Source organism: Diprion similis, chromosome 11 (assembly GCF_021155765.1).
Source record: "Diprion similis isolate iyDipSimi1 chromosome 11, iyDipSimi1.1, whole genome shotgun sequence".
NCBI classification, from domain to species: Eukaryota; Metazoa; Arthropoda; class Insecta; order Hymenoptera; family Diprionidae; genus Diprion; species Diprion similis.
In genome coordinates this window covers 6,571,489-6,696,846 of record NC_060115.1, presented here as the reverse complement: position 1 = coordinate 6,696,846, position 125,358 = coordinate 6,571,489, and the positions used below count along the sequence as shown (strand labels likewise).

At 39.3% G+C, this 125,358-nt stretch overlaps 12 protein-coding genes, 1 long non-coding RNA gene and 1 pseudogene across 19 annotated transcripts; 8 read left to right on the top strand and 6 right to left on the bottom strand.

The window, feature by feature from the left end:
* Nucleotides 1-13,486: 13,486 nt before the first annotated feature.
* Nucleotides 13,487-28,733, top strand: LOC124412425 (homeobox protein CHOX-CAD). The gene is made up of 3 exons (XM_046892284.1): nt 13,487-14,150; nt 27,441-27,586; nt 28,427-28,733. The coding sequence occupies exons 1-3, from the start codon at nt 13,541-13,543 to the stop codon at nt 28,682-28,684; spliced, it is 1,014 nt and encodes a 337-aa protein (XP_046748240.1). The 5' UTR covers nt 13,487-13,540; the 3' UTR covers nt 28,685-28,733.
* Nucleotides 28,734-40,646: 11,913 nt separating this feature from the next.
* Nucleotides 40,647-42,559, top strand: LOC124412343 (2-oxo-4-hydroxy-4-carboxy-5-ureidoimidazoline decarboxylase-like). 3 transcript variants are annotated; one of them, XM_046892130.1, is made up of 4 exons: nt 40,647-40,819; nt 41,576-41,781; nt 41,915-42,068; nt 42,144-42,559. In XM_046892130.1, exons 2-4 carry the CDS (start codon nt 41,589-41,591, stop codon nt 42,328-42,330), a joined length of 534 nt encoding a protein of 177 aa, XP_046748086.1. In that variant the 5' UTR covers nt 40,647-40,819; nt 41,576-41,588; the 3' UTR covers nt 42,331-42,559. The 3 variants fall into 3 exon arrangements, with proteins under 3 accessions (XP_046748086.1, XP_046748087.1, XP_046748088.1); XM_046892131.1 differs by lacking the exon at nt 40,647-40,819 and adding an exon at nt 41,117-41,165; XM_046892132.1 differs by lacking the exon at nt 40,647-40,819 and adding an exon at nt 41,380-41,472.
* A 4-nt stretch (nt 42,560-42,563) lies between these two features.
* LOC124412344 (proteasome maturation protein) lies at nt 42,564-43,897 on the bottom strand. The gene is made up of 5 exons (XM_046892133.1): nt 43,766-43,897; nt 43,310-43,407; nt 43,119-43,179; nt 42,862-43,037; nt 42,564-42,750 (listed from the first exon to the last, which is right to left on the bottom strand). The coding sequence occupies exons 1-5, from the start codon at nt 43,766-43,768 to the stop codon at nt 42,663-42,665; spliced, it is 426 nt and encodes a 141-aa protein (XP_046748089.1). The 5' UTR covers nt 43,769-43,897; the 3' UTR covers nt 42,564-42,662.
* Nucleotides 43,898-46,447: 2,550 nt separating this feature from the next.
* On the top strand, nt 46,448-49,087 carry LOC124412212. The gene is made up of 10 exons (XM_046891902.1): nt 46,448-46,537; nt 46,618-46,794; nt 46,868-47,123; nt 47,333-47,437; nt 47,540-47,724; nt 47,828-48,067; nt 48,169-48,303; nt 48,414-48,558; nt 48,659-48,836; nt 48,920-49,087. Exons 1-10 carry the CDS (start codon nt 46,448-46,450, stop codon nt 49,056-49,058), a joined length of 1,650 nt encoding a protein of 549 aa, XP_046747858.1. The 3' UTR covers nt 49,059-49,087.
* A 497-nt stretch (nt 49,088-49,584) lies between these two features.
* Nucleotides 49,585-57,836, bottom strand: LOC124412751 (mast/stem cell growth factor receptor Kit-like). The gene is made up of 19 exons (XM_046892871.1): nt 57,702-57,836; nt 56,245-56,378; nt 55,978-56,161; nt 55,746-55,879; nt 55,276-55,429; nt 54,710-54,867; nt 54,317-54,470; nt 53,989-54,109; nt 53,306-53,481; nt 53,063-53,229; nt 52,787-52,935; nt 52,437-52,557; nt 52,225-52,375; nt 51,881-52,108; nt 51,617-51,785; nt 51,034-51,310; nt 50,528-50,859; nt 50,336-50,441; nt 49,585-50,193 (listed from the first exon to the last, which is right to left on the bottom strand). The coding sequence occupies exons 1-19, from the start codon at nt 57,760-57,762 to the stop codon at nt 49,585-49,587; spliced, it is 3,585 nt and encodes a 1,194-aa protein (XP_046748827.1). The 5' UTR covers nt 57,763-57,836.
* Nucleotides 57,837-60,707: 2,871 nt separating this feature from the next.
* Nucleotides 60,708-71,467, bottom strand: LOC124412201 (vascular endothelial growth factor receptor 1-like). The gene is made up of 23 exons (XM_046891884.1): nt 71,321-71,467; nt 68,238-68,368; nt 67,963-68,140; nt 67,502-67,626; nt 67,162-67,315; nt 66,834-66,979; nt 66,407-66,575; nt 66,163-66,292; nt 65,686-65,885; nt 65,443-65,609; nt 65,170-65,314; nt 64,921-65,055; nt 64,640-64,798; nt 64,449-64,576; nt 64,106-64,265; nt 63,880-63,980; nt 63,662-63,812; nt 63,315-63,542; nt 63,031-63,199; nt 62,224-62,506; nt 61,796-62,127; nt 61,578-61,683; nt 60,708-61,469 (listed from the first exon to the last, which is right to left on the bottom strand). Exons 1-23 carry the CDS (start codon nt 71,400-71,402, stop codon nt 60,804-60,806), a joined length of 4,245 nt encoding a protein of 1,414 aa, XP_046747840.1. The 5' UTR covers nt 71,403-71,467; the 3' UTR covers nt 60,708-60,803.
* A 3,450-nt stretch (nt 71,468-74,917) lies between these two features.
* On the bottom strand, nt 74,918-80,455 carry LOC124412750 (vascular endothelial growth factor receptor 1-like). Its single transcript, XM_046892870.1, has 18 exons — nt 80,401-80,455; nt 80,193-80,294; nt 79,391-79,527; nt 79,091-79,280; nt 78,682-78,896; nt 78,271-78,427; nt 77,888-78,045; nt 77,546-77,693; nt 77,240-77,366; nt 76,862-77,037; nt 76,615-76,781; nt 76,322-76,466; nt 76,072-76,206; nt 75,775-75,930; nt 75,538-75,677; nt 75,290-75,449; nt 75,105-75,208; nt 74,918-75,043 (listed from the first exon to the last, which is right to left on the bottom strand). Exons 1-18 carry the CDS (start codon nt 80,453-80,455, stop codon nt 74,918-74,920), a joined length of 2,598 nt encoding a protein of 865 aa, XP_046748826.1.
* Nucleotides 80,456-82,018: 1,563 nt separating this feature from the next.
* Nucleotides 82,019-87,824, top strand: LOC124412231 (protein O-mannosyl-transferase Tmtc3-like). 2 transcript variants are annotated; one of them, XM_046891947.1, is made up of 13 exons: nt 82,019-82,679; nt 83,374-83,510; nt 83,628-83,709; nt 83,823-83,922; nt 84,040-84,155; nt 84,710-84,882; nt 84,972-85,227; nt 85,299-85,447; nt 85,537-85,849; nt 85,947-86,237; nt 86,342-86,524; nt 86,616-86,900; nt 86,973-87,824. In XM_046891947.1, the coding sequence occupies exons 1-13, from the start codon at nt 82,488-82,490 to the stop codon at nt 87,684-87,686; spliced, it is 2,991 nt and encodes a 996-aa protein (XP_046747903.1). In that variant the 5' UTR covers nt 82,019-82,487; the 3' UTR covers nt 87,687-87,824. The 2 variants fall into 2 exon arrangements, with proteins under 2 accessions (XP_046747903.1, XP_046747904.1); XM_046891948.1 differs by lacking the exon at nt 82,019-82,679 and adding an exon at nt 83,117-83,255.
* Nucleotides 87,825-91,495: 3,671 nt separating this feature from the next.
* On the top strand, nt 91,496-99,057 carry LOC124412278 (LIRP-like). 3 transcript variants are annotated; one of them, XM_046892023.1, is made up of 4 exons: nt 91,496-91,611; nt 96,696-96,912; nt 98,474-98,703; nt 98,738-99,057. In XM_046892023.1, exons 2-3 carry the CDS (start codon nt 96,696-96,698, stop codon nt 98,659-98,661), a joined length of 405 nt encoding a protein of 134 aa, XP_046747979.1. In that variant the 5' UTR covers nt 91,496-91,611; the 3' UTR covers nt 98,662-98,703; nt 98,738-99,057. The 3 variants fall into 3 exon arrangements, with proteins under 3 accessions (XP_046747979.1, XP_046747981.1, XP_046747978.1); XM_046892025.1 differs by lacking the exon at nt 91,496-91,611 and adding an exon at nt 93,429-94,031 and having other exon boundaries at nt 96,696-96,903; XM_046892022.1 differs by lacking the exon at nt 91,496-91,611 and adding an exon at nt 93,811-94,031.
* On the bottom strand, nt 91,689-98,596 carry LOC124412279. The gene is made up of 3 exons (XR_006929782.1): nt 98,448-98,596; nt 97,008-97,014; nt 91,689-91,700 (listed from the first exon to the last, which is right to left on the bottom strand). It is a non-coding gene; the product is annotated as an uncharacterized LOC124412279 (long non-coding RNA).
* A 1,575-nt stretch (nt 99,058-100,632) lies between the features above and the next one.
* LOC124412748 (leucine-rich repeat-containing protein 56) lies at nt 100,633-103,106 on the top strand. Its single transcript, XM_046892869.1, has 5 exons — nt 100,633-100,749; nt 101,458-101,654; nt 102,405-102,645; nt 102,731-102,810; nt 102,891-103,106. The coding sequence occupies exons 1-5, from the start codon at nt 100,633-100,635 to the stop codon at nt 103,000-103,002; spliced, it is 747 nt and encodes a 248-aa protein (XP_046748825.1). The 3' UTR covers nt 103,003-103,106.
* Nucleotides 102,764-113,441, top strand: LOC124412277 (glutamate receptor ionotropic, delta-1). Of its 2 annotated transcripts, XM_046892021.1 has the most exons (10): nt 102,764-102,786; nt 106,566-106,710; nt 107,605-107,732; nt 109,440-109,616; nt 110,787-111,013; nt 111,910-112,019; nt 112,134-112,327; nt 112,420-112,531; nt 112,596-112,785; nt 112,896-113,441. In XM_046892021.1, exons 2-10 carry the CDS (start codon nt 106,611-106,613, stop codon nt 113,341-113,343), a joined length of 1,686 nt encoding a protein of 561 aa, XP_046747977.1. In that variant the 5' UTR covers nt 102,764-102,786; nt 106,566-106,610; the 3' UTR covers nt 113,344-113,441. The 2 variants fall into 2 exon arrangements, with proteins under 2 accessions (XP_046747977.1, XP_046747976.1); XM_046892020.1 differs by lacking the exon at nt 102,764-102,786 and having other exon boundaries at nt 106,495-106,710.
* LOC124412747 lies at nt 103,004-104,149 on the top strand (annotated as a pseudogene).
* Nucleotides 113,442-115,752: 2,311 nt separating the features above from the next.
* Nucleotides 115,753-121,017, bottom strand: LOC124412086 (protein SPT2 homolog). Its single transcript, XM_046891693.1, has 7 exons — nt 120,861-121,017; nt 120,480-120,626; nt 120,001-120,130; nt 118,255-118,412; nt 117,175-118,150; nt 116,822-117,034; nt 115,753-116,525 (listed from the first exon to the last, which is right to left on the bottom strand). The coding sequence occupies exons 1-7, from the start codon at nt 120,912-120,914 to the stop codon at nt 116,440-116,442; spliced, it is 1,764 nt and encodes a 587-aa protein (XP_046747649.1). The 5' UTR covers nt 120,915-121,017; the 3' UTR covers nt 115,753-116,439.
* Between the last annotated feature and the right edge of the window lie 4,341 nt (nt 121,018-125,358).

Here is a 125,358-nt window from a genome sequence, read left to right as displayed (position 1 = left end):
TTCAGCAAAATCCTTTTCACGGTCCATCAAAATTGACTTGAATCAACCGAACATTTCGTTAGACCGATAAATTTTGAATTGAGACAGATAAATATTTATTTCGCCCCACGTGAGCACACATTCAATTGGTTCAATGACTTTTTTCTCTCAGTGTACAAACGCAAAGGTAGGTACGACGAGTACTTGTATAACGTGATATATAATTATATAAACAGCTCCGAGGACTGCGTTGAGAAATTGTGCGCAGTTAGTTAGCGATAGCGGTTAATTTCACGCCTCAGCTAATGATAATTTCTGGAAATTATATCAGCGGTCCATTACGCGGCCGCGTCTCTTCCCGCAGAGTTCGCCATTCCCGGATGGTTATAGTTGAACAGTTTCACGCGAACCTCGAGAGTTCCAGCGGCGAATGGCTTTTAGCCACTAATTTTATGTAAAGTTATGACGACTTGCAAGCTCCGCTGTGAGCTGTTGAGCAGTGCCCAACGGTGTTGTAACCTCGAGCCAAAAGCTGAAGCCCTTCTCTCGATCTCGCCACTCCGAGGTGCCGTATAACTATGCTTTCGCCTTTGGCCATGCACGCCATATGCACCAAAACTCTCTCTTAGGCTGCATTTTCGAAACGCGATCCAGAAAGAGCGTGTATAAAAACGAAGAGTGCAAGCAATTAAATCTGCACTTTGACTGCGAGGTGACAGAATAAGATTTAAGGGGAATAATTATACCGAGGATTGTTGATAAGCGGCTTCGTTGCTAATAAAATTAATTGCCTCTGCGTGTATATAAATCGAGAATATCATAAGATTGAATTTTAAAGTTGAAAGCACGATATTATATACTGCATTCGAGACTGAATTAATTATTACATCCGATGCAAATCTATAACACAAGTCGACGCTGGAGACTCGGGTTAATTAATTAGCGTCAAGCTGTTCGAGCGAACGTACAACAAGATGCGATTTTCTGGAACCCACAGTCACGAGGATATTAATTCCTGGTGAATTAAGGTTACAGGTGTTCTGTACACACCTACATACGCATGTGTGCAAATAGGTATATATTATATGTAGGTATATATAGATGTGCAGGATATATGCGCTTTTGAATGTCAGGCTGCATCGTGCGAGAGCGGGACACGAGATGGTCTCACAATCAGATAATACAATTTCGATGTGTGGCTTATGTGCAGCATCGAGAAGGATAAACCTCGGCCCGCCTCGCGGAGACTCTCGAGAGTTTATGGCCGTGTCGTAAAATGAAAAAGAAGGATAGAAAAGAGAGAGAGGAGAAAGGAGAAGGAGGAGGAGGAGGAGGAGGAGGAGGAGGAGGAGAAGAAAAACACAAACACAGAGGGAAGCGAGATACCACGGTGCAGAGGAATAAAAGGAAATAGAAATAGAAAACATCTTTACAGTCTGATCATTAAAGCAGCGCTTTAACGGCAACGAAGATGTCCGCCAATTAATGGCCGCGGAGTCGAAGCCACGCCAGCGTGGCCGAGTGTGGTTCAGAGATATGTTAAATACAGTCATGCATGCCTGAATGGATTATCACACATCCACGTGTCCGGCATTAAACCACATCTACGAGGCTCAATCTTTATTCGAAATTTTAAGACGCCGCGGCCTCTCTTGATTCCTGCATTAGTGAGAAAAATCGAGATAACGATTCAGCCGCAGGATTCCGCAAGGTCGATGAGAAAATCGCGCAGGTACATCCGGTCGCGAGCGCGGGAATTTTTATTCGAGTTCGTAAAAAAAAACGCAACGGAAAAAAGAGAAAAAGTTCCAAGGATTAATCGTTGATTAAAAATCGTATATCATAGCTAATCTTAAAATTCCTATCTCTAAATGTTACAAGACACGCTTTTTTACAGTTCCTATTTTCATTCATCGTCAAAAATCGCCTCTTTCGACAGAGACAAAATTGCGGTTCAATTAGCTTTCCCAAAACCTCAACAATTTTTATATATATATATGGTAAAAATCCGATCCACTCCGCTGAGGTGATAATTTTTTTTTCATTCGAACGCCACTCGCCGGATATTGTTCGAATTTACAATCGACCCATAAGACTGCAACATCGAGAAGAAGCCGCAACGACATTAGAAATTCCGAATCATAGTGACAGTCGGCCCTTCAAGAGAGGATAATTACGGTAGCGAGTGGCATTTATATACGTATATATGTATACCGGACATTCCGCGGCGGATTTTAACAAACTACGGGTCACACGCGCGGCGAACATTAATATTATCATTATTACTACTACTACTACTATTATTATTATTATTACTATTATTACTATGCGATCTGTGGGAAAGACAGGCCGCGAAAAGAAATTCAAATTATTACCATGACTTTCCGTGTGTGCTTACGGCACGCTCGCGTACCTAGATGTGTGTTAGGTAACACAGGCGTGTATGATGTAAGCATGCAGACCAGGTATGGGTATACTTAGATGATGGGAAGGAGATAAATCGGACGGGTATGAAACGCGCGCGAGTTTATTGTCCCCGTGGCGCGGGATGGACCGATGTTATTTTTTACAGCTGTCAATAAATTTTCAGTTTACTCACGACACAATTTATTCATCCTATAATATGTATGTATATATGTATATATATATTATACATATATATGTGTGTCTATATTTTTTTTTTCTACGATGTACCCACATTGATCCTGCACTTCCTCCGAGATCTGACAATGAGAGCAGAAGAAGCTCGACTACCGAAAACTCAAACTTATATCGAACGGGTGAAATAATAAAAATCGCACTAGAAGGCGCAGGTGATGAATAATTATAGTTTAGAGCGTGAAACCCGCGCGCGATACCTATGTTACATAAAAATTGCGTCAACTGACAGTCAGGTGGGTAGGTACATGTGTTAAAACGCTGAATATTAAGTGAGGATGAAACGTGGAGAGAAGTTAGAAATAAAATAGAAAAATATATGACTTGGTGCCAAAAGAGAGAGAGAGAGAGATGGAGGAAGGAAGGGAAAATAAGAAGGAAAAACAACAATTAACGAGCCGATAAACAGTTCGCACGATCTGGGTACAAGTAGTAATTTATACTAGAGGAAAAAAATAATGGTATATATATATTATATATTTTCTTTTTTTCGTAGGTATATACATACCTATACGAAATTTAAAAGAACGCCGCCGAAGTTTATAGCATGGAAAAAGAAGAGAAGAAATTCACTCCTGGCAAATTAACGATATGCGCATATTTCACATCGGCGAATGACTGCTGGACAAATTATAAAAATTATATACATATATGTATGAGGTACGCATATGTTAAAGTCGCAGCCGACAGTTATAGATCTCAGTCAAGACTGACATCACACACCGTCCGCTGTTTGGTAGAAAATTTTTAATCCGTGCGATAGAAAGTATACGATGCGAGTAAGTATACAATAATCACTGTTTAAAAACGATAAAAAGATTTAAACAAAAAACTGAATAAAAAAAAAAAAAAAAAAACACGAGGAGACGATCATTTTTTTATGAGCAAAAAACACATCGTAAACGATATTGTAGAGCAAATCGAATGGCACGGATTTTTTTTTTTAAATAATACCTAATTGCTTCAATATCGTTATTAATTATTGACCAGAATCGATATCGGTGCAATATTATGTACTGAAAGGTAAGCATTTAACGCTACCGGCTTGTCTATCTGTTGAAAATAAAAATGTCGCCGTGAAATCGCAGAGAATAGAAAGTTAGTAAATAAAACGAACCATTGCAGAGTGGAATCTAGTGAGTATCTGAGCTAAATTTTTGCTAATTTTAAAAAGAGTATAAATGAAAAATCAATACATCCAAACTCTTGTTTGTAATTTTATATAGTATTACTTCCTTCTTCTTGAATTTTACAAAGTAGGAAAATCTTTAATTATTAACTATTTGACGAAGAAGAGTCGATTCTCGACTCGCCGATTTTATTTGTTTTATTTTTTTTTTCTCTATTCAACGAAGACATCGGAAAGGATTGCGGCTGCAATTTGTTGAAAATCGACCCGACATGGTGGTAAATTTTTATTACTCCAAGGCGACTCGACGAGTGACAATACATACTCCGATACTAACATAGAGGGTACTGAACGCCATTCAACGATTCCTAGAAACCCAATTACACGGCAACTGTAACGAAATTACCCGGCATGGTCGTGCGGTAAATGCCCAAATTGTTGCCCCGCATGGATCCGTCATAGCCTGTTTCTTGAAATCAGCCTGAAATTATTTCTGCAAAGATCTCAGTGCAGCTGTGACGGCGACGACTTTCTTTACATATATATACAGTAAAATAAAGACTTTCGTTTGTGTCACGAATTTGTTAGAGGTAGTAAAAAAAAAAGTATCCAGAGATGACGAAATAGAATTCGGATTTTGAGAACAACGGATAAAATTTTCCAATGCAAGTTATATTTATAATATATTAACAATATACTTTTTCGCAATCTGCATTGATGTGAAATTCAAAACCGTGAGCAACGGTATCAATCGACAAAAGATAGGAAGAGACATGCGGGTAATTAGGATGGTTTTTATCTTCAACTTATTCGAATATTGACTCATCGAATCGAATTCTTCGAAGCACAGATCTCTGTCTCAATCCTGAACCCTCGAGCAATCGCTTTGGAATTTGCTGTTTAAACTACACACGTTTTTGCTAGACTTTCGGGATACCTTTCGCGTCGCAAGAGCAATTGTTTGCAAAAAAAGATCCGCTGCTGTGAGAAATCAGTGAGCATCGATTCTAACGTTTAATGAAAACATCAGCGTCGACTATGGATCATTCTGCGTCAGCTAAACCCAATTAGAATTAGAATTTTTTGTGAGTTTCGTATCAGCGGAGAATTGACGTGAAATCCTCCGTCGACGATGCTGGTATTTTTATCGAATAGCGCCGTCATTGCCGAATGATTTCTTACGCTTGCAGATTTTTTTCAAATGGTTGGTCCCACGATCAAATATTACGTGTTACGTACTTAAAGTTGAGTAAAAATGAGCGTGTTTTAAACAGCAAACTTGACAGACTTTGCGAGAGGGCTTAAGCTTGAGACAAAACTTTTCATGAAATTTCTATTTATTTGTTTAAAACAAATTTGGGGTGCGTCCCGGTCAAACTTCTAACCAGTCCAAAATAAGGATCACCCTAATTTATATATATGTATACATACATTACAGGTAATGTAGATCAGAAATGACCAGATAAGAGGATCCCAAGAAAAGAACGACGTGTAGGCATGCGCTCTCTATCTCTCTCTCTCTCTCTCTGGTCATCATTAGCTTTTCACCTCCAAGGCAAGAAATTGACAGATGCAAGTATCGAAGCTGTTGCAAGCATGCATGGACTCGGGATAATGGGAGTTGTTTTGGGGTCAAGGTGGGTAAAGTAACAACAACAAAGCAGAAGGAGAATTAGCGGACCCCCGGAGGTACGGTAAATTATTTCGGGCATGCAGCAGCTCGCGGCAATAATATACGTACATAGCACTCGAACACATCATATAAATGGTAGGCATCGGTACAGTTAGGGTCAGGTTTAAAGTCAGAATTGCCGAGGTGATCGGGATGTGGAGCATCGATAGTTCAGGTAGGGATTACGAGGAGGGAAGAAGGGGGCGCTCCGCGGGGGGCGGTCGAATTTTGTCTCTGAGAAATGTGAAAAGGGGAACAAAGGGAGTCCGACAACCGACCTGCCGCACAATCGCTATTGCAGGCTCGTGTTATGGGTATGGTACGTACTTACGCGCCATTTTGGCGAGCAGTATTCCGCCGTTTTTAATTAAAATTCAAAGGGCAATTGTCCGGTCGGCCGGTCGGTTTCTCCGTACGCGGAGTGTCCAAGAGAATAACCCTCGAGGTGGGTTATTGTTTTATAGTCCTGCAAGTTTACAATTTCCATGCCACGAACACTGCGGGGTTGACTAGGACTCATGGTTTGTAGGTAGGTAGGTAGGTAGGTAGGTACCTTCTACTATTTTAGGCCTCGATATGCATCGCCGGCGATTATCACGCCGGTATACAATTTGGCTTTATGATAAATGTTTACAATTTCGCGACGATTCAAGCTGGTGTTTTAAGCCGACCTAATATAACACCGTGGTTTATAGAAAAAAAAGGTTCTGCAATTATTTTCTAAGGTGCGGTGTAATTGTAAGACGATTAGGTTAATATTAAGCCGTATATACCTACAAGCAGCACAGAGCGAGTATAAATGAGGCTTTTCGTTTATACGTATGTATAATAAGGCTTTTTAGGTGTTGCGAGGTAGGTATATGGTTTAAATCATTACGGCATGCACTGCATGTGATTTATAAGGAGGTAAATTTACAGAAGCCATTTTTACGTTCATACTTTAACCGTTTCTTCCCGCATCTCCCGTTATACGCATAATTGTTATCCGTATGGTACCTATATACCTACTAGTGTAAGACAATTGGTGTAATTAGTTGGACCTAATTGCGAGTTAATTAAATTTGACTCCGCTTAACTCTATCTTGTTTATAAGCCGCCAATTAAATTAAGCAATTGAACGGTATAACGTGTACAAAGTACGCGTGCATAACATTCGAGATGTGATCGATATAAGTATTAAACCGAATTTCGATTAAGGTTTCTTAGCAGCTTCGGAAAATTAGAGGAGGGGGTTAGAAAAGAAGAAAAAAAACAGATTGATTCGACGATAATGGAATTACATTTTTCGTTTAAATTATAATAAATTTATGAAAATAGAAAAGACGAGTGAAATATGTAAAAACATACATTCATGACACGATAGGTATATATCTCTTCTACATCTCTCGAATCGTTATCGGACCGTCGGTTGTTTTATCTCTACTCTATATTACACTTTAATACCTCGTGTGTAATACCAAAGTAAATTTTTCAGCTAATTCAAAGCGTACGATCGATCCTCCTGCAGAAACAACTTCGACTTACAATTATCTCTCGCGAGTCGTTTCACTCATAGTTTTCCTTTTTTTTTTATCAGATCTTACAATTAATCTTTTTTTTTCCTTTCTCTGTTTAATCAACGGCAATTGTCACAGCTGCAAGCCAATGTCTATTTCGAATAATAAAAACCATTCTCGACTTCATCAATTTCCGGTTTTCGGAACCAGTCAGCTTTACACACCTTTAAAAAGAGAAGACTATGCGCCATTTATACCTAACCCGAAATTCTGGTTCACAGAACACGGCGCGAAGGCCAAAGAAAAGGCGAATTTGATACCCGCAGATCTTCGATTCAACGTTCATTTTTATAATAATATATTCCATTTCCTAATTTCTCAATTACTTTCATACCTAGAACTGTTTCAAATTTGATTAACATTTGTTTCCTCACCGTCACGAAGTCTGAAGATTAGTTTTTGGTCTAAAAAAATCAGTATTCAGTAAATCAGAGTCTCTTCTCTACACACACGCAGGTACGAAGCACCTCTTGGCTTGTGAACAATAAACAATCCAAACCTACGTCCTTATACCTTACACTCCGGGAGGATTTTGAGTCCGGCAAAAGGTACATTCAGACCTAACCTGGTGAATGAAGAAAGTGAAAAAAGATAGCAAAAACAAATTGAAAAATCTTTCCTAATCTCAAACAACATGCATGTACGCGCATGCACATCTATACTAAGGTACATATATGAAAAACACCGAGGAGGAGATTATCCGCTGGTAGAAAAGGCGACCAGCCTGGCGCGGCGGGACTCGAGCTCCGCCTCGAGTTGCCCTCGAGGCATTTCGTAGGCGGAGCGTAAATTCTATCCATCTGGTGTAGGTGGATTCACGATGAGGGTATGATAATAAGGACGGATTTTGCGTCGGTGGAGACGCGGCGACGGCTTTCGGCGTCGAAAATTTCCCGCACACTTTGGACGGCTGCGGCTCGTCAATCGGTCAGAGTCAATATTGTGACACAACGAAGGTTAATAGTCTGGGCTACGGACTTATTATCCGCGGATAATCTGCACAAACTTATTATAATATGCGGGGATCATGAAACGGGTCGAACAGCTCAGCCGGCAGCAGCCTAGACTTTGATATGATCAATGGAAGTTGCCTTAAGAAGATCCTTCGTCAATCATTACCGATGGAGTAAAATCTCACCATTTTTTTTTTTACGGTAATATAAAGTATCAAAAACTAAATATGACTTACGTAAAAATGGCGCAGTTGGAACAATTTTCAAGATAAATAATCAGAGATTTTTTTTGCTGATGCGTTTAGGCTTAAGCGAGGATTAATGCGGTCGGTAAAAACTGACTTTAGCATCTTCTTAATCATGAGACGCAAAATTTCACTGCCCGGAACGAATCGTCGTGTGAGTAACGTTAGCTGGGAAAAAAATCGTAACGACCAAAATTTGGATTCGTTTTTCGATTTTTTTTCGGATTCGAATTTTGGAAAAAATTCTCAATAGCTAAGAAAGTATTATTTCATTAAATTGATTAATTTAAATAAAGATTTCATATTTAAATAAGTATGTTTGAATTTTTTTGCAATTTTTCAACAATTGTTTCATTAATTTTCATATTTAAAACAAAATATTGTGTTTCCACGAGAAAATTTTCTACAAAAATACGTCAAGAAATTGGTTTTTGAAGAAAAACAAAAAGCCTTCTCTGAGTGTATCTGTATCTACATATATTGCGGATTGTCTCATTCCTGTATAGATTTAATGAGATCTCAATATAATTATTATAACCGGCCTTTACATAATTTGTAGAATATTTGTCATTGAGATACCAAATGTTGTACATTATACCACGTATGATACAGACACGCCTGCTGTGCAGAGTATAAAATGTGGAAGTTACAACGTCACTATTTACTATTATACGTGTACCTTTAGCTGCAGAGATAAACTAGGCCGACGTGCGTTCTTCTCATTCGAAATTGTTACGTCACGCGGTATATATATATATATATATATATATACGAGAAAAGCCTAGACGATCGTTGTTTCAGCGTATTTACTTGTATTTATCACAGTAATTCCGCATTCGAAACTTAAGTAAGTAGAATTTCTAGCTTTGATGTCAGACGAATATACTTAAAACGCTTATCCACTGTGGAGATACGTGGCTGAACGTGGTGCCGAGAAGACATCTGATGCATCTCCAGCCGCGATGCTGGAGAATTTAACTCTAATAATTTATGCTGCTTTGCGCTCTTGGCAACGTGTTTATAAAGTTACAAATTCGCTGCAGAAAGTCTGAGGAATAAAGAGGCCAAATATGGCTAATATTTAGTTTACAACATCGCAAATATTCGCGGGAGTATATGATTTTAAAACATGACGATATAGGTATATATACCTACACAAAGTCAAAAGAGAGAAGAAGTAAACATAAAATAAACGAAAACGTGTAATTGTCGTATACATATATAAGTATACGACTAAGTATACTAATAGCAATGCATATAAGATGTCGGTAAGTGATGCAGTCTGTTATAATATCTATGCAGAGTTGCAGCCCCCGTTTGATGTCGTAAATCTGATAAATAACAACAAATGACTCTATGATTAATTATTGCAATAATATAAGATAAGCCGAAAGATTTTCATTTTAAATTACAATTATATACTCACGCCTTGATTTATGAACTGCACCAGTCCAACGTTATATATACGCGTGTATTATTATTTACAATTTTATTAGGTACTCGTAATAAAATAATATATTACGTGAATCAACCTAACAGCGTATAAAGACAGAGAAAGAAAGAGTGAAGAAGGGAGGGGTTACGGACGCTATCCTACACCAGCTAAGATTATATTTTCCTCGCAAGACACACGCCAAGTTATTGTACCATCTCACCGAAATCTCTCAGAATAAAGAGAATATAGATAGATACAATTATTCGATCTACAATAAAGATCGGAGCGTATCAATTCGTATACAAGGCTGGATATCACAGAGTTGCTGGGTTCGCGTGATTATATTTCCACAGACCTTGCGCAGCTATATTTATATACCCAACGTAGAAAGAGACAAAAAGAAAAAGAAAAAGAAAAAAAAAGAAAGAAGTGTTGTCAACTCTAAGTCAAAATTGCCACATTTTCCTCGCACGTAAATCCCCAGGCATTACAAAGAGATACGAGTAAGAAGCATAAGAATGAATTCTCAAGTCCATATATACTCGTACCTAATACCTGCACAGCCATCTTTATTCTCCGTGTATTAGTAGTGATTTTTTCATACCTATACTTGACAGTCAACGAGAGTGCACGTTTATCGTCGTCGGTATATCTATTATATCTTGACTGCAGAATGAACTGTAATTAAATCGTTGACAAATTTAGTGACGTAAAAATACTTAATTTCATCACGCGGCTGCAAGGCATAAAATATAAACATAATGATATGTGATGGATGAAAAAATTGCGAATAATGAAATATTCGCGGGTGAATGAGTTTACAGGTATACATTTATACTATAATAGTAAAGTCGCCTAAGATCCGAGCAAAGAAAAACAAGAAGAAGAAGAAAATTAGAAAAAAAAAAAAAAAAAAAAAAAACAACCAACAACATCGTTCGTTCGAGACGTGTAAACACACAGCTACGAAGAATTTAATTACCAACGATTATCTCGATCGCCCGTTATAAATTATTATATTATACTCGTATAAGAGTATATCTGGGCGCCTCGATCATTCCATCACAGAGAGACAAGCTCGTCTCCATTGTATGTACATATATATGTGTACATCAACGTATTTTCCACCGCGGGTGTACAGAGCACGAAATTACAAAGCCTTTGCAAATACAGACCGCGAACGTACGGTGTAGGTATGTATATACCTACCTGTAACGTTGAGTGTAGCTAGAGAAAACAAAAGACGCGAAGACGATAGATAAAAGATCCAGCCCGAGATAACGGCTGGCATGGCTGGCACAATGGCACGTGACGTGCGTACCTGCCTGCCTGCCTGCCTGCCTGCCTGCCATGCATGATGATCCAGACCCACCAGCTCCGAAGAGGAATGGATCGTGATAATCAGCTTTCCTTTACGCCATGCCAGCATTACGAGTACAGCGAGTTCCGGTGTTGGGGTACTTTTTTAAAATAAGCTATTCCAAGAATTTCTTTCCTAGATTTATCCATTTTTATTCGCAATGAAGGTATGATTGTATGATCAGCGTATAGTACAAAGTGTTTCCGAGTAAAAGCCAGAGTACGCGTTGGATTGCCTATCGCTAAGGGGAACAAATATCGGTAAAACCGAGCTACCCACTTATCGTTGTGTATAATACAGCGCGTTGAAAGAATTGGAAGTGCTCGTGTGGCCAAGTCGTGTGGATTTGGCCAAGCAGTAATTGTTTCGTTGTTTGCAATCGATGCAGAAGCGTTCCAGTGATCGTATATGACTTAACTTGACTAAAGTACGATTATGACTGGATACGTCTGTATCACCGATATTCATTTCATGCTGTTAAGTTTACTTGAAAACACCCTGAGGATGATCCTGCTATACTTAACTGGGTATAAAAATATTTCCGAAGAAAAACGCGGTTAAATTGCATACCGGAAATGATTTTGTAACAAAATTGGGAAAAAGGTTTGAAAAAAGGAGCATCGAACTTGGGGTAACTTAGTAAATAACCTGCCTATACTCGACCGGTAGTCGGAGGCGCATTCAATGTGGAAACTGCAGAGAAGAAGAAGAAAAGAAGAAAAAATAGGTGAGTGAGTAAAGGAGGAGGGGGGAAGCGGAAGGGGATGAGGTTTGCTTAGGATTAAAGATACATAATAATTGAGGAGCAAGCGGTAATTAATGGGAGCTAGGTAAATAATTCATGATTCTCTGTGCCTATACACTCAACGAATTATTGCCTCCTCGAATATACTACTTGAGTGCATAAAGCAATATAGGCACGAGTATATGTATATAGGTAGTAAGCGGTGAATTATACCATAATGGTCCCGAGCTCGTTACGACGCGTCTGCAAAACACTGCAAAATTGTAATGATCGATGGGTAGCTATAGAATTCAAGACGCTAGCCGTGCAGAGTCAAATGTTGAATAAAATCAAACTGTAGCCGTTTTCAACTTCCTCGGTTAAAGTCGGTGTGAAAAATTCACATAGATATACCTCAAAGTACCTAAAAGTCATGCTCTAATTTCTATACTCTTATTCGGAATCGGCATTCTTTCTTGAATACGATTGTACGTGATATAAATTTATAGATTGTAACAAATTAGTAATTTAATCCGATACCTACAAGACTCGATAAAAAAATTTCAAAAATAGCCCTTAAATTCGATTTAGCGAATCGTATAAATAAATATAATATCACTAGTAAGATTTGCCAACTATACTTTGATACTATTTATACTTATAGGTACCTACTAGTGCAAACGATTAAATCCTTAAAGCGCAAACCGTTCATCTATATGAAATAAAAAAATAATCAAAAACCGAGAATTTATATCGCCAAAAAATGAGGGCCCCGGCATGCGTGTAGGTATGATTATAAATTTTTCTACGGATTTACAAGATTATACATATATAGGTAGGTACAAGCGTACAACCTACAGAGAGGGAGAGGCGTGTGCGGCAGCAAGTTTATCGCGATGTTCAGACTGAGAATTATCAGATCCGGGGCGTCCCCAAGCCGCCATCACAGAGGACGCCGTCGGCCGCCTCTCCCCGACGGATTCGTGGCCGTTGATTGGCCTCGTCTTTCCTCGTTGGAAGGGGTCACCTTCAATGGAGGGCGGTGCGATCCAAAACCGAGACTCAAAGCCGTCCGTGGAAAGCTCACAGGCGGGTGAGCAGTTGTCGGTGAAACGTCGCCGATTACACCGATAAGACCTACAAGTCGGAGCGAAGAATCGTTTGCTTACCGCGTTGATAGATAGATTCGATATTGAATGGATTTTGAAAAAGTGCTGTGAATTTCATGTGAAATACGGGGATACGTCGTCCGAAGTGTATAATAAAGTTTGAAACGAACGATTCGACAGAACGACGGTTGACGTGTAATATACAAACGCTGATCCGTAGTGCCGAGTGATATATATATATATATATATAATATTAAAGAGAGAGCAAGAAAAGAAGGAGATTTTACCCAGATTTTTAATGCGGTGCGTTAATCGTCGTGCAGTGACGATAAAATGACGAAGCACCTATGCGTGTGTATTTTTACATAAGTGTCTAGGAAGGATCGGTATGGAATTACCCTTACCCAAACTCTAACGATCCAAAAATACGGTTCAAGAACATTGTCGTTGATTGGTCCATCTCCCGACTCGTGATCAAAAGTGGCTTTTCAAATCCAGATTTGTATACCCTAGTGTTTTTTGTCCATCCATCCATTCGCGATACTTGACACCGAAATAGCAAGTAGTAATAGTAATAGTACGAGTAGTGTAGTAGTAGTAGTAATAGTAGTAGCAGTAGTAGTAGTGCAACATAATAGAAAGGAGGAAAATCCGCGAACCAACCGGACTAATTCCATATAAGTTTCGTAAACAAAGTGTGTAAATCTCAAGGCTCGGCCGATGGCGGACGTCAGCAGCCTGAGCATGGTGTCCTCGTACAACTCGTTGGCGATGTACAGACAACAACAGCAGTCTACGAGCCAACAGTCGCTCGCTCAGCAGCAGCCACACCAGCATCCCCAGGGCCAGCAACACCCTGGACCAACGGCCGACGGGCAGCAGTACTGGTACGGATACCCTTACCCTCATCCGCACGCTGCCCACCATCAACCCTCCGGGCCCCAACAGTACCTCGAGCCGGGCGACGTCCTGGGATGGCCCCATCCGCACCCCCATACCCACCACTATTCCCATCACCTCCAGTACCAGCATCACCAGGCGAGCTACCAGCAACAGCAGCAGCAACAACAGCACCAACAGCAGTCCCAACACCCAGCGATATCGGGGTTTGCGGACTGGAGCGGCGACGACACCAAAAACGGTGTTGGTGCCGGTGAACCCAGCCCCCCGATCACCGTAAGTGGCAGCGAAATCAGCAGCCCAGGAACACCCTCGACACCGCCTGCCAACAACAACAACAACATCGCGACGACGCCCGTTCGACCATCGCAGATCAGGAGTCCCTTCGAGTGGATGAAGAAACCCTCGTATCAGAGCCAGCCCAACCCCGGTTAGTGGATTCGATTTTTTTTTTCGCAATGCGACTGTCTCAGAAACCGATTTAACCTGATCTGTTCTTATGGAATTGGTCATGGTGGAAGGGTCGCTTTGCTGCGTCTAGTCGTAGAGATCGTAGATCAAAATCTGCGAAGTGTTAAAGTATGAATTGTAATTGAACGATTTTACGACTGCGGAAGATCATCATCTTTTACGGTCACTGAACCGTTATATCTTTACACTTTAATGATCTTAAAAAAATCATCGCGTTACAATTGTTCAGGCAATAATAATTGAATTTCACTCCGTAACAGTAACGAAAAGCTAGAAACTAAATCCGTTTCATCGAAACGAAAACTATATTGAAAAGCTTCCCCCCCGCAAGCCGTTTTCCGATAAAAAAAAAATGGTACAGATTTGTCGTCTGCGGAACGCGTTGCGGCGGAGTCGACAAAGATCCTCTTTCACGTCTGCCGGAAGTGCCGAGATTTACACAAGATCGCAGTTTACGTCAGCCGCGAGAACAAATATCTCACAGTTGAGGTTATATTTGATGGGGGTGGTCGATCTGTTCTATGCGGGATACCTACATAGGTATACATATACATAAGACGATGTCGTCTTGTTTTCACCATTTCCGGGAAAAATGAATCCGCCTAATATCCGGTAAAACTTAAAAAATCTGCGACCGGAACTCGTCCATTCCGTGTAGAGGTCGAAAGTGCGGGGCGAGTAAAAAGGTTGGATAAAAGGTATCGAAGAGTGCGATACCTCCTGGAAGGGAATCGGAAAGGGGGGAAAAAGGGAAAAGGGGAAGACGCAAGGTTGTAAAAGGTCCCATCGGGCTGCTGCAGGCCAGAAATCCCTGCACCGTACACGTCTTCCTACATCGCCGAGCGGTCCCTACCTAATCAGAAAAAGGGTCCCAACCGCCGGTCTAGATATGCGAGCAAACAATGTAAACATCTTAGCCGGGCGTGCAAACAACTAATTGCTCTCAAATATTTGGGAGATAATCTAGACTCTGGAGTGCAGCCCATGAGATGTTCATGGAACGCAGCTTTTGACTGCAACAGGCTTACGTTTGTATATATAAAGCGGAAGTTTGAGATCTGGTCGATCGGTTCCGTCCATTAAATCGGTTTAGCGAGAGACTATATAAAAGAATTTTGTGTAGTACCGTGAAAAACCATGTTTTGTTTAACTGTCACATTGAATTCTCAAAAAAGATTATAATATACAAGACATATATAGCTGCATCCGACATTGAGTTGCTAAATTTGTTTATCAGATTTTTTTTAAATGCATTTTTTCTTAAATTTATACAACGTGAACAGGCAAGGTTGCAAGGTAAACACTCTGAGAAGCATCAGTGCGAAAATGAATAACTGCCGTGTGCATGTAAAGTAGTCGAATGAAACGATTACAAGGTGCAGATTGTAAAAAAAAAATGAAAAAAAAGGTTAAGAAACGCAATCGAATAATTTACTTACACACGAAGTCATATCTCAATTTATTCTCACGGAGGAACAGTAAAAAGTGAAACAAAAATCAACCAAAACAACACATCCGAAAGAAAGATTAACAAATTATTCGAACCGGTTGCGGCATATCCGTCGGTTTTGTTTGTTTTTTTTGTTTTTTGTTTTTGTTTTTCCACACAATTTATATTGATCAACGCCGCAGATTCTTTATAGGATCAAGGCAAAGCTTCGACACGGTACGGTGTACAGGTGTAACGTTATATACCGTAGAGACGCGCAGGTACAACGTAAATACATAGATAGATTACACACATCGGAGAAGCTGATTTATCTTTATAGCGGAATGTTTTCAAATTTCAGGCTCGCCTTGCAGCAGCAGCAGCGGCGAGCCGCGGCCATTAAGAGGCAGCAAAGAATTTTTTTTCACACCTCGGTGTTAATTGCTATCACTTATGCATATCCGTGGATCTCGCGTCTGCAGCAGGCAATGCTTTGAGATATCATTCGTCGGAAGGAATTATTGTATACATATGGAATGGAGAGAAATAAAAGAATGAAAAAAAAAATTGATAAATAATCGCCCGATGTAGACGAATATAAAATTAATTACACTTGTACCATATATATGTATATATGTGTATGGGGAATTTCAGCTGAAACCAGTCTAGTTTGATCGCATCAGTTCCTATATTCTTCTGAATATTTTTTGGGAATTCTATCAGCTCTCAAGAAAAGTCGGAATTTTTTAAAATTTTATCGCAATATAGAAAAAAAATTAGTGGCAATGATTTGAAATCGATTCGTGTGAGTCAAATGGATTCGAGACTCGACAATGTTTCATGAAAGCATGATGTACTGGAGAAAAAAAAAACATTTTCTTACTCAGGAGGGAAAAATTCACCTTTTAAGGCTGTAAAGTTTTCGTCATTGTTTTTTTTTTTTTTTTTTTTGACTAAACTTCAAACGGGCTGAGTGCAATTTTTAGCGTGCGCTAACGTTCTCTCGATAAATGTCATTCTTTTTTTAGAAACGCGATTTGAAAGAGAAATCATAACTCGAAGCCGTTAAATTTGAAAAATCTGAAGGTAGTATAAAACTGAAAAAATTCGGCAATTGTTTTCGAATTATTAGAATTTGATTTCGAGGATGGGGGGGGGGGGGGGGGGGGGGCAAAAATTCGTCAAAACCCTAAATAAGGACCACCTTAGTAGGTACTACACCTGACGTCGCGTCGTCCTTAGCCCGTCAACATCTCGTTGCTGATACTTAAATTTCACTATTTTTCCAGCATGCAGCGTTGCTGCACCGACGACAACCCCTCTCTCTGCAGGGCCTCACGAGCTGTGCTCACTCGATGCTCTTGGTACGATTTAGAAACATAAAAATACTAGGTAGATTGAATGGCGAACGAGTGTGTACAACAATAACGTAATTTGACTGTTGCAACATCCTTGCGTAGGTTTGCCTGTACGCCTATAATAGGTCGCTGGATTTTGGAATCCTGCAGATACGTAGCGCATGATTTTCATTTCGTTTTATACCCTCGATGGCAGTGAAACCTCGTACGAATATTCCGTCATTCGTTTTTGCAGCTGTATCGTAACGATGACCATTTATAATTATCGTGTGTAGATACCATTAACCGCAGTTGCGGGTATGTATATCCTATCCTAGACGAGTAGGGTATACCTATATACAAAAAGCAATTTTAAGCTCGTCCCAACTTATGCCCGCATTTTGATTACTCCAGCTTTTATAACGCATGTTTGTATAATACGTGTATCTGCTTGATATCATCAGCGATTTATTGAATTTTCCACATCGCATGATATATGTATTTCTCCTTTATTTTTGACGATGATGAATAGTGCATCAGTAGTGCCATTAATAATTGTCTTGAAATTCTTAATCCTGTAACGTTAAATTTAACACCAATCACGAAATAACGTCGTAATTGATCAAATGAGAACGTTACGACCGACGGTCGACCGACTTCCCTTATTCTAAAGAGGGGCGAATCGCTGCTGCCATGAAAAACGCCTCCGTCTACTTCTATAAAAACAGCAAACACAAAAAAGAAAAAAAAAAAAAAAACATCTTAAAAGTATTTCTCGGTCTCCTTACAAAACGAGTAATAAACGTGTACAAGTATATATATTATACACAATTCGTTGAATCACCCCGCGCGTTTCGAGGACGCAGGTTTTTCGGGGTAAAACGAAGCTCCTCCTCTTCTCCGAGCCCCCATCCAACGAGCGTAAACCCCATTCGCTCCTCTCGGGGAGGGAAAAAAGCCGGGAAAAGCCCGCTACTCCAATAGTTGGATACCCTAGTTCATGCCCGTTTATCCCGGTCCAAATCGAGGGCTAAACACTTTGCAGTCTGCAGGGGCTGTTCCTGTACCTCTTAAAGGGTGAGAATAAAAGGCCGAGCGTGTGAGAAAGAAGTTGGCGGAAATAAACTGTTGGGGTATTCGATTTTCTAGTTTACGGAACGGCGATTTTCAAATTCAAAGAGAGAGAGAGAGAGAAAGAGTATAATATGAATATGTGAAAATTCATTCGTTTAATTTCTCAACCATGCAACGTTTAACCTATCGTCGGAATAATCCTCGTAAAGACTATATAGACGAGTGTAAAAGCATTCATTGAGAAAAGAGTTTATTTATACCGTTGACAAACGTAAATTTGAATACAACGAAATAAATGTTTCTTTATTACTCCGAAATATTAGTTGATCGAAATATCGTTCGATAGAAATTTGTCAATATAGTTAACAAATCGTAAATGTCGCAACTAAAATTTGATAATATTAACAAAAAATTTATTCCACCGTATCGAAATATACCTACGTTTATTAATTAACAGTAATTAGACTCTTTTCTCGCATCGATGATAAAAAATTAATTTTCGGAACGAACTCTAAACGAGAATGCAATCGATGTAACGGAAAGCTCCTCGCTTCGTGTATTCCGCAGAGTTTTTCCTCCCCTTTTTAATTTCCGAAGGGAGTCTACGACGTCGTATCAGCCCTTGCGAGAGAGCCGGTAATCGTGTATAGGTACATACAATCGAGCTATGTACAAGGAACCTACACAAAGTTGAAAGGATTATACACGCCGCGAGTATACGGATGATATAGAATCGACACGAAGTTGCGTGCAGCCGAATCCGTTGGTAGTTATTCCAACTCTGGTTCTCCGTTTGGTGGTCCCCGCACCCCTTGAACCCGGGGCTTGAAGGGAGAGAAAAAGAGAGAGAGAGAGAGAGAGGTAGTTTCTTGTTGAATTTCATTCCCCCGATACCCTTAGCCGGCGGCCATTATCTGCATTTTATGGCCGCATACAGCATAATACAGAGGCGCGGTTTGGCCGCGCGTCGTTGCACGAAAAGGCCGGTAAAGCATGGCGGAGAAAAGTGTTAGAGAGACGCGGGTCGAAGGAACGATCGCGTGATTCAGGCTGCAGGCAAACAGCGGTTGTATATTATAATTTCGGTGCTCCTCACCCTCCGCTCGGCAATTATTGGCCAGATAATTGTGCCGGCCGACATGCACGCGATTCCTTTCGCCAGATCCGTATTACCTGAAACATCGTCACCGCCATCTTGTTTCGCCGCAACGCGACGCCTTGGATAAAGCCGCCCCTAATAATAATACACACGCTTCGATGATCTTCGTCCCGTCCCTTTATAAACTCTCGTTCCATTTGCTCACGTTTTTTACCCTCCAATTTTTTGCCTGATCGTGAAATTACGTCGCGTACGTAATTACGTTCGCAAAAATCTCCAGCTCTTCCGACTAATTAAGATCCCCTGCGATATAGTAGGTACATCCGCTCGATGATCGAACATAAATTTTTCAAATTTTATCACCTTTCTACTTTATTACTTGCGCTAATTTAAGTTTCGTTGATTCTGATTCGTTATTCGTTGTCTGTTCGCTTCGACATCATGCGTCAATCTATAAAAACAATTATCGCTTGGTAAAAAAAAAAAAAAAAAAGAAAAAGAAAAAAATTGGACATCGAGGAATCACTCAACAGTTTACGTACACCTACGTGTCAAATGAACAATGTAAAATGGTGGTCGTAGCCAGAAATACAATGTATGATAATATCAGGCAATGCTTATTGCACGAGGCAAGCCCTAAATATCAATAAATGAAAAAAAAACATCGAAAACTGACATCCAGAAATTGGCTATTCAACAGCCACCCCCCCCCCCCCCCCCCCCTCCCGGGCAAATTGCAATTTTTGAGAATTCAACGCGTCGCGACATTCGCATACCTATAAGTATAAGTAGGTACACAGTATCCTGTGTACAAGTATAAACTACCTGAACATCGTCGATTGCGGTGCAGTTATGTAGGTACCGAAGGAGGGTAGGTAGGTAGGTAGGTAGGCATAGGTACCTTCAAGGTACCTACCTACAAACGGTTCCTTGTTTGTTTGTTTTGCCAACAATAAAATTTAATTGCAATACTGCAGTGCGAGGCGAACAAAGCGTTGCAAAGGTTTCGGGCGAGGGTGGGTGTGGGGGGTAGGTTTTCAGGTGAAGAACTCGTCGGTTTTCGCTCGGTTTCGCATGTCTCGACAATTTGATCGTCGTCGTATTGTTCTCATCCGTACCTACTTGTACCGGGGAATCACGCGTATTCGATGCATTCCGGGATTCTCCCATTGTGCGTCTCCACAGGCTGGACTATAAAATCGAGGAGGGTGAAACCCTACCGAGTCGCAGGACCGTCACTCCGAGTGAGGGTTAAGTTTGACCGGACCTGGAGGTGGCTATGTGCCCGGTGCTATTGTCTACGATGGACACCATGCACACCATGCACACCATGGACACCATGGGCACAGCAACGTGCAACCATGGATGGAAGCCAGGCCGCCATGCAGCCACTCGTCCGTTCAATCGGCCAAAAAGCGTGTAAGCTCTCCAATAAAACTCGCCGGCCGCTTGTAGGAATATCTATAGAATATACCATACCTACATACCTATATACGTACGACGTCGAAGCAAAGGAAGCGAAGGCAGCAGCAGGGCCGAAGGGTTTCTTCGACGAGTCTCTGATGTTGACATCCGCCGTAAAATCAATCCGGCTTAGCAACTTCTCACCGACCGGAGCGTGGCTTCTTTTCCTTGCAGACCTGCGGGGTGTAAATATACTTAGATATATTGTTTATTATTAACTGCAGATTTATCTACAAAGTTTCGAAACTTCCCCATGAATTTATAACCACGCGACACCGCCGAGTGGGGATTTTTTTTTTTTTTTTTTTTTTTGTTTCTTTTTCATTTTCTTTTCTTCTTTTTTTTTTTTTTTTATCCTTAATCGGTAGATATATAACATTATAAATTTTTACAATAGTATAATGCTGTAGGTAGGTGGAGAACGAAAACTACACGATATACAAGTTTTTATCACGAGATGATCGTACGTTGAGAATTTTTTAAATTATTGCATTCGTAAGGTATATACGAAGATTTCATTGAAAATCGGAGAAAAAATAAATAAATAATTGAAAATAATGGAATTATAAACGGAAGTTTAAATATATCGCGTTTTTATTTCTTGACCTATAATTCACATCGATGCATTGTTTCAAATCGCTTCAAAATCTGGTTGATTTGTACGATTTTATTCTACGATGGGTCATTTTATTATAAATTAAAGACTGTTTTTTACAAATTCACTGAAACACATGTGTGTGTGTGTAACCACGAATTTTTAGAGGTTGCATTCGTGACAAAATTCATCAAAAATTTTCAATTCTAGCTTGTCGTTATGCAAAATAATGAATTCTAACAATTTTCATCGAGAACCGATCTAACTAACGAATCGACGAAAAGGGGCCCTTCTTATGCCCCCCGAAAATACTGCCCTTCGCGCAAGGAATACCTCAACATATGCCGCAGCACCTGTCGAGAGATAAAACGAGTCTGTATATATAAAGCACGGAGATAGTACAATAGGGGTAATTGTGACGCCCCTGACAAACGGCGATCACCCCGACGGTCCTCGGATGGTGTCGCGTTTCTCACTGCCGGAATGGAAGACCAAACGGTGTAATGGGGTGCCAACGAGCCCCGGGGGTCCAGTTTAATCTCCCCCCCTCCCCCCTCTCGGTTGTCTTCGCTTTGGTATTCAGGGTGCGCGGGCTACGCGCTATTACGTGACGTTTTCTTCGCCGTTGCGGTGCATCTTCGGGGAAAGCGAAAGGCTGAAATTCGCGAGGGTAGGCGAGTTAGAAAACGTGCGAAAAAACGGACATCCCTTGAATCGAATTTCGAATTTTCGATTATGTCGCTCGTGAAAGAAAAAAACTCGGTCTGATGGATTGGAGTTGATTTAATATGATCTAATCAATTTCTAATGACAACTTTTGCGAGAAGAGAATAAATCGCAGCAGCGATTTGTAAATGTATGTGTACAGCCTCAGTGTTTCAACAACGAAACATTTCTTTTCAAAATTTCAACGAGATCGACTGTCTCTAGTTTTTTCCATTTCTTCAATCGAACTTTTCGCAAAAAATAAAGAGACATTTTTTTTTCACGCGGCATTTACAGAATCAGTCACGGTCTATGGCGGAAATATGAATATACATTTTTTTTTTTAACTCTCTTCTTTTGAAAATATGAATCGTTGGGTACGTGAAGCTAGCGAAACTACCGGAATATTTTGCTGACTTGAAATTGTCGTAAAAGAAATCTGAAAAACATGAGCACAGTTTGTTAATTCAACGTACATTTTCAGCGGCCGAATGTAAAAATAAATCTCGAGTTCATACTTAACATTGTTAACGAAAATAATAATTTAATTACGTGAAAATAGTCTTACTCATATGTAAAACTCAGATGAACCACACCAATTATGGGGAACAAAATTTATTTGCGATCCACCGCTTCGCAAGACCTATCGAGAATGAATACAATTCACGTAGGTCGAGCTGTTCCAGTCATGTTTCGAAGATGAACTAGACGGGGAGAAGGGATAAGCCTATGCGACTGAGGTGTCTCGTGCCTCCCCCCCCCTCCCCCCCTTCTTCCTCAGAGATCGATATGACGAGAATAATATAAAAATGAAAATACAAAAATTTTGCGTACGTATATAAGCGCGTAAATAAAAATTCGATCGAGGCGATAGATGGGGATCAAAATATTAATATATAGTTACACATAGAAAGTAGAATGTAAGAATCTTTGGTCGCGACTCGCTCGAACCGGGATGTTAGAAACGATGAGTTATCTCGCGATTATCTGGTCATCTACGTTATTTTATCTCGTACATCGGATCGAGTCGCGTGATAGCTGCAATCGTGACGACGGCGCAGGATCAAAGGGGACCGACAAATCCCCACAAATCCCCGACTTTCCAAAATCAGCTTATTTCAAATGTCGGTACTTTTCAATATAAGCTCGTAGTACGATAGTGATTAGGGACGAACGCGTCTCCACCTATATACGTGCCTATCATCCTAGACTACTTCACAACACAACGTGTCCAATGCATCCGTAAGAAAAAACAATGCACCGTAATTAATTTTCTACCTATTTTTTTATGCACAAAAAATTTTTGTAACCGATCGACGGATTTCAACGCGAAAATCGCGTAATAATCAACATTATTCACTCTTCGCAGATTTTACGGTTGAACTTATTAACGGGTCCATAACGAGGCCGCGATTTCGTTTCACTAAATCCCAAAAAAAAGCATTGCAGGGATATTCCATAAAAAAATTGAAACAAAGAATAGGAAAATCGGAACACTTCGTACCTAAAACGCTTTACACCAAATTTCTTGCAAACTTGGAGAAAGAGAGAGATAGAAAGAGAGGTCGGAAGATTAATTTTAAAAAAAATAGAGAAACTCACGCGTCGCGATGTTGGTTAATTAACACTTTTGTTTTTTACGTACGTCGGCGAATATTTATTTATTTATTTAATTTCTTTTTTTTGTTGATTTTTTTCCTTTTACCCAGCGGCTACACACCCGGTTACACTTTCCCTCCGAACCTTAGGCACATGGGTAAAGGTAAATATAAAATATGTATCGCGTCACAGTTCGTAGCTGACGTACTATCAGCTAGATGAAACGGAACGCCGCCAGCTCTTCTCTAATCCACGCGACTCGCACACGCGCGTTTCGTGCCCGCGATATGTGGAATTCACATAACACGGAGAAGAGCGCTTTTTTACCCATTTTTTGTCCCTCTCATTCGTTGTATAACGTCACTCTTCGTCACCAGCGCAAGCATCAAGTGTCCGTAAGTCGCTGATTTCGCGTCGTTAGCGTATCGAAGGATTGATTAAAATTTTGTGTTTTTTCTTGAAAAAAATTTATATATATATACATCCTATATATATTTTTGATTTTGATTTTTCTGTAACGCGATCAAAAGTGGATGTGCGTGTGTTTTTTTTTTTTTTTCTTTTAGATCCAAGCGTTTATAGATCGTTTCTCTTGGCCTGAAATTTTTCAAAACAGCGCAGCTGCGAGAACAAAGCCCGCAGCGTCCCTGGAAATCCGATTTTCAAATCGTTAAATTTGGAAAGAAGATCGTCAACCACAACTGCGACGAAACAGCGTGACGAAAGAATTCTTTCGAGACGTCCCGCAGCGTTTCAGAATTGCCTGTTACTTTTTTACTCTCCTGCAGCAGGTATAACATATCCATAAACGAAAAGATATGATATTGTACCAAATTGCGATAGATTTCTCGTATATATACCTATACATATATAAATACACGTGAAATAATTGGCGCAAAGAAAAAAGCAACTCGGCCAAGACAGAAATCTATACACATAATTCCTATATAGCAATATTGAATGTATAATCTGCAAACACCAGCTTTCGCAGCTTTAATCCTGCAGATCTAAAGCAGCTATCGCAATTATTATCGATATTTATTACTTCCCTGGGAGATATGGTTCGATACCATCTGTACCGCGAACGTATTAGGTAGATATACCTCTTGGTGTGCACGCTTAGGTTAATTATCCGGATAATTAATCAGCGAACGAGACGAAAAAAAAAAAAGGTGGAGAGGGGGAATAAAATTCTATTAGATTGGCATACACATGCGGTATTTGCCGCCACGCTTAGATATGTAAGTACAGATACAATATAACGCATGTAACTTTCGTACCTACATACCTCATAATGCCTCATACTTCTTTAATTATTTTATCTAGATATTCCCCGATATAATGGCGGCTAATAATTAACATATACATATATATATGTACGTATATGCATCAAGTAATACTTGTACGTCCGTAACAAGTTCACAAAATCTGGTTCTCGGATTAATTTCGTAATTATCAATCCGACATTGCAAAATTAATTAAGCTGCAAGATGTGTATAATAATGGGAAACGACAACGCAGGAGACGCGATAAAAGGAACAAAAGAGAAGAAAGGAAAAAATGGAAGTAAAAAAAAAAGATCTGAACGTCCAGAGTATGTGGGAAGAGATTCGACGACCATGGCAGTTAAATGTTCTCTCTTATAGGCACAGGCTGCATCTTACCTTATACCTTATACGCATACATATTTATTATACCTGCAGTGGAAACCGAGACAAAAGAAGTAGACTCAAAACGACCGCAGCAGCAGCAGCAGCAGACGCGCATTCCTCGAGTTTTTGTTGTTTTCTCTTCTTTTTTCATCAAATTTTTAACGCCTTTATTACATCGCCTTTACGCTTTATGTACAAATTGTTATTTTTCATCGTTTTTTGTACACGCGAATCATCGCGATCACTAATTATCGTAATCCGTATACACATATTATAACTAGAGTGAATTCCTAACGACTGCACGGCTAGATGCGAATGCGTTGAAATTCCAGAGCAAGCGCAGTTGTTTAGTCAGGGTGACCAACATTCATAAATTCAGATAACAGGTCGCCGCGACGTATGTAACCTGAAAGATGTTGGTCGTCCTGACAAAACAACCGTTCGTTCTCTGGAATTTTAGCGCATGCGCCTCGAACCGTTCAATCGTTATAAATTCACTCTGTACACAAGTGTATGAAACATGTCACAGCTTTGTACGTTATCTCTATACAAAATCATTCAGGAATTAGAAACAAATTATCAGCTGATATTTGATATTATCAAGCAAAAAATTTAACATGACTAATCCCACCGAGGCAATTGTAAGATGCTCTAATCGTAAGATAAATCTTACCCATACTGAATGAGTAAAATACTCAAATACTCAAGTACCTTATTTCACTATGTAACCAAATTGTCGTTAATGATTGCGAATCGTTCGGAGACTGTAACAAATCGCAGGGGGGGGGGGGGGGGGGGTGAGAATTCGATAACACAAAAATAAAGGGATAAAAAAAAAGAAAAAGAAAACGAGACAGAGAAGGGAAGGGAAGAAATAGAGGCGGCATACGAAGGCCTCTCTCGGTTATCGAGGAGTGGCGGATTAACGCCTCGCCTTTGATCGTCCGCCGCCTTATCTAATCGTCGTTGTCACCGCCTCGCGTCTCCTCGCACCCTGGCCTGCACATCTTCGCTGGTCCCGCGGTGGAGAAAAACGCATGCAGCGGGTCTCGAGGCGTGATAAAACGTAAAACGCAGCGTAATTCGAATATATATACATATAGGTATTACATATATTTCCATCACGATTTTAGCGAATTATTTTTACACCCCCTGATTATTTTTCTCGCGGGTTAAAATTTTTCGCGTTCTTATCTTTCGGATATATACGTATATATATATATATATATATATATATATATAATATATGGAAGGCGCAACAACGAGCGAGTGACGTTGACGTTACATGCATGCCTCCTGGCATGATCGGCTCGACGTGTGACGGTGATGCATGATCATTTGGCCGGCTAACCCGCGATAACGGATATATTCAGCGGCGATTATTATGATAGGCAGGTAGATATTCCCGGCGATCGTTCGGGTTCGTAGTCTGCATGGCTCTCGCTTTGTGTCTGCGTTACATCGACGATCGATTTAATTGATCGGTATGTTATATACCTCCGAATCTATCTAATTGTCACGTGACATCGCACGAGCCTCTTTTTCATCCCTCTCCCAAATTCTCATACTTTTATATATACCTAGGTGCGAGTACATACATATATATATATACATATGATACGTATAATGTATAAGATACTAAGGATTATATATATATATATATTATTATACAATCGTGTATTTACTTGTGCATTGAAACGTTTGTCTTGTCTCTCATCATCGGATGAATCACTCGACTTTTTTCTTCCGTCGTTATAAAAGATTTGCAAAGTGGTGTGCTAATAATGGTAGAGTCGGTTACGTTATAAGTTTTGATATCTAAAATTTTAGCAAATGATTTTACCAAACAGTACCTGATTTACCTTTTTTCTGTGTAGTGGAATTATATATTTTGTATTCTTTTTTTTTCAACAAATTAGCACGGTTTCAAAATTGATTGTTGTTTCGCATTACGCTGCACGTCTGATGTGAATTTTTTGTAATCCTGAGATCAAAGAGTCGATGACTGAATTATCGCGTGTTAAAAAAATCAAGCTTCTACCATTCCGTCGGAACGACAATAGATACAAAATGCTGCAATTTAATGTGTACGTCGTTACTTCAAAAAAACTAAGCACTAAAATTTCGTTTAGCGTGTAATTAAATTTCTCCACGAATTCGTTATGACGTTGCACAATAAGTTATGTCACATTATGTCATTAGACAGACGTAACGATGTCGCCTCTGTGATTTGATCGACGGTTGCAGATTGTTGAGCTTAACGTCAATACATATTCGTAATGAATGATGTTCCAGGAAAGACAAGAACCAAGGACAAGTACAGAGTAGTCTACACGGATCACCAGAGGCTGGAACTCGAGAAGGAGTTCCACTACAGTCGCTACATCACGATTAGACGCAAGGCGGAACTTGCCGCGAATCTCGCACTATCCGAACGACAGGTATGAACACTTCGTTACGATCGATTAAAAATTTTGTTCTATGATTTTCGCCGCCGCGAGTTTTTTCGTGAGTCGAAATTCGTTACCTTTTCGTCGAGATAATCGAACGTTGAAACTTTAATCAAAATTCATGTAATCGTTAGTTATAAGAACATCTTATTTTCATAAATTTATTGAAATAATTGTTTTTTGTTATTTGCCTTTTTATCTATAGTAAATCCGATATTGCTGTTATCCAATCAAAACCAACGAGTCCGTAGAATCTTGAAAAACTAAAGATCCTCATCAATCAATGATTAAGCTACGATGCAGGAACCTCCTTCAAAATCAATATTCACGTTTTCTTTTTCCAAAGTCAAATCCCTGCCTCGATATTTATAAATTAAAAAAGATACTCCAATTTAAACTTTAATTAATCCACCGACTTTAGACTACTGATACGCGCTTGTATAATTTAAAATATATACAAGACCTAGCAAAAAAAAAAATAAAAAATAACCCATTCCCCAATCATAAATAAAAAAGAATCATGAACACCAAATATTAACGATAATTATGATTTTCATCAATGTTTAATATCACGTTTGAAACTTAATTTACTATAACTTGATGGTCTATAACTTTTTTTTTTTTTTTTTTTTTTTGCCATGGTTTATTTTTCCTACAAGTTACTGTTTTCACAGATTATTATTGGTCACGCGTTATTTATGACAGGTTATAATTTACGGGTTATTTCTACACGTGACATTAGCTTCAGTCCTGAAAAAGTCCAAATCTCAAGACCCGGATTACACATCGATGATCATATGTTGTAACTCTTGTTCCATCTCGTCTCGACAGGTAAAAATCTGGTTTCAAAACCGGCGGGCGAAGGAGCGAAAGCAAACTAAAAAGAGGGAAGAGCTGGACCAAAAGGAGCCGAAAAGTGAGGGGGGTCTGGCGAACGGTGGAATGACGGGGTTGGCAGCCCTGGGGGGAATGGGGGGGATGCTCGGGGGCCTGACGTCCTTGTCTCTGGCGCCCCCGCCGCCGCTTCACCCCCATCCCCACCCCCACCCCCACGGGCATCCGCATCCCCACACGGTGTTGGGTTTGTGACCGGAACTGGGAGATTCGACGGAAGCGTGGCCGAGCCACGCGCTCACCTAAAATCAAGAAACTGGAGAGTTTCTGTGCCGGTGGTGAAAAGCGTTGTCTGCATTGTAGGAGGATTTTCGCAGGGAAGATTGAGGGTGAAAAACTTCATTTTTCTTCCACTAACAACAGTTGAGAAAAGTTTAATTTAAAGTATAAACGTGTAAACACATCCGGTAAACGTATCGGGCTGAACCTTGATCCAAACTGCTGCGATAATTATTGTAAAAATTGAATTTTTCACCACCTCCGATCCACGAGCCAATTATTCGAATAAAAATTGTACGCTAATTTGTGCAATAGTTACTTGATTATAAGATAAACAGTACGGAACGCTTGTTATCATCATCTTACTAGACTATAGCTTAAACAAAATTTTACTGCATAATTTCGCTGTTATAATCGGTAATACATACAAGCATGGATTATAATCGTCCTGCAATTTTCTCAAGAATTTTTATTTAGGTTCACTGTGTGAATGGTCCGATAAAAAAAAAGACCCTCAAATACTTGACGTTTCCTTTATTCGGCCCTTTAACTTTATTCGGCTGATTAAATATATTTCTGGTTCCTGGCTCTTTTTCTGATTGTACTTTCTGTATAATTAGTAATTCTTGGAAATATATTCAACCAGCTTCTTAGGAGGCCCCCCCTTAAAGGGTCCAAACGCCAAGTACTTGACAGTATTTTTCTCATCGAACCTTTGCCACCGTGAGCCTACGTATAAGTATATATATGTATATATATATATATATATATACGTTGATAAGGTCGATAAAGCATGCTAATAATTTCTCAAGCGTTACCTAATAGCGATTAAGATTTCAAACTGTCTAAATTTTTTTTGTCTAATGTATAACGTACGTTGTGTATAACATAATTAATTGACCGCGGAAAATGATATATATGTTCTATAATTATACATATGTTCTTTCCCGCTATATTGTAATTTTATATATGTATATACAGTATTTTAGTGCGGTTCAAAAAGACTCGAGCTTCGAGATTTTTTCGTTTACGCCTTCTGAAAGTTTCGAGCTATACAAAATGAATATCGCAGTCATAAGGAGAACGTATGTAATCAACTTTTCCAGGTCGGTCATCGCGTTTGAAGGTCTTTATTCATCAGTTTTTACTGCCTTTTAGTTTGAAAAAAATTCAGATCGAGGTAAAGCCGAGTTCCAAAAAGTCTTCGAAATCTCGGCAAACTTGAAAAAATTATAATTGCGCTAAGAAACCGTTGAGTAAAGAGCAGAATAAAAGTTCCCGATACTTTTCGGAAAATTCTCAAGACGATAAGAATAAAAATAAATATTCTATTGCTTGATGAATTTTTCCACAATTTCCATAGGCTTAACAAAGAACAAATCTGGACTAGGAAGAAAAAAATCCTTTGAAAACGAAAGTCACGAGAATATTTCGAAAAGATGGAAATAAGTACGAAAAAAGACGAAAACTAAGATAATTTTATATTCCACTCTTCACTCAACGGTTTCTTTGCGCGATTATAATTTTTATCAAGTTTTCCCGTATATGGAAAACATATAGGAACTTGGGTTTACATCGATTTGAACTTTATTTAGGAAAAATCATGTTTTTAACGAAAAAAACCAGCCGAAACCGCTGAAAAAAGATCTTCAAACGCGTTGAGAGGTCTCTAAAAGTTCATGACACACGTCCTCGTTCATTCAACAGTTCAAAGCCTTCAAAATGCATGCGCGAAAAAAATTCGAATGCAGTTTTTTTTTCAACCACCCTAACGTATATGCATGTATGTATGGAAATGACGTTGTCACGTATAGGTGAGGAATTAATTATAATTGAACACGCCCATCGGTAGAAATTAACTTGTGCTACACTCGGGTCAAGTTTAGATCAGGGTAAGTTCGCGTTGCTAATGTACATTATACATACATATATAACGTGTGAATATTTTTTTATATATGTATTGAACTACGGTACCTTCAGTGAAGGCAGCTGCTGCACGTCTGTAATGCTGACGAGAATCGAGAGCTCTTGCAGTTATATACATTGGGGTGGTTTTCTTATTTAGGGTGTTGTCAAATTTTATGTATATGTTTTATTGTGAAAATAATAATGTTAAAAGAAATTTTTAACTGTGAGGTTTTAGTCGGTATTAGTGCTACTGTCTGAACAAAAAATTCACGTAATTCGACGAATTGCACATCCTCGAAATCTGACCTTTTTATTTATAGGAAGTGCAATTCGTCTAGATTTGCCGGTATCGTGATGTAAAATTTTTTTTACAGATAGTAGCACTAATGCCCACTAAAACCTCGTAGTTACAGATTTTTAAAAAATATTATTACTCTTGCAAGAAAATATATACCGAGGAAACAAGTTTTTCCCACGTCATTTCCATAAGAAACTTTTATCACAAAGCGGACTATCCCAGAGTTGAAATAAGAATCTGAAAAAATTAAGCAATTGTTTTCGAATTGTTTGAAATTGATTTGGGGGTTGGGGTAGCAAAAATTCGTCAACACCCTAAATAAGGACCACCCTAATAAACATATATATATAATATAACACGATAGGCGTTTAATCATTTCTGCACTGCAATTATTATCCAGACAGTTTGACGAATCAAGTCAGCAGATCGAACGGTCAAGAAAATCGAATAAAAAAGTATTTAGAAAGAGAGGGGGTAGGGGAGTAGTAATAATTTTACGAAAGTGAGAAATGGACGAAACGATCATCAGATTCATTCAAATCACCGAATACTTTTATTTATACATACATAGATATAATATACACGGCAATCGCTGCTTTGTTTTAATTCGTTTCAACAGTTTTTAATTCACTTTACGATATAAGGACGTGTCCTATGGAAACAAACGTATTTCGCCATCCCACCATAGAAGGTAGGTATTTCGCCAAAGAGTTTACGAAATCCCTCGTTTCTAGATGACCCGCCGAAATACGTCAGTTTCCATAGGACCAGTCGATAAGCAAAGAAAATCAGCCTGACGGCGTTAAATGTTAGATATATTATGGTTGTGTTATTTTTTAAGAGAGATAATAAAAGCAAAATACGCGCGGTATAAAGTCGGTGGATCTGCGGGTCGGAATTGCGATGAATTTGATATTTCTGATTTTTGATTTTGAACGGTCCAAATAAAATAAAAAAACCGGAATCTTACCCCAGATCCGCAGACGCATGTTTAAGAGTATTATATTTACTTGAAATTAGTGTTATATATATATATATATATATATATATATAGAAGTATATAATAGTTGGACAAGTTTAGCGTTAAAATAGGCACTAAAAACCGGTATAATAATTCAACTCTGCAGCGACGTAACGTAAATAAATTCGACGTATAAAAATCCACTTTTTTTATCTTTCTTTCTCTCTCTCGCTCTCTCTCTCTCTCTCTAGAAAAATAGACCTTTAACAACGACGCGAAGTTTCAGATCAATCTGACCACATGTTTTTCCTGTACATCTAATAAATCTATATACGTAACACGTTGCCTATGTATATTTCCATATACATATACATATACATTAGACGTCTAACGAAAAAGCGTGCGCGATATGCGGATGCGAAAGGAGGAAAGTAGAGAGTGTAATTGAATTTAAACACAACGAAATAAAACAAGAAAAAAAAAATCTCACGTTATTATGATTCAAATTGTAAATATAGATGTAACAAATCGTAAGTTATTATTATTTTAATTATTATTATTGTCATTATTACTGTCATTATTATTATTATTATTATTATTATTATTATTTCCTTGTTAAGCCTAGTGTTACTAAAATTTGTGATCGCATTACAAATTTCGAAATATACAATCTTACGTTTAATAAAAAAAAAAAAAAAAATTTTAAAACATCCAAGAAAACTGAATTTGATCGTAAGCTTTTTTTCACACCACGTATGTATAAATACTCCTCATGATTCTGTTGATTCTCGTTGAAAACCCGCTCAGTGACAATCGTTTCGTTGTTGCAATTTTGCATTTCAAATGAAATATATCTTATATTATTGTTAGAGGTTTAGAAAAGATAAAATTCTACGCCGCCGATTAGTAAACCATCAAGCTACGTATCGGTGAAAAAGATTTTCTTATTTCCTGGTAGAAAAGCTTAGGATGCAGGGAAAAAAAGAATGACGTGTAAATGTAAATATTTTTTCTCGCTAAGGAGGAGGGGGGGGGGGGGGGGGGGGGGGGGGGGGTATTGGTATTTACTCAGGCGCGGCGGCGTTTGACTCTCTGGTATAACCGCCAATCTGCCGATCCTAGAATCGACAGTCTCCTATCTACCGTTGTAAATAAAATACAAATCCGAGCGGACGCTAATTGAAGAAAACAATTTAGAGGTATGCCTAGAACAAACAATATGGGGGAGGGGAGGAAAGGAGAAACATGAATCGCTTGCGAGGAGGGATTTAACCAACGGATTAATTAATATAACGATGACTCTGGTCTGTTTTACAGCAAAAATAAATACAAAAGATATTTCAATAGCCATTTTTATACCTGTGCGCGGGTGTTTTAGATTCGGAGGGCTCAAATTTTTGAGACTCTGTCTCAAACTGACACAACCACGTCGCCATTAGGGTACCGGATGTGAGCGAAAAATTGTGGGTGAAAATTTGAAAAGTCGGAAAAGTACGGACGACGTTCTTTCGGGAATTCGATAATAAAAATACCTTACTGGGAAATCTTTGAATCAACAGCTGAGGAAAATACGACAAGAATGTCTTCGTTCGCGCACCGATTGTATAGTTTTTTGAACCAGTCATCGCAGCGGCTTCAGACTACTCTGGGTTAACCTGCCAATTAACAATTAATTATAAACTAACAATGGCGCATTGCGTTGACGTCGTTAGATGCCGCATTTCATGCAGCGTTCGTTACGTTGAAACGTTAATTTTTTCAACCATAAAATAACTGTCGAAAAGTCACTTTACTATCTCTGCGAAACGATTCTACCGTCTAGATTTGCGATTTCAATGGAATCTTTCGAATTGTGTAGCTAAAGTTGTTCGTAAAAAAAAAAATAAAAAAAATAAATAAAAAGAATGGGGACATAAATATTTTTCATTTCTTGTGCAAAACGAGTCGACTAATTTTTTCGATTACGTCTCTAAGAAACGTTCGCCAATTTTTGCGTATACAATATAAATCGAAAAATTAACCGACGCGACGGTAATAAAATTTCTCCTCGGAAAGTAAAAAATTTTCAATGCCTACCGGAAATCCAATGAAATCATTGATTATCACCAATGATTTTTTTTATATACTTTCATGAGGTAAAAATAAAGCTTTCTTTTTTAAATATTACAACGATTCGTCTGACTCATCCCATTTTTCAAAGTTTTTCCAAAAAAATTCACCGACATTTTCTATTGCATTGTACGCCACGTTCTTGTGCATCTATCTAGTATATTACACCTACACGTGATATTATAGCACAAGAATGTATCACGTGTTTACATTTCCATAGAAAAATATCAAGGGCCATAATGAGAGCGAAATAAAAACTGCCAAACTCCGGAAAGGGAAGCAAACAAGCTCTAGTCGCATAGCCGGCGTCGTACTGTTTTTGGGACTTGAAAACGTCCGTAAAAACGGCACATCACACGTGTGTATGTGTGTGTGTGTGTTGCAGGGTGGTTATGTGGTTACGCAGGGAGCTAGCAGGGAGGTAACCGGGGGTAGTGAAACCTCTGGATTTTCGTCTCGCTGAAAGAGAGAGAGAGAGGGAGAGAGAGAAGGAAGGGGGGAAGTCGGGGGCAGAAGCAGCGAGCGACGGTGGTTGCGGCAACGAGTCCCTGGGGGGCCCTTAACTTAACTGCCAGATCGATGTCCGACCCCCCTGACCCCTGCGGTTTCCCTGAAGCACCCCTGCATCCCCGGTTGAACTCCTCCGCCCACTTTCGAACAACTTCTTTAATTTTTTCCCTCCTAACCCGCGAAGCGTTTTAACATCGCCGCAAGTCCGTAGTCGCCGAGCAGTCGGCGATTTTTCCGCGATTTTATTATCAAGTGTGATATATATATATATATATATGTGTGTATCACTTTTTCATATATTTTTCCGCTTCTTCTATAAATACCCGATGAAATTCTTCACGGACATGAATTTGAACGCGAATTATTCTCGGTGAAAGAAATTGCAGTAAAATTAATTTGAAGAACGACAAAGACGCCGCTTAATAATCCATTTCGTCTGCAAGTATCTGCGGCTCAAGATCGTCATCGGATTTATTCACCTACGTTACCGACGATCGAGGAGACTCTAGAATAGCTGATACCTATATTCATTCGCGGGATAAATCATGAAATATCACATCCTGCACGGATTGCCTCAGGGGTGGTTTCGAACGCACTCCAATTATTTACCAGCCACCGAGAGAGAGAGAGAGAGAGAGGAAGAGAGTGTGAGTGAGGAAATGGCGGGAGATCCATGTGTATAATCATAGAGAGAGAGAGAGAGAGAGAGAGAGAGAGAGAGAGAGAGAGAGAGGCAAGAGAAGCGCTCGGTTCTTCACCCTCATCCAATTTATGCCGTTTCCTCGTTGCGCGTTATGACCTAGCATCACATCATCCAATGCGTTGTGCCAAGCGTGCTAAAACCAGCCGCCGTGCCAATATTATCTTGTTGGTCTACAGAGAGGGTGCGGAATACATGACATGGATAGTATACTCATTCGATTCCTCCAACGCGGGGAATGAAGGGGAGAATTTTTTTCACCATGCCTATAAATTTGAAGGGGGTTTGATGAAGAGTCATTCACAATTCACGACTTACTCTGTTCATGAGATCATTGATACTGCGAAGTCAAGTGTCAAGTCAAGTTAAGGCACAGGCACAGGTGTATCGATCAGTGACTTTGTCAAACTAACAACAACAAAGTTGAAAGTGACTTGTTAGCCTCGCGGTCACTTCGCTCATAGACGTGCGTTTACCCGGCATTCAATACCTACTACGTGGTGTATGTATATACAATGGATACACAACAGCGAGCAATTCATTCGCTAAATCTCCATTCACTGCAGAAGCCTAAGAATAATAGATATACAAGGTTGACGAAGAGGAGAGAATGAAAATGTGAGACGTATATAGTCCTGAAAGTTTTCTGAGGCTTAGCGTGTGTGTGTGTGTGTGTGTGTGTGTGTGTGCGTGCGTGTGTGTGTGTGTACAGGTATATAGATATAGAAATGAACACACGCAACAACAGGCAGTGCACGGGTGGGTGGGTATATAGGATTTATGAAAAGACGACATTGATAAAATCTTATGGATTTTTACTGCGCGAGCCTTGCTCTAAATATGTTTTATTGCCGACCTCGTAGCAAAGCAGTGACGTCAGCACGGCGAGCTTATCGTATATCTCAAATCGTTTCGAGGTATTTCGATAAACGGGCAATCAAATTACGTGAGTCAATTTATTTGTTTCCTTTTCGGCAAAATCCTTTCATATTGTAACACCTACCGCACGCGAGTGTGCAACAACGAAATATTCCGAAGATCGAAAGATCCGATCTATAGCGATAAGAGCACAGGTGGTCTAGGAAGTTAATTTTGGAAAACGGATAAGAGATCGGTACGTTTTTGAGGTATGCTAACATCTGCATTTGACGAAATGAGAATTCATACGTTGATCGAATTGCATCGCATAAAAATAAAAATATTTTAAAAACCTACGGCCAATTCAATTGTAACCGTACAAAAAAGAAATTGCTGAGCCGTGAGATTTGCGTCGGATTAGGCAAATCCGTTCTCTCTTACATACGGTGTTCGTTATATTACGATTCTGATAGCCATAACTCGCCACCAAAGCCTCGATTAGCTAATCGCCACACACACAGTAATCGCATGAAACCCGTAAAGAAGAGAATAGGTCACGTGGATACAGAGTTTCCAGCTAATTCCAGGGTAAACTGAAAGATCTACTAAATTCCATAATCGTCGTGCGGGTTTTCTTCCTAAATTCGTATAAGACGCGACTTAATCCGCAGGGCGGGATCAGCTTGGAAGTATAATCGAGGTTTAGAGCGTACGAATTTATACCTACGAGCTTTGAATTGAGGTGGCGGGACCACGAATACCTACAACGATTAGAAAACAAAGCACAATTACAGGGCGCCGCTTTATTCGTTTTTTTTTTTTATTTTTGTTTTTGTTCTTTATTCGTTTATTTATTTATTTTTTCTTTAACAAATTGCACAGCCTACTCGCAGGTGCAATATACCTTGTAAGATTATACAATTTTCGGTTTCCCAACGCATGATTTGACCGAAATCGAGGGCAACATTTTCTGACACAGTAAACGGTTCCTAAAAAAAGAGAAAGATAGAGAAAGACAGAGCGAGAGAGAGATATGGCAAAGCATCGTGGTCGTTGCTTGTAAGGAAACTTCGGGAGACGTTTATAAAATGTTAACAAAGGTGCGTTCACCGCGATTGTCGTCGAATTATCTGACATCTGCAATTAAAATATAAACGTCGAAATAGGCTGCAGTGTCTTGTCGTCTATATTTTATTTACACAATTTATGAATGGTTATTTTTAACGCATGTGCAACTGCAGACGTGGAAATTGCAAGGCCTAATTTTTCCCCAACAGATTTACTCAAAGATTAGAAAAACTATAACGCGATGAAAAATGCGGCAAACGTTATCTGACTCCGTTTTCAAGCTTGTGCGATTTGAAATTATCGGCTTCTTTTGGCGAATTTCTGATTAGAAAATACATATAGTTAGTCGAAAAAAAGAGGAAAAAAAGAATAAGGAATTTGTTGAAAAGTAGCTTCGTATTTTCGGTACTAATAACTGCATGGCGATTTTTCATCAAATTTAAATTCGAGTTTGAAATTAGTCAGATTTAACCTAACGTAACGTCTGCGTAAAAAATCTCCATTTTGCAATTATTATATACATATATACGTCTGATCTATCTGTACTACGTTGATGCACACAGACTGCGTTGCGGAAGAGGAACCGGCACAGAGAAGAAAAGCTCGACCCACCGCGTCCGTCGTTGTAGATCCTCAAGATTCGGAGGATTTTTGGAATTTTTCAGATCCTCAAGGGTTGACGGAGAGCACAGAAACGGTTCCCCTCGCCTGAAACTTTGCCTCTACTTTTCATTCCTACCCTCGCGCTTTGCACCCGTCATACCCATATACAACGTAGCGAGCGGTGCGTGCAGCACAGGGTACGGCTGAAAACGCCAAATAGATACTTTTATGGTGGCAATAAAGACCCGGCTAGCTGCGGAATCGAGTATCGACGCTTCCAAAGGGACTAATCTGAGGATGAAAACTGTAATAAAACGTCCAGTCCTTTTCTCTTCTTTTCCATTCCATTCCTCCCGTTTCCTACTCGGCAGGATCGACGCGTCCTTTATACCTACATGCGCTTCGTACCGAAGGACCTACGAAAACCCGTTTTAGAAAAAACTTTCCAAGCTCAACACGCGTGCGTCCAGATGTATAAGTAACGCGTGCACCGAAGGAAATTTTCAATTTGGGATTTTTTTTTTTTTGGTTTTTTTTTTACCGTAACCAAAAAATATTGGTTTGGGTACAAAATGAAAATTAGTGTTTTATAGGTGTAACCGGAAAATCTAATGTGTGTAAGAGGGTTCTGAGTGCTCGGTAGGTAATTTTAGGTTAAATAGGGGAAAGCTTTGCGAAAATAAGGGGGTTTTTGGGGTTTCCATAATTTTTCGTAGTACCGATCAAATAAAGCAAAATTAGCTACGCACTGAAGTGTCCGTTATATTGAAGGTTTTGGAATTTTTTCGATCGTACCGTAAAAGTATGTTCATATTATATAAAAATATAATAATTGATTGAGACGATTGAAATGTTTTACATAAAATGAAATAATAATTGCTATTGACAAATATTGTTGTTGGATAATCGAAATATTCGATGTTTTTCAATTATTTGTTTTTCGTAAACTGAAGAAATTATTTTGATGCTTGAGAACAATGTTTATGGTTCCAACTAAATGTATGAACAAAATAAATTGAGATGAGTGCACGTATTCCGTAGGTAACGACACTCAAACCTTACAAAATTATGATCTTGAGGATTATGAGAGAGTTTGGAGATTCAATGCATTTCGATTTTTTTGTTCCCATGTTAATATGGAAGTATAAACACTGTTCTTAAGCATCAAATTCATTTCTCCAGTCCATGTTGGTTTATAAAAACAAATAACTGACTGGCAAATGTAGGGGGTTTTAGGCGGAAATTGACTGTTTTAAGGTACATTCGGGGAAACCTTCATTTTGGAGCGCTTATAGAGAGAGAGAGAGAAGAAAAAAGAATAGTATTTTGGGGAAATAGGGGACCCACTGTTTAACCTGGTGTTACTATTATTTTTAATTATAATTACTTGTACTATATTTTTTCACGCCTATTTGCGATAATTGGATGCAACAATAAATTCATGTTAAGGCCTTGTTCAAGAGAAAAAAAAGTAGTGAACTAAACAAAGGGATACAATGTTGCAACAAGCTGCAATACCTATTTACTTGTACCCCGTTTTCTGATTATTCCAATAATATCGAAACAATTATTGTAACAATACCAATTTTATTATAATCTTGTAGAAATTGTAACAAATAAAATTTTTTATCGACGTGGACGTACGCTTAACCCTTCTACTTTGATTGAGTAGGATAAAAAGAATCTGACACTAAATAATCAAACATTATGAAAGAAAAAATTGTATCTACATTCGCAGAGTGCAAAACATCACGGCAATTTGAATGATGATTGCTTGGTATGAAGATTTCAAAATGACTTCTTATTTCTATAGCTTCGTTTACTTTCTTCTATTCTCCAAATTGCGTCTACTTTATTAATGAATATTCGCGTGGAATTCGTTCAGACGAGAATCATTTCAATTCCTACGACCAGAGAATATACCTGAGTTTCAGGTCGAAAACAAAATGGTGGATTATCACTGTATACTCACGAGCATAATGTTACACCTGCATTCATTATTGGTGACCACGTCAATGGCAGGTCTACCCAATTGCCGTCTAGCAGCCTCTCGTTGGATGCATCTAGACAGAAACAGAGAAAGTGAGAAGGAGGAAGAATTATGGGGGGGGGGGGGCAGCTTCAAGAAGCCCATTCGTCGCTCTTTGATACACGTAATTTTGGAGTGACGCGTGCACGAAGATAAAAAAAAACATCTAAGAAGACCATCTCTATGAAAATAATTCCCTAGGTAAAACCCAAAAAAAAAAAAAGAAACAAAAACGTTACAACAGCACGATCACGCCCTTTACCAGTATTCACGATCAGGAATGAAACAATATCTAAAATCGACAGTCTGATCAATAATCGAAATCACGACGAATTCGATCGTGGTAAAAATACGGCGCGGAATGAATTGGTCATTTGGAATATTTGAATTTGAAATTTCGCGGGCTAGGTGTCAGGCGGCCATAGACTATGCAGTGTCTAGAGGGATAAAGTTCTGCACAAGTTGCTGTACTCCGTTCAAGGTGCATTTCTATCTGACTACGGAAACGACTGACTGCAATGAGTATGGCTGAGCTGATAGTTCGGTTTCATTGGTATAGATTGATGGATGTGCGGAAGTGTAATACCGGAAGTGTGACACATAGGAAAGGCGGTAAATGTCAAAATTAAAAATATATCGGAATAATGCTGTATGTTTTTCCTTAATTATACGGAAACGAGTTTCGTCGACAATGAGATAAAAACAAAAAAAAACGACGTCGACTGACATAAGATGACTACTGATAGAGAATTACATCAAAACTTCGCGATGAATTTAAAATTTACAATTTGATTGCGGTGTTTGAATAAAAAATTGTGAGTAACAATCGCCGTTCAGAAGTAGTCATGCGTATGAAAAACGGGAAATACGGGATTTCGTTCGATATGTCAGTCATAGATTTGTTTTAATTGCCGAACGTTATCTGGAAAAATGTTTTCACGAAATAAGCAGTATCGCGTAATTATACGACGACCTTTGCTCCAGTCTCCCGTGGCAGAGATTACGATTATAGTCCAGAAATTCTTTAGTGAAACATAATGGCGATTAGGAACGATTCGAAGCAGTAGGTGAGTAACGTAACGTCAGTTTTATATCGAATATAGCGATACGCCGCAGGTGAACGTGTCGTTACATGTATATACGTATACAATATCGCACGTTTGTCAAATGTTACGCAACATTCTCGATACGAAGATGCGATAACTGAGACAAATTACAGTAGACGGTGTAAACAAGTGTACGAGAGTGAATCTTTGTACTCGTTCGACGCAAAGAATCACGTGGCAGCGCATGATTCACTAGCATTTACAAACGATAATTTACGGTAAAAAGATAGAACAAATAAAAAAAAAAAAACGCGCCCGTTTTGACGAGCCCTTAATTTCAATGAAACAAATTTGCAGAATAACTCAGGTGAAATATTGTTTGTATCCAAATTTTGTAATGATACGAAAATGTTATATCAGATTATATTATTATACTCACACCTGCATAAACGTTTGCACAGGTATCTTTTTTCACAGTTATAATAACAAATTCGCTCAGTTCGGCGTATTGTAAAAGTTTCAGAATTCTAAAAAGTTAGGCGGATTGTTAGCTCACATCAGTTTACTTATTGCGAGTAGCTGATCTTCCAGAAGCACTCGGGTACAACTAAAAATGCGTGAAAAATTGCAAGTCAACAATTTAATCCTGATACTTGTTAGTATCTATTTCAATTGTAAGATCATCGCGTTATTTCATACAGTCGGTAAACTGCGGCGTGACGACAATATTGAGTGAATAAGTTTAACATAACTCGATAATAAATTGTTTTTAAATAGCTTGTTTAGAATAATGCCTCCCAACGGGATTTTGAGTATACTTGAAGTTAATGCTCTACCCACGGAACAGTTCGAATGGCTTTTTGGAAACGTGATCGAACACTGTCCGGAGGCGGCTGGATGGGTGGCATCAAAACGACCTTTTCTTTCAACGGAATCGTTAAGAAATGCCTTCGACGATTATTTGGACAACCTGAAGGTGCACGGTGAGAAGATTAGATTTTTATTGAGTAAAATTGACGAACCTGTAAGACCCGATAGAATAAAATGCAGGTTTTAAGTCTGAATGTGTTTATTTGGTAAAAATATTGGTCTACGTGTCTCTGACTTGGTTTCCAGAGAAAGAAAATGTGCTGATCAAGCATCCAGATTTGGCGGGTAAATTGGCCGAGGAGGGAAAATTGACCACCGAATCACAGAACGAGCAAAAGTGTGCAGGACTCGACGAGATGACGCGGGAAGAAAAACAAACGTTGGGGAATTTTAATGCCATGTGAGTAAAAACGCCGATTTTACGATATCTTGTATTGTTGGTACACGGGGGAAAATATGTGGTTTCAAATTTCAGGTACAAGGAAAAATTTCACTTTCCATTTGTCATATGTGCCCGGGAAAATAAAGTCGCAGCAATTCTGAGTGGCATAGAAAATCGTTTGAACAATTCTCCCGAGACGGAACTTGACATCGGAATTCAAGAAGTCAAGAAGATATGCAGGATTCGCCTTCTAGACGTCGTCTGGTCGGATGCTCGATAAGTTTGTTGAAGTAATTTGTTTACATGCCTCGTAAGCGTGGATAATTTTTACTTTTTTTACTCGGAGATAATATGCCGATTAAGAATCTTACCATACATGTAACATAATAAATTGGTATTTATTCTTAAGTATTTTCGTAAGCCATTGCTGACTGTTCGACAATTTGACGAAATTTTTTTAATCATGTGAACGAGGATTCATACGTAAATATCAAATAAAAAGAACTGCACAAGTATCGAAAAAGGTATTCATTAATAGCCACTGCCATTTAGCACAATAACAGAGTGCAAGTTATGATATTACAAGCTTAAAAATAAGGATTCGATCGGTGTCTAGAGAATTCCCAAGCTCTTTTCAACCATCGCGTGAGGCTGGCACATTTGTTCCCTAAACTCAGCGTTGTTGAAGATGTCTTCGAACCTGTGAATTGTAAAATTAAAGTCGTCACTTGTTTGACACGAGATAAGATTTCATTCAGACTCTAAGCTGCGTTGTTTTTGGTCCGTGATCCACCGTGATTACGCCTCTTACCCAATTTCTTCGTCTCTACCAAGAATAACATCCCTCATAAGACCGGAAGATGGAAGAAAAGGTAGTCTCCCAACTTTATCGGCAGCTTTGAGCTCCATGGCTAAGCGCATCGGCGCGTGAAGTCCTTGCGTGTTTCTCAGCATAACCATATCCATGCGCAATTTATTCTGCACGTACTGGAGAACAGTATAAAAAAAATATGAAAACTGTAAACGCCTTAATGTAGAGAAGCAATAGCCAGTCTGACGACGACTTACGTTTTGCTCGGAGGCTTGCAGTGGATGTGAAAATCCAAGATTTGCTCTAGTCGAAGATAGCCTGCGATATTAAATTTTATTCAACTATTCTGCTTCTGTTTGAAAAAGTAATTATATGGCGAAAAGTAGCTGCAGATGAAAGGCAACCAATGGAACAACGACAAATATCTTGATGCTCAATTGTGACTTACCCGGAAACAAGTGCATTCGGAACACCATGCGTGTCGTCCGGGATGCTAATTATATCGGCAGTCGAGGGCTTGGGCTTCACGGAAGGTAGACCAAAACTCTGAGTGGAAAAGTGTGAGCAAAAATTTGTTGATTTGCCGTTGAAGGATAATCTTGCCTAAGCTACTTCGTAACTGTGGGCTTTTTAAACCGCAGAAAATTGCAATTCATCAAATAAAACATGCGGCGACATTTCGGATTAACAATGTATTCAAATGAGATCACAGCGTATTAGAAAAAGCTTCAGTATTCATCGATGTAAAACAGATATACATGTCATTGATACAGGGGTAAACATAACCTTAATAAAATATTGCAAATGTCATGTTGAAGAATGTGAACGAACTTGTGGAATAATCGAGTAGAGAAAAGAATTGAAGTATCGCAAATTTGTAATAAAATGATGCTGTTAATCTTACCATATTGATTACTTTCTGAACGACTTCTGGAAGTGTGTATTAAATAATATTTCGTTCGCTGTCGACTCGACGAACGGCTTCGGTGGAATATAATATGTTATCCACAGGCATTGATGGCTGATCGCGATTCGCCAAGTGAGCGGTAATGGTGTGAAGTTAGCTGAGAGTAATGACGCCCTCTGACGACAAGTTTTTCAAACTAATTTACCGAGATTCTTGATGGTAAGTGAGAACATGTCGGTAACTGATCTGTACTTACCATCACGAAGTCAGTTGATAATTTGCTACATAATGAATTGTTACTATTTGATATTTATATTTTTGATCACCATAATGAACAGCAATATCAAATAGATCTATACGATAGGATTTTTAGTAAGATACTGCGTAGTATTTCTCAGAATCGCAACAGGCATGGTCTGACTTGAAACATCAAAATTCACTAGATAATCATTGGAAAACAAAAGGCCGTGGAACATGGCTTCTCATTTTCATTTCAGGTGTTGAAAAAGAAACGCGTATGTGACACGGAATCACTCACTTTCAGCACTTTGAACACAACTTACGATTTTGCGTTCACGAAATTGACGCGCAAAAGGCGCGAGCGATTCGCGTAATTAGTCGAAACGCAGAACAAATAATTCACGTTTATATGTATCAACACCTTAAATTACCAGAAAATAGTTTAGGGAAATTTTCTTACCGTCTCTAGATCGGTTTATCCATTAGAAGTAGCTTTCGTACCATCTTTCCAGGTCTAACGTTGAAGATCCACACGAGTTGCACTGGAAGAAGAATAGGACGGAATATTTATTCACCCATTTAATTTGCCATGTCTCTACAAGCTGAGTGAACAAAACACTTTTCGATAATTTGTCAGAGCGTTTTACAGAACGGATAAACGAACTATAGATACGCGGAAATATGTAGAATACGAATTACATAAGCATGACAAACAAGCGAATACACTTCAATATTAACAAAAACTAAACGCTGAAATAAATGGCGGTTGATGAAAATTTCATGGCGATGAAAAATCATTCCGACTACGTATCTGTTATTTTCTCCAATCTAATGATCGATTAATTTTTCCACATTATATTCGAAGATTCATATTGCTCGGATTACAGTTGCAAAAATTCTAAGTCTGTTCGAAACTTACTACAGATTTCATACACCTATGACGGCAAAACAACATTCAGAAATTTGTAAATAATTGCTTATAGATTTGAACTGAGTATCAATTTGCAACGAGAAGTTCGGAAGAATCCAACTTCAGATATTTGTTACGCGTTAGAAGAAACTCAAGCGTGCCTACCAGCAATAAAAAGTGGGCCAGAAAACGGCAGAGAGTTATTTAGTACAAGGCTACACCGAACCGAGCGCACTTGATGTGCGGTTCTCTAAAATAATGTTACTATTGAATTCAAATGACAGCCAGGAAGAAAAAGTCCACAAAAATAAATACTTACAATGCAATCCCAAACCAGCTTGGTTTTTTTTATTACAGCTTCTTCATTTTTCAGCCACGCGTCTAGATAGCCTGGTTTACAATCCAGTATAAAACAGACACTCCCGAGAATCTTTAAGACGATAAACTGTTATACAGTACAAAAAATTCATCGCATCTTACATTTCAACCATCCGTCAACCCTGCGGCAGTTCCAGAAAAACCCAGGGTCAATGGATTGAGATGCCCGCACGTCCTTGACGTTGTTTCACATTTTGCAACGCCATTTTGTTTGTTCAGAGCGGACCGAACATCAACAGCGCTCCGCGCGGTGGAGTCTTGTACTAAACAACTCTGTGCCCAATATCTGGCCAAACTTTGTTCTACGGAGTTTCGTCTCTGCAGGCGATGCGCACCGGTGCTTACCGAATTGCCATTGGTCTTGGCGTCAGGCGTATCACTTGGAGACAAGGCGAGAGACCAGCGTCCAAATTTTGAAAGTGGCCTCTATTTGTTGACTAAACTAGATCAAATACTTTCAATCGGAAATATAGGGACTGTCCACAGAAGCATTGAAGTAATGTAGAGATCATGCACACTTTGTTTGAAACATCGATCGAGAGAGTTAACTGATCTCGGAACGTAAATCATGTTATCATTTCCCATGCAGAGATTGTTTATTGTTTACTCTGCTATTATTTATATTACGACAATAATGTGTAGCCCTAAGCGTCGCATTATAAGGTCCAAAGCTGTTTGCAAATACTTGCATAGTTGCATGGTCACTGTAAATTAGACTTTTCGGCGGAATGGTTTTCAAACTTTTCTACTTTGTGAGTACCGAAGAATAATATTATAAATAAAGGAAGATAAGAACAAAAAAATGTATTCGGAAATTGCAGAGGCGATTTGCTGTGAGCATCAAGTAACTCTTTGCGCACTGAAATATGTGTAGTAACGGTACACTCCGAGAACATGCAGTATATACTATATTATTTCCTTAGAAAATTAAATAGCTGGTCAAAGTTGAAACATCGTTGAATTCGCATTTCGTCGTACAATTTATAAAAAGAATGCGTTGCTATGGAAAACTCGGGGATAGATTTATTGATCAAACCAAAATGGCGCAGCGAGTTTTCCTCCGAGGTGATTCGAACGTTGACGTGTTAAGTTTGTCCGGATATTCAATTAATTGCTTAGACGCGTAGACAGTGAAAAAATTTGATGTTAAAATGAGCAGATCCAGGTCAAGTTCTCTTAAAGACATGTTTGTGAAACCTGCGGCCACAAAGAAAAAGAAATCGGAGAAAAAAAAGCCAATAGTGCGTATGTATACCAACCGCCTAGAATTCAAAAGGAAATTTCCGGAAAAACTGTTTGTAAAACATCTCTATTTACACAGCCGAAGAAACTTCGAGGTCGCTATCGTTTCCGTGCTGTAACACGGTTGATTCTAGAATATATGGAATGGATACAGGAAGTGCCTGTACTCGAAGAGTTTGTAGGTGACGACGTAACAAAGAACGTGAAGATGGCACAGCGTAAGCGAGTACCTGAAAGAAAAAAGCTCACAATCAAAGTCAGTTCCATAATATTGGCCAGGATTTTTGACCATCTTATCGATGACCGTGATAGTCTTGTATCACTTGCAGGACCGTTCGATACTCCTTACGGACATACCTAGCAGATCAAAGGAAAATCGAGCCTACTTAGCAGTGCTGATGAGGAATCTACAACCCTATAAAAAGTATCCAGAGTCCATGTGGGATCAAATTGCTGCCGTGACCGGCTACCAGTATTTTGGTGCAGAACGAGTCCTCGTTCGGCAAGGACACATGCCACAAATGCTTTACTACATTGTCAGGGGGGAGGTCAAGGTGTCCAAAATTGCCGAAGATAGTGTTACTGGTTTGTATTTAGTTATCGTAATTTTTTTTAATTTTTTTTTCTTCAAATTTTGTCATTCGAATCTTAAGAACGACTCTCAGATGATTGAAACGTTCCTCTGATACTTATTTGTGATCGCTATAATTCCCGATATTGATATTTCTATCGAATAATCTTATTAATATTATGAATATTATTGTTGTTGTTATTGTTATTGTTGTTCAAAACAGGAGACAGAATCGAAAGGGTTATGGAAACACTCGGCCCGGGAGACATGTTCGGTGAAGTTGCAATACTCCATGCTATTCCTCGATCTGCTACTGTCGTAACAAAAAGTACTTGAGAAAATAGTAGAATTATGAAATCGTACGCCACGGTTTGTAGAACGAGTAATGACATGCAATGATCGACTAAATTCATTTTACGTTTCATCGCAGCTTCCGTCGATTTGCTGACCATAACTCGCGGAGACTTTAATGTCGTTTTGAGGCCATGGCTAACAGAGCAGTGGGAAATTTTTAAAGACGCCATAGTTAACTTCAATTACTTCAAAGGATGGGATGAAGAAACAATGAGAGAATGCTGTATTTTGAGTAAAATTAGGGACTATCGACCTGACGAGGTGAATAAGCTTATCAGTAGAACACTGAGCGCACAATTATAGTTGAATTGCAGAAATTGAACGCTTTTCACTACCAATCGATGTGAAATTAATGGTCTTTCAGGTATTACTCGGAGATGCGAAGGGTATGGTCAATTACGTGCATTTCATATTACACGGAAAGTGTAGAGTAATTGAGCACATGGTTATCCACGAGGAGCTTGTTGTCAATAAAGTCAAATACAAGCTTTACGACCCACAAGACTTTAAAAATTCAGAATCTTTACACGAAGCTGGAACAACATTCCAAGACCAAGTTAACGACGTCGAAACGACCGAACGAGTCTCCACCTCCACGTTACAGGTCCGCTGATATCATGATTCATGATTCTTAAAAAATTTTCAAACATTTTGAATCAAGTTTTTCGTTAGAACTAAAAAGTCTTACGTATAATGTCACGGCAGGGTAAACTTTCTGATAGCAAAGGACTCCAGTCCGTACCATCCGAGATCGATTACACGCAGTTAATGTTATCCAGGCGACCGATGAATGTCGATATGGAGAGAACAAGCATTTTCACACTGACTCTGCAGGACGTGGTGAGCCACTATCATCGATGATTTCTTCTATAGTGCCATATGTTTTTTAAATGAGTCTGTAAAATAAATTAAAAATCATCCTGTCATAAACAAAACAAAAAAAAAATTAGGTAAATGAGTGGCACGAAATAACGGACGTGACTGAGATGCTAATGAGAGAACCATCGACGACTTCAGAAAAAACTTACCCCAAGAATGTTCACACCGTTTTCATGCAGATTTGTTTATTTTATCGCGGTGCCTGCTTCGGTTTAGGTAAGTAACAACAATTTTAGTTGAGCTGTATCCTTGCCAAGGCTTATACTGTAGACATTGCACACAATAAAATAGCGGCTGCAAGTGAACATTTTTGTAGGAGAAAAAATGCACAACCGTCGGATAGTGTCTATATCCCCGACTCGCTGTCTACTTGTTCCACGTTACTGGTTACTAGAACACAACCGTGCTAATATTTGGGAACAAGTCAGGTTGTTCATAGATTCGAAGTACCCTACAACTGAACAACTGTTTAAAAAATTTGTCATGAATCGCAGGTACTTGCTTAGAGTATTACAAATTTACTTATTATATTATTAATCATATAACTTATCGAATACTTTGTTGTTTCGTGAAATAGATGGATGAATTACAAAAAGGGATTGGTACACCATATCATTGAAAATGGACGGAAAGTACCAAATTCCACGACTATTCACGATGTACCTTACTCGATCAGAATTACCGATGAAATAGAAACGATTGAGAAAATTGAATGAAATTATTTCAACGAAAATACCTGACTATGCAAGGAAATCGGAAATAATATTGCAAACGAGAACTCTCTAGGCATGTGTGTAATAAATGTTCATGTAATATAATGTTTTAAAACGTATATAATTTGTATTAAGTCTTGAATATAAACAAATAATGCGTGTTCTTCAGCAACTCAGTTTTTGTTTTTTTTTCGAGACATTCGAAGCTAACAAAAGAAAGTATTGATCCAGCAATGCAATATTAATATAATGAACGACGTGTAATACATACATTGTACATTGGGAGAAACTAGTTTAAGCGTAAATTAAGGAGATATTCTGTGTGTATCTCGAATCCAAGCATCGAGGATACCTGAGAAAGGTCAAAGAGGTTACAGCTAGAATTATTGTGTTGAAAGTAAGGTCAGCAATGAAACAAAGATCATTTGATCAAACTACACCAATTAACTTGTGACAAAATTAAATCAGACAAGATAGAAGTATGAGTGAATGGAAGCGCTATTAACGAAACTTTATAGTTGGGAACATCTCAAGTAAGCTGCTGGGCAAACTGCTCATCGATATTTGTTGTGGGTACAATGACGTAACTTGAATTTCTACAGCTATTTGCTTTATCATTGGCAGTGTCAATATTCAGTGGCAGCGTATTGACATACTCATTCTGGTTACCGTGCAAGAACGAAGGCAAGTTATTCGTTATGTTTTTCGAAACATGTAGAATGTCGTTGGAAATCTTGTCATTCACTGAAGACTGATTTTGTAAAACATTCGGTATATTGCAATATCTTTTATGGAGATTCGTGATCGGCGGTTTCAGAGAGGTTTCATTTTCGAGTTTTAGTTTTGGCTCAATACAAATTCCCGAATCAGAATTGTATAGGGCGTCCTCTTTCGGCGAAGGAAACTCGGAACGAGGTTTATGAAGTTCTGGGCGAATGCCGTACGTGGTCCCCTGGCCACTTTTGTTAACCGCAGTCATTGGTAGGTAATCTGAGTGTGATGATACTTCCAACGCTAGATTAGGTGAAATGTGATGGCTATGATTTGGAGCAGACATCATGATCAAGTAATCGCTTTCCCTATTTCGCGAAGTTTCGATATTCACGTTCTCGTAGGGAAAATTCAGGTTCGCATAATGCTGAAACATATATAAACGTCGTAAGAAAATTCTCACAGAATTCCTCTGTCCGATTTATTTTGGCGTCAAGCAGCAATGATTCATTCAGTCGCCGAACGCGTATTAAAATTAATTGTTGATTTCTGTTGCACAAAAAACTTACGATTTTAAGGTCTTCATCCAACAGAGTTCCAATATTTTCAACCAGCTCAGAAAACGAGGGACGCAAATTAGGTTTTTCTTTCCAACAATTTAAAATAATGTCGTATCTGAAAACATACCAGAGGAATTAATCTCAGCATCGAATAGACTGTATTTAGAACATTGACAAATACCTGTAATAGAATGCACTTACATTTCTTCGGTTGCATATTCCGGTTTTTCCATACGATAGCCATCGGTTAATTGGTCATATTGTTCTTTGGCTCCCATACTAGGATACGGAGTACGTGCCAACGTGAAAAACTCCCACAAGACTATCCCAAAGGACCAAACGTCTGACTGAGTTGAAAAGATTCGGTCTCTGATCGACTCAATTGCCATCCACTTCACCGGCAAGAGACAATCTTCTTTTTTCGTATAATTTTTATCGTTGTACATATTTTTTGCCAATCCGAAATCACAAATTTTTACCACGTTATCGTCTGCAAGGAGTATGTTCCTTGCTGCTAAATCGCCGTGTAGAACCTGTGACATGCAATGCAAATTAGAAGAAGCGCCTGGTGGAAAAATGATAATTATCTTTTTATTATTTATCGCGGGTTCAAAAGTACTTTTACAATCAGAGAAATTAAACAAAACGAAAACGCAGACACGCCTCCTGAATGATCAGGTTACTCTTGTTCCATGAATTCGACTTACGTTTCTACTGCTGAGATATTCCATACCCCGTGAAACCTGCCAAGCCCAGGAGAGCAAGTCTCGTGTACAAACGGGATTTAAATTCTGATCTTTGTAGTCGCCTCGGTAATTAGACCGCCAGCCAGGCTGAACTGAATTGTTACTCAAAATGGCACCATCGGGAGACATGTTCACGTCATCGAAATGCATGCTTTGGCGGTAATCAACCCTCGAAGTACCACTATTGCTGCTAGATGACTGTGTACTAATGCTGCGGAAAAGTTCTGTGCAGTTGAATCTATGCCATCAAATTGAAATGATACTATATTAAAGTCACAGTAGAAGATATCGGTTTAGTCACGAATATGACTTTTATGACTTGACGAGTTCACTACTCGCTGTGAAAAAATCAGAAAAACAAAATTCACATTTTGCCAATCATGAAATACGGAATGAGGAGGTTGTGATTTTAATTATTCGATGGCAAAGTGATTGACAAATATTCACAAAGTTAAAATGAAGCAGCTGCTCAGATACCCGATGATACGTGATAGCGGATCACTGGATCATGCATAGGCGTGTATAGAGTAGTAACAAAGCTTACCTATTCTGGCTACAAATGCTTTCGCTTCCGACCAAAAACTCCATACCGATATTCGGATTGAATTTTTTTGTAGAGGGATCGATTTGGTCGATGAAACTTGCTCGATGACGTTGCAAATAGTTGTTCAAATTCCCGAACCGACAGTATTCCACAATTACGTACAATTCACCTTTGGAAAGTCATTGCATGATAATGAAAGATGCGAATTTTTTATTTATTTTAAACAATAATGATAATAATAATGGCAATAATGGTAAAACTTACGCTTAGTGAGGATGGTTTTGGTGCAAGCACCGAGAAGATTGACGACATTCAAATGTCGGCCGAGGTGAATCAAGATCTTGAGTTCACCGGATAGAGCTTTCATGTAACTCGGATCCACCGATCGTCGAACCATTTTTACAGCCACGGTGGTGATTTCACCTGCGACACAAATCCCTCGCGCCTCAGCTTTCATCACAACGCCGAAGGCACCACTTCCCAGTTGTTTACCTGTCGGACAATAAATTCTTATCTTCACCATGTGCTGCTACAAGTCCATTAACCAAAGTACGTAATTCCCTGCATGTTTCTGCAACTTTCTCATTCGATTGAATAACTTTAAATACCAAGTTTCAGATCCTCTCGCGGAAATTCCCATTTCTTGTCGTAGGGTAACAACTCCGCTTGTTCACCTACGGTCAAGTCGGGATTTAAACACTCCAGTGCTCCATCTTCGAAATGCGTCAATCCTGCGTCGAGCAATTCCATTATCCGGCGCTGAAATACGTTCGCAATTTACGTCACACGTTCATACACGGCGATCTCGAATCCTACTTACTTTTTCACGGTTCATTCTGACTCCCATACAAATAATAACTACGATGATGATTGTGATGAGGATACAGATCGAGCTGATCCAGATGATATCTTTATGGGAAGATGCTTCTGCCGTTGGGTAACTGTCTGAAAATTAAACGATCGTTAGTTTTACGCCAACAAAGAACGTAGCCAAAGCAATGCGCATTTTCTGTGACTTGGGATGATCCCACCTCAGATTTTAATCATACTCCATGCTTCCGCGATTTCAAGACGATTTTCCACTTAGTGAGAATATTTTCGACCGTCTCTGCTGCGAAAGTACTTCAAGTCCGCAAGTAACAGAAGTAGAGAACACTCAGCGAAATCGACTTACCATCAACGTGGATTTTCTTGATGGATTCGGCACAATGGATTTCGTTGCAACTTCTGCATGTCAGATTACCTGTTGCGTTGATCGATATTTTTAAAAACGAGCGAAAGCCGGCTAAGGGATTATCTAACGACTCGTTTCTTGTTGGCTAGATAGAGAAAGTTTCGTGTTATTATCGACAGCGGCTTTGGTGAATTTTTATTTACATCGCTGCTAGAGCGAGAGGATCATTGATCGAGTACTGGAATCAAACGGTCCTATCAATCGATACTTACCGGAAGTACTGTGTAGACAGATTTATTGTCTGATTCAAGATCGGCGAATTCCGAGTAACGCCATGTTACGTTTGGTAACGGATACCCGGATATCCGGCAAAGGAATTCGCGAACTTTGTTTCGTTTGTGCGAAAGATATAGAGCCTCGATCTCAGCAGTTGGTGGCGCTGCGAAATGAGTCCGTTCACGTCAACGCCATTGGATCAGGAAAATCAAAGATAATTATGGGTTCACTCCACTCACCTCGAACCTTCAATTCAAGTAGATGGTCTTTAGTTTCGTTCCCATAGTCGATACGAATTGTGTAGTTACCAAAATCAGCAATTTTCACATTGTGTATTTGGAACTTGTGATTTGTCCCTGATACATGATGCGAGTACTCGGTTGAATTGGAAATTCTTGTTCCTTCCGTATCGAGCCTGTGTTCCAAAACATATGTGAAATCGGAAACAAGTGAAATTGAAAAATTGATTCTCAGATTCTGTAACACTGCTCAGACTTGGAAAGAATTTAGACTCCGATTTCTAAAAACATGTACGAATTGGTTCATGGGGAAACGAATTTCAGTTTCAGTATGGAATTCAACTGCCGTGTTACGTATCGAACTGATTTGCTGAGCAAGTCTCGTACTTTTGTGCATACCTGTCAGACACAGAAATTTTTCTAAAACTAGACTTTTTAAATGGAGAGCTAATCAATGAGCCGTCACACAAAACTGCGACGCAAAATCGTAACCCTCCCCCCCAGGCCTTTATGACTTCATTCAACCACGAGCATCCATAAATGTGTATAACTTGATATGAATTTAATATAAAAACATAAAACCGCTTAGGAAATCCTTTCTGCCGGGCGTCCCGCGACGGCCAAACCCATTTTTTCCACTTTTCTCCGATTATCGAAAATCAATAGTTACAAACAAAGCGTACCATGTGATGTTGGCTTCAGGATACGTGTCGATATCAACTTCCCAAACTGCTGTTTGTGTTGCATTTACGGTTTGAGTCGAGGGCGAAATTGCAGTCACATTAATGTACGCAGCATGGGGGTCTGGAATAAATCACACCATGGTATGCGTAAATAACTAATGAACATAGTATTAGGTATACATTGTATGCCATGTGATTATAAATTAGTGTATCGAAGAAGTAAAAAACTGTAGCTTGGAAATAATTCGTAAAGAAAAAAACACGAAACTTTTAGATGAATAATTACCAGTCCAAGTGGAAAAGGTTCAGTGATGATTAAATATCTTACCATAAAATTTAATGTCTACTGATTTGGAAGTGGGATTTATGTGGGATCTTCCCTCCAGAATACAAGTATATTTCCCGCTATCACTTTTCTGCACATCTAGTATAGTCAACACGACTTCTGTTCCAGTAAGATTCTTGCGCCGCAGTCTCTCCTCCTGAAATTATACATTCTAATCGACCTCGGAATTTAATCGTAAGATTTGACGTTAGACGATTGACATGGATGTTGTACAGTTAGCAAAGCATAAGTTTCCGATACACACATACAAGCGTAGCATGTATTTCCGTTCAATTACTTGTTATTTCTCGCCTAATCAAACACTCGTAGCTGCATGTAGCTTGATTAGATGCAATGAGTTGCTTATTCTTCGGTGCCGTTGACAATGAAACTTACTGGTATCGAATCCGGGGCTTCCCACGTCAGTTGATATATATCAATACCCGGCTTATGAGTTGTATTGGTGATGTGACAGCTGAAAGTGTGGTTCTGCCCCCATACTAAGTGTCGGAGTTTGTCCTCGTCGATGATTGGAGGTGCCATTGTCATTTTTTCTATAACACAAAGTAAATTTACTTACAAATTGTGTAAAAAATCGAAAAACATTTAACATGCTTAACAATTCACCAAAATAAAAACGAAAATGATATATTCTGCATATTAGCGATACAAAAGATGAAAAATGATGAAGCAAAAAGTTTTCAAAACGCTACGGCAATCTAAATAAAAATAAAACAACAATAATGCCACTTTTTTAATGTCCGTATGTGTGCTGAATATCACCGTTTGTAATGCAAAAAAAAAACATGGAAGGGTGTCGGGATTATGGCAGAAAAAAAAAGTTCTTGAAACGATCGTTTTTTTGGGTAGTTGAGGTCACGTAAGATCTCTCATATAAATTTCACAAATTTTACTTCTGTCACGTGTGATTGCTACACATATATAAGCATTCGCTTGATCACCTATTTTCACGATGACTACTACTTCGCCAGCAACCCCTCCTTCCAACGGTGATGATATACAGGTGTATTCGATGGTAGAAGATTCATTCACGTTATCTTTGATGAATCCAATTTTCGGGTCGAATCGGAAACCCTCACGTGATAGGTCAACCACCTGAACGATTAATAAATATTCGTTCATTATATTTTGTTGAGCAAGTTCTGAGTTGTTATAAAATACAGTTGAGGTCAATCGCATTCGCCGTATGCAAGCTACGATACGTAGTCAGGAAAAAGCAAATCTTTTTTATAAAAAAAAAAAAAAAGATAAAACTCCACCGCGTTACTTTCACAGTGTAAACTGCCTTTACTATGGACTTCATGCAGCGGAAAACCTAAACTTTAAGGATTCAAGAGCATCAATTGAGTCTATTTTGATCCGCTTCATAATCTAAGGCCCAGATTCAAATTTTTGTGAAATGTGTACTCACCTGCTCAACTTTCAATAAGATCGGTATTTGCATGTGGCGCAACGTTGGCCGACACGGTATGACCAGAGAACTCGAAATTGGTCTTTTTATCGTTTTACCGACAGGCGGAAAATAGCCAGCAAATGGATCTGACGCTGTAAGGAACACAAGCATCATCAGTATCGTACGACTAATAGATAAGCACCAAAGAAATTTGTCAAAATAGCTGCTTTAAATGATATTCATTTCTCACAATTCACATATACGTAGATCCAGCTGATATTTTCGGTAGGATGTTCCACAGTTTGCTCGTCGTTCTGAATCTGGATTCCTTCCTCCGCGCAAGCATACCATCCAGCATCGGTTCGTCTCATGTTAGGCACAATGAACGTACATACGCCGGAAGATTTATCGATTTCAGTCCTTGACAATGAAGCCTGCGAGTACATAATTGCTTCTAAAAATCTAAACGAGCGAACTAAGGATATGCGACTGATTTCAAGTGTGATTATTAACGTACTTTTATTCCGGAAATATTCATGGCTGAAAAATGGATGGTACTGACACCGGAGCATGAGATTTTCAACTCGGCTCCTTCTTGGATGATAATTTCATCCTCTGTAGGGTACATATTTGGTTTTCCAGCTGCGACGCCTGTGAAAATAAACGCAAGTAATGTACTCGTTAGAATGTAGGTTAATATGAAATTCAAGTGAAAAAAGTAACACTAACAAGAAAAACAACGCATTCTATCAGGATTTCATCATGTCGATACATCATGTACAATATTTTACAATATTATCATATATATCAATATTTTCCTTTCGTGAATGCAAGCAAAGGCTTCATAAGGTCAAAAAAAAACTTAGTTAAAACTGCAAGATTTTATGAGACAAAGTGATTTTCAATTAAAATTAACGTTATTTCTTTGAATAAGGAAAATTTTCTTCGCGGTGTCGTAATAATACTAGAAGATATAAGAAAAAAAATGCACCACAAACGGACGTTAGAATGCTTAACCGACGTAGATAACGATTTTCAAAAACGGAAAACCAATTTGGTTTCTTTTACTGTTCAGGAAAGTTGCAACGTCTTTCAGCGGATGTTCGGATTAAGTAATTTTCCAATTCAGGAAAGTCGAACCGCAAGGATCGAGCAGCTCGTACAAAGAGGAAGTTGCGCACTTTGTAACTCTGGGAATGGTCGATAATGATAATTACGTGAAAAGTGTCGAAACGTTTACAGACTCTTTGCACAATATCTAGTGTAACAACTGCCTTTCAGGAACATGCGATATAAATATTTTCCAAAAGTTATTCCCTCCTAAAACTGAGTCGACATCATCTGACGGCTAGAAAAGCTCTCAGATTGATTGCCAATTTCTGTGACCAACGATCATGTATTCAAACTTTTCATTCGTATTACTCGTAGAAAATTAAGAAAGTAGTCACTGTGTCCACCGATTGCAATTTAACTTATTCCAAAATAAGTAATCTCGCCTTGAAATGACGATAAAAATAATTCTGTACAATTTCGTTGCAACTACAAATATTTTGAAAGTTTGGATTGAAATTATTTTACCGTATTCATGATACGTGGAAAAAAAAACAATTTTTCATTTAGTTCAATGAACATTATATTTACTCAGAAACTATGCATATTGTTTTTTTTTTTTTTTTTTTTTTTTTTAAACACTAGCAGATAAGAGTAATAAATAATTAAATAAATAAATAAAACATCATCGCGCTAATCATGGATTTTCTAAACTCGGGTTGGTATTTTGTCACGAATATATGTACAGATGAGTTTCTCTTAGATTTCGAAAATTAGAGAAATTAAAACTGTGAAATGAATTTGACATTGTAATGAAAATGAGTCTGGTCATTTGCCGTGTGAACCACGTATTAAACAACGTCGAGTGCACTACCGAAGCCAAATACCATAGAGTATAACTTGAAGTATAGTTTGTGAAATTACCTTGATCAAAAAGTCCAAAAATACCGCAAATAATAACGCAAGTGAACTTCATGCGATCCATTTCGTGACGCTGAATAGTTCTCCTTCGCTCTCACATGCGGATTAATTTTACGTTTTTACAAAATCATGGGTTATTCAAACGTCTTTAGATTTGTAAGACTTTTTTCAACTCAAGCTAAACTCTCGGGTCAGGAGCGACGACATCCTTATGCCATCCGCCACTGTTTTTACTGCAGTGATACTCGGTGTTAACAAATTATCCATTTCCCCGCCACTTCCCATATCAATCACCGCATCTTTTCTTTGCCACAATCATCTCAGAAGTTGAGAATTATGTATATGTGTATGTATGTGTGTGTGTATGTTTATATATAGCAAAATTTTCACTCGTAGAAGACGGCTTTTTCAGTATTTAAAGAGGAAAATTATGTTGCAAGGGATTATTAAGAATACAATAACGCATGTCGTATATGTCACGTACGTCTTTTGTCCGTAATAACAATTACTTTTGCAATACCGAATACATGTTTGAAGTGAAAAAACGATTGTTTAATAATAATAAAAAATGTTTATTTTCAAAATATCGTACAAAGCTTTGGAGCGCTTTTTGCACTGAGAATGTACTTGACAATGCATACAACGCATTCTAGGGTCAGCACTTATCGCTTGTGGCTTATAACTGTAACTTATTCCGGAAGGAGTTCACATGAACCTCGCACATTTCTTATCTATCCATGCAAAATTTTCAGCTTAGTGATAAACTGCACTGTTTTTCAAATATATCCATAAATCATGGTGAATTGTTGAGAAAAAATAAAATTTGTATATCGCTATATTGGATTGCAATTTTCGAAGTTACCTTCATGCAGTCCAGATATGACGAAAATGGCGATGCAGGTAGACGTTATGCACTTCATTTCGTTCGACGAAATGTTCACCTTTCATTCGTGATTGCTGGTAAAATAAATCATTCGAATCCCTGCCCTCATATTAGTCTTACGATTAACAAGCTCTTCGTCATTTCCTCCTACCGTGGCAGATATTCGATGAAATGATAACTGCAAAGTAAATTTTTTTTCCCCCACAGGATTGCCTGTCTTCAGATGCTACGTGGTAAAATATCAAGAACAAAAGTGATATTCCAGACGATGGCGTAATGAGTATTCGTTTACACTGTGGCAAGTAGAAGCTCGTGCTCTCTTACCATGTGGTGAATCGAGTTCCGGTCATGACTAACGTTACTCGGACAGAAGAGCGTGCAATAAGAATTTTTATCTTAAATACGTGACGAACTAAATATTGTAAATAACGAGAAATTATAAGTTGTAAAATCTTTTTCACTCTCAAGATGACATGTCATTATTTCCGCGTCGAATTTTCCTCCACCTCCGATTCCTACTCTGTCCTCTCTCATGAAACACTTAATTGGGTAAATTACAAGTGTGTTCAAGTTGTCGTTCGTAAAGTTAGCGTGAAATCTTTATTTGGAATTTTTGGAAAACCACTGGCCTAAGTCTATAAAAAAATTTAACCTAAAGGTAATGTATATTGAGTGAACAATCATTTACGCTCTCCTTCTTTATCGAAACGTAACTCTATTCCCTATAAAAAATAATTAATATATTCATCATGAATTCATTAGAAATAATCATCGAGGTTTTACTTAAAATTATTCAGATACAAATTATTCAAAGTACTTGTCAACGTGAATACCATGCATACATTTCTATACATTGAAATAACGCTGTGATTCACACTTGCAATGGGGGTACACCGGTACACTCATTAGAGTGACCGATTTTTATCAAATTTGAACCGGTAAAACTAGATTGAATTTCATTTCACCCATATTTTTTTCCGTCTCCGGAGAAATTGAATTACATTTTTTTTTTTTTTATGTAGAGTTTTTCATTGATCCATAGTCAATGGTCTGCTTCGGTTTTCCGATATATGCTGCAAAAAACGCTTGATTCGCAGAAAAATTAACCGAATCCGAAGAAATGTTTTCACGAATGTAAACGAAGTTTTTCTCAATAGTATATGCGTACGATAAATTCGTACGATACATTCCGTTGAAAGAAAATAGTATCATTAAAGTATACCTGAAAGTAATAAAAATAGGGAGGAATGATTTTTTTATAAAAAAAACAAACCATATGTAATTTCTCAGGAATCGCTGCCCATGGGATGGAAAAAAATGGGTCTAATGAAATCTAGTTCTAGTTTCACCAGTTCAAATTGTATAAAAATCGGTCACCCCGAATGCGTGTATTCCCCTTGTTAGTCAATATAGCCTAAAAGAAAATGAAAACTTTTTGTACCTTAACAGATATTGCAAGTGTTTGATATGCTACTTAATGGACAAATTACCAGTAGGGTACAAAATATCGATGGGTAACATTGAGTCATCGGTATGGCACGCGGTATGTATAAATGAATTGAGATAATGAATTTACTCGGCTTTAAAACAAACCGCGTTATCGAGTATCGTATTGGGTAGAAAAAAATTATGAAATCCAGCGCCTCTGTTTGTTCAGTAATGTTAAGATTACTGTAAGTAATTAAGGAAGCATTTGAGTCACATCGTACTTAAGAGAACTTACTCTAATTTGATATTGAAACTAGTCCAACGCACTGGCTTAAGAATTTTCCACTCATAGAATCTAGAATCTACATTCTACGTGGATATAAGTATTTGTAATTAATTTTGATCAGAAAAGTAATCTGCTATCCGGAAGACGAGTATAAATGTTCCGAGCAGATAGAAAGGTGTCTATAAAAGTATGCTTCGCGATGTCGTAATAATGAGTGAAACGAAAATAAGAATGCAATGTAAATTTCAATTTTTTCACATTAATGGATAGTGTACAACGGATATGAAGTTCGAAGAAAGATATATGACCAGAATTTGCTTAAATTAGATGCTATTATTTACAATTACGGTGTATGAATAATATAATAAGGAGCTGATAAGTGGAAACAGAATGACTGAACATTATTATTATAGATTCGGTAAATTCAGTTCAAACGTTACGCTGTCGATAAAAAAAATAAAAAAATCATCATGGCACTGGACGTATTGGAAAATTCGTCTATAAAATGTTAGACAATTTGTCTGTCTTGGAGTTCCAAATTCGACATGGTAACATAGCTTGGGTTACTGAAACTGTCGTTCATATCCTTGAGCCGTTCATTTTTTTGCTGGGGCATATTGACGTAATTGTCATGCCCTGTTATTATGGGCGGGGGCGATCGATTCGCATAAATATTCTGCATGTTTGATTTGTTCAAATTTCGATCAGACGTATTCATCGAATCTGATATTTGATTGTTCGGCGGGCTCGTGGCAACATTGCAGTAATCCAAGTTCGTTCTGCTGGGACTTTTTTCCTTTTGTTGCTTGACGAATTCGGCCCTCCTCTGTTGCACATTGATGGGATTCAAGTATGGCTCTTCGGGAGTGAGCATCGGTGCTGACTCAATGCAGTCTTCCGAATCCGAATTCACCGGAGTAGTCTTGCCGAGAGGAGAAAAGTCGAAGTGAGTTTCGCTGACCTCCGGTCGGGGACTGAAGATCCCAGGATCGGTGCTCTTGTTTAACGGACTCATCGACAGGTAGGCTGAATCCGGGCGAGACTCCCATGACGGCTCGGGCGAATTGTGATAATCGTGGCTCGGCGCCGACATCATGGTCAAGTAATCGCTTTGCCCATTTGCAAGGTTCGCAGTGTTCATGTCCATGTACGGAGTGTTCAAGTCGAAATAAATCTGAAACGTGAAAAGATTATATTGCACGACAGTTGCCATTTTTTAGCATTATTTCACGGGTCCGGAAGGGTTTTTCTCCAGCGAGTTCTCCCTGTATGGCCAACTCACCATTTTAACACTTTCGTTCAACAGAGTACCGAGTTTTTCGACAAGCTCCGGAAACGTAGGGCGAAGAGACGGTTTCGCCTTCCAACACTGTTGAATGCAGGCGTATCTAGGAATTGACCGCAACGGTTGAAGGTTTGTTATCGGAGTATATACATATACATATATAAGTATATATTATTATCACCTTCCCACGCTAATAGATTATTTTTCTAACTCACATCTCGTCTGTTGCATGTTCCGGTTTCTCCATGCGGTATCCTTCGATAAGTCTGTCGTATTGCTTTTCAGCTTCCATTCCGGGATACGGAGTACGTGCCAAAGTGAAAAACTCCCATAAGACTATACCGAAGGACCAGACATCCGACTGAGTTGAGAATATTCTGTCTCTGATCGATTCGATTGCCATCCATTTTATCGGCAAGGGTCCGTCTCCTTTCTTCTTGTAATTGTCGTCCTTGTACATGTTTTTGGCCAAGCCAAAGTCGCAGATCTTTACGACATTGTCGTCGGCGAGCAGTATGTTCCTCGCTGCTAAATCGCCGTGTAAAACCTGAAACACGATGGGTTAAAATTTCGGAATTTTGGGAGGCGACGCGGTTCAACGGACCGATAAAACCGGATCATCGGCATTACGAATGGCACTCACGTTTCTACTGCTGAGATAATCCATACCACGTGACACCTGCCAAGCCCAGCAGAGTAAATCTTGCGTGCGAATTGGTTTCAAATTATGGTCTTTATAATCGCCCCGATAATTCGACCTCCATCCAGGTTGCACCGAATTGTTGCTCAAGACGCCACCGTCAGGCGACATGTTCACATCTCCGAATTCTGTCGCCTGACGATAATCGACTAGTTCGGAACCACTATTGCTATCCGATGACTTTACACTGACGCTACGGGAAAAGGACAACGCTGCGTACTTTATCCTGTATGATCGGAGGAAAACAACACCATGTTAGCCAACACATTGCATGCACCATTCACCATTGTTACCAGAGTTTTGTTAAAGTTATAAATATAAGCTGCTACTTACGACAAGCGAATTAGGATTGAAGTGGGGAATATCGGGTCAAAGATTCATTTTAATCAACACAGTTATGATTTCATATCGAATTAAATATTCTCTTCGACATGCCAAGTAACGACTATCAACTATTGAAGTACTTGACAGAAATTTGTTGTGCCATGTCAGTTTTAGTTTAGTCGTGTAAGCATGTAATAGAATTTGATAGTCAATAAGCTGGAGGGAATATTGAAGTACCTTCAAAAGACGCGATTTTTTAAAGGTATTAGATGTGGTTAATTGTGATTGTAAATGGAATGACTTTGTCGCATGAAACGAGAAAATAGTTCAGTGAGCACATGATGATAATCCAATACCGCAAGAACTATGGCGATGATTCACTGATCAGAGAATTAGATCTACAAATGCTGGGTACATATTGCATACCTATTCTGACTTCCGATACTTTCACTTCGGGTCAAACGCTCCATACCAATATTTGGATCAATTTTTTGTGTAGCCGGATCGATTTGGTCGACGAAACTTGCTCGGTGACGCTGCAAGTAGTTGTGCAAGTTCCCGAAACGGCAATATTCGACGATGACGTAAAGTTCACCTTTGGGAAACAGTAAAATAACAATGGTTGCCGATTTTTCACCGATTACCGCCATGTCAACGTGGTGGAAACAACCGCGTACGAACAAGTTGCCGATGAAAAAGACGGAACTCACGCTTAGTAAGGATGGTCTTGGTGCAAGCCCCGAGCAGATTGACGACATTCAAATGTTTGCCGAGATGAATCATGATCTTGAGTTCGCTGGAGAGAGCTTTCATGTAACTCGGTTCCGCCGATCGTCGAACCATTTTCACCGCAACAGTGGTATCCTTTCCATCTTCGCAAATGCCCCGTGCTTCAGCTTTCATCACTACACCGAATGCACCGCTTCCCAGTTGTTTACCTGACGTGATATTATTATACAGTTATGAGATATTGTCAGCATCAAAGGACTGACGCCTGTCGACCGTTGAACGATATGTTCACGGACGTTTATCGTCAGAGAGAGCTTCAGCAACATACCGAGTTTCAAATTCTCCCGCGGAAATTCCCATTTCTTATCATAGGGTAAAAGCTCGGCTTGGTCATCGATCGTCAGATCGGGATTCAAACACTCGAGAGCACCTTCTTCGAAATGCGTCAAGCCAGCCTCGAACAAGACCTTCTTCGTCAGCTGGAAGGAATCTCGATTAACAACATCGTATTCCGTTACCCGACAGTAATCCGAAGTTCTCACTTACCCTTTCTCGGTGTACTCTGTACCCCATGTAAGTGATGACAATGATGATGATTAGGATAAGGACACATATCAAACTGATCCAAATTAAGTCACTTCGGTTTCCTGAAAATGGCATATAGTGATTAGTTGTATAGATTGTCCGGAAGACATTGATCAAGGAAATGATTCCCAAGATCTAATCTTGTTGGCAGTGATGACACGTCGTGTCATCGTTGCCCAAGTTTCACCTTCAATAACGATGTCCACATATCGTTCGACGGCTTTTATACGATTCTCTGCTCGACACGCGTAATGTCCGTTATCTCCATCCAAAAAGTATTGTATATAAAGCGTGGAATTGTCTGAGGAAATTTCGTACTGCTGACTCTTTTTTATTGGATAACCATCCTATAAAGTTTAACCAAATGATTATGAGGTTTTCTAACAAAACTAGGAAAACTAATCACATTCTGTGAACCAAACTTGCTAGTAATTTTTTCCGGAGTTAACATTCACCGGTTACTTGACACAACAAATCGCTTCTTCTAAACATACTTCATCAAGAGACAGTATACGAAAATGAGATTTTACCTTTAACCAGGTTACTGTTGGTACTGGTGCTCCATTGGCACTACACGATAGATGCAAACTATCCTTTTTCTCTTTCACTATCTGAGAATTATTCAAATTCGTTTCGTAAATATCCGGTGCACGCGCATCTGAAACACGATTGATACTTTGAACATCCTGAAAGTCTGACCACAAGTATAAGCCATACGTACTTTTCACCGACAATATGTAGGTTTGCGGTTCCTTGTTGTTATTCTCCGGATCAAACGCATGGCAAGTATAATTTCCTGAATCGGACATCTGTACGTCACGTATTATAAGTATCGCTTGATGGGTGAACTTCGTAGTTTTATACTCAACCGATATTCTTCCTGGGAAAAGTTTTATAAATATATTTCAATAGTTCCGATTCATTGATATTTTTACGTGTAAATTATGAGTACTTGCATGTGAAGATTTAGAAAACACTTCGAACAAATTTCGAAAAACATACCGTCCTCGGAATTGGTGACATCGTCCCATTCAATTTTATCGCTGTAGTTATACACCGAAGCTCCGCATAATACACTGATCGTATCACCCTCCGTGACCGATTTTGGTTCCAATATCTCAAAAGGTGAAGCCACGTCTACAACAATCGCAGAACCGAAAATGCGTTCCATTAGAGATTAGGTTAGTGAAAAATCTATTTCAACGGTGCTAGAAATAATGCGAGAGATGAAAAACAAGGGAATGAACATACCGGAAACATAAATTAGATCTGTAACTTCCGTACAATTAATCCTGTTACAGCTCTTACACACCAGATCACCGGTTTCGTTGATCTTTACGGTCACACGAGAAAAAATAGTAAACGGCTCGCGTTTCGCTTCTATAGACGTCGTGTTCTGGGTAAAATAAATACGGAATTACAATCAATCTTAAAATCAGGACACTCGTATTACAAATGTTACCGTCTAACGTTTATTTAACCTAGACACGCGGAATTGATCGAGTAAAATTAATTGGTACTTGCCGATAAAGTGATAGATTTTGACTCGGTTCTGCTGGGAAACTTCGGGTATTCTCGATAAATCCATGTCACATTAGCCTGTGGATTGCTTAGAATTTTGCATATGAAATCGACAGACTGGCCTGGCATGAAGTACGACAAGGTATTTGTCATGTGAGCAATTGGCTGTCCTGGAAATTGTCACGAATCATTAACGATGACTGTGGAATTTGATGAATACGAAGTATTACTCGGCAAAGATCTTACCCTCGACATTCAAATGAAGGATGGTGTCGGTCATGTTACTTCGAGTGGATGCACGAATTGTGTAATTGGCCGTGTCGCGAACGCTCAGGCGAGCTATTCTGAAGACGTGCGTTCTTCCGCGTTCATCTTGGATGTGCGAGTATTTGCTTTGCAAAAGCGATGTGACATCTTTAATTGGATCGTCAGAATTACCTTTGAACCTGTATCGACAGTAAACATGTATTTATCAATCTCGTATAACAGGATCGGTGGGTTTACTGAAATGCGATGCAATGGCGGCTTATTTTGCATCGAAGGAAAGCGCGAGTGCGTTGTTTCCCATTTAGTCGGTTACGGTGCATGGGTGCCATTCTTTTCCGAGCAAATCGGAGGTGAGAAAATTCTGCACGGAAGACCGCAGACGTAATTGCCTACATGACCAAACTGATTCAGTCTCGAAATAAAAAAAGATTCTGTCAACCTCGTACTGAGACTCACCACGTCCAAGTAACGTTCTCGGGGTAACTGTCGACAGTCATCTTCCATCGAGCAGTGCCTCCTTCGCGGCCTTGCAACGAAGCACTGCTACCATCATCCAGGCTCACGTTGAGGTACACATAATTTGGATCTTGGAAAATTTTGAATGGATCGATTGATCAAATTATTATAAAAATTCTCGCATCTGGAAGGACCAAATAGAACGGGCTGGATAAAAATAGAACGCGACGGTATTTATGCTTACCCCAAATTTTAAGGTGTGTTTTGGTCGTTACGTTGTTAGCATTATCCTTCAAGGTACAAATATATTCACCTTCGTCACTTTTCTGAACATTGACTATTGTGAGGAAGGCTCTGTGAGTCACGTTGTTTAACCCGGTTACCGATTTTTCGTCCGGAATAAGTCTGTCTTCCTGAAATATTTTTTCCACCGTATTCACGCCATCGCGTTAATCAAAAACATGAAATGGGCAATCAAATGCCGCGAGAGTTGAGAAAAATAGATATGAATTGCAGCTCTTTACTCACGTGATAATTTGATATTATCAGACGCAGCATATCATGAGTTCGAGAAAGAAGCATAATATTCGTATAATTTGAACGATTCGTCATGAAAATCTGAACCGCCAATAATTGTTTATGACTTGAGTAACATTGTTGCTAAAACTCACCGAAACGGAAGATGGAGCTTTCCATTTCAGAGTAAATAAATCAGATTTTCTCATAACTATCGAGCACGTCAAAGTCTGATTTTTACCCCAGACAACGTGACGCAACGCAGCTCCGTCGATTATCGGCTTTGGCAGAATTTTCGGCACTTCGTGTGGAAAGGAGAAAAAACAAATCATCAATGATTTCGAACCGAACTTGACCGAAGAAATAGCGTGACGCACACTTGTAGAGGGAATGGACTCAAAGAATGAAAGTCACTTGGGAAATTCATTAAGAATACACAATCGAGTGGATTATAAGCTCGAAAATGCATAAGCACAAACTCACCTGTCACGGTTAAAATATACGACGCCTCACTGTCCGAGTTTTCGATGCCAACTATTTTACACTCTAACATTTCGTCTAACAGTGCAAGTGACAAATTTTTCAAGATGAATCCAATTTTTGGGTCAAATTCGGCTTCTTCTGGTATCTCTGGATCCTGCAAATCGCGGTCAAGTATTTAGTATCTTCAACATAAGTATGGGTAGGGAGGAGGATTATGCTAATCATAAATTTCACGGATAATTATCAATCTGCGTTCTACGGTACTAATTTTATCGATTTCCTTTTTCTCTCGTGCAAAACAATCTCATTAATTATTCACTTTTTATATACAGTCACTTACACCGAACTTCTTGTAAAGTTTCACTTGAATCGTGGGTAACGTCGGCCGACACGGAATGACTCCTGTTGTCCCCACTTGTAACCATAACGAGTGAAGACTATGCGCGACGGCGAAAGGATTTGTAGCTAAAACGAATGTCTCAATTTCAAACACCAGAACTTGCTGTCAGATTTCAAAAAAGGATGAAATACATTTTGAAAATAGGCGAACATTCTTTTTCAAACTCTTCCTACAAGCGTATATTAACAGCACGTAACGAATTTTCGATTCAATACCTTCAATATAGAACGAGTTCATCGAGTAAAGTGATATTACAAGTCATAGAATAACTTCTTTCCTTTCAGGATGTGAGGTATATGGCATCAGAGCGCGTATTCAAACGGCCGTCACTCCCAACACTTGTAAGAATCGTCACCAAAAAGTTCAGCCCCGTAAGTGAAGACGTGTTTTTCATTACTTACAATTCACGTAAACATAGATCCAAGAGATCTCTGCGTCGGGATGATCGATCGTTTGCTCGTCATTTCTGATCTCGACACCTTCCTCGGCACAGGCGTACCAACCAGTATCGCTCGCAAGTGCATTATGGATGTGGAAAGTATGTTCACCAGAATTTCCGTCGACGCTGATATCGTGTATCTGTAAATTCAAAGTTGACGGTATCGGATGTTATTTTGGCCATGCCGGTAACGAATTGCGCGCGGAACTGAGTTTGAGTGTAACAACCGACACGTACATTCCTCGATATATTCATGGTTGAAAAGTGAATAGGGCCGTCACCCCGACATGAAATTCTCAACTCCTCTCCTTCTTGGATAACAAGCTGCTCGACATCAGGATTCATTGTTGGTTTCCATGCCGTGACACCTGCCAAAAAAAACATGATATGATTGTTCGTTTTATATACGTTACACGTTGCTCAATTATTCCACTAGTCGATACATCTAATACTTCGCATTGAAATAATCACTAGCCACGCTAGTCGAGCCCTCATTTTGGCGTAACGTCTATGTTAAATCTTATGGGGAAAATTTAGTTAAAGCGGTTGCCACCGATCATAGCGGGCGTGCATCCATAAGAGTACATGTAAATTCACCGGAACGGTTCGATCGTTTCGGCTATCCCCTCCAACCGGCGGCTCACAGCCTGTCTAGTTATTCACGCTTTCATATCATCGTTACAGAAATTTTCACGCGAGGTACTATCAGTACCCTTTTATAGATCAGGTTCTTGTTCATCTCTCTTGGGGTTGATTTGCATCTTCAAGTACCCAACACAAGTCTAAATTTCTTCGATCGGTATGTATCTTGTACATATGTGACGTACGATAGGCGTGCCTGTTAAGTAAAAGTCTCGGTAAATCAAGCCTCGACCGATTCGAGGTGACAGTTTATCGCATTCCGCGTATCTAAATAATTACTACGCATCTACTACGTTTATGCAGATCCATAACATCGTCTGTAACATTCACGGTAAGTAAGAGCAAGACCATAAAAGATGAAGAAATTTTATTCTGTGAAATACTCTTATTCCCACGTCCTGCGGATACGCTTGGTTTGCATTTGAATCCTGAAAAGGACGTAATCACAAAACATGGTAAAACATACTACCGCACAGGAAGTACAACGTTCATTTCTCTCTTTCTTCCATCAGCGATAATTATGCTCACAGTATCAAACATGCGGAGTATTTCCATGCCTATGTAGACTGCGCAGTTCCAAGTATTTTACAAAGCAAAATAGTCGTCGATACCAAAGGAGCGGTATTCGTCTAAAGTCATTCTTTCAGAATTTCTACAATTCCCAAGCATTCTATTCGTCCAGCAGCGAATTGTTCTTCCCTCATAATCTGTGGAGATTATTTTTACCGTAGCAAGAAACCATTGCCTCCGGCTTATTGGCCGCAGTGAAAGATGGGAAGATGGTGAAAGGAGCCGAAAATTCCAGAAAAACGCAGCGGAAAATTTGACTAACATTCGCTAACTGGTTACATAATCGAATATCAATATTCTCCTGACCAGTAGAAACCACATTCTGAAAATTATTCCCTAGCTCTACGTGGTTTACGTCCAGTTGACGAATCAGAAACGCTCGTGAAACGTAACCATCCTGAAATGGCACATCTTTCGAGAAGTTTAGTTCACGCAACAGCTTTCTCTTTCATTCTTCGAAATCGCATATTCATTCTGCTGCAATACTTGCAGTCTTTTCGAGTTATATCGAATTACAGTTACAGCGTCGTTCAAAGAATCGCGAAGAACCGGTCGGAGGGAAAAGATTAAAATCTGTTTTTTCACTGGCAAAGCAAAACATCCGGAAAATAATCTAAGCTTTTGCAGTTGGTAGTTAAATTACAATATTCTCCGGCTGAGGAAGGTTTTTAAGAGTCAAACGCAAGAACGGTAGTTGATAAGGGCCCGGTATCCCCGCCCGCTGATCACTGAAAGGAAAAGGGAGTGGGTGAGATATTCGCTCGGCTACATCCGGTTGGCTGTCCTTTCCTGATTGTAGAACATTCAAAAAAAGACAAAAGCATTCTGATATTTATCCGAGTAGAGATAATTCGAATTCAATAAGTCACTGAGTTGCATTCTGTTCCAGGCACTGTCGCAAGTAATCAATAAACATAGGCTTGTATACTGCAGGTTTGTTAATTATACATTTTAATAAAAGAACAACAATCTACGGATTGAATTCAAAGTCTGCGGAAATGATTTCATGAGAAACATCGTATAACATGGGAATGACTAAAACTAAGAGGAAACTTAGAATGCCTTGAAAACAAATTGCTCACTATCAACCTCTGTGAAAAAACCAGAGAACGCTTATCTCTGTTGGAACGGAAACTACATCTGGTTGTATCATTTGTGTCAAATTGGAGGAAAAGAAAAAATGTGAATAAGCCACGGGAGTAATAAAACTCCTCATAAGAATAACCTATAAAACCAATTACGTTCAGAGTTCAATTACTGGAAGGGTGGTAAGGGCGAAATTGGTACCGTATTATCATTTGATCAACAAGTAATAAGACAGCAGCATCGATCGCTCGTGTATATATATATATATATATATACACACAAATACATATACATATACATATATATATATATATATATATATATATATATATATATATATATATATATATACATAATTAGCCGTCAATCTGCTCAATATGATCTAGATATGCAATCAGACCTGGGTTTTTTCTTTTTATCTGCGGTTTAACTAGCAAGATAAATGACGTACTAAAGCTTTACACTGCGCTGTAAATAATACACTCGGAAATAATTGTAACAATACCCAACCTCATAAACGCATAACAATACTTAGAATTATAGTGACATAAATATAACAAAAAGAAGCGATACCATCAAGCACAGTTAATAAAGTAATGAAGCCTAAAAATGCAGCGATATATCCACTCGCTTTCAACGAAACTGATTAAGAATTTGACAAGTAGTAAAAGTAAGATTTTACAGGTAAACACAGACATCGGCAGGTCGTTTGGCGCATTTGCAGGAAAAACTCAGGCTTAAATAGGGAAAAAAAAATTTCGCGTGATTATGGGTATGAGTAATACAAGTAATGATACATTCAGCGTTTGGACTTGACATGAATATCGAAGGTTCGTTAGCGAGAGAATGAACAGGCTCGTAGCCAATCCGAAGCAACGATCGTTCAGGTGAACGTGCTTATTGGTTCGGAGGGACACCGCACCTGAATGGCATTCCGTCACGTGGACAGCAGCCAGGTGAGACACCTGCTAACAAGGAATGAGAAAAGCGTACAAAACCGCGCACTTAGTCATTGACGTTACCTTGCTGAATCCCGAAGATCGCGAAGAGCAACACCTTGACGATCATCACGCGATCCATATTGTTTTTTTGGCGGTGGAGCATTCAGTCAGATCTCGACATCGAGAAAAAACTTGACTTGGAACCCGCCAGCCGAAATTCACCGACTACCCGGTGCGTTTCCCGAAGACTTATCGTTAACCAAACGAACACCGCGATCACTTTCTCATCCTAGCGACAACTGTTCACTAACTCCGCGAGGCAGACAGCACAACGTTACACCGCCTTCGATCTCCCACTTCTGTTCGTCAACAATCAACTTTTGACGTCACCAGACACTTCCGAAGAACACGCTTACGTGTAACAATCCAACAATGAATATTAAATAACTAGCTGATCCGCGAGTAACTTTTACTGGATGAATTTTGATTCGCGGGACTTCAGGTGACCGATTTTTCCTGATGCATAATCGGATCGGCATTTGGTAGACAACGGTATCTTCCAGAGGACATGATTTTGGCGCATTGCAGTAAAACTATTCAAACCTTGTTCAATTATGCGTGATTCAAATTCTTACAAAAATGTATACATACATGTATTCTATAAAATTCATTGCTGCCATCAGGTTTGTACGGCAGTTGAAGTAAAAATCTTGCACAAACAGAACCACTCCTGATTCTGTCAACGTCAATATGTAACACCAGATAAAATGTACACGGAGAAATACATGAGTAAACATCGTGAGACTCATCGTCAGTTTTTAATTAGAATTATTATCACACCGAACATATATGATGAAAACGTAGGTTCATTGAATCCTGGTTAAATGTACCAAATCAGAACTCTGATTTATGCACTAATAATTATGTATATTATGACTGTATATGAACTGAACTATCAATAAAGACTGCAAAAATGAGGTGTGCAAAATTTTCACCATCTCTACTTCTCCTTACATCACGGCGATACACCTTACCGTTGTGTAAAGTTGGTTGCTTGTTTTCCGGCGTCCGATGCACGTGTGCTCTACTAAAAAAACAGGAAGTTCCAGTTGATAGCGTTGATAAAGTGCAGAACAAAGAGAAAAAAATCATAATAATCAACATGCGCCGATGAAAATATGTATGTTAAACTAATAATGTATAAGTAATTATGGTGAAGAAACTCAAGGAAATGCGTGCAATAATCTCATCTAAACGTTGAACGCTGTTCAATTTAGATACCGTTCGACAATGGGCTACTAATTACCGTTTTAATTGGAAAAGTGATACAGCTGATTTCTACAGTACCAATAAGAGAAGTGATATCGAAAGTCCAACTGTTTGAATGTAGCACAAGCTTCAACTATGTTAATACTTCATTTAGCTTTTCTAACAGTCGATTTTCTCCATCCTGCACAGTAAAGTTGACTATTTTCTATAGTAGATCGAGTGTGTTTTGCGATCGTCGATAGTCACCGTCGACATTGTTAATCCAATCCTAATAAGTTACATAGTTGTCACATTTTGGGCTTCGCGCATGGCTTTGGGGCATCAGATTTACACCTTCGCCAATCCAATCGTCGCAGGAATGCAACAGTGGTGGACCGGTTTTCGGAATGATACAAACGAAGGCCCGTCCGGGAATTTGGAAAAACCGGTATGATTTGGCAGCAAGTGCTGATCAATCGAATACTGCACACTCGACGTGAGCATTATCGCCGTCACCGAGTTGCGGGGAAGACGGAACGGGACAGTGAAAGAAATCTACAGTCTCCATGAACTGCGGAATAGATAGTGTAGCAAGGAGATGGTAGCTTTACCTCTAGACGCGTTAATCTTATTTAGTGTAATTCCATGTTTTAAAACGTCTTGTGTCGTGACGTGTCGTGATATTGGGGAAGAGCGTTATTGAAGTTAATCAGTCGACATCGAGAGGCTGAAGAGTGTTTTAATCGAAAAAGTGGTCCTCCTGTGTCTGTATAATATTTTCAGTCGGTATCCGTGCATTCTCAGTATTGCTATCGAAGTACGTGAGCAAAAGATCAATCCGAGATTTATCTTCATTTGACAACTTCGGTACGTACCGTTTCGAATTCTGAAAAACTTTGACAGTACAAAAATAGATAGCACAAGGTCACGCATCCAATTCCATGAAGGTCGACTGAAAATGGTAGAAATTGGCTTTTTGCCAAAACCAATTCTGCCAGTCTGCACTTTCTAATATTTAAAAATTGTGCAAAGAAATCCATTGAAATATTTGACGTCCAAATGTCCGATCAAAATTATAACAATAAAGACATGCACCGGATTTTAAACACCATAGAAGGAAATCATTAGTTGAATATTAGGATTATAAGGCAGCTAACTCTGTCGCAGAAAAAGAATGAATATCTTAGGAAGCTGATTCTTACCACATGAGTTTCGTCACTTCATTCATTTAGTTTACATTACTCCAAGCAATCTGCAGTCATCGAAATTCTTGGTATTTGCCTTTTTTAATACCATACATGCGAGTGCATATGTCGGGCATATGAATAATCGGAAAGGCGATCATTGTCGTAGCAGCTAAAATCAGTGTCACGCGAATTCCAACTTCGTTCAAAGGTCGAAATCCCAGCAGGATGTTCAAACAGTTGACCATTGAAATGCTCTGCAGTTTTGGAGCTTTGCTTTACGGAATCTTTTTCATTCACAGGAAAAATTTTCAGTACGAATTTAAGTATACATTTTTGCGTTCTTAATTATTATTCTTTGACAAGACAATTTTTCGTATTTATGTTAGGGATTACGTCTCGCCGACTTTGTTGGTCCATCGCATTTTCGTAAAGTTATAATTATTGAATACTCTGCATCGAGAAGTATCGTAGCCACTTAGTGTTACGGAACCGACCGCACAAGAAATGATACGATATTTCTGTGAAAACCCTCAGATTCCACATCCTGCAGATACGTCTGTTTTATCCTCGATTACGAACAACATGCTACCGGATACCCATTACGGCATGAAATACACGGGGGATTCTGATCATGTGTGATATACGTACTTAGAAGTATTCCTTCTGACCGAATTGAAGTGGCCCATTTCATTCGTGACTTTCTCAATTAAAGACCCAAATATTTTCACGAACCTTTTTCATACACCGCGAGACGGTTGTAATAAAATTTCATCCTGCCGCTTCGAACTGTGTGAGCCTATTCACTTTGGAGTCCTCAAATTGAATTCAATTGTAATGGTTGTTTTGTATTTTTAATGCCAACATCCTCGAGATAAAAATTATACAAATTATTTCAATTAGTTGTACAGTTATGAAGTAGATTGCACACCATGGAGGCTAAATAAATCTTTTTAGGAGGAGCGTAAGTTTGCACTATTTTACGTTAAGTGAAAAAGACTCGGCCGCCATGATGCAAATGATACTTTACACAACAAAAGTATGGCTTACAAGTTTTTCCTTCTACTTATCGTAGAAGAAATTACTTTAAGTACAGCCGCAGGGGAAAAAACGTGTAAACCATACTTGCGTCTCATATAAGAAATACATATACATATACGTGTATTATGCATTATTTATATAAGACTTATTAGTTTGTTAGTAATAAATTGAAAGATTCTAATGACCTTGAGTGTAACTCTGTGGGTTAGAGTTGTTGCCGCACTATTCCCTGATAAACTGGTATCAGCTCATCTTCGTCATTGAGATTGAACTCGGGGGACCTTTGTTGAATTTGCGAAAGTGCGATGTTGCGATATTCTTTCTTCAAACGCTGCAACAGTTCAGATGTAATGAATATCCTTGTTGCACTGCAGCCTGACGATTTAACTTACCTCTTCTCGCTTTACTTTGAATCTCATGTAAATTACCACTCCGACAATGACGACGATGAGAACACAGATCAAAGCGATCCATATTCCATTGTTACGAGGTGCTTCTAGAAATACGATGATCATTTATACTTTCGCCACGTATACGTAAATGATATTTTTGAAAAAGGAATTTTTTGCAACTTTACCTTCGATCAAAATGCTCAAAGATTTCTCACTAACACCAAGACGACTCTTCGCTCGGCAGGAGTAATTTCCACCGTCAGTACTAAAGAAGTATTTTATGTGCAGCTCAGACTTGTTGAACGAAATGGCGTACTGTTCGTTATTTTCAAGCCTTTCACCGTTCTGTGTAATTTCAAAAAGTTGACGATAATGAAATGACGATGGTTGGTGTTTTTTTATAATTCAGCCGAGCATACCGTGACTCTATTACCTTGAGCCACGTTATTTCTGGAAACGGCATTCCTTCGACAGAACAAGTTAGTCTACGAGTAGCCTTCTCATCCTTTCCCAGATCGATTATAATTTGAGAATTATTCATATTCGATTCAATGATTGACGGCACTTGCGCGTCTGAAAGAGCCAAGGAATATGTAATTGTAAAACGAGTATTCACATGAATGAAAATTTTAACTTGCCTTCAGCCATTTTCGCAAATATATTTACATACCCAGTACCGACAAACGATATGCAATCGTTTCTTCCTGATTATTCTTATTTACGGCTTTGCAGAAATAATCTCCTGAATCCGATTTCAGCACATTTTCTATTTTAAGAATTGACTGAAACGTAAAGTTCGTCTTCCGTTTATTGATTATCATGCTTTCTGAAATAAATTTTACACATACATTTCAAGATCGAAGATGACTTTTGGCTGTTGCACTTGTGTAGTCAGAACAGAAATACCGCGGTCTTTACTGGAAATCTCGGCTTTGTAACAGAATTGCAATGAACTTAGTAGCGATACCGTTTCTAGAAGCGTTCTTCACGTCCCATGTAATGTCATCGGTATAATTGTGAACAGAAGCACCGCACGTAAGATCGATGTTATCGCCTTCCACAACGAAGCCTGGATCAATTATGCCGAAAGATCCATTTGCGTCTGTGATAAACAAGTAATTTAAATCAACGATTTCCATTAAATGATGCTTTCAATAGCAGAGAATCGATTTTCATTCTCTATAGCATAAGTAAAAATATTTTCGACATCAGCTTACCGGAAACAAATATTGATTTTCTATCTTCGACACAGCCAATGTTATTGCAGCTTTTACATATCAGATCTCCCTCCATTTTGATCGTTATGTTGACCTGTGAAATGAATCCAGCGGTGGAAAATTCGGAAGATTTCATTACGAGTTCCTAGACGGGAAAAGATAATTGGGTTATTGTTACTGCAGCAAAATCGTATAAATGAAAAGGCATATAATATCAGTGTACAAATTGTAATTACTGAAAGTGCAGCAGTGAAATATCACAAAACTGGTCAGTTGGACCAACTGATACTTGCCAAAAAATTTGGACGATTGGAGATACTCTTCGATGGAAAATCAGGGTATTCCAAATAACTCCACGTTACATTCGGTAACGGTGAACCTGATATGTGACAAGAAAATCTTGCGGATTCTCCCACTGCATAATATGACGAAGCTTCGACGATGCGAGCCACCGGTGCGGCTGAAAAGTGTATCAAAGAAAGTTTAAAAAATTCTCGTCAGGTTAATCAAGAGTAATCGGAGATTTAAATGGTTTACCACCTTGAACCACTAATAGAAGTTCATGGTCTCTAGTTTGGTTCGAAGTGTCAATGTGGATGGTGTATACGCCAGCGTCAGCAATTCTTACATCGGATATTTGGAACACGTGACGTAATCCATGTACAGCATGCGAGTACTTGCTGGTATTGGTGATTTCCGTTTTATCCTTAGAGAACCTATGCATTTCAGAATCATACATGAAATCAAAAACGAGCGTTTGAATCTGCATTAGCTGTTGATATCCAAGAAAAAGTTTATCAAAACCAATTTAATTCACGGACATCCGACACGAGGAAAACTCTAGTAAAACGGAATGCTCGAAAAGGAAACAATTTTGTGAAAATAAAAAAAAAGATAAATATCCTGTGGAAGGCTCACCATGTCACTGTTGCTTTGGGATACGTGTCAATATCTATCGCCCAAATTGCCGTTGATTTTTCGGTAACATGTATAAATGACGCATTCTCACTAGATTCGATTACCTTGAGATGCGGACGATTAGGATCTGGGAAAATTCATAAGAGAATTTACATCGATAACGAATTGCGAAAGTCTAATAAGACCGATGATGCATTATCTTTGGAAATATTGTATATTTCATAAAAAATAAGTGCAAAGTAAATTCGAAGTAAAAAATGAATTTTCAGAGTTTGGGTTTAAATTATTAGCGATTTTTATATTTACCATGAAATTGAACGTTTCTCCCTACGCTTTCTTGCTTTCCCATTTTCCTCACGGTGCAATTATATACCCCGCTATCACTTTCTTGAACATCTATTATTGTCAATTGACTACTGTCACGAGTAGGATGCGTGCGAACCAATCTTGTTTCCTGAAATTTCATCATTTTTAAGTGCGAGATGTCCATTGCAGGGTCACTACAATCAATCACGTGACAAAACTAACTGCTCAATACACAATCCCACACATTGGACGCGCAATTGTTATTACAGACATACCATCACCTGAAATAATTTTTTAAAATAATTTTTAACATTGAAAATATCAGTTATCAGTGAATCCTACTGGTACTGAACTCGGAACTGTCCACTCCACGCTATAGGGTTCCCGATACGAGTCGGGAGTTTCAAAACTGATGTGGCAGGTGATAGTCTGGTTTCTTCCCCAGACCAAGTGACGAAGTTCGTTATCATCGAAGAACGGAGGCTGTAAATCGTCTAAATCTGTTGTTGGAAAAGATATTTGTTAAATCATCCGAATATTTGGAGAGTGAAGAAAAATTCAGCAAAAGTAGAATACAAGTGACTATTGTCGTCATCAAACGGAGGTATAATTTTCTTATGAATATTATAAAGATCCGTAAGTACGAAGATAAACGAAACAAGTTGAAATCTATGCACACGTTGTTGTACTTTCGCTCAGCTGCTAGAGTTAACGAAAGTTATTACCTAGATCCAATTCGTAATCCAGTTCTTCGACTTTTTCGGGATTATTGGAAAACGGAAGTATACAATTGTAAACGCCAGCGTCATTAACGTTGACGTCATCTTTGATGAATCCTATTTTCGAATCGAATTTGAAATTGTCTAGTTCCGAATCGTCTTCCTGTGAATATTAAATATTCGTCTAATATCTACAGAGAAAATTGTGAGTTGGGATTTACATCAGCATGATAATTCTATCGGCACTTGTGTTCCAGGAATTATTATTATTTTGAATGAAATAATAAAAATTTAACTAAAAAAAATTTAAATAATTGTTGAATATTACGGTCACTTTGATATTGAATTAAATAATATTTCCTTCTGTGATAATGAAAGAATAAGTAAGATTCATGTACGCGTAAGACCTACAATTACCTGATAATTGAACAGAAGTTTTGGCTTCAGATCTTCCGCTGTTGGCCGACATGGTACGACGAAGGAACTTCCAGGCAATCTGATTATCGTATAGCCCAAATCAGTAGCAAATGATCGGTTCGCGGCTGAAAAGAGTACATATATATATATCCATATGACTACTGTTAATTGAGTGTTATAGATTCGAGAATCGAGCGAACGAATCTTAATGAATGCTGAACAGATTTACGTAAATCACATCTGAGATTCCTAACGCCTAGAGGACCTCTGATGTTGTGCTGCATGATAGTATAAATAAATATAATTAGCCAACAAGCAGACATCCTTGTTTCATATGATCGTATGTAAATTAGGTAATACAATCTGTTCATTTATATTCAATGGTGGACGTCGGTGTGTTCATGCTTACAATTGACGTAGACATAAATCCAATTAACATTTTCGCTCGAACGATTGATGGTTTGCTCGTCATTGATAATCGTCATCCCTTCCTCGGAACAAGCGTACCAACCGGTATCCACTGCCGTGGCACGAGGTACAATGAAGGTATACTCGTGAGTATTGTTATCGACAACGATAGTATGATTCGATTGCTGAGACTGCAAGTTTACCATTATTAATGAATAAAAATTAAGTTACAATCTTGCCGAGATACCGACGAACGGAGAGCGCAAATGAGTTTCGGTACAGATCAAATGATGGATCGTACGTATGCATATCCTGACAGGTCCATGGTAGAAAACTGAATAGGACTATCGCCCTGACAGGATATTCTCAACTCCGCTCCTTCCTGGATAACAAGCTGCTCTTTGTCAGGAATCATCGTTGGCTTCCGTGCTCCAGTCTCTAAACGGATGAGAAATAATGTCGTGATTAAATATAGTCAAGTACGAGGAAATAATGAAGAATTTTTAACGTGCTGTGCCAACCTGAGAAAATAAAAAGGAGAAAATTAAACAATCCCAAGTTCGTCTGCGGTGATAAGCTTTATTGAATGAAATATTGCCTGATAAAAAATATTCTCTTATCGACTAGTGTGATTGACCAAAATAAAGTTCTATCGCCGTGGACTAGAAACTCCCGTAAAGCCGGAACTGACCGCCGCGCCAGCTGTTTCGTTTAACGTGGCCTGAAGGCTCTATACATCAAACTGTAAATTGACTATAAATACCCGTCTGTATTTTGGTGCAGAATTGAAAGCAAGATTGGAAAATACAAGGAATTCTCTTGTGAACACGATCGAATGCCAACCGAATACTAAAACTTTGACGATTGGCGGTACGTGTATGATAATAGCTAGTATTTATTATATATACGATACCTTCATTCGTGCTTACGTGTGGGCTGAAAAATGTGAAAATATCTGAATTGTCTAGTCTCAGAATAGATTAGAGCTAAGCTTTAGTATTTCGGTTGGATTAAAAAGCGATTGGATAGGTTAAATGATTTTTTTTCTCTCGCTCTCTTTACCTTTCGGTCTAAACTATCGTATGGATGAAATCATATTTCACGTTCGATAACCCCATACGTAGTATCCGAAACTCTAAAAGAATAACCAAAAAGCTGATCGCTAGAATCACCATAGAAATGCGTCTCGAAACTTTGACATAGGCCTTGAAAACGAGAATGGGCCGTGAAATCGGCAGCTAATGAACTCACGGCAACACAGCCATTGTATAAAAGAGAAATAGCACGAAACACACGCTTCACCATAATTACCTTTCAATTCCATTACCGTCAGGAGTAAAATACAGGTTGCTGTAAGACACCGCATCTCCTATGGCTAAAAGTGTTCGACCTGTGAAAAAGTTGGAGAAAGTTTGGAGCTGGAATTGAGGAAATAGACGAGAAAATAGCCAATCTTTAACGGAGTCACACACTTTTCGTTGTTAAACACTCTTAATTTCGATTTCACTAAATTCGTCTGATTTCCTTGTATTGCGGTGGGAAAGAAATTTCCGCACCGGATAAACTTGCCAATTCTTTGATGAATATTTCGAACTTGAAGCTAGAACTACGTTCTTTTTTTCTTTTACAAGGGCGATTGCGTAATAGTCCCGCCTAGGCAAAAGCCGAGATCACTCGTGATGGAACTTCGGTTGAATTCGTCAGTCCAAAAGTAAGTTGGTAGTTTTCGTGAAAGATTCGTTTCCGTAATTCGATTGCAAAAAATTTCATTTCACACGATCGCGGAGCAATTCGAACAATGTTCTACAGCCGAAACTGAACAATATACTTCTATGATATAATTTTATGGAAAAATTAAGGATACTTTCTCTTTTCAACCTTGGTGCTAACGCTATTATTTACCTATGATATCGGAGTGACGGATAAGCCGCTTCTAACAAAAGGTGACATGACATAACGTTTGTAAAACTGCTCACACAATCCTCCTCGTGTTATCTACTAATAAGATTAATTGCGTTAAATAGAAGTGAGTGAAATGAGAATTATAACAGAATTGAAAAGACTTGAATTATTAAGAAATTTTCACTAGACAATAATGGGCTGCTTGGCCATCATGTCATCTGCGTACATCGTAGCAAGAAACAATTCATTATCTTCAATATTTTCAATATCTGTACGATGACAATTCGTCAAATAACTTCGATATCGGGCGGATGAGTGACTGATAAAAAATTCGTATCGTAACCAACGGATCTCATGCGCAGGTCGCGATCGAGGCGCCACCGCGTCCATTTGAATACCCCATTTGAATGAGGTAAAGGGTTCAATTCTTTCGGAATCAGGATCAGTGAGCACGCTGGGCACAATGATCAACTCATGATCTCAACTAAATCAGTCGAAAATAATAACAACGGTTATTAATATGACTTCTGATTGACTATTAGGGAAGGCAAGTATTGTCTGCATTTATGGTGATCGAGTTCTTGATCGACAAATTGACAGAATTCGAATCACCAGTTTTTTCCCACATCTCTAATCTTTAAATGAATGAAATATCTGCAGGTTGAAACTGGCTTAAGCCTTCCAAGCACATAATTTTTCGCTGATATAATTAATTCCCTCCTCTTATAATATAAGAAGGTCGTACTGCTCTATCGAAAAAATCCAGTAACTGAGACTTGATTAATACCCGTCCGATGGCGTTGACCGTAAAGCCAGAAATAGTAGGCCTGAAGTGAGCCGGTCAGTTAACTCGATGCAGGTAAAACGCCGCTGGTTCAGATCGCAGGTACGATTCGTGGAAGAGAGATGTGGCAGAGAAGATGAAAAGGAGAAGGTAGAGCGTTAGAAAAAGAGAAGGATATAAACGTCTATATAGTACACTAAGAAGACTATATCGAGAATTACAGGCGCGCAGTAGCAGCAGTGGAGGCCTAATAGTCGTGATGCGCAGACGCGGAGGTCGAGAAAGCCGATTTGTCTGCTAGCTCCGCTACTGGTTGACAGCTAGCGTAGAAGCGGAGAGGTGCTTTGCCGGCGTTGCTGTTTCAAATGGGAAATAAATAATTCTGTGTTTCCGTGGCGATAATAATGCGAGTGAAAATTGGCAATTTGGTGGGAGGGTCGTGTGCGAAACGGATTTATACGGTGGCTGTTAAAAACGAAGAGGACTTCTGATGCGAATCAAGAGATACGAGGAACCTCGTCAAGAGTACGTCGCCGTCGCCGTCGCCGTCGCCGTTTTGGAGTAGACATAATGACATTCGAACAAGTATCGAATCAAGACATTCCGATCCGGTTAACCATATCGAAAACCAGACTGGTCAAACAGCTGCCCCGCTGATCGCCGGATAATAATTAATAACGAAGTTGTTCACCTCGAAATAAATGTGTATGTGATGGGAGTGCCTGCGCGCGGTGCCCTCGCGGCGATGGTCGCCATAGCTGCATTCACCGTCTACCTGAACAGCCTCAGCTGCGGTTTCGTATTCGACGACATTTCGGCGATAAAGGACAACCGCGACCTGCGGCCCCATACACCCCTGAAAAATGTCTTCTACAACGATTTCTGGGGCACCCCGATGCACAAGGTACTGACTTAGAAATTGAGAAACGCTGAATCTAGAAACCGGTTCGTATCAAAAAACCAGTCAAATCGTACGAATCTAAGTAATGGCACGGGCGCCCCGAAGCCCCCCTTGGAATGGCCGCGATGTCTACGACCCTGCGTATTGATCCAGACTCCTTGCCATTTCGCTCTATGGTCTATGCGCTCGCCACACTCGCCACATGCGCCTCGTTAAATTTCTCCCTCTCTCTCTTTCTCTCTCTCTCTCTCTCCTTCTCACTTCCATCTTTATGCTCTCTAGATTCATCTTTTTTTTTTTCTTCTTCTTCGTTTCTTTTTCTTAAATTTAACATCGATCCTCCCGCACTTACGTTATGAACTACTCCGGCCAACGGTTTTTCTCTTCGTTTCTCTTCCTTTATCTCGTTAAATTCCCATCAATTTTCGCTACTTGAATTTCATGCATCACGATATGCATTCGTTATCCCGAAATACTTCCTTATTCCCCAATATGTCACGGTGAGGGGCTAATCCATCATCCCGTTGTATCAATCATCCGTCACTCATCGGACGCTTCCATTCTTCTCTTCGGTGACAAGTGATTGAAGAAGGAAGGAAGGAGAAAAAAACAAACAAAAAAGATAGAAAGAAAAGAAAAAAGAAACAACCGTCTGGAACTAATTTTCCCGGTTAACGTTTAACTAATTGTTTTACAGGAGCAGTCGCACAAGTCTTACAGACCGTTATGCGTCCTCACATTTAGATGGAATTATTTGATACATCAACTAGATCCGATGGGATATCACTTGCTCAACGTTTTACTACACGTTGGAGTATGCCTTCTATATTTCAGGTTTGTAATACGGAATCGAAGATGAGAAAATAGTCGAATACCAATCTGCACGATAACGTCAGAATCTTGGATTGCCAAGGATCCATTTCATCCATTGTCTAAATTCATTGATTGCAGAATGTGTTTGATGTTCTTACCCGATCCAGCGAGCTTTGTGTCAGCGCTTTTATTTGCCGTACATCCGATACATACGGAAGCTGTGAGTGTGAAGAAATTACTTTTTTTTCTTCTTTTATTTGGCCAAACGTGAGAGAAATTTATGAAGACATATTTGCTGATATTGAAAATGAATTGCTGGTTGATTTTTCTCAGGTTACCGGAGTCGTTGGCAGAGCGGAAACCCTGTCGTCGCTATTTTATTTAGCCGCTTTTATAACTTATACAAAAAGTTGCAAAAGCAAGAGATCGACTGGTGAGTACCGTGCGAATAGTAAAAAATATAACGAACGAAGACTTCCGTTTCCACGATCATACTTACGTATATCTAAATCACGATTCTGTGTGTGGAAAAAATTGTTCTAATCTTTAGGGTGGAGGTCGCTGATACTGTCAATGTTATTTGTGCTTACTGCAATGCTATGCAAGGAACAAGGCATTACAGCAACAGCAGTTTGTGTCCTATATGAGATTTTTGTTGTTCAAAAGGTGAGTCCAGCATGTTCCTTGTCCTCGTCGTGCTTTCGTGAACCGTCTTTCCCAAACCTGATGCAAATTTATACACCATCGTTGTCACGTGGTAACGAATTCTCCTCTCTTCCAAACGAATTCCTCGCCGAACAATTTGTTGCCGTATAATTTCGATTCTTTTTACAAAATTTTCTCTTCATTTGAGACACAAGTAACAATTAATAGAGAATCAACCAATGCATGCAAGATTGAGACATTTCTTCGAAACATAGAAGTAAGAAATTAATAATTAAAAAACTCGATTGAAAAATCGAAGACTTTAATACAAAATGCATGAATCACACATTTTAGTATGGATGTACGCACTCTGTAACCGCAAATCGCACGGGGTCTTTTTATTTTCCAGAACTCATCTAAACTTGTTAGTCGATCAAATATTAATTGATAAAATGTATTCTTGACGCGATCTTTTTGCTAATTTTCATGTTGTGTTATTCGTTAGACGTATCAACGCTGGCGATTGATCGGCCGCTTTGTCAGGTGAAACTAAAACCCTTGTATTTTTCTTAAAGGTCAGAGCGTTGGATATTATTCTAGCAATAAAGTCTGCGCTCGGGGGTAAGAAAATATCTCCATCATGGTCGGGAGAGGGTACAAAAAGATTGACTGCCCTGACTCTGGTTACTTTTTGTCTCCTGATTCTAAGACTGCAGATAATGGGCTCTAAACTGCCGGTTTTCACGAGGTAAAGTAACTCGGATCGACAAAAATATTCTGGCTAATAGTAAAGTTACCTTTTTCGTTCGCTAAATAAACCGATCAATTCATCTTCAGATTCGACAATCCAGCCTCAGTAGCGCCTTCACCTGCCAGACAATTCACCTACAATTATCTGGCTTCTGTAAACCTGCGTCTGCTGTTTCTACCCATTGACCTATGCTGTGATTGGACAATGGGAACAATACCTCTGATAGAAACTCTGACGGATCCGAGAAATTTGGCGACAATAGCCAGCCACGCAACTTTGGCAGGACTTCTAGCGACGGCCATTCTGACTCGCAGCAGACAAACATCCGTCGTACTGATAATGGTGAGAGAGATTTCCTGATACCTACTTCGTGTCATAAAATTATCCCGCATTTTCACCACGTGAATTTACAGAGTTTGGCGATGATGATCCTCCCGTTTTTGCCAGCATCGAACTTGTTCTTTCCCGTCGGATTCGTAATCGCTGAGAGAGTCTTGTACGCACCATCAATGGGCTTCTGTATGCTCATTGGTTACGGATGGAGTATAATATCGGACAAGAGGTGAGCGATCCGCGATCGATGGGCAGTATTTTTCCAGGAACTCGATTTCGTCTCGACTCATTGATCATTTCCGTTCTTCCTTTTTGCAGATACAAAAAGATTTCTCTGTTCCTACTCATCACGTTGCTCGTTGCACATTCGACCAAAACGTACATACGGAATTACGACTGGATAGACGAGTATTCGATATTCATGTCGGGACTGAAGGTGAACAACCGAAATGCCAAGTTGTTTAATAATGTTGGACATGCTCTGGAAAGCCAAGGTAGATTCAAGGAAGCGTTGAACTTTTTCAACATGGCCGTGAAGGTCCAAGGCGATGATATCGGCGCCCATATCAACGTTGGAAGAACCTACAATCACCTGAAAATGTTCAAGGAAGCCGAAGACGCGTACTTGAAGGTAATTGAATAAATAGTATGACTAATTCTCTTAGAAACGTAACGACATATCGCAGAATTGACTATAATCACTGTTCCTTATCCACTATCTTCAACAGGCAAAGTCTTTACTGCCAAAAGCGAAACCAGGTGAATCGTATCAAGCTCGCATAGCCCCGAATCACCTGAACGTGTTCGTAAATCTGGCAAATCTGATAGCCAAAAATGCAACGAGACTCGAAGAAGCAGATCTGCTTTACAGACAGGCGATCAGTATGCGCGCCGATTACACCCAGGCTTACATAAACCGAGGAGACGTTTTGATAAAGTTGAACCGTACCAAGGAAGCGCAGGAGGTTTACGAGAGAGCCCTATTTTACGACAGTAACAACCCCGACATTTACTACAACGTGAGTGTAGTGCTCCTGATTACATGTTAACGATCGGTTATGCGGCGGCACGCCTAAGTAAAGACGACGTGAAACTCGATAAAAATTTCACGTTCCGTTTCCAGCTCGGAGTTGTATTCTTGGAACAAGGAAAAGCCTCCCAAGCTCTGGCCTACTTAGATAAGGCACTGGAATTCGACCCGGAACACGAGCAAGCCTTGTTGAACTCAGCTATACTTCTACAAGAGTTAGGACGTGCCGAGTTGCGGAAAGTTGCACGGGAACGGCTGCTGAAACTATTGAGAAAGGTAGACAAGTTCGTAGACCAGGTCGCAGCTGCAGCAGCTGCGGCAGCAGTTTCCCCGTCAATTTAAAAACGTTTCGTTTCATTTTTTCCAGGACTCGAACAACGAGCGCGTGCATTTCAACCTGGGGATGCTGGCGATGGACGATCGAGACAGCGCCGACGCCGAACGATGGTTCCGCAACGCGGTTGCCCTGAAGGAAGACTTTCGCTCAGCTCTTTTCAACCTCGCGCTATTGCTGGCCGACGAACAGCGTCCCCTGGAAGCAGCACCGTTCCTTAATCAGCTGGTCAGATTTCACCCCGACCATGTAAAGGGGCTGATTCTCCTCGGTGACATCTACATAAATAACATCAAGGACCTGGACGCCGCTGAGAACGTGAGTATTACGATCAAAGATGGGCAAAAATTTCATCGCCTTTGGGATTAACATCTAGGTTATCCTCCCCAGTGTTACCGGCGGATCCTTCAACTTGATCCGGCGAATATCCAGGGCTTGCACAACCTTTGCGTGGTCATGGTCGAACGTGGAAAACTCGGTCTTGCTGCCCAGTGTCTGGAACGCGCTGCGGCTCTGGCTCCTCAGCAGGACTACGTTCATCGACATTTGGCGATAGTCAGAGCCCGGATAAATCGGACCCCGCCGGAGCAGAGAGATACGGAAATATTCGACGACTCGTTTTGGAACAGCAACAAACGGGAAGGCAGCTACAACAGCGACCCGATGGCTGGTGAATTCCTCGCTAATCCTGAGACGGTGTTCCTGAACCACGCATCCGCGGTTCACAGCCACATAAACAGCGAGCCGAGCATCGGAGACACCCTGAACAACCACATGATGCACCTTAAAGGACCGCCTAAGTCCCCCAGGATGGCCAAGAGCGTCGCTCAGGATACGAAAGTCAACGGTCAAGACGACACACAGCCGGCTTCGGAGGTGACCAACGTCGTCGAGTCCGGGACGGACGGGATCTTCGACGAACTCCTCGGCGCGGATGTCAGGGAAATTGAAATAAGTAAAAAACTAGGCTCGAAATTGATGACCGGAGATGGAAGCACCGGCGAGCCAGTCGTCAAGGCGGACCAATATAATCAAAGCACGACACTTCCGGTTAAAAAACATGCCGGCAAAATTCAACAGACAAAGGACAGCTCGGTCGCATAGTAATCAAGGAGGAGGAAGAGGATAACGATCCGGCGAATATTTGTAAAACTATTATTGTACCGAGGGTAATGATATACGAGAGCGGTGGGTTTAGTGCTGAAGCATATAGTGCTAAGAGTGTGAATATAAATTAAAAGATAAAAACAAATGGAGGAAAATTACAAAAAAACAGAGTATTGTTTTATATGCTGTATAAATAGGACATTTTATAAAATATATTTAAAAGTATGCCTTTTATTATTGACACACCTATTTTTAACGTTATTCTATCCTTGATGAAAACCCTTATTCACACTTCACTGATATCCAAACAATTCGTACCTTATTCAAGCCTTATTCATCTCTCACCTACTCGCGAAATTCTAATCAATTATTTTGCTTCTATAGCCATCATAATGTGCATATATATATATTTTTTCTTTTCATTGACTTTTAAGAACACAAAGAGAAGAACCATCTCCTTATCATTCTCCATGTAGTTTTCTTCAACGTCCGAGACCTCTACCGATAAGATTAAGCACGGATCACATTACTCGTCCAGTTTAACCAGGTCGCAGGTTTACCTTGAAGCTAAACGAATATCTTCGACTTAATTGCTACACAAGACACCCGAGTACTTGCTTCGAAAGCAAATGAGCCTGAAACACATAAATGTGCTATGCATCCCTCGACGAAACAACGATCAATAAAGACATGGCACAGAGGCCGAGGAACAGCGACCAGCTACGTCCAGCTTGAAAATGTCGAAAACAACAAGATCGAGACTTCTCGATTTTGTAAAATCATTCCCCTTATCGACAGCCGCGTGACACGGTGTTGATAACGTTATAACTGTTCCTCGAGACTCGTTGTCAGTCTATTCCGGCAAGAAACACTCCGCCGATCTTCATTCGTAAAATTATGCACCGCGTCATTGTCGCAGCAGTAATTTCCATTAATCGGCGGATAAACTGATGCTGGAAACCCGTATATATCAAATGGGATGTACACACTAAGGTCGACAAGTAGGAAATACCGCCGGTGGTCCGTGTCATCTCGATCCTTCCGCCCGTATGCCGGGCTCACTGACAATGAGAAATAAAGATGTCTTCTCTGGAAGGGGCAAATAATGCAGGACAAACCTGCAGGGTGCAGTTAAGCCCGATTGATGCACGAGTAATCCAGTGGATATCGGACACGCATTCTCTACAGCGTTTCTGTTCAATTCCATTGATCGAATGATCTCCCGAAAACCCTAAGGAGAGGTTAAAAAATAATTACCAGCTCACCGAAATCCAGGGGGATTCGTTTATCAACCATTTTACAAATATACATGGTCCAGAATTGAACGGCTTCAGTTTGAAATATGGGAACAATCAAATGAGGAGAAACGATGGTAAGAAATGAAGGGAAATGCAGCTCGCTCGAGTTCCCCTGCAAAATTATACAGGGGGAAGCTAATCCTTCCCAGTAGCGTAGTAGCTAGGGGGTTCTAAAAACCATCTATTTATGTCTGAAATTACGTCAGGCAAATTGAGAAAATTTTCCATTTTTCATTCATTAGAATGTAATGAATTTAGAAACTAACGGCATCACTCTAACGAGTGTCAAAAATGTTGAAGAAAAAGACTCTGAATCGAAATATAGTCTCAAAGTTATGTCCGCGCAGAAATATTGGCGGAATAGAATACAATCGAAACGACTGTAATTGACCAATCAAATATCCGTAAGTGAAAACATCGGGAAGCAGAGTGTCAAGTTCTGGCAACATCTGGAAGAAAGTTTGCCATTCCCACGGGGCCTTCGCAGTTCCACTCACGTCAGTGAACCTGTGCAATTTGGTCGCCACATGTTTCCCTCTCTTTCCCACACTCACCGTCACTTTTTCCCCTTCCGTAGAATGAATGTTTAGAAAATAGGTGCCATAAATCTGAGAGATTAATCAGGGTCTGGAGCCGGTAATAAGTCAAGCGGTTCGCTTGTAGACCAATTCGCTCGACATTTACCAACCGAAAAGCAACCTGAGTTTGTAAGAGCAAAGTGACGCTTCGATAGGACAGTTCTCTTACCAATTTATTTATTAATTCGTTATAAGCCTGTATCATTAGACGAACAAACGATGTCTTGGTTAGAGCTTGTTTCAGTAATACAGTAATCGTTTCGAACGCTCCTATAGCAGAGCGATGGAAGTAGCACGTTTTTTTCCACGCGGCCGTAAGCTTGCGTGAAAATATGCTGATCGCAAATTGTTCAAACAGCAGTCGGAGCACATCCTGTGCAAGCGAAATTCGATGCTGATCGTAAATCACCTTCATAATGTCTCAACGACCCGAGTGATTCGCCAGAGCGAGTAATCTGCAGGCATGAGAAGAAGTAAGCGAAATTTGAAAGATTGAGGAGAATTGAGACTAGACAGCGAACACAGTCGTTGGCTAATCGCTCAATTCTCCCGTGATAAAATTGGCGGGGTCGGACTCGTGTGACTCGCAAAAACTCGCTCAATCACCATTGGATTAATCCACTTTCTTGTCGACATCTGCAGAGCTCCTTTCCTCCTCTCAGACCCATCAGGATCAAGGATCGTGTCGTGCGTGCGTGACAACGACGCAGTTGAGCGACACGTGCATTAAACAACTCGTTTGTCAATGTAGCCAAATCGATTGAGCGGTAATGAATCGCCTCGATGATGGAAATGCGTGCATCACAAATTTCTACAGCAAGTGCGCAGCGAGACTAAAGGCTCATCTTCGTGCTACCAGCAATTATTTTCAGGTGAAAATTTACGTCGTGCAAATTTGAGCTGCAAAACAGGAGCGTTCAAATCGAGAGACAAAAAAGAGACGAATAGCTTCGGCCCTTTTCGATACGTTGAGTTCTCGCTGGAAGTGGATGACGCATTATAGGCATCGCGAGAAGAACTGCAACGGAAGACCCAAAGAGAAATTGGAAGCTCTGATATTTCTCCTCATCCATCATCAACACCTCCTCGAAAAAACGGGCGTACATATCTCGGGATGTTTAGTATGTCCGACGAATATCGCCTTCGTCACGCATAAGTGGAGGGTGAAAAAAAGTGAGAAATAAAGTGTGTAAAGCGGAGCACCAGACTTGACTAAAAATATCTGGAAATCTTCCCCCGGGTCTAGCCGAAGGTCTATGTTTAGAACTCATTAAGTGCAGAGTGTTTTATACGTTCTTAAAATCTCTCTTTCTTTATTTCCATTCTTTTTAAGAAAAATTCTCGACCTCTGATCCCCGAATAAAGTCCAAGGCTTGCTCTCCTCCTCGCTCCCCCTTTATGTCGCAATCTCATTTTATATTTTTACGCTTCTCTCCCAGACCAATCAGAGCACATCGGAGGACGTTCATTCGTGCCCCGGAAGATGATGCGGTCAGATAAAAGACCAAATCGACATATTTGGTCGCGGGATAGAAGCGAGATGCAGTTGTTACAAGGTAGTCAGTCGCTTGTTGTCGGACAACAACAACAATTCCACGAAACAGAGGTTTATGGGATATCGGTGGGTATGGGAGGCGACAGGGACGATATGCCCACCAACGGAACGCGTAAACTTTCTAATGCACGCGTACAGAATCACTTGGACGTGCAATATACTCGATGTACGCTCGCAAATCTTTGAACAAATTGACGTGTCCTCAAGCAACGGGTGCACTGAACACGTCAAAACACCTCGACGTTACTTGCCGGGCCATTCTCCTTATAAAGGACCTTGTTGCGGCTAAACCTACATCACAAGTTCCTTGCTCATCCTACAGTAACAATCCGACACCCTTTCTCCGTGAATCCTTTACGCCCTGAATCAGTATATATATATATTATACCTGCATAGGTCTATTGCACATTCGGCAAGATCCTTCATTTCGTCTTGTCATTAAAATCTCCACGCAATTTATACCAGCGTCAACTGGTTTTCTGCACGCAACCGTGAGTATAATGTTACGTTCTGCGTTCCCTGCTGTCCACTATTACACACACGTCGGTATAAATGCCTATATTTAATCATCTCGTGACAGCTGAGGCGTACATTTTTATTTCCCCATTCCCTGTCCTCGGACATATCATTTTTTCTCTTCGTCTTCCGAGACCGTCATAAGCTAGCTGGGTAAACTATCAAAGTCTGCTAGACGTTTCCTTCTCTATTTACACGCATGGATTTGATTAACAAAAATCGGTATCAGCAACATTTGCCGGGAAATAATTTCGGCCGTTCGATCGGTAAGGGGGGAAAAAAGTCTCTTACACGCGTTCGAACGTGCCAACTGACTTTTGCGGTTACATTGTGTTTCATTCATATAAATGGTCATGAAATCAGGGTACCACAGAAGACTTAATCATCTCAAGAATTCTCGGTAAAGTTGATGAATCGTTGTCTCTGCAAAGCTTATTTCATCAATAAACCAACACAGGGCGGCGACAGACCAGGAAAACCGGAAATAGTCAAGGTATTTCATTTATTGTAAAGAGTCAAGAAAAAGTCAAATAATTATGATAAACGAGTGAGAAAAACTTCCTCTCTTTTATAAATTGTTTTCAAACTTCAACTGTGCATCGAAAATTCTATTAAATTTTTAATAATATGTGTGAAACGAAGCAATACTATGCGTTTCGGAAACAAATTTTCTGTATTAAAGGTGTCTAATTTCTTTGGAAGCTTTCGTAATCGTAAAAGTCATCCAACATTGCCTAAATTTATTGAAAATCGAGGAGATATCCACTCATAAACCGAATGAAAAGCGACTGCAAAGATGTCAATTGATTTCCAACGATTTTAAAGTGATTGCTTTCCAAATTTCGCGATTTGCACAAGTGAATAACTCCTCGCTGAAAATAAATGAGGAAGCTTTTAAAATTATTTTTACGGGTAAAGTCGGAGAATTTTATTTGAGAAAGATCGCGGCCACCCCGGTGAACAGCTCCGCCTTACCCGTATGAAAAAATTGTGGAAAAACTTGTATGCTTTTCCCGAATTCGAGAGTCCGGGTCGGTCAACCGATACATGAGACCGCGAAACGAAGTCGCGACCTCGTGGGTCCGATCGCTATAATTTCGCCGTGTCTCCCACTCTTCGGTTCGTCGTCCGGCACGTTGGCGTTGGCAGCGAACTCCCTGGGTCCACCAGCCCGAGAGCCAGGGTCCAACCACCTTCTCCGTCTGTCGGACTGTCTGGGTGTCGTACGGTCGGGCTGTCGGGGGGTCGGGTGGCGGTGCGCGCTCTTTCTGGGATCCCAGGACTAGGGAGCGAGAGCAGCGGCGTCGCTCGTAGTCGGTGCACAACCTGCAACCCGGCGCCTTCGAACATCGGTTGGCACCGTTTAAGCGTCGCGAGGCTAGACGAGGCCTGATAGCGCGGAATCACGACGCCGACGAGAACGACGAAAACGACGACAACAACGACGACGACGACCCCAAGACGACGAAGACGAAGAGAAGAACGACAAGAGCGAGAAGGCGGAAGAAGAGGCTCCCCTCCACGATTTTTCACTGCGTTAGAAAAAATTTTCATATTCTTGAATCGCTTCGACCACCACCACCATCGCCACCACCACCATCACCGTCGTTGTCGAATTTATACCTACGACGACGACGACGACGACGACGACGACGACGAAGAGGAAGAGGAAGACGAAGACGACGATGACTATGACGTGATGTACATTATAGTCGTCCGAACAAGTGCAACCAGGAAGATTGATCCTCGTTTATTATGAGCCGCGCGCAAATTGGTATATAAAAAATCGGCACAAATTTTTTCAAAACGAAAATACTTTCAACCACAATCTGCCTTCCGCTTCGAATTCCGCGGCAAAGTGTTTATACAACCGCGAACGAATCGACGGTTCCGTGCGGTAATGAATGAACGAATAAAGAAGTAAATGATCAAAGATAAGCTCGATGAATTTTCATGACAAACATTACGCTGTAGTGTTAGTATAATCAAACAGGGTTACGCTATGCGGTATATAAAACGTCGGTGAGACTTTTCAGTGACGAAATATCACCATCGTTTAAATTAATTACATGGACATTTGCAACAATTCACGGATAATAGACAATATTAACATTAGTAGGTATACAGGTAACGAGTATATACATACAGGTATATTGATGTGTACGAGTACACGCGTCTGACGATAAACATTAAACATACTATTATATATGCAGTATACACGTATGAACATAGCTATACCACAACAACTGTAAGTGTAAAAAAGTATTCCACGATCTGTGACTAAAAATTGGCACAAATGCCAATTGCATCAAGTGCTCAACTGTGATATTTCAAGTGATATAAATAATAGTGAATGTTTTTTACCTCGCAGGCCTCGTCTCTTTAACGATACTAAGTGAGTATCCGAAACCTGTTTGTTTTTTTGTTTTCGATTTTTTTTTTTTAAGGAGGTGGACCATAGTTGTACAATTCACGTGACAACAATATGTTTTACGCGTCTTTCTATAGCTTTTATCAGAATATCAGAGTACAAAAAAGTGCACATTTACGTCCTAGTGATAAAAAATAATCTCTTTTTTAACTCCGCTGAGAAAAAAATGTGAAGAAAAAAACAAAAACTTGCGAACCATACTTTTGTTACGTAAATTATCGTGGGCAGTGTAGGTGCAAAGTTTTTATCGCCACGCGTACTTACTTGCAATATTCGCCTTCGACTCGCGCACGCGCTCGTATACGACTTTTATTGCAAACTTACGCTCGGTGTGAAAAGACTTACTTTGCCTCCTGATGAACAATGTACTATTATTATTATTATTATACTACATATCTCGTAGAAGACAAAGATTGATCGCGTGGTCTACGGTATAAAACAAAGGAATTTTCGACTCTCCAATTCTCTATCTCTCTTTCTGGGTTCGCTGGGTTCCTTTTTTTTTTTCTTTCTTTCTTTCTTTCTTTCCAAGAATCAAATTCCTACGGGAGATGAACTCATTCTGAGATAAAAGAAAAATAAATGATGGCAAAAAAGAAAAAGAAAATAAAAATGAAGTTAAAAAGAACCAGAAAGGGTTATAAAGAGGACGAAGGAGATCGAAAGAGAAGAAAACGTATAGCGGATGAACTCCGCTAGCTTAAGGGGCAACGGCTTTACCCCGTGGAAATTGATATTCGCAATAAAGAATAAAGAAATAGAGGGACGTTTAAAGCCACCGGCGTCGTCGATAACTTCGCGATTACTTTGAGGTAATAGTAAACTGACGTGATTATTCGACGCGTCCGCTTGTCACGATAAGAATTACGCTAATTGCGGTTTTTTTTTCATTCCTTGTTTTCTCACAATTTCTGCAATTGTACACGTAACAAACACAACGTACCGACCGCAAACTACAGCTGACATCATGACGTGCGAGTCTCACTTACGGAATAATCCGTAGAAATTAGAGCTGCGCCGCATTGTTTAATCGGTATATATCTGTCGAATGGCTATAAGACAGAACTGCATATTGCAGTCCGTGCAGCAGGTATAAATTCCACGGCAGCATCTTCCGACTGGAAATCTACCCGCATCGAATTACCGTCGCCTTATCGATTCGAGCTAACGTGACCTGCCCCGATCGGTTATCAATGAAGGCTTTTCGTCGTCGAGCATAGAATCACCTTTTTAAGAGAGTAAAAAATGAAATCCGTTTATTCGTAGATTCACGTGCGCAGAATTTTCGTAAAATCAATCAATGAATCCTCCAGATAAATCGCTCGCAATCAAACGAGGAAGGCGATATCGACTCTTCCGATTCCTAAGCAAAGGCTTCGCTGGGATGCTGTTTTAAGTGAAGGAAAGAAGCAACGGCCAATTCGTAAGACGATTAGAAACATATTCGATAGAGCAGGCGGTGTTTGAGTAGCGTACGAAGTTGAAATCGAAGCTGCATGGTCAGACAGCCGAAGGAGATGAGATGACTTGAGAATTCTCACAATCGCGGCACGTGAATTCCGAGAGGCGCCGAACAAAGGTCGTTCCCGGTTAGTAGCGAGCAAACAAGGCATCAGGCCCCGTTATAATATATTATGATGAGACTTTCTCATTCCAACGTAAAAAAGATGGATCTAAAAATAGGGGCGCCACGCGCTCCAGGGAATTCATATATAATCAACAACCTTCCGATAAGCGAATAATATACGTGATTCAAAGCTTTCCACTACGATATTATCGTTATATCGCCGTCGCGTTATGCTCGTTTAATTATTATACTGATTTATATGAGTACAAAAAGACGCATCGAGACCCTGAAGATTATACGGTTGACGAGACGCTGCTGCACTTCAAACGGTCGCTTGATATGCAGACACTGTAAATGGCAAAATGAAATAGATTCGCAAGAGTCGTTTGTTCAGGTGATTCGATGATCGTTTTCCAGTTGAATGGTTTAATTAATCCGCCAATCGGAGTATCACGATTCGATTGCAAGTGAAGTAGATCTTTCCTATATCTCCAAGCTTGACTGCTGAGTAATTGTTGTTAGAAGTGCGTTGCTATCGCGGTGCGTATACGTAAAATTTGTTTTAAACGTATGAGTTGTTTGAAGATCCTTTGCTCGTGTGACGAACTAGAGAGAGAGAGAATGAAAAAAGCGGGAAAAGTTTAAACGCGAGCTAACAATCACAAAGAGAGAGAGAAAGAGAGAGAGGAGAGGAGAGGAAGAGTGCAGACAGCGTCAGACGCACAGAGAGAGACACATAAACGTGAACGCAGACAGACGTGTACACGCAATAGGATATAATTTGAACTCGTTATGTAACGGGGTTACCCAAAGACACACAGCCGCACTATTGACTCTCGTTAAGCTATTACTGAATAGAAAAATGTGAAATGGAAACAATTTCATCATCATACACCCGCCTCGATCGTAACCACCCGCAATCGAGCTGCATCCGGAGGACAGAAATCTCTACGTTGAAAGTTGAAACTGAAACGAATCGGTGCAAAGCGAGAAGATCGAGTATCTTGTGCAGAGTCTGTAGTGTAAGGATTAACCGTGTGCTTTGTGCTTTCTGATTTCAGATGTCCACAAGTTGGTTGAACGTTGTCCTGGCTTTAGTGCTGGCTGTGGCATTGGCTTTACCGCATTTCTCTAGCGCTCAGTCGGACATCTTTCAATTTCGTGCGGAAAAACGAAATACACTTGGGGCAAAGAAGTACTGCGGTAGAAATCTGGCCGACGCTCTTCAAGTCATATGCGACGGAGTTTACTTTCAGATGTTTAAGAAAGGTGGGCAAGGTTAGTGTCGCAAATTTGGGTAAGACTTGTAATCTAGTAAGATTGTAATCAGATCTATGTAAGATCTGTAACGAGCAAGTGTGTAACGAAATCACGATTTCACTCGGAATCTGCAGCTTTCCTCCCTACGAGGTTGAAGCTACAAGTCTGAAAATAAAGCGATTTAGTAACATCTCTTCAATTCAAAGAATGACTCGGAAAAAACTGAGCCGCATTTTTCTAATTCGAAAAATTTTAAAAGCTCCGGCTGCTAGCTTCAACCTCATTACCATTACCCTGTAACGTCATTTCGATCATCAGATCGACGAGACATGGATTATTCCCCTGTGAATCCGACGTTCTCCTTAAGCTTTCAAAAGCTTTCAAGCTCGAGTTGGTAATATCATCCTGAGATAAGCGGCGAGAACACGCGCTGCAGCATCTTTCAGCCTCGATTCCCCTCGTGCATCAGTTAGTTCGAAGCTTCGTGGTAAACACAAGTTTAATCTATAATCGTCACGGCCGACGTGACGGCTGTCATGAATTATCGCGTTCGTGCTGACAGCGAGGGGCAACTTTGTATGTATACGCGAGGCACACAGTTCCTAGTCTTCATTTTACCCTTTCCCCCCCATTGGCGCTTTTTGCCCTCATTTTTAGTGCTGCAACAGCGGTTCAGTTCGAGGTTCAACGAGTGCAGGGCCGTAAACGGCGTGTAGTAGAGCCTGTTTTCTCGGTTGTGCGACCAATGACATTGAGTACCGTTAAAGCGTCTATAAATATGCACTCGACATGCGAGCGCGGGTGCGCGTGTACGTGGCATAACTGCTCCCACAAGCATCCCGATAGCAATAAGTAACAGCAACCAACGAGTCAGAGCAGCAACACGTGGTTATTCCGAAGCCTCTCCGCGATCGCCATTATTTGACCTATTTATTCAAGTCCAACAATAAGTATTATCACTCAAATCACAAGCAATAGCTCCGCAATTAAACTACCAACCAAAACAAATTCGCGTATATATTATATATATATATTATATATATATATATATATATATATATATATATATAGTTGTGGCAGGAACTAGGCCACACAATCCGTTATTATCAAAGCTTCGCGGTCTGTATACGAGTATTCAGCTTATGCTACTTAAGTACCGTCTGGAAGACCGACTGAACTGCACGACATTGCGGTCGGGAATCATCATCATTCTGGTCAACCGATCGTCGAGCATTCTCAGCTTTCGTTTCGATCCACTCTCCCGATTTTGCTCTTTGTCAGTCCACCACGTTCGCGAACCGCAAGTGTTCGAAAGACGTTTTTGCCTAATGATCGCAAGCTACGAATATAGTAGTTGAATTCAGTAATAACCTGACGTAGCTTCCACCCTCCGAACTCGATTTGCGAGAGGCATCTAACGACGAATGATCATTTCGCGTCACCTCTATATACGCCGAATCTAAGATAACGGCAGGATTTTCGTCGATGCATGACTTTGCATGACCAGAAAGATTGAAAGAATTCATCAAGCCTCGATCCTCCAAGTACTTAACGACGTTTGTTTCTCTGTTCCTTTTAGAAATGGAGATGGACGACTACAACTACGGGTACGACGACACCTACCCGTTCAGAACGAGGGCCAGTGCTAATGCCATGATGGGACGTTTTGCCGGTGGACGATTCAAACGACAACCTCGCGGTGTCCACGACGAGTGCTGCGCAAAGCCGTGTACCGTCGGCGAGCTGTCGAGCTACTGCGGCCGTTAGAAGTTTAACAACATGCCGAAGTATACTTTCCAGTCAGAGACAGACAGAGACAGACAGAGACACACACACACACACGCATACCCACACTCTACACAATCGCATACATATTATACATTATATTGCTACACACATGCACGCACATACCACACACAGCGAAACGCGGCCACCCCTGTTGAGATAATTGTATTAAGGAAATAACAATAATATTATTACTAATTATGATAGTGATAATGATGATAATAAAGTCTCTATCGCTTTTACATACTCACTGTACTTGGAACGCGATGTGTATACTTTATAACCACGCCTCTTGTTATATACCCTCATCGCGACTCGTCGATGAAATTGAAATCGAAGTTATCGATTAAAAAAAAAAAAATACATATATATATATATGTGTATGTATTAAAGAGGCTACAAGGTATCTTCACTCGATCTCTATACGCTATAGATAATAATATGATTATTTTATTTCATTTTTCTCCGATCAATTCACTTTTCTTTTTTTTACTTAAGGATTTTTAATTAGAATATTAGAAAAGGAAAAAATAAGGAAAAGAAAAAAAGGAAACAAAATTACAACACTTTTTTAAGGTTTTTATATAATGCTTGAGAGTCGATTATTGTACGAGTTTTGTTTTTCTCCTCTGCTTCTAAATATACACGAAGAGTGTGTTGTTATACGAAAACATATAGTCTCTCCTTTAATTTCCTCACATTTTTAACAATATTACTAAACGTATAGTTACAGTGAAAGTTGCGCGATGTACACGCATGTCGTACGTTCCACATGTAAAGGAAGAATTATGAAATTATTAACTCATGTCTAGGCCAGTATCTGACGAAAATAACGAACATTCGTACTTTCACTTTGCGATCCATTTAAAGCAGTGTTTATAGTACTGCAGTTTTTTTATGCATAAAAACTAACGTAAAATTACGAACATTTTCATCAGACGAAAATAAAGAAAGTCGTAGAATTTTGACGTAATCAAAACGCGTCGTTTCCTCAAGTTTTTCGTTCGTTCTACGACAGCTGAATCCACGTATCTCTACTCTGACAATAAATCGACTCATTGTCTTGCGCCCTGACGTAATCATCGCTGCAGAGCTTTACTCTCGGGCAAGTGAGACGCGGTCTGCAGCATTCGTATCAGCCTACTGGTAAGTATAATAAAGCTTAATCCTACGAATATAATTGAGCGTAATGCGAATGATGATTATTTTAATAAATCAAATCCGGGTACGTACGAGAGCGATGATGTAACAGTTCCGCGTTATCCTTGCCTCGGATATTCACTTGTCGCATTACCTCGGTTCAAAGCTAAGTTCAGATCTGAAATTGGCCAGAATCGATCTAGTTTCAACGACAACTTCACCGATATTACACGGGAATTATAGATTATTAACCAATCGACCGTTTCAATTAAAAACTAATGATCGTACATCAAATAACAAATCATCCTTCGAGTAAGTCGGGTATTCGAAATAGCGTTAGTCACGTGTAAGGACCTCGGTAATTCCACCAAATCTACAAACTCGAAAATCTGTGTACGCCGCAGAGAGTATGGAAGCGATCAAGTCAAAATCCGCGGACTCTTTGCACGCGAAAGGTACTCAACAGCCGATATGCGAAGCTGAGGACAGTCTGCTACGGAGTAAGAAAAAACTGACTTACACATTCAGCACGCAGCCGCTGGAGAGCGACCTAAGAAAGCTTTTGGTACGTCGAGACTCGTTGAGAGATCACGTTGTACCTCTAAAAACACTCATCTAACTCCTCTGTGATTTTGAAAAATTCTTTCATCTCTGACAAATATTTCTCCACCCCGCCGAAGAGGCGCTGAAACGAAAGTGAAAGATTGGTAAATTGGAAATCCCCTGTCATCTTGTAACTTTAACCCATAATATTTACCATCCAACTCGTGCGTCATTATTTCTGAATGAAGTAATTTATTGTTGAGAATAAAAATGCTACTAGCCGTGCACGCTACACGATTAGGTACGCGATTCTTAGTGTCATTGGATGAACGACGTAGTGTACGTTACGCGAAGTTGTTGGCGTGCGGGATTCGTATCTCAGATTACGTAATTAAAAGGCTGAATAATTTTTTTTACATCGTTATCCAGATTCGTTTATTTATTTCTTTTAAAAAACTATCCGCGTGCCGAGACTGCGTCTGATCCTGTTTCTACGAATAGAAGTTGGATCGGTATTTTCGATTTTGAAAAAACGTAGCAGTACTAAACGACTTTTTCGGTTTCGGGATATCGAGGATCTATAGATGAAGAAGAGTCAAAATTTCAAATTTTTCCCAGCCTAAAAAGATAAGCCAGGAACCAATCGATCGCAGACGAGTCTCCTCCACGTCGGACATTCTCACCGAGTTCGTATAATTCTCAACGTTGAGACTAACGGGCGTCGAGGGGGCACGTGGGCAGAATTCTACAAGTAGTCCTTGACCGAAACAATCTCATCCTTAATGCGAGCATTAGCCAGTCAGCTCCAATCTGTTCGTCACATTTCCGTACCGCTGAACCACTCGTACACTTCCTACTTGTTCTCCCTATGTAGGTACATAAATAACCCATCCGTTTACGCGTATGTCTCACTTCGTTATCCATATCGTAGCTACAGCTGTACAGTGCAGCGGTAAAACAATCGTACATGCTGCTTGAGATTAACTCCGATTCTGCTGAACCGAATAACTCGTAACCATAAATAAAAAACAAGAAACAAGAAACAAAAAAAAAAAAAAACAAAGCTATACCTACGAGTCGATTTTTCACGTCTAGACGCAAGTCACCGGGCAAACCGATCTTATCGGCATAACGAACGTGAAGTTAAAAGTTGTTTCTGGGCAAGCGGGTCTTCATCGTCTGTCAGAATACACGCCTCATCTGACAACCCTGACTTTGGACGGCAGCTGCATTGCCACGTTGCGTGATCTAGGATCCAGTTTGAAATCCTTGTCGACTCTGAGCGTAGCCAGGTAATTCATATCAATCTTAAATCCATTTTAACGATCGTTCGATCGACAAGTGTTTCGCAGATCACGAGCCGACGACCACCCACTTCGTTCAACGACGCACGGTAGGTACCGAATGCAATCTTGTCTCAGCCAATGGCGCAGCAACGAATCGGAACACAAACGTAGGATGAAAATCATTTAAAAATTTACTCAAATTATTTGAAAGTCTCCTGTACCTACCGCCTGGAGGATATGGTGAACATTTCGTCAAGTTGCCGAATAAAAAGTTTCGCTTATCACCTGTGATACCGGGTGAACCGAGAAATAGTTTTAAAAAACTGATCCCAATTCTCGATCACTGTATTACACGTATTACGCACTTGTTGTTTGTACACCGCATGGCCTGCAGCTTTCACGTCGCGGCGTCATTGACGAGCAGTGAACCCGCGGCGTCCATTATAAAATTCTTTTACACACTTATAGTCGCGTCGTATTCGCGTCAGCCGCAGTTCTCCGATTGCAGGTGTTATCTGGATAGTTAGAAGAGGGTGAAGTAAGCAGAGAAATGTTCCGATAGGAGGTTAACGCCGTCCTTATTATCAGGAGTAACGAAAAAGCCAGACAAGTTGGCGGTAGAATACACAATACGGATTATGCGTATCGAAACTAGTATACATATAATTGACGAGGAGGGTAACGAGCCTGAAACTCTCGGGTATCAGTTTTTCCCAGGATACTTCGTTGCCCGTCAATTCTCTCTTCCCTTTTCAGATGTAGTATGAAGCATTTGGACGGCGTCTGGGGATTTCGAAGCCTTCAGGAGCTGAACGCTAGAGACAACTTCATATCGGATCCTTCGCCCTGTTCCGGTGTTCGGAAATTGTCCAAACTTGACCTGAGCAACAATCAAATCACAAACCTTTCCTACTTCGCCTTTTTACGATCCTGTCATCAGCTCAAGGAACTTCACGTTGCTGGGAATAATTTTTCTAACTACAAAACGGAGATAACAGTTCGTGCGCTATGACTTTGTATATATATATATATGCTTCGAGAACCAGACAATTTTTCAAGTCGACTTTTTCTCACTGCTCCAGACGTTCCTTCCGCAAGTACGAGTCCTCGATGGTGAAGAACTGGAGGATCGTCATCGGCATTCGCATGTTACCGAAGAAGGGTAAATTGACGCACGAATGATAGGAAATTCCGGCAAGGATGATCCTTGTTAATTACTTAAAATCCTTCGTTTCCCTCCAGGTTAGCCATGAAAATTGAAGATCAAAGCTCGGAAGAGGAAAGTATAACGTCGCTTTCGGCAGAGGACGTTGATCCTGACGAGACGGTAGGTTGCTGGTATAAAATCGTGTGAAACTAGCAAGCTTAATATAAATTTGATTCTGGGAAATGTCACTTTACAACTTTCTCAATATACGCAAGATGAAAAGAGAGAAAAGTGAGGCGGTAGAAAAAATCATAGAAGAAGACGGAGAAGGAGACAACAGAAAAGAAAAGGAACGCAACGGCGAATGCGAACTATTTCTGCAAGATATTCGAACTCAATTCCCTCATAATTCTGCTAACGACTCGGAGGGAGCATTGAATAACGGTGGTGGGTATAAATCAAATTTAAGAGAGACATTGTATTCATTTCAGACCATTTGCAGCCTGCGGTCTGTCTGAAATCGTCTAGGCAATTTGGAGTAATTGTAATTTACGTGCACGTGGATGCCGTTGAATGTACATTTTTTACAAACTGTGCTGACACCGCAGAGTTTATGAACTGCGAAAATTAAACGCGGTTGGTAACCACAAAGGATCTGATAGCCATCAACCCTCGGGAGGAAGAAAAAATAAAAAAAATAAAAAATTAGAAGGAGAGGGAGTGAGAGTAGAGAATAAACGCTATCATTGTCATCACAGAATTAACAGTGGCAAATTCATCTGAATTACTGGTTAATTAATGTTAACTATGTTGTTGAATATTTGCTACACTGTTGCAAACCGCGATAAGTGCAATAATTACATAACGACCATATGTTATACCCCAGAGAGAAAGAGTTTATTACCGGTCATATAACTTAAACACACACCCAGTGTTTGTAAAATGTCGGCAGATAAAAGCATCGCTCTCGAGATCCCGCCAGGAAAGTTGTCATCTGGTCGCGTAATTTGTGGAAGCTTGGCAGTTTCTTTGCGAGGACGTAATCCAGCAAAAACCTCATCTCTAGCCGGACCCCAGGTCGGTTCATAGATCGCATGACGCACCAGAAGGATTAAATAACTTCAATCTATCAAAAGAAAATATTCTCGTATCTATTTGGGTTTGGATTTCCTAATTACACTAATCAGATCCTTTTATCACCATATCCAGCTTTGCGAATAACAATATTACTCAGCAATTATACACCAACTACTGTTTCGAAAAATATCCGTCAATAAACGTGATTCGATTTTCCACAGATAAAAGAATCTCCGAAGTCGGGTAAAAAGGAAGAGATCTAAGAAGACCGTGAGAAACTTGAATCTGAAGAGACAAACTCAGAAGAGAAGAAACGTGCATATGCTAGAACATCAGTGTCAAGATCACGTGTTGAAAAGGTGGAAGCCATCAAGCACATCACGCGCAATGCAGGCGCAAACTTATGTTTAGACGTCTCTAGTTTCGCTGCGTGGGCAAACGGCGGTTTAATTCAATCTAAACCATAGCTATAAGTGTAGTTATGCACACATTCTGCACCGTTGTTGGTACCCTGTAATACACATCGTGATCAAAAGTTTTTCTGTTTTTTTTTTTTTTTTTTTTGAAAATTCGTTACATCGCACTTCTACGGAAGGTACAAGTCATTGGTACAAAGCTGAAGACTCGAGTGAACACGAGGTAGGTATAACGTACCTTCTACCCATCTCTCGGATAACCATTGACACTACAGTTTGACCTGAGATCACCCTTGAATCGTGAAGGAGAGTCTTGTTCAATGCCTGATAGTAAGCTAATGCCGCTCGTGTCGGTGACACGCATGACGATCACGTTTGACAGTTATTGGCCTGTAAAAAGGGTTCGAGAGTTGAATAAGGGGCTCGCATCGCCGCATCGTCGCCACGTATACGACGTCGATGGAAGATGAAGAAATCAAACTACTAGTTACGGTCAATTGATCGAGATGCAAATTTAAACGACGCTCGTCTTGGCCATTGAACCTCGAACAACGAAGGAATGAATATGAATAAACGAGCACTCAATGACCCGATCGTCTGACTATCAATGTCAAATCGAATTATAATTTTATCGAACTTCTGTCAGCTGGAAACTTTGCAGATAACACTATAGCGGCCGAATGTTCCAACGAGACTCGACGATGGTCCAGACCACGGACAACATAATCATTTGTCGTAGTAAGTGTAAGTGTAAGACTGTTTCAAGTTTGCATTGCCGCAGCAGGAGAAAAGGCTTATTGTCATGCAGATAAAGCTCGCCGAGTCTGGCGAACCTCGTCATATTTAGTTGTCAGTCAGTCTGCGCCACAATACATCCAGATTCTACATTCTACATTATCGCCCAGTTAATTTACGCTGCCAATACACGCGAGCGTCGTCGACTAGTTTTAGACCATCACGTTCTCTCCCCGGCCGCAGACGTTTGACCGACGAGACGAGACTTCGCTGCTGCGCCGATGAGAGAGAGAAATAGAAGAGAAAAAACTAGGTCGGATCATAATAATGTGTATTGCGTCCTAGTTCACTTGGAAATATGCAGCAGAAGCTAGACGTCACGTGTATAACCAATAGACTTCGGCTGATGCAGAGAATTATAGGACAACACCACCTCCGTTGATCGCCTGAATCGTCATTCATTCACCCATATTGCATCACGCCATGCAGCGAATCGAGTTTAAATTTTCACCGATCAACACATTACGTAAATCACCTTCCATTTATCGGCTCACATTCGTTTCAACTCTGGAATTTTTCTCGTTCTCCATATCAGCAACCGACGTTAATGAGACCGAAATCGCATGGCACGATCTACGTGTGGAAAAATTTTCAGTGAGGAGGGGGGGGGGGGGGGGGGGGAGTACATATACATAAAAATCAGTAAAGTTATCAAATGACTGGAACGAAAGCGTCAATCAGGCGGATGACGGTCGATAACAAATTGTCGACCTTTTTTAAACCAAAATCAGTGTGATCTTACGAAGAAAAATTACATTTTGCAAGGATATTTAATTAACAACTGACCCCGAAAGACATAAGATATCGATACGATATGCTATTTGGTGATATTATAACTTGAAATGAATTCACTCGATTTAACCATGGTTGAAAAAAATGTCCCGTAAGGCCACGTCACGCTCACTGTACATCAATAGCACCCATTTTGAAATTCCGAAACTATCGGTGAAATAGTTTACACATATTTTTTGCAAAAAATAAGTGCACATTGAAGAGAAGCAAGGTTGTTTACGCGTTTTAAGGTAATTTAGTAGTAAATTTTTATATCCTTGAGGCAAAAATGGACCTGATATAATTGGTATTGGAGTTTCTAATCCGTTTCTAAAAGAGTAGCTAGATATATTAGTCTTGTGAAAAATGTTCGGACTGCGCGGGCGCGAGGAAGTCAACACGTCGAAGTCGTAGGGGTGCTTCTTCCACACCTGATTGTCACGGGTGACACGACCCACGTCGAGCAACTTTCATGTGTACACATATACATATTATGTAAATATATACATATATATATGCATATATATGCATATTTCATATAAACAGTATGAAAACACAGTCACCGGTATTGATTTCGGTTAAGGTTAGCCGCAGGTCAGCTCCAGTGACCCTGATACCTGGCCAGTGGATAATCCGTGGGTGTTTGGCTCGTCAGTCAGTCAGTCAGTCAGTCAGTCAGTCAGTGGATGGCCGATCGGGCAAAGATCATCAGGCGCCGAGTTCCAAACCTTCAAAAATGTAGTACCCGGGAAAATTATGGGGGGGATTAATAAACTCCTGATCACCATCGCGTGTATAATCCTTCCCAATGCGATCGATTGTGCGATTCAGAGCGATCTCTTCAGCGGTCCGAAAGGTACGAAACTCTACACGATCGTTTCTCTCGTAACTGATCTTCATTTTTCATCTCTCAATGATTGCCGTCGTCATTTGTATCCGATTATTTTATACCGGAAAAGAATAAGCAAAATGAGTTAAGAGTCGTCGGTTTTCATGGAAAAAACTTGGTGTTAAACGAAATTGAAAATGGTCGTTGACCGCGGAGGACCGCGTGATTGATCGGATCTCGTTCGACCCGAAGTTAGGATGAAGACGCAATCATCGAGCAGTTATGTGGCTTTCTAAATTGTATCGATATTTTTGTAACGGGTTTATATTATATCCGTAACGTTTCATTACCGTCAGCGAGGTATACGATTATCGAGTTGAGCGTCAGAAACGAATGTAATCAAGAGCTATAACGGAAAATTGTGATTACAGCTTTGGCCGGTTGGTGTTTATGTTTGCTGTCGCAACCTAAATTGTGCACATGCCCCGGTATACCGTACTTACTAATTAGGTAACCCAGGAAGAGGTGCAATTATTATAGTTTCAAATGAAATCCTGATTATAATTCACCAAGCACTCGCCATCGAGCTATTCGAACGCGTTCCTCGCATAGACTGCACTCGAGAGAAGATAAAAATTCAAATTGCTTTTCATATAAAGTGGGATAATCCTGTCGTTAAATTTGCATAACGACCGTTAAAAGGTACCAAGTAGTACTTAAATACTATACCCGTAACCGTCGCTATACTTAATTTAAACGGATAATATTTTTTTTCCGACCACATGAAAGTATACTGGTGGTAGTTACCCGTGTAACGAACCGATAACAAAGTATGTTGTAGTACACAACTAAATTATGTACATCGTCAGAATTCGATACCGTTTCGTTCTTTTTTTTTTTTTTTGTTCCATTCGTTTCCAGATCAAGTGGAGTTCGTCAACCCGAGCAAATCAGAGATCGACGTGGTCGGCGCTGCTACGGAGGCTGACGACATGAATCAAACCGTCGACACAAAAATGCCGTCAGAACTATTGATAACAACTTTGCAGGTAAATATTTCTCAAAATAAATTTTCATCTTTCTTTCACGCTGTTTTTTTCATCCACATATCTTGTCTTTAGAATCTTCCAAAAACGCGATCGTCACGTGTATTAATAATAACTGATCTACTTCCCGTATAGAACATCGTATATATACATATATGTCGATCCGTGTGAAGAAAAAAAAAAGGATAGAGAATCAGAAAACGAAAAAAAAATAAAAATAAAAAATCGATGCACAACGAAACTGTGAGAATAGCAATAAGAAAATATATGAGATAAAAATATCGGAAACAATATCCGAGGGCTGCTACATGGCGGACCTTGATTGTGTCGTCTACGATGCTGTTTGGGACGGTGATTCAGTCATTATGGGACCGCAGCCGCAGCCGCAGCCGCAGCCACAGCCGCCACCGGATCGTCGGTCGGGTTCTCCTTATACACTATTGGCGAGAGTATACAAAGATATTCGATAACGAAGGAAAACAAATCTCATATATAGAGAGAGTGGGAAGAAGTTCGCCACCCACGTGCAGCTTGTTATAGAGGCGCGGCGGTGAATTCTCGTCCCCTCTCGTATATCCCTGTGCTGTGTGTTAAATCATAAATAGGTATGGGCAATAAACTCGAGCCACAAACCGCGCGGCGGCATCTTCTACCGAACGAGTTTAGTTTCTAATTTTCCATCCTTTGTTCTTTCATCCACACACACACACACACCCACACACAGGACATATATGTAATAATTTATGACCTCGAAAGCGGAGACGGCGATGCGGCGTGTGCCGTTGCTGTTCACAATATTATATATAAGATCCGAAGGTCTGCACGTGTCTGGAGAAGATCGAGCGGTCATTCGCACAACGTCTACAGATATAAGGATGATCATGATCACGATGATGATAATAATAACAACAACAACAACAACATTTGATAATAACAATAATAATAATAATACCTGGCGAGAATTTATCCCATGGTTTGTTTTTTTTTCTATTTTTCTATCCATTTGGGGAAAAAAAAAAATTTAATATAATTATAATAACTTTGTATCATACTCGTCCATCTTACGGAATTATGTTTCGTTCCTGGCAGTAAAATTTTTTTATATTCGTATGCATTAGACTGTATCAAATGAATCGTCTAGTTTTAATTGAAAAAGTCAAGTTGAAAATATTTTTTTGTATGTGAATTGAGGAACGGTCTAGAAAAAAATGGACTCTTATCATTTTATGATAAATCTATTCTTTCGAAAGTTATTTGAGGTAATAAAAAATTATTTAACAATCTTGAATAACTTTTGAAAGAATTGATTCGTCATAAAATGCATAACAGACCTTTATTGTAGAGAGTTCAATTTCGTACAAAAATAAGTTCCATTCTTATCAGTACACTAATCCGTTGACGAGTTATAAAATTCCAAAGTTAAAAAAAAAAAAAAAAAAAAGAAATATTTCCCATATTATTTAAACGAGAAATGGAAAGTCGAGATAATGTTAGTATTAAGAGCTGAAACTTGGACAGCATCTTTTTTTCGCCATTTGCAACAATATAAATTTCTGACTTGAATTTTGAAGAAAAAAAAATATTCGATTTTCCTTGTACAGTCTAGTATGCATATGTGATATGTATGATATATATACCTCCACATATGACTGATTCATACATACACGTGCCTACGTACAGTTGAAATGTATCGTTTCACCGTGCACACAGGATATGCCGTTCTCCGGTACCATAATGGAGAACGGGACGCTGGTGGGTGTCGGTTACGCCTTTTACATCTTCGAACTGTTACGTAGCAAGATGAATTTCACCTACAAGATCGTCTTGCCGAAGGAGAGCGTGTTGGGGGATGTGAAAACCGGGGTTTTCGGACAGCTCGTAAGAAAGGTGGGCGCAACGTTTTCTATTATAAATATTCGCCATTACTTATAAATTCACGTCGACAGGTACGAAACGCGTGTCAGTGGAGTCCCAAATACGCTGGGGGGTATTCACTTGTTAAAATTGGAAAGCAGTGACTTTAAAATCGGTCGAAATCATGGAATCCCTCGTCACCCTTGATCAGTGAGTGAATACCCCCTCGCAATAACGTATATAGCGTAATAAATATCTATTAACGGACACTGAGTGACCCCCTCGTTCCGTTATTTCATCACACGATTCTGAAAATATAACGTAAACATTGATTAAGTAATCAGCGTTTACTGTAGTTATGTTCGTACGAATATCAATGTCGAGTATTGCTGGGTTTAATTACGGATAATGAGAAACATCCGGTGGTTCATTCATTTTTTTCTCGCAGAGTAATTTCTTTTATTACCATTTTTTCTTATCCTTCTTTCACCCCCCTTCTTTTTCCTCTGAATCAACGCCTCGATTCGCGCGCTTTTCACAGATTTCAGAAGTCACGTTATAAACTCTCTCCAACTGCAATATCGTGTTACATGGTCTGACGTGTGATCCTACGGCCAATAAATCATCATCCGTCGACTCGTCGTATAGTATAAACTTGTTATATATCACCTCACAGTATATATATACATATATACAGTGAAAGTGAAACATTTTAAAGAGTCGTGATTAACGGCACTGATAAATTCACATTATCGGTTAGTCGTCAATTGCATTGAAACGTGTTATACTTGCCGTACGTCATAGGGTATATCATGTATCGCATGTATGGTATGACACGCGTGCCCGCAGTGAATAACCGCCTGTAAGACGGACTCCAACTTGGTCTTATTGTTGGTCTGAAAGGACTTAGAGGAGGGGGGGTGGGGATGGGATCGAGGCTAATGAAACGACCGAAATGTCGGGGAGAGTAATAAGGAGGAGGGAGAGAGAGATTCGTTTCGTATCATTATTAGCTAACAGCGAGTTTGTACGTATGTGTATCATGTGGTACCTGCGTGTGTCGTAGATACAGCGTTAACGAGTGTTACGAGTGAATTACCTCCTCAAATATTTATTGCACAATACCGTATAAGTAGATAAATTATAGGGCCAATCCTCCGACGGTTGCAAAGTTTCTTTTTTATGTATTCACTGACGCCGCAGGAAGTCGACATGGCGGTTGCCTTCGTTCCCGTCGTACCGGAATTTCGAAACCTCATCAAGTACAGCACCGAGTTGGACGAAGCCGAATGGACCATTCTGATGAAGAGACCCGGAGAATCCGCAACCGGATCGGGTCTCCTCGCTCCCTTTGACACCCAAGTCTGGATTCTCATTGTCATATCTGTACTCGCAGCTGGGCCGACGCTTTACTTTTTGATTCTTATAAGGTATATTTAATACACGCGAGGGCTGATGTCATGCGAAGGATCGACAGAGATAGATCGCTCGATAAATTTTCACTTCGACTTCGGGTGTCGAAGTGAAAATTGAAGGATATTCTTTGTCGCGTTCTCTCAATTTATCTCGAGAAAAAGATTGTAAATTGAAAAAAATATATGTATAATTTGGAAAATAATACGACAATTTCAAAGCGCAAACATTAAACGTGAGAAACTATAAACGAGAGAAATTCTACGTTACACTAGTCTCTCGTTATAATTTCCACATAGACACGAGTGTTTTTGTTTTCCACGCTTGAATTTTTGGGAAAAAATATTATTATTGGAATATTTTTATGAGACCGTATATACAATCCTCGTATTTTGAACTCGTTATTACTATAGGCATGCGAGAAAAGATAATTCGTCTGATCAGATTAGAACGGAATTTCGTAAATGGGTAAACAAACTTCGGTGTTAGAAATAATATATGTCTGTCTTTGCTGGGTTGTTATTTGAAAATACCAATTTAGTTTGTTGATAATATATAATAAGCGCCGTTCAAATTAGTCCCCAGAGATAAGACTCCGTTGCAATCTGAAGATTTTATTTACGCGGTTCACACGCCGGTCCGTCAAATTCTATCCAATTTTCATCTAAAAATTCTCACGAATTACAAGGTATATTATACACACACATATAATCTCCTCTGAATTTTTTACCACGCTTAATATTATATAATTAAACTACTGCTCTGTAATTGTACAAACGAAACATATTACGAGCGATATGTAACATCGTTTAACAATAATTATAGAGAATATTTGGTATTTTTCAAGCGTGAAATCAGAATATCGTTACCATTTTTTTTCTCTTCCACCATATAAAAAAAAAACTTTCGACAGATTCCTGCTATGCAGAGATGGGGAACCGCGAAAATATTCACTCGCGACTTGCATGTGGTTCGTATACGGCGCTCTTCTCAAACAAGGATCAACTTTGTCACCGGTAACAGGTCAGCCTTTTTCCTTATTTTCGCGTCAAAGGTACACGTATCTGATTTGAAGAAGTAAAGTTTAATAAAAGACGCGGAACGGTGGACGAATCAGAAACAATAATCTCTTTACAGATTCCGCAAGATTGTTATTCGCGACTTGGTGGTTATTCATAACGGTACTGACGTCATTCTACACGGCAAATTTGACGGCATTTCTAACACTGTCGCAATTCACATTGCCAATTGGTTCGGCAAGTGATTTAGCGAACAAACATCAGTTATGGATCGCCGAGAAGGGTAACGCGATCGAAAAGATCATAACGCAGGTGAGTCGAGGGATGGGATGAGAATAAAATTAGGGTGTCTCAATATCGACGTCAAAATAACACGAAACCTCGCGTTCTATAATCGCACGCAGAAAAACGGCGATGAACTTACGATGCTTCGTCGATCCGTCGAAATGGGTTACGGAAAGTTTGTCAACCTGGCGGACAAAAACGACAAAGACATTCTCGATTTGGTTAGTTCGAGTGAGTATGAACCGAATGAATTTCACCCCCTTGTCGTGATTATCCAACGCACCTTGTATTTCAGACCAAATGTATCTGCGTGAAAGATCGATAGTAACATCGTTACTCTTCAACGATTACATGAATAAAACACGAGACGGTGTTCTCGAGTCGAAAAGATGCACCTTCGTCATAATGCCGGGTAGCATAATAACGAAGAGCCAGGCCTTCGCCTTCCAACTAAACACAACGATCGACGTTCCCATTAACAAAAGGTCAGTAAAATAGCCTGTAATAATTAGATGGCTCGATTGGACCGCGAAAATGATTCCATTTTACTGAATTTAAACCGAAATACAAAACAGCAACGAAAATTTTGAAACAGGCTTTTGGCGCTGGTCGAAACCGGGATCATAAGGTTCAAAACTTCGGAGCATCTTCCGGGCACCGAGATATGTCCGTTGAATTTGGGATCCACCGAAAGGCAGCTGAGAAATTCGGATCTGATAATGACGTACAAGGGCGTCTGCATCGGCTTTATCGTCGCGCTGACGGCATTCACCGTCGAGGTGATTTACCGTCTGGTCATACGACGGGAAAAGCTGAGGAACCACCAGCAGCCCGAGCTACCGGCGTACAGGATAAACGTTGCGGAAAAATCGAATTTCCAGAGAAGCCCGCCACCCCTCTACCAAAATATCCACATTCAAGATTACTCTAAAAAACAGTCGATCAATGGCCGCGATTATTACGTCGTGAGGGAAAAGGACGGCGAGAAAAGACTCGTCCCCGTACGAACGCCCTCCGCTTTTCTATTCCAGTATGCTGCATGATAATGAAACCCTTTTCACCGAGTGTAAAATATTATACAAATTGACTACTATGACTTTCGTGTATGTATTTTCAAATAAAATGAGTTTTGGCAATAATTCGTCGAATCGCATAATTTCACCGATCATCGAATCTCACCCCCTTATTCGGAATTTATACACCTCTGACATCCTGTTCTTCAATTCGCCCCGCAAACTTTGAAGTACTATGTAATAAATTTACGAAGAAATAGCTCGTGAAGATCGTTTGCATCCAGAAAAGTTATACGGAACGAAGGAGGAGAAAATTGCAATTAGACAATTTCCTTCAATTGTTCTTATCAAATCAAATGAAATCTAAATTTTCATTAAAAATTTCTTTAGAATTTCTTAAAATATCCGACATTTAATTAATTTCTTTTTCTTTTACCACGTTAAGAACTAAAAATCCCCATTTTTGCCGGGTTGCTCAAAACAGCGTGAAAATGTAATTGTAAAAAGTATAACAAAAAAAAAAAAAAAACCGAGTCCACTGGAATACGCATGTTTATAATATATCTTGCACAAATGCAATGCATGTGAGTAATTTATTTAAGGCATTACCTTAATACAGGTATATAAGCATTATTATATATACATTTATATTTGAATCAATACAGAATTGTAAGTACAAACACCCGAAAGTGCGTGAGATAACAAAGAGCTGGAAGCAAAAAAAAAAATCAGAATAATTAGAGCGCAAACATTATATTCGCGTCGGCAAATTGTTTTTCGAATTATTATAGTGCAGAATGAAGTGTGGTAAACAAGATACTACTTATGTTATCCAAATCTAGAAAACGTACAAAATGCGCCCAAATGTAATACATGTATATGTATAACAACAGAAATTTTATCGGAACACGATATGTGAACATATCCTTGTTGTCCATGTATTTACTGCGCATCTCGCGATTAGAAGCGTGACCACATCCTGTGAAGTAGTAATTAGTCAGAAATAATGCGATAAAAATATACTAGCGTAAACGATTATATTTAAAAATACATTTTTTCATTGTTTTTTTTTTTCTTTTAACTGTATACAAACAAACAAAAGAATTTCTAGCTCGTTGTTACTACTCACGATTATTAAACCTTGTAACGACTAGTAGGCAGAAAATTATACGTGGATGTCTATTTCCTTCGGTGATATGAACGTTGAATATCTTATTACTGTTAAACAAAGTCCAATGAAATCAAGATTTATGAAATAACACATTGAATGCAACTTGCGGAACAAATTGTATAAATTTAAATTTTACTTGAGATTTGTCCTGCGGTAAACCGACATCCGCAGAAATTTTAAAACGACAATTCGAATTCATTGCGGTGAAAGAAGGGCAATTAATAGTTGAGTAGAGCTGGAATACATTACACGATATCTGTGACTCAATGGGGAATATAAAAATAACCAAAATGAGGTAAATGATTTGCGTTTTACTCGGAAGACTTAATTCTGAAGCAAAACAATAACAACCAATTAATAAACGCCGTCGTAAATCATGTCAGTCGTATTATTATCTGTATGTATAAAAATTATGAGAATTGTTATGCAATTAATTGAAAGCCCGCGCTCATTTGAACTTTGTCAGATAGAAATATCTTTCGCCTCGTATTACGGTTAAAGTTTCTAGAAAATAAAGCAGTGTTAATTTATTGCCGAAAAAACCAGAATGATATTTTCGTATCGAACTTGAAAATAAAATCTGGACTTTTTGATTTCAGAAGTTCGGGGTTATCACAGCGCGTGTTATGTTTAATTATACTTGTAGGCATCATTCGTGAAGCTGACTCGTTGTCAACATTGTAAATAACAAAAATATCAGATCAAATTATTTCATTTTATTAAAATTTTATTTCTTATATTTGTAGTCGGTAAACGAAATAAGAATTCTCCTTTACATTTATCCTCTACCAATGGTAACTCAGATTCCTCGCCGGTGTTAAAAAAAAAGCAGCGGTTTGACCAATTAATAATGACAGAATATAATAATAAATTCAGATCAACCATCGTTCCAACCACATACCGATAGCAACAAATAGTAGAGCCTAACCCTCGGATAAAAATTTTTAACGTGTTTTTCGCGAAACTTAAACGAGTCTCTTGATACAAATTTGCCGATTTAAATACATCGTATGATATTAACGCGTTCTGTTAATTATAAATATGTCTTTTGCACTAGTTATCTGACTCAGAAATTTTATTACAGCCAACAATGAATTAGTCAGTTTTACAAGTAAAAAAACTGGGAACGCAATTAAAATTTGACTATACCGAAAACAAAATGATATATTTAAGGTAAAAGGAAAAAAATAACAATCAACAACGGCGCTTAACGTTGAAAAACCGAGCATAAGTTAGTGAAGAGAAAAGAGAATACAAAAAAAGAACTATTATTCAAGTAACAGATTATTTCTTCGACTAACAAGCTTGTACAAAATCGATTAAATCCCTTATTTAGTATGTGAGTCTTGGCACTCTGACGATTTTTGTTTAAAGTATTTGATTGATTTCATTTTAGCACAATAATTATTTGTTATACCTAATGTCTTGTTGATTCAGTTTTTCCAATTTCTCGACTTTGCAACAATCGTGTAAGCAAGTCTCATTAGTATTTTTATCATTATTGTCTTGCAGCTGGATGAATTTTGTTTTTATCATTAGTTTGTTTAATTTTTTCAAATTTAAACTTTTTTCGTTGGCTGTGAGGAATGCAAAGAGAAAATCTTGTCCGCGTGAGAATCGATTTAGTGGATCATTGAATACTATCGTCTCGTTTATACAGTATAACTGTGATGTAATACATAACGTATAAATTTCACATTCATCAACGTTTCTTTTATATACAACACACGCAAATCAATCCACATTCTGGATGTTCATAAATATATATATATATATCTGCTACATACTATCAATTATATTATAATATGTATATAAAGGTTTTTTGACTGCTTTCAAACCTCCACATCCTCACACTTCCGAATCATAAAATAATGGAATAATTTACTATTACGAAAATATTTCATCATACATATCAATAAATATCAACGATCGTGAACGCAGCTCCTTCATTTCCATTATTTTGGTTTTTTATTTTTAACTAATGCCTTCTTTTTCTTCTCAAGCGCCTCCATTCGTATATCTTCCAAGTCTTCCATAATGCCTGAAAAATTTCACACAATATCTAACATGAGCAAAGGTGGTCAGATGAAAAGCTGAAGAAACGATAAAAATTCCTGAAACTATCCAACATTTACCTGTTTGCACACAAAAAAATCTACATCTATTAAAGTTTAGAGAATTAACAATGAAACGAAATAATTAAAAACTCCTAATAGGCAGTTCAGATTTGTATGGAGAATCGTCAGCCAGACTCGATATATTAAGAGCAGCTACAACTACAAGCCATAAGCAAATCTACTCGAGGAACGGAATATTTCACAGGTTTAGGGTTATTACCAATTTTCGTAGAAACATATTCTTCCTTCAGTTGCTGAGCAAAATTACTTTCCATGCCAGCATCGTCTTCGTCCAAGTCCCTGTATTTACTTTTGTCATATCCAAATATCTCACTGATATATTTACTGTAATCTTCCGCCCCATTCTCTGGTCCATCGTCAATAAAATCGTCCAACTCTGAATCGTGCTCAGAATCGTCATCGTAAATGCGACCTGCAGTGGGACAAGGAATGCAAAGAGGTATGATATGAGCGTTTAAATTACAATCTTTGAAGATAGTGGTTAGATCGAGATAAAATAAAACCAAAAGGCCAACTAAAACGATAAAAGAACTATAAAAAAGACTATCTCACGTTTCTTGATCATGGGTTTCCGTTTCACATCCTTCGGAGGAAATTGCTTGGGCCTCGCAGGTCTGACATCAGGTGGTGGAAACTGTCTAGGCTTGATATCAGCAGGAGGGAATTGTCGTGGTTTTGCATCGGGTTTCAGAGCCTGTCTGAGTTTAGAATCTTTTCCAGATAACTTTTGTTCAGGAACTTTCGATTTACTCGACGATCCATTTACAGATTTCTCCTCCACTCTTTTAACTTTACTAAGTGCCAGTTTTTTCTTCTCTTCTTCTATACTGCGCCGCATTTCTTCAAGCATTTTCTTTTCAGCTTCAATTTTCTTGCGTTCTTCAATCAGCTTGTCTTTTTCTGAAGGCTTACTTTCTCTCTCTGAAGGCTTATTACTACTGCTATGATTACCGACTCTATCATTGACTGCAGACGGTTTCTTGGGAATAGTAGTTAAGGGTGGTTTATGCGTCAAGCTATTTTTATCCACAACGCTAGAACTCGGTACACTTTTTGCACCGTTTAATTTAGGAATTCTATTAACCACAGGCTTGGCAGTCTTGCCAGAATTTACTGGAGAGTGAGAATTTTTCGGATTTTCATTCATACGATCTCGCTGCTCTTTCCGCTCGCGCCATTCCTTTTCCTTGAGATGTTCTCTCATCTGTTTTTTAGTCATTAATCTTTCGGGTTCTTCGATTTTTGGCAGTTTTGGCTTCGTCTCCAACACAATGGGCTCATGCTGTTTTTTTTCAGCTATCTGTAGGAGTTGCATAAAATCCATCGGGGGAGGAAGCGGCCTTTTCTTAGGCTTCGGTTTCTCTTCTCTTTCTTTTTCAGGCACTGTTGTTCTTTCTTTTTCCTGTTTAGACTCGAGTTCAGGACTCAATGACTCTTTCTCACCACTCGTACCTTGAGATTTTCGTTTTCGTCTGTGACCTGAAGAATCCTCTATTTCTTGTTGTTTCAACGCTTGTCTTACTCTGTCCTGTCAAACCGATTGACCAAATTAGACCAAATACAAATCGCGAAATGGGAGCAGAAATGAAGAGAACAAAAACAACGAAGTTTTAAACTTTGTGTATTATTTACCTTGGTAGATGCGATATCCTTAACAGTTTTCTTTCCACTTTCGGAAAACAATGGTTTTTCTTGTGGCAGATTTTTATACTTGTTCATTAGCTGATTGTAAAAAGCTGAAGCCTCCTGAGATACGTAACCATAATCATCCTCATCTGGCTGGGAAGGGCCTATAATTAATTAAATATAGTTTCAAGTTCAGCAGTTTCTTCTAAAACGCATCGTACTATATCGAACTTGGTACTACGATAACAGCTGTTAGAAGTTTATTGCGAAAAATTTAAACTTCAAGAATCTACAATCACCTTAAGACTGTCATTCTTCAGCACAAATATTTGCCCGCCAATCCATAAGGTTCCAAGAGGTAGTGCTTCTAATCACATTGTTACACAACCGGTTATTATGAACACGTTGTGACATTCTGTCAAAATTACTTCAATATTTTCTATTGCTATTTGGCTCAAGTTGCTCAAAGTATCGGCAAACGAGCTTTGAAAAATTCGTAAAGAGAACGTGCAAAACCAATCAATTTTGGAATATTTGCACAATATGGGAAGATAAATTTTTATCGCAAATTGCATGAAATTTCAACACTGGTGAACGTAAAGCTGCAAATAGTCATATGTATGCCCAATACACTAAACACCAAACGTTGATGCAATTCAAATGTTTTGAAAGGAAAAGCAAAAGGCAAAAGTTACTAGTTGAAGCTCTATGTATGTTACGGAGCAAGTACGGATGATAAAAAGGAAATTGAATTCGAATCGTATTGATTTTATACGATGTAAAAAACACCAGAGACCAATGCTATAAATCGATTGTTTGTTTTCGTGCGATAAGAAATTGTTGGTAACTCGAGAAAATGAAATTCACGAGGAACGAAAGAATGGACGACTGTTAATAGTAAGCAATTAGTTGTATTGAGTTTCTGTTCTCAGGAATTATAAAAATGGGATGATGGAAGAAAATCGATACTTCAAACCCTCTACACTACTCTAAAATTAGTTATCTGACCTTAATATATCCCTCAGAATCCTCTCTCCGCTGTGTAAAATCCAGCAAATCATTTCTTTCTGGTTGACGCAATTATGGGTGGTGGGTATATTCATTGGTATCGCTTGCACTACAATTCGTTTATTACCTGTGGGCAAAAACGTTGCCCGTTACGGGTAAATAATTTACGAAACAATAATAACAAGTCTTCGCTACAATTATTTCCAAGCTTGTAATTTCTTGTTGTTTCGATTCCTATTTCCTGTTTCTTTTTTTTCTCTCTTTCTTTGCACTAACTAGATGTTAGGAACATACCTCTTGGAAACTCATTTCGCAATACATACAGCTCTTAAGATTGAAATTACCTCAATACAGAGAAAATTCATTCTTCAATCTTATAATCAGTAAAATTTAATAACTATTGTGCTTTTACACATGATTTAAGCTGATATTAATGAATAAAATTTTTAAACTACGTAACGCTGCTAGGCAAAAATTTTGAATCTACGAAAAATGTTAGCCTTGTATACATTACAAGTCAACTATAGCAACGAGCTGTAAAATTAATTATCGGCTACGAATCACGTCAAATTTATAATTTGAGTAATAAGCACTGCCCAAAATAATGACAGAAAATGTGTGCTATTACACATTATCTCATTTTAATACGTTTTTATGTGAACGTTTTTCTTTAGATTTCCCCATCGATAAGACTATCAATTACTACATCACAATACAAGGTAACATAATAGCGTTATATCATACCTGCCATAGTAACAGCCGTATTATCATTATCAATGGCGTCCGCGAGTACAGATTTATTAGCAGCCTTACAGACTTTTAAATGCTTATTGATCCTACTCTGAGCCTTGTGATCTCGTAACGCTAACAGATTCTGAAATAAGTCAAAAGGATTAAAACGTAGAGGATTGGAAAAATTTCAAAATTACAGATTATAAGACACGCTGCCACATATTTCAATTATTGACAATGAAAAGTGGAAAAAAAGTAAAAAACATGACAAGTGTAAGAAATATGAATATATTTTTCGACATTCACTTTTTTTTAATAATCATAGCTGTGGTAATATTATCAAAACGACGTAAGAAAACAAATATATATTTCCTTCCTTAACTCAACGAATGAACAGTATAATTCAAGACAACCGTTGGTATAAGGAACGGCAAATAAGGCAACAATAAAACTCTTTGTGAAAAATATTACAGAAAATGATATCGATATACCTCTTTTCTTTTTTTGGCATCCAGAACCTTCTGTCGTTCCTCCTCCTCTTTCTTGGCGAGAAACTTTTTAATATTAGTCGATAAATTGCTCGACGACTTTGACTGTTTTTTGGGTGGCGTGAACTTTGTCTGATAACAGGCGACTGGCTGTAAATGTAGCATATTGATAATTAGCCAATTGGTAGCATTAATTGGTTTGAGAAGGGTAAGGAAAAGAAATCGTAAATGAAGTTAAGCAATGATTAATGATTAATCGGGGCATCTAGATTGACGAGGGGAAGGGAAAGAAGGTGGGAGGGAGGATTGCGTGGATATTTCAGATTCTAACCACCGACAGTGGACGATATAATTCCGAATTAAATATGTACATGAAAGAGATACCTGTTTTCCACCTCCATTCTTTTGCGCTACATTCAACAATGTACCGAAATCCATTTTCCTTTCAGTTAATACGTGGAAAAACACCCGCAGACTATATTTCACAACAGAGATCGCTTGATTCGAACATTCTCTGAAACCACCGAACGACGATCTTGCGGTCAGCTAAAGTCCGCTTGCGTTTATTATTACCGTCGTCACTCGCTGCTCACGACGAACAGTTTATTTATTTTATGTTTTCTCAGATTCTTTCTCTTCTCTTCACTTATCACACTTCAGCCGTCTTCCATACGGGTGCAAAGCAAACTAATGCCAAAAGCGAATGCGGAAACACTGCAAAGTAGGAGTGATTAAGCCATAGACTAAGAAATGTCTAGACTGTTCTGGTTCAGTAACGCCCTCCGACGCCGAATAGGTTTTCGGAACTAATTTTCAGGCTACTCGATCGGTAAGCGAATGTCGGTAACCGACTAATACTCTGCCCCATTTAGCATCACAGAAGCCAAGATTGTTTGTAATTTGTTCCGTTCAGACTGTGTACTGATCTGAATACATGTGATATTGTGGGTGGAAAATTTCGCAACCGGTTATACGTCCTAAAGTTCAGCCATGAAAAATCGAAGCGCGTAGCCTTGCGACGCGCAACCTGGCATGCCATCCGTGCATCCCGTGCACAGTCACGCCTGTAAAAAATGTTTTTTTTTGTTTTTTTATTCTTTTTTATTAGCAATTTACTTTAAACGAAAATACAATTGACATTTCTCCCACGAATGCTGCTTTTTTCAATTAAATACTCGCTAGAAATTATAAAAGTATAATATAATACCTTGCAATATTGTACACAAATCCGGGTACTTGCTACACATTCAACATTATTAAAAGGGAAATTTCTATGTTGATTTTTCGTAGAAGTGCAATTTCACAGGAAAATTGAAAATTTTCTACCTGTGGGGTTCGGGTTGTTTTCGGGGAAATTCGTCCGCGGCCTGCGACCGTTAGAATTTTATTGTGACCACCTGTCCTAGTCGGCGGGGTCCTTTGTTAGTGTACCTCTGCGAATTTGGGCAGTGAAAGAGCATTTACACATTAATGACAATAATCCTTGGGGGGAATAAGCACTTACGTTTTCAACCGCATTTTAAGCGATAGAGACAGTACGCCTGAAGGTTGAACAACCGAACTTACACGCCGGTAAAAGGATTGCAGGCGTTATACCAATTGACTTGATCGTTCGAAAATATGTGTATACGTAAGATCGGAAAATAAGAGTATAATACTCTCTTCGTAAAACGTCACTGAGGCAGGGATCTGTGTAAACTCTGATGAGAATTCGATTTGAGAAAAAAAAAAATATAATTATGCATAATGTCGTTGAAAATTATTGAAATAAAAAAAATGGTTATAATGGAATACAGCGCAAAATCTCTGAAGCAATGTAATAAAAATTATAGTCTTAAAACTGAACTTTATTTAGGTATACATATAATACTTAAATAATAGATAATAAAATGAATGTAATTCATGAAAATTCATGAAATATGTTTTTTCTGTCTCAGGCCGTTCGACGCACGATTCCTCAATAATTGCGGCTTACTTTAATGCCGGCATCTCAATTAGCTCGCTTATTTCTTTTATTTTCTTCCTCTATACGTATAAATCTCTTCCGCTGAGGACCCATTGAGAAAATGACTGTGCAAAGGGGGTCTCGCCGTTGTCTGCTGATGAAATATAACAGCTCGAATTATTATCTAGCTTATCGCCTACTATGCACAGTGGTTCGTACATACTACATCATAGGATGATACGCGAGGATAAGCCGCATGTATCTATCAGCGAAGTAAGAGGAGGTTGTCACGTTGAATCATTCTTCAGTCTACCGTGAGCACCGCTAGCGTAAAATAGATCCGCAGATCCGTGCTTCCACGCTTGTGAGCACGAGGTTTGCAAACATACATGTAATAAACATATCAATGCAAAGCATTGGAAAGCAAACGACGATACAAACCCAGATCTTGATTTAATGCAAATTCTTGCTCAAACGTTTCTTTCCGCCATCTATTTTCATTCAAGTCTACAGAGAAAGTCCAAAAAATGTGCAATCTATAGAATATAAAGAAAAAAACGTGAAACAGCAATGTCAGTTTGAAAAGTGCGAGAGTGAGGATAGTTTGAATATCTCTGAAATAATTTCTTTGTGTCGATTCGTCCCGCGGTGAATAATTGCTTAAACTTTAGTATAAAACGAAAGCAGCTATTGCATAAATACGTGCGTCTTTGATCACGGAAAGTGTCGTCGATCATGCGTAAAAATCCATCCGCATGATTCGAGTCTACACGGTACAAATTATACAAAATAATCGTTGGCTGTACGAAAGTTAAACTATATAAAAACTGGAATAAGAATTTGAATTCTCATCATCGCACGCAACGCGAATGACGATTATTCACTACCTGTTATTCCAAGCAGTTCCACCACACGATTTACAGTTACACGGTGAAATTTGTTTTTCTAATCTACGCAGGCACATGTCACGCTGCTGCAGTAGCAGCAGCAGCAGCAGCATCAGTGCCGATTCAACAAAATATTAAGAATAATAATATGTTGAAAAGAAGCGCGAAACCTCAACCCATTTTCGTATTGTATATAAGAATAAATTCACAATAAAAATGTAGATAAGAATCTGCCCTGAACAATGAGGGTAAAAACATGAAGAAACACGAGATACCGGTACCTATACCATAATCATTGAGATACCGTTGATAAACGAGATAACTAGAATAGTGACGACCGCTTTTTTTCTCCTCGCGACCGTTTCAATCGGACCGAGTACCAGTGCAGGAACTTGTAAGTTCCTATCAAGAGTCGCGAAGCTGCATCACGTTGCGTTGAGGACATCCCATAGAAGCGAAGTAACTCGAGACGTACTTTAACACCCAGCTCAGAAGGTGGATATAAAGGTAGTTCTGTGACTTTCGATCTATATCACTTTACCGGAAACATTATTACCATTGCGGAGAGCTATTACGCCCATGCATACAATAGAACGGAATCGTTGATTGATAATTGAACCGATTAATTTCTATGATTGTCTAATTGTATCAAAGATTGTCAATATTACGATTTTCGACTCAATGAAATACTGCATGAAAACGATAGTTCATTCGCAAATCAGCCTTCAAACGAATAAGTATCAATCTTCCGTTGAAACGATGCTTGCTTTGTACGATCGTGTAATTATGAACGCGAAATATCGAGATTTTATTGGAACGATTCGTGTTAGACGAATAAAGCATTAATTCGCGACTTTAGAATTATCTAAAATTTAGTAAACCGCATAATAAAACTAGAGACACTCATATTTCGAAATCATAGTTCCTTCGGTCATTATAAAAATGGAAAAGAGTAAATTTTTCTCCCCAATCTTTCGTTACGATAACGTTACTAACTTCAACATCGTCATTAGAAAACGTTCACTCGTCGCATAGATGTTTAACTGGAATTAAGTGTAGCTAAAATACATTTCGCTCCAAAAGCTGCGCAGTTTCTTTTCGTTGTCACGAGTAATAATAACAAGGATGACGAGAAACTGGCATTAGCCTCTCAGGTAGCGATTTTCTAAACGATTTTAACAGTCGATCTGCACAACTCTACCAAGCCTCCACACTACGCAATCAAGTCCCATAAGTGGCAATCTAAATCCATTTGATGATTTAAGCCCGGATATTCGCAACCAACACCGGGACAATTAGAGCTATATACGTTGTATTTACTGCACGTACAAGCGTACAAGTTCGTGGATCATACAAAGAGACGCAATGAATACAGACAGAGTTGCATTACATACGATCCGTAATCGCGAATTATAAAACGTCGCGTCAATTTGTCGACACAATGTTCTGCAGCTTGGCTTGTGCTAATTCAACAAGCTCCTTACTACAGCAGAGAGATGATCTGTCGCGGTGGAAAAGTGCAGTGTAATGACCTGTAATCAGAGATTAGCCCGACTTTGAAATAATAATTACACCGATTTGCACCGAGAACTGCAACGGCCTTGATCTTCTGCTAATAACAACATACTTCGTGTCGTCGGCTGGGAAGAAGGTGTTATTTTGACTTCGTCGTGGAAAAGCGAAAACAATATGTTCTGTCTCCCAGCCGACGATGTGAAACATATATATATATATACACATGTGTATATCTAACAATAAGCTCAGAGTCTGGAATTATTATATATCTTTTTACGACATGATTTACATAATGATTGGAAATATTTATTTACAGCATAACGTGAACTCTGCCAGGTGCAGGGACTTAGACACACAGGTGCTTGGTTTTCTTAAGATGTGCAACTTGTTTTCTTGCAATTTAATTTATTGCTCGATTTTTGAAAGTGAATTAATATAACAGTCAGATTACAACGGTGACAATTGCATTTTGTATTAATATTATCATACGCTTTGAAAATATGATGCTGAAGTTAGTTCCAATTTTACAGTGACT

Coding starts and splice junctions, on each gene's coding strand:
- LOC124412086 (XM_046891693.1), bottom strand. CDS start 120,914: ATGGATTTCGGTACATTGTTGAATGTAGCGCAAAAGAATGGAGGTGGA. Junction 120,627..120,860: donor AGAATGGAGGTGGAAAACAG/GTATCTCTTTCA, acceptor CTACATTTACAG/CCAGTCGCCTGTTATCAGAC. Junction 116,526..116,821: donor ATATGTTTCTACGAAAATTG/GTAATAACCCTA, acceptor GAAATTTTTCAG/GCATTATGGAAGACTTGGAA.
- LOC124412278 (XM_046892023.1), top strand. CDS start 96,696: ATGTCCACAAGTTGGTTGAACGTTGTCCTGGCTTTAGTGCTGGCTGTG. Junction 96,913..98,473: donor GTTTAAGAAAGGTGGGCAAG/GTTAGTGTCGCA, acceptor TGTTCCTTTTAG/AAATGGAGATGGACGACTAC.
- LOC124412425 (XM_046892284.1), top strand. CDS start 13,541: ATGGCGGACGTCAGCAGCCTGAGCATGGTGTCCTCGTACAACTCGTTG. Junction 14,151..27,440: donor TCAGAGCCAGCCCAACCCCG/GTTAGTGGATTC, acceptor ATGATGTTCCAG/GAAAGACAAGAACCAAGGAC. Junction 27,587..28,426: donor TCGCACTATCCGAACGACAG/GTATGAACACTT, acceptor TCGTCTCGACAG/GTAAAAATCTGGTTTCAAAA.
- LOC124412277 (XM_046892021.1), top strand. CDS start 106,611: ATGGGGGGGATTAATAAACTCCTGATCACCATCGCGTGTATAATCCTT. Junction 109,617..110,786: donor TCGGACAGCTCGTAAGAAAG/GTGGGCGCAACG, acceptor CTGACGCCGCAG/GAAGTCGACATGGCGGTTGC. Junction 112,532..112,595: donor TCTCGATTTGGTTAGTTCGA/GTGAGTATGAAC, acceptor CTTGTATTTCAG/ACCAAATGTATCTGCGTGAA.
- LOC124412750 (XM_046892870.1), bottom strand. CDS start 80,455: ATGCGGTGTCTTACAGCAACCTGTATTTTACTCCTGACGGTAATGGAA. Junction 79,528..80,192: donor TACGTATGGGGTTATCGAAC/GTGAAATATGAT, acceptor TCATCCGTTTAG/AGACTGGAGCACGGAAGCCA. Junction 75,678..75,774: donor ATATCGTTTGTCGGTACTGG/GTATGTAAATAT, acceptor TGGCTCTTTCAG/ACGCGCAAGTGCCGTCAATC.
- LOC124412344 (XM_046892133.1), bottom strand. Junction 43,180..43,309: donor CCGAATGCACTTGTTTCCGG/GTAAGTCACAAT, acceptor TTAATATCGCAG/GCTATCTTCGACTAGAGCAA. Junction 42,751..42,861: donor GGTAGAGACGAAGAAATTGG/GTAAGAGGCGTA, acceptor TACAATTCACAG/GTTCGAAGACATCTTCAACA.
- LOC124412212 (XM_046891902.1), top strand. CDS start 46,448: ATGAGCAGATCCAGGTCAAGTTCTCTTAAAGACATGTTTGTGAAACCT. Junction 48,559..48,658: donor CGGTGCCTGCTTCGGTTTAG/GTAAGTAACAAC, acceptor ACATTTTTGTAG/GAGAAAAAATGCACAACCGT. Junction 48,837..48,919: donor AAATTTGTCATGAATCGCAG/GTACTTGCTTAG, acceptor TTCGTGAAATAG/ATGGATGAATTACAAAAAGG.
- LOC124412751 (XM_046892871.1), bottom strand. CDS start 57,762: ATGGATCGCATGAAGTTCACTTGCGTTATTATTTGCGGTATTTTTGGA. Junction 52,376..52,436: donor TCAGAATGAACCGTGAAAAA/GTAAGTAGGATT, acceptor AACGTATTTCAG/CGCCGGATAATGGAATTGCT. Junction 51,786..51,880: donor CAAAACCATCCTCACTAAGC/GTAAGTTTTACC, acceptor GACTTTCCAAAG/GTGAATTGTACGTAATTGTG.
- LOC124412343 (XM_046892130.1), top strand. CDS start 41,589: ATGCCTCCCAACGGGATTTTGAGTATACTTGAAGTTAATGCTCTACCC. Junction 41,782..41,914: donor GGACAACCTGAAGGTGCACG/GTGAGAAGATTA, acceptor CTTGGTTTCCAG/AGAAAGAAAATGTGCTGATC. Junction 42,069..42,143: donor TTGGGGAATTTTAATGCCAT/GTGAGTAAAAAC, acceptor TTCAAATTTCAG/GTACAAGGAAAAATTTCACT.
- LOC124412231 (XM_046891947.1), top strand. CDS start 82,488: ATGGGAGTGCCTGCGCGCGGTGCCCTCGCGGCGATGGTCGCCATAGCT. Junction 84,883..84,971: donor AAACTGCCGGTTTTCACGAG/GTAAAGTAACTC, acceptor ATTCATCTTCAG/ATTCGACAATCCAGCCTCAG. Junction 85,850..85,946: donor CCGAAGACGCGTACTTGAAG/GTAATTGAATAA, acceptor TATCTTCAACAG/GCAAAGTCTTTACTGCCAAA.
- LOC124412748 (XM_046892869.1), top strand. CDS start 100,633: ATGCTACTAGCCGTGCACGCTACACGATTAGGTACGCGATTCTTAGTG. Junction 101,655..102,404: donor TCGACTCTGAGCGTAGCCAG/GTAATTCATATC, acceptor TTCCCTTTTCAG/ATGTAGTATGAAGCATTTGG. Junction 102,646..102,730: donor ACTACAAAACGGAGATAACA/GTTCGTGCGCTA, acceptor TCACTGCTCCAG/ACGTTCCTTCCGCAAGTACG.
- LOC124412201 (XM_046891884.1), bottom strand. CDS start 71,402: ATGCTCCACCGCCAAAAAAACAATATGGATCGCGTGATGATCGTCAAG. Junction 67,627..67,962: donor GATCTATGTTTACGTGAATT/GTAAGTAATGAA, acceptor CATTCGTTTTAG/CTACAAATCCTTTCGCCGTC. Junction 62,128..62,223: donor ATTATCTCAGCAGTAGAAAC/GTGAGTGCCATT, acceptor ATCGTGTTTCAG/GTTTTACACGGCGATTTAGC.